We start from the raw sequence: 124,437 nt of genomic DNA, 5'->3' as shown, positions 1-124,437 counted from the left end.
CCTTAAACTCTAAAATGTAGACACAGAGCTGCCATTCCTCTGCATTAAGGAATCTTAGTCTTTGAGACTCCTCTTCCTCAAGCTCTGTGCTGCCATCAGGTGCACCCAGTTGCTGCACCTCATCCTAGCCTCGCTACAGAACCGGCTTCTTTATTCCCATTTTGCAACTCTGGAAATGGAGGCTGTCTCCCTGCCTTTTCTCTCTCTAGAGTCCCACCATAGTATCCTAATAGGTTACCCACTCTAGCATCCCTTTAAACCATTCTGTTTTAAACAAGTCAGTGATTTATAGAGTTGTGCAACCATCACTACAATCCAGTTACAGAACATTTCCATCAACTTAAAAAAGTCCCACCCGTGTCTTTGCAGTCACTCCAGCTCCCAGCTCCAGCCCTAAGCAACCACTGATCTGCTCTCTGTCTATAAATTTGCCTTTGCTGGATATTTCGCATATATGGAATGATATATGATGTGGTCTTTTGCTTCTGGCTCCTTTCACTCCGTTTAAAGTTTTTGAGATTCATCCTTGCTGTCGCGTGTACCAGTAGTTTGTTCCTTTTTGTTGTTGAGAAATATCCCATTGTATGGATGCATTGTTTTGCTTATCTATTCAATACTAGTTGATGAACATTTGAGTTTCTCATTTGGGGCTTTTTAAATAATGCTGCTATGAATGTTCATGTAAGTGTCTTTGTATGTACGTGTGTTTTCATTTCTCTTGGATAGATTCCTACGAGTGGCATTGCTAGGTCGTATGGTAAGTTTACGCTTAACTTTTTGAGAAACTGCCAAAGTGTTTTTCAAAGTGACTGTACCATTTTGCACTCCTACCAACAATACATGATGGTTTGTTTCCCCATTTCCTTGTCAAAACCTGCTATGTGTCTTTTTCATTATAACCACCCTGATGGGTGTGAGGTGGTATATAATTGTGGCTTTAATTTGCATTTCTCTAACGACTAATGATGTTGAACACCTTTTCATGTGCTTATGAGCCATTCATATATCTTATTTGGAAAAACATCTATTCAAATCTTTTGCTCATTTTTAATTGGATTATTTGTCTCTTCAGTATTGATTTGTAAGAGTTCTTTATATACAGTTGGCCCTTAAACAACACAGGTTTGAACTCCACAGGTCCACTTACATGTGAATTTTTAAAAATAAATATATAATACAGTACTACATGATCCAAGGTTGGTTGAATCTGACGACGTGAAACCATGGATATAGGGGGGAGGGGCTGAATGTAAAGTTATACTGGGGGTTTTCAACCACTTGGGGGTTGGCACCCCTAACTCCTGCATTGTCAAGGGTCAATTGTGTTCTGGATACAAATTCCCTAATTAGATATATATTTGCAAATATTTTCCTCCAGTCTTTCACAAGTTTGTTTTGTTTTGAGTGGGGGTGGGGTAGGTAATTAGGTTTATTTATTTATTTATACTTTTTACTTGATTATTATGATTATTTTTAACGGAGGTACTGGGGATTGAGCCCAGGACCTTGTGCATGCTAAGTATGCATTCTACCGCTGAGCTACACCCTTCCCCCAAAAAGTTTTTTTTTTTTTTAATTTTCTTAATGATGTCATCTGAAGCACAAAATTTTTTAATTTTGGTGAAGTATAATTCACCAGTTTTTTCTTTTGTCATTTGTGCTTTTGTTGTTATATCTGAAATCTCTGCCTAACCCAAGGTTATGAAAGATTTTCTCCCGAAGTTTCTTCCAGAAGTTTTATAGTTTTAGCTCTTACATTTAGGTCTCTGATCTATTTTGAGTTAATTGTACATTGTGGGAGGTAAGGATCTAAATTCATCTTTTGGCATGTGGATATTAAGTTGTCCCAGAACCATTTATCAAAAAGACTGTCATTTCCCCTGTTGAATTGTGTTGGCACCCATGTCAAAAATCAATTGACCAGAAATGTAAGGGTTTATACTTGGATTCTTAATTCTGTTCCACTGATCTATAAATCTATTCATTTTTTTATTTGAAAAAATTTTAGGGTCTTTTTCATGTCTCCATTTTCAAATTTAATCATTTCTTTATTTTAGATAAGACTTCTTTCATCACAATCGCTGACACCCTTTACTGTTGGTTGAGGCTAACGTGTTCTCCATGAGTTCCAAGCTTGAGTATTTTTTTTTTTCTTAAAAAATTTTTTTTTCACTTTTCTCTAGAGGATTTTATTTTTTTCCGTATGAGGTTTTTATTCTTTTTTGTTGTTGTTGTTGTTGTTTCTTTTTTAAGAAACTCAGATACAATTTATACACAGTAATACACATTCTCTTGAGTGTATCTTTTACAATTTTTTTCTTTATATTTTCTGGGTGACTTTTTTTTTTAAGTTTTTTTTTTGGAGGGTGGGGAATTAGGTTTATCTATCTACCTACCTATTTATTTATTTATTGGAGGCAGTACTGGGGATTGAACCCAGGTCCTTGTGCTTGCTAAGCATGCGCTGTACCACTTAAGCTATACCCTTCCCCGAGTATATCTTTCTGTGAGTCCTGACACACACCGTTGTACAGACACCACCATGACCAGGATACACAACAACTTCATTGCCTCCTCACAAGCTCCTCTGCTGTCAGCCTCTCTCCCACCTCTCCAACCCCAGATCTGCTTTCTGTCCTTATAATTCTGCCCCCTCCAGAAAGTCATATAAATGGAATCCTATAGCCCTCAGCCCTCTGGCTTCCCTCTCCAACCTATCCTTCAACATCCAGAGTGATCTTTCCAAAATATAAATCTGTCTGCTCCTCTGTGCCTTTACTTAAGCCTAGATGGACCCCGCAGGGTCTGGCCTCTGCCCCTAGTTTCTGCTGGTCTGGACAGACAGGATGGATGGCTTTTAAACCCGGTTTACAGAAAACCACCTGAGGGCTTGTCAATACCACACATTCCTGGGTCTTGGCCCCAGAGACCAAGATTCAGTACTTGAAGGGCCCAGGGATCTGTTTTTCAGACAAGCCTGGGGAAATCTGGAGGCCTGCTCATAAGCCACACTTTTAGAAACGCAACTGGCAACTGAGTACAAAGCCTTTCCCCACACCTTCCACACCTGCTCAGCGGCACCTGTGTGGCCTCCTTTCCTTCCTTCTCCACCCCAACTCTGCCTCTGCATGCTCTGTCCCCTTTTGCCAAGGGCTTTGGCCCTTGTTCCATCGTCATGAAATGTGTCCCCTCCCATTCCCACCCACCAATCCCAATCTCTTCCCTTCCACAGACAATGTCCCCTCTGCTCAATTGTCATTTCCATGGAGAAGTCTCCCCTAACTCCCTGGGTAAGTCATTCTCCCAGCATAGTTGTTACCTGTCATTTCTCATTATTTGTGTGATTCTTTGATTAACATCAGCCTTCCTGATTGGGCAGCATGAAGATAAGGGTGGAGTCTGTTTTGTGGGTCCCTGTATCCCCAATGTCAAGCATGGGGTTGGGATATAGTAGGTACTTAACAAACATTAGTTGAGTGAATGAAGGAATGATTGAGTGAATTGTCGACCATGTTTTGTACAAGCTGTTCTGTGGCCCAGGTGACCTTGCCCCCTCTCCCACTTCTCTGCTTAGTCCACTCATACTGGTTTTTCCAAGGAAAACCCAGTTTGGAGAAAGTTGATCCTGAAGCCACTCCTCCATGGTCCCCCAGGGCAGACCTCTTATCACCCCTATGAATTGTTTGTTTACTCAACTGTCACCCACTTGGACTGGGAGGTGGCTGCTGCCTTTGATCTCAGCCTTCCAGGCCCTCTCTCCACTCTTGTGTTTGCCTAGTGCTGAAGGAGAGTGCTAAGGGGAGTCCCCTGGCACCTGGCCAGAGCTTTCCCCAAATCTCTTCTCGCACCATGAGACCTTGCCTAACCCCTTCTATTTCAGAAGGAGAAGCTGAGACCCTGGACTTTGCTTAGAAGGGAGGATATATGCTGGTATCCTCTGGGGGGCCAGGGTGCATCCTGGGTGGCCAACCCATGGCTGGAGGTCACGGGGCAGGCCATGTTGCTGGCCACCCCTCTGGCTGGCTTCCCTCTTTCGAAGAGTGTCCTTTGCCCCGGTTGGTAGGACCCAGAGCCGCAGACAGGCCCCCTAAATTGGCCAATGAACAGACCAGGTTTAGGGAGGGCAATGGGGAAGAGTGGACGGGGCTGTTTCCAGGCCCAGGCCCCTGACCTTCCAGTCCCCAGCACCTCCCTCCCAGGTTGTGAGGACTCTAGATCTTTGCTCTTGAGGTTGTTCAGTTCGACTGTCTTTCCCCTGGCACCTACTGCCAGGCTAAGAAGGACAAAAACAATCCTAGGCAGCGCAGTGTCAGGGAGTCCCCGCCCCTCCTCCTGTGCTTCCTCCTCCCAGGCCCCTCCCCCAGGCCCCGCCCCCACCTGCCCAAGATAATTTGTTTCCTTGGGCCAGGAACCTGGACAACAGGGCTCAGCCTCCCCCTACTTCTACGACCAAAGTCGGGAGACCCTCCCACCTGTAGAGAAGAGGGAGAGGATTTGAAGTCAAGTCCACGAATCTGAGGTCCCTAGACAGAACCAGACTTTGGACCCTGTGTCCTACTACTTCTGCTGGGGCTCCTCCAGGTAAGGGGACTGAGATCGGTCCCAGGCGACAACCTGCTCCCACCCCCAGCCGCACCAGGGCCCCAGGCTGCGCCCGTCTCAGGGCCAGGAGCTGGCTGGCTGGCTGCCCAGGTAGGCGGACGGGCAGCTGCCTGGCTCCCCCTCCCCTTCCCCCTTCAGTGATGTCAGGCCAAGGGCGGGGACAGAAGGGGGACAGGTAGTTAAGGGCTTGGCGTCTTCCTCCCTAAACCGGTGGCCCCAGCCAGGTGTACCAACGCCTAGGGTCCAGGTAAGGACCAAAGCAGGCACTTTATCTTGGGGGTGGGTACCGGCAGATCTGTCAATATGGAATGATTCGGCCTCACTTTTTCTTCTCCTCCAGTCTCCCATCCCATCCCTTCTTCACCATCTGCCCTCAGTCTCCCTAATTCTCATTTCCTGTCCTCACAATTCCTTCTGTCCCTCTCTGCACCCACCCCAGCCCCCACCCTGCCCCAACACACACAGACACACACACACACACACAAACACACCAGCCCAAGCAAGATCTCAGATTCTCTTCTGGAGACGCAGCTTTCCCGCTGAAACTAGCCCCTCCCCACATTCCCAGAAAGAGAGCTGGGAGGGGAGTCCTAACATCGAGGGGGCTGCCCCAAGTCTCTTCCTTGCTCAGTCTGACTGGACCCCAGCATGAGTTTCCCGAAGTCTCTTAAAGACAGACGGCTCCGCGAGGGCAGTGAGGTACCCCCAAATTTGGAGGGCAGTAGGAGAGGGATTCTCGAGATTGCTAGAGCTCCGTCTCCTACTCAGGAATCCAGGGTCCTGCCCTCGGATGGGAAGGTGGGGATGAGGCAGGCCCCGGGGTCCCTCCTGGCTTCAGAAAGAAGTGGTCTTGGTAGGTTGGAGGGCTTGACGGTGAAGGGTCTGCAGCGCAGTGGGGCCTGGGGAGTGTGTGTGCTGGAGGGCAGAGTGCTTTGTCTGTCTGAATAGGCAGGGGAAAGACCAGGTCTGGGTCTCCTTGGCACGTTGAGGATGGAGAATGCACCTGCCCGCCATTGTCAGGCCTTCCTACCCCACTGCCCCTCAGTGCCCCGCCTTGGTCTGCCGATCATGGACTCTGCTCTCCCCTCTTCCCCCAATATCCTGCTGGGGGGGGGGGGGGCCTGTGAAGGCAAGCAGCCTGTAATAATTAACTCCACAGACACTCTAGCATTCTTCCGAAATTAAACTTTAAAAGAGCTGCCCCCCTTACTCCCATTGGGCGTTTTTACCCTAGTGAGGGTGTGGGCGGGGCCTCAGGGTCCTGGGCCCTCCCCCCAACTCAGGGTCACCTAGGGGTTTCCCGCCTCCTCACCTGGGCCCTCACCCCAAGAGCTCCCCCCAGGTAAAGCCTTCCCCACTACAGTCAATCCCGATGGGGGCGGGGCGTGGGATCCTGGGCCAGGCGGGGGCCTTCCCGCCACCTCCAGGCCTCTGCTCTTCCAGCCCCTCCCCCGCCCCTGGGAGGCACCGAAGGTGGCCTTGTTTTCTACGCTGGGCCCTGCCTCCCGCCCAGGCTGGCCAGGTGGGGCCCGATTCAGGAAGTAAACAAGGAGGCAGGAGGCCGGGAGGGCGGGAAGGAGGGGTGGGGCAGGAGCCGCCCGGGCCGGAGAGGCTACTGGGGAAGACGCAGCTAGGAGTCAGACTGATTTGAGGGGTCGCTTTCTTCAATATAACCTTCCCAGGGCCCCAGTTTGAAAGATTCAGGTCTCCTGGGGTGGAAGTGGGGGAGCTGCCCAGGCCCTACAGCTAGGACCGAGTAGGACCCTCATTTCTTTTGTCCTGACTGCCCCACTCCTGGCTTGCCCTTAGAAGGGTCTGGAGAACCAAGTGAAGGGATGTGAAGTCTAAACCTCTCTTGAGTCAGCCCTCCCACCCACAGAGGCCAGACTCCAATCCGATTTAAATCTCCCCTTCCTCTTCCAAACCTCTGATTCCTCCTCTCTCTGGGATGGGGGAGGACCCAGACCACCCCACTATTGGCTTCCAGATTCCTGGAGGGGGTAGCCCCTGCAACCCCTCCCCTAATTCTCCCTGGAATGAAGTCACGGGGCGGTTTGCCAGGGGTTAGACAGCGGCTGGGAGTGGGGCCTTGTGTTTGGGTGTTGATGCGCTGGTGACTGACTATTGATGTTCGATGGTAGGTGTGTCTTCCCCTTCCTGGCGGGACCCTGAGCCCCCTCCCTGGTTCTGCCACCTGGCCTTTCTCTGTCTGATCTATGTCTTGACTTTCCACTCCTGCTCCTGAGTACACCTCTGGCCAGGACACCCAGGAGGGTGACTTAGGAGGACCGTCATCCCCCCGGGGTGATGTGGATGAATCCCTTGGACCAGCTGAGCCCTGGGTGTTAAGGCTGGAAGGAAAGTCTAGAGGGCCCCAGACAGGAGAGGGAACACTGCATGTTTCTTGGGTTATTTTGCATGAGCAAGTGAGGGGCATCCCTGAAAGGTCAGCTCCACTCCAGATGGGCTTCTGAATCCAGGCCGGGCCTTTCTTCTCTCCTTCCTGGGTGAGGGGCCTCCTGGGCTGGGTGGTGACTACCAGACTGGGCCCCATTGCAGGTCCCACCTGGACTGCTGGAGTGGGAGGTAGGCCAAGGGGGCGGGGAGGAGGAGATGATGTCAGAGGAGCCTCCAGCCCACATCCTCCTCGCCCATCCTGGTCCCAGCCCTCCCCTATTCCTCCCAGGCCTAGGTTGGGGGCAGGAGTAGAGGTGGGGTGGGTAGAAGCAGGGTTGTTTGTGTTTCTCCTAAGCCAGGAAGTTGTGCTGATGAGTCAAGGTTGAATGGAGAGCCCCAGGCAGTGCTGTCCCGCCCCACCCTGACTCACCTGTCCCCCAAATCTCCTAAAGCCCTCACTTAAGGGTCGGGGACCTGCCTCATCCTGGGGTGAGGGGGTCAATCCCAGGTGCCTGAGGCAACTGAACTGCACTGGCCCAGTGTCTGGAGAGCCAGCAGGAGGCTGAACAGAGTTCTCCTAGGGCCTCCCAGATTTCAGCTCAGCAAAAAGGGTCTTGGTTTCTGTGGAGGAGGGGTACGCAGGGCCTCTGTCTTTGCCCCATCTCTTTTATCCTTACTCGTCCTGGATGCCTGTGTACCACCTATGTGTGATAAGACATGGGCCAGCCCTGGCCTTGCCTGGGATGTCCGCGTGTCTTCAGACCAGTGGGTGGATAAGACAGGTGCACAGTCATTGGCACAGGGGCCCCAGCCCAGTGCCGAGAGGGAGCCCTTCAGACTGACTGTGGAAAATCCAGGAAGGCTTCTTAGAGGAAGTAGCTCTGGCATGGAGGCCTCAAGAAAGCTGGGCGGATGAAGGGCCTGGGGGAGGCACACAAGTTTTAGGGGCTGCCAGGGAAAAGGCCCCCAGGCTAGCCCTCTCCCTCCCACCGCAGCTGAGCCTGCCTCCTGCCCTCCTGTTTCCTGTCCTTCCCCACCTCCTTCTCCCCTTCTGGGCGTCACTCAGCACTTGGGCAGGCGTTGCCACAACAGGCGCTGGCAACCAGGTCTGGCAATGAAACGCTGGAAAAACCCGGGGCAGAGCCCAGGAGTGAGTCCCCCAAGCTCGGAAATGGAGGGGTGACACTAAGTCCCAAGCCCCAGACCTGCTGGGGGTTGTGGAGTCTGTTGCTGCTGCCTGGCTTGGGACCCTCATAGCCCTTCTCCTCGGCAACTTGAGGCTCAGGAAGAGGCTAAGGCTAAGATTGGATCTGGAGTCCACACACCGGGTCCCACTCCCTGGCTCACCTCTGATGGGATGAGAATGCTTCTTTCTCAGGGGCTCAGGGCCCCCTTTTGTAAAAAGCGCTCATGCTACCCTTCCCCAGAGGCCCCAGGGAACTCCAGGTAGAGGGGGAGCAATGAGGTGCTGTGTAAACTCTGAGGGGCATCTTGATAGCAAGATGAAGTCAGGAGGTCCTGGTCTTCTTGGCCCCTCTCCCCAGGACAAGGGCACAGGAGCAGCTGTGTGCCCCACCGTCTTCTCCCTCAGATGTCATGGAGCTGGGTCTGTCTCCACCTCATCTCAGCAGCTCCCCGGAAGACCTGTACCTGGCCCCTGGGACCCCTCCTGGGACTCCCCCGCCTCCCGATGTCCCCCTGTCTGGGGAGGTGAAAAGGTCCCAGCCTCTGCCCATTCCGACCGGCAGGTAAAATGGGGTGATGGCTGAGGAAGGCTGCGGGGATCTGTCAGCACTGGGTGACACACAGAGTCTTTTAGTCAACTCCTCCCCTCTCCCCTTCACCCCCAGGAAACTTCTTCGTGAGGAGGAGCTGCGGTCAACCTCCCTACCCTCCATCCCCAACCCCTTTCCTGAGCTCTGCAGTCCTCCTTCACAGACCCCCATTCTTGGGGGGCCCTCCTGTGCAAGGGGGCTGCTCCCTAGAGACACCAGCTGTCCTCACGTGAGTTGTCCTGGGAAAGGGAAGGCAGGGAGCATGAGGTGCTATGGGATGGGGTGGACACTGTGCCACTTTGGAGGAGGTGGGGGGTTTGGACCTCAGGGGTCCCTGAGGGTAGAGCACGTGGGGAAGGGGAAAGAACCACCCTTTGCCCTTCCTCGAGTCATCTGCCGCTCCTGGGGTGCAGGTCATAAAGGTGTACAGCGAAGATGGGGCATGCCGGTCAGTGGAGGTGGCGGCGGGAGCCACAGCTCGCTACGTGTGTGACATGCTGGTGCAGCGATCTCACTCCCTGAGTGATGAGAACTGGGGGCTGGTGGAGTGCCACCCCCATCTAGCACTGGGTGAGCTGGGGTGCAGGGGCGCTGCCTGGACCAGGAGGCAATGCTTCACACCTTGGGCTAGGCAGGTGGCTCATCCCGGAGGCCTGGCTGGTCTCCATTGACCCCTGTTTCTTGCCCTTGATCCCAGAGCGGGGCTTGGAGGACCATGAGTCGGTGGTGGAGGTGCAGGCTGCCTGGCCCATTGGAGGAGACAGCCGCTTCGTCTTCCGGAAAAACTTCGCCAAGTACGAGCTATTCAAGAGCACCCCGGTGAGTATGTGCTATTGGGGGGAGCTGGGCGCTGGGACACCTGATCCCCTTCCTGGATCCTCAGCCCCTGACTCCTGACTCCTTTTCCCTTCAGCACTCCCTGTTCCCAGAAAAGATGGTCTCCAGCTGTCTGGATACACACACGGGCATATCCCACGAGGACCTCATCCAGGTGAGGGGACATCCCATTTCATGGTATATCAGTGGTTCCCCAGGATTGCTCATTGCTTCTTGGCCCTTAAGCCTGTGCCTTTCATCTGTGGGCTGGAACACCCAGCACAGCTCTAAGTGACTATGGACAAGTCACTTTTCCTGCCTGAGCATCAGTTTCTTCGTCTGTTAAATGGAGACAATAAATGCATGTGGAGCCCCTCCTGCCGTAAAGGCAGGCCCTGGGAAGGCCTGTGTGTGTGTGTGTGTGTGTGTGTGTGTGTCTGTGTGTCTGTGTGTCTGTGTATTTCAGGGGCACCTGCAGGCCTCTCACCCTGTTCCCCTCTGGCCTCAGAACTTCCTGAATGCAGGCAGCTTCCCAGAGATCCAGGGCTTCCTGCAGCTGCGGGGATCAGGACGCAAGCTTTGGAAACGTTTCTTCTGCTTCCTCCGCCGATCTGGCCTGTATTACTCCACAAAGGGCACCTCCAAGGTGAGGTCTTGAGGGTGACGGCCCCAGCCCCTCAGATACCCCACCCCTGGTCCTTCTAGGAGCTGCCCCTTCCCTGTTACAACTCTTGGTCCTTTCACGCCCTAGGCCCTGAGCCCCTCAGCTGCTCCTCTTTCCCTCCCAACTTACCAGCCCCCAGAGGTAGCAGTGGGAGAGGCAGGTGAACTGAGTTCAAGTCCTGGCTCTACTTGTATTTGCTATGTGACCTGGGGTACTTCTCTGCCCTCTCTGGGACTGAACTCTCCTCAGCTGGCTTAGTGGGGTGGTCATAAGGGGGCAGGGTCTGTCTGTACTAAGTCCTGCTCACTCATGCTGTGCAGGACCCGCGGCACCTGCAGTATGTAGCAGATGTGAACGAATCCAACGTGTATGTGGTGACTCAGGGCCGCAAGCTCTATGGGATGCCCACGGACTTCGGCTTCTGCATCAAGGTGAAGACCCTGGCCTGGCCTGGCCTGGCCTGGGAGAGAGCGGGAGCCACTCAGTCCCCAGGATCCTTCCTGGGGCTTCTGAGCTCCCTCTGGGACCCCCAGACTCCTCTTCCTGCACCCTGCCCAGCCCCACGGAGGCGGGAGATGGGAGACAATATCTGGTCTTAAGGCAGATATGGGACCAGCCAGTTTCCTCTCCTCACAGCCAAATAAGCTTCGAAATGGCCACAAGGGGCTTCGCGTCTTCTGCAGTGAGGATGAGCAGAGCCGCACCTGCTGGTTGGCTGCCTTCCGCCTCTTCAAGGTGAGGTCCTGGCACTGACATGGGAGAGCGGGCCGCGCCCTTGGGATGCCTGGCATGAGGGAGGAGTTGTAGCTCTGCCCTCAGGAAGTCTCCAGAATGAGGGGGCATCACAGCCTTGCTCTCTCGGAATCCTGGGTCCAAGGCTGGAGTCACAGCTTTGGCTTCAGGAAGTCCCTTATCTAGGGGCAGAGATGTAGCCTTGCTCTTGGGGTGTTCTGGTCGGGAATGGGGGTGGGGGTGTCACAGCCCAGCCCCCAGTACCTGTTTGACCTCCAGCTCTCTTTCTCTCAGTACGGGGTGCAGCTGTATAAGAATTATCAGCAGGCACAGTGCCGCCACCTGCGCCCACCCTGCGTGGGCTCCCCGCCCTTGGTGAGTGTGCACAGGGGTGTTAGCTGGGGGCAGGCACCCAGGCCCCGAGCCAGGGATACTTGGGTCCTGTTCTGACCCCTCCCCTCCCCATCCTATCCCGCCTGCAGAGGAGCGTCTCAGACAACACCCTGGTGGCCATGGACTTCTCTGGCCATGCCGGGCGTGTCATCGAGAACCCCCGGGAGGCTCTGAGCGCAGCCCTGGAGGAGGCCCAGGCCTGGAGGGTGAGGGGTCTGCGTTCATCTGCATGTTTGTCCTGTGGGGTTTCCATGGCATGGGAAGAAGAAAGACAGGGGTGAGGGGAGTCCCCTGGCTGCAGAAAGAGGGTCAGTATTCTTGAGGGACTGGTATTACCCCAGCCACGCCCTGACCTCTCGTGTCCCCCACTGCTCTGCAGAAGAAGACGAACCACCGTCTCAGCCTGCCCACCCCAAGCTCAGGCACGAGCCTCAGTGCAGGTGGGTGAGAGTCCTGCACTGGGTCCCCAGGGGTGGGGGCTGCCGTGGCTTCCCTGAGCACTCCTGGCAGGGGTGGTTAGTATGAGGGTCGCCAGCCCCGTGTGACCGCCCATCTGCCTCCCCTCACCCCAGCCATCCACCGCACCCAACCCTGGTTTCATGGACGCATTTCCCGAGAGGAGAGCCAGCGGCTCATCAGGCAGCAGGGCCTGGTAGACGGGTAAGGGGCAGGGCTGGGCAGGGCAACAGAGCCAGGGATAAGAGAGACCTGGGTCAAGGTGGCAGCTGTGTGTCCTTAAGTGATGTGGCCCTGTCTCCTGGCAGCCTCTTCCTGGTCCGAGAGAGTCAGCGGAACCCACAAGGCTTTGTCCTCTCTTTGTGCCACATGCAGAAAGTCAAACATTACCTCATCCTGCCGGTGAGTAGTCCCAGGTTCCTGCCATGGAGACCCAGGGCTCCCAGCAACCCATCCTCATGAGGCCCCCTCAAGAAGCATCCCCTCGCCCCTGGCCCCTGGTGTGTCTGGGGTCTCCCGCTCTTTCCTTTCTCCCGCACAAGCAATGGGGACCTCAGCCCTGGCCCTGGAAGGAGCCCCTCGCGCCTCGTGCCCCTCCCTGACCTTCCACCCGCTATGGCCACATCCCAGAGCGAGGAGGAGGGTCGCCTTTACTTCAGCATGGACGAGGGCCAGACCCGCTTCACCGACCTGCTGCAGCTCGTGGAGTTCCACCAGCTGAACCGCGGCATCCTGCCGTGCCTGCTGCGCCACTGCTGCACCCGCGTGGCCCTCTGACCAGCACACAGCGGCCCGCGCCTCAGCCCCCTCCAGGCGGCCCGCCGCCCCCTCGGCTCGCAGTCTGGACTCCGACGGCGCTGAAGGTGGGGACACGATCATCGTGAAGGACCGGGGGCTCCCCCACTCCGGTTTTCTCCCCTGCTCCTTTGCCTGCCTCAGGCAGAAAGTGCTCCCCGCCCAGGCCACCCTTAACTTCTGAAGGGAAGGCCCTTGGGTGGCCCCCTCCCCTTCACGGAGCTCCTGGGCACTGCTCTGGGGCGGGGCATTATGGGAGAAATGGGGGCAGCCCAGGTGGTCTTTACGCCCCACACTTCGTACAGACTGCAAGGCCAGTTGACCTTCTCTGTTTTATACTAGTGACAATAAAGATTATTTTTTGGTACACTTGTGAGTTCTGTCTGGCAAGACCTGGCTGGCTGGGGTAGAAACGGGGAGGCCTCAAGAATGTGTCAGAGTGATTGAGGGTACACACCAGTCAGCCTGGATGTTTCTTGAGGTGCCGTAGGTCATCTGAGAGTCTCCAGTGCCCAGCATGGAACTGGGTGTCCAAGAATTGCTTGTTGAATGAGTGAATGGACAAGGGATTGTCATCCAGGTGAGATTTTCTGTCAGGACTTCAAGTTATGGGGATCCCTCTAACAGGGCCTGGGAGTTGGAGATGGGTCAGACAGCATCCGTAGCCTCAGCAAGTCCTGGGCTGCCTGGTGGGATAATGAGACAAACACAGTTATGTGTCCTCCAGCACCAGCAAGTCACACAATGGCTTTGTTACCTTACCTCCCGCAGGTCCCTGTGCAGCACCCCTGCCTCAACCCCTCTCCCTCCTCCCCAACCCCAGATCTGCCTTCTGTCCTTACCGTTATTTCTACCCCCTCCAGAAAGCCATTGTGGAATCCCACAGCATTCAGCCCTCTGAGCCTGGCTTTTCTTCCCAGTCTGGCCTTCAACATCCAGAGGGATCTTTCCAAAATATCAATCTGCCTGCTCTCCCAGGCCTTCACTTAAGTGCAGATAGACCCTGCTGGTTCTGGCCTCTGCCCACCGCCCATACCAGTCTGTTTTTATCTAGGAGTTTTATGGTTTTAGCTCTTAGATGATGGGGGAGCTTTATAAGAAAGGTATTGGATTAGCAACTCCTGAACCTGCTGCTCAGCCTTCAAATCACAAAGAGATAGGCTCTCCCTCCAGACACATGAATCCCACGAGGCATTGTTTTTGTCATGAATTGAAACCCCCTGGACTCAAGTATTTGTTTGTTGGAAATATCAGGAACAGAGGAACATGGGATACAATACACATGGGGATACAATTACCAAAATCCAGAGTGGGAAACTATAGAACAGATAACCCAGTTTCTTCAACAACAACAAAAATTCCAAGAAAAAAGAGGGCGATTCTCTCGATTTCAAGACATTTAGACATGTATCAGCCAGATATAACACGTTGACCTATTTGATTTAAATCCAAACTAATGAACTATAAAAAAAATTCATGAGTTAGGCATAGAACACAAACTTGTGGTTGCCAGGGGGAGAGGGGGATGGGAAGGGACAAACTGGGAGTTCAAAATTGGTAGATTCTGACAGATATATATAGAATAGATAAACAAGATTATATTGTATAGCACAGAGAAATATATACAAGATCTTGTGGTAGCTCACGGTGAAAAAGAATGTGACAATGAATATATGTATGTTCATGTACAACTGAAAAATTGTGCTCTACGCTGGAAATTGACATGACATTGTAAACTGACTATAACTCAATAAAATAGAATTTAAAAAAAATTCATGAGCAATGAGGGAAATCTGAACTCTGATGAGATATTCAATAATATGACGGAATTAAGGTCAATTTAAATTTTAAGGGGTGATAGTAGTGTGGTTATGGCTTTTTAAAAAAGTCTTTACTTTTTAGGGGAGGCTATAGTTCAGTGGTAGAGTGTGTGTGTAGCATGCACAAGGTCCTGGGTTCAATCCTCAGGACCTTTGTTAATAAATTAAAAAAAAAAAAAAAACCTTAACCTAATTAACTCCCCCTCATAAAAAGTTTAAAAAATTAAATAAAAATTTAAAAAATTATCTCCCCTCCCCCCAAACCCCCCCCAAACAAATTTAAAAAGTCTTTACTTTTAAGAGATTCATTCTGAAGTATTTATGGGTAAAATGATGTCTCAGCTTTGCTTTTAAAATAACCCCCCCCCAAAAAAATAAAATAAAATAACCCAGAGGTGAGGGGGAGTGTGAGTATAGTCATGGGTTGACCGTGACTTGATGTTTGAAGCTGGGTAATGGGTTCATGAGGATTGATTACATTACTCTCCAATTTTGTATAAGCTTGAAAATTCTATAATAAAAATTTAAAAAATGTAATGGAGACTGTCTCCCCAAATCTTTGAGATTGGTTGGACATGAGGTGGTGGGATCTGGTTTTGTGGGCAAGGAAATGGGTGAGTCAGTGGGGAGACTGGCCCCAATCAGTGGGAGAGCCAGGATTTCAACCCAGGTCTGTGCTGTTTGGCGACCCCTGCCTGGCTGACTTCCAGGCAGAATTCCTAAGTGGCCTGTAGGGGGTCGTCCCCTGGAGAGCCCACCCCTTCTCTGCAGCCCTGGTCTCTGGCTGGGGGTAAAGTGGGGAGGTAGTGGCCCTGAGGTGACCTTGAGAAGGACCAGCCACCATAGCCAGCCCTTGGGCCAGGTTTGGTAGCCCTGGCAGCCACTCGGGTCCGAGGCACCCCCAGCCTTGGCTAATCCCAGGCTGGAGAGCCAGGTCTGTCAGACAGAGGTGGGCAGAAAGGCCTCCTCCATCCTCAGCCTGAAACTTACTGGGAATTTTCCCTGAAGGATTTACTGCAGCCCAGGCGTGAGAGAGGTGCAGATTTTGTTTCTTTTTAGCAGGACCTGGGGAGGCAGGGACAGGGTAGCCGGCTGCCTGCTACCTGCCACCACCTGCCACAGTTCTCAGAACCATCCCATCAATGGCTGTTCCTTGGGCCCAAGCTGGCTGGTGCTGGCTGTGTGGCTGGCCACGGATGCCCAGGGCCACTTCCGAAGCATGGATCCTGGGGGTCCAGGCTGGGTTGAGAGTACAGGGGTCAGAATGAGTCACCTCTTAAGCATATCCAGGGATTTAGGCTGCCCAAACACACACCCACACACCCACACACCCACACACACTCAAACCCAGGATACAGTGTCCCCTCACTGCCTGAGGTACCGGGCAGGGGACCAAGCTTTTCTGTCAGTTAGCTAACTGGAGTATGTGAGACAGATACCATTCCCATTTTATAAGTGGCAAATTGAGGTTCAAAGAGTTCCCCACTGAGGTCTGACATGGAGTTAGGAACACAGGTCAGACTCAGCCCATCTTCCAGGTGGTGAAAACAGCCCTTTCCCGCTCTGTCCTGTCCTTTGTTCTCTGTCCTCACCCTTCTCAGTGCTGGACACTATGAGGGACCTGGGGGCCTTTAGAGGTAGCAGCTGGCTCAGCCCTGAGCAGAGTAGCAGAGTACTGGAAATCGGCAGCTAGACTTCCTCAGCTTTGAGGATGCAACGTGACCCACAGAGGCCAGACAGCAGAAGGGACTGCCAAGGATAGCTACTGCTGGCTAGTGGGGGCTTGTGGTTATGAGGAAATCTGGACTGGTGGGAGGGAGGCAGGGGCATTGTGGAGGAGGTAGAGGCTGGTGTCTCAGATAATGTCTTTTCAATATTAAGTTCTTGGGTTTGATTACAAAAAAATAATGTGCATATTAAAGAACATTTCAGAAATCAGAAAAAGAAAGACTTTGGGGGAAAAAAGGGAAATTCCTCATAATCTCCCCTTGCTGAGGAGAACCCAGGCATCAAGAGAGGATGATACAGGGCCCACATGCAGGGGCCAGGCCCTCAGTGGCCTGCAGCACACCAGGGACACCAGTTCCTGGGGCTAGGGTGGCCCTGTGAGTCTGGTGCTGGGGTACAGAGCTGTTCTTGGCAGCACCATGGGCCTGTATGAGGGTATGGCCACAGGGTTGGCCTCCCTGCCTGCTCAGGTATGGAGGGCAGGGAGGGCTGGTGCCAACTTTCTGGACTCTGGGAACGGGTGGGTATGATTCTAGGGGAGCCCACCTCTCCTAGGATGCCCTGGGAGGGGCATCAAGACAGAAAAAGCTCTGGCCAGTTCATGCTCTCGCTGCTCCCTAGACATCCTGGTCAATGAAATCTATGCAGCCTCCAAGTTCACTGGTGGAAGGCTTCCTGGTGCAGGCCTGAGGTTTCAACATCGGGTCAGTGACCCTGCCTGGCTCCTTCCTCTTGCTCCCGTTCCAGGCAAACGGAGGAGGGAGGGAGGGAAGGAGAGAGGCTGGGGAGCACAAGGGCACTCAGAAGGGTTCTTTCTTCTGAACTGTCTACATGAGCAGTTTTCTAATGGTTTCCTGGAGTCCAAGGGTTCCAGCAGGGGTTGGGTGACAGGTTGAGGGTGGGGGTTGGGGAGAACTACTACCTTCATATCTGAGAGTTCAGTTTCATGGTATATTTGGAAAAAAGGCTTCTACTACTGAACCACTGATTTAGTCCAGCAGGCAGAAAAGGGGGCCCGGAGATGTCAGGGGATGGTCCACCTTGCACAGTGGCAGGGTCTGTGGCAGGGTCTGTGGCAGAGTCTGTTTTCCTGTCCTGTTGGTTCCTGGGGGCTGAGGCTGGTCCCCAGGCTCCCCTCCCCCATGATCTCCATACCGGAAGGGGTGTTGGGAAGTTGGGGTACCATTTGGGCTGAGAAGGGTTGTGCTGTACCAGGCTAGGGAAGCCTGAAATTCAATTCCACATGGTTAAGCTATGATGGCCTCTAGCGTCCTGTTGCAGGGCTGCAGCTGCCCCCAGGAAGGGGCAGATTTTTCTTTGCTTTGCTGGAGGATTGTTTAGCCAGACCTCACGGTACCTGTTTTCATGGTAAGCAGTTTGTTTTTACTTGGATTGGGTTTCTCTTGTGGTAGTTTTGGGGAGACTGAGGGAGAGTGTTAGGCCAATGCCACACTCTTTTAGGGTCACCACATGGATCCCTCTAGGGTCTCTGTAATGGAGCTGGGCCCTGTGACCTTGGAGTTAGAGGGGAAGCTGTACATAGGGACAGAATGGGCCTCGTGCACCCCAAAGACCCACAGCCAATGGACACGTTCCTCTGCATCTACCTGCCCCACCTTCATCCCGAGTTAGATCCACTACAAGGTAGAAGGTGGTATTACTAGCAGGCACTACCCCCAATTTTCCGAAACATTCCAGGGTTATCTCCTTTCTTCCAGCCTTGGCCTACCCACAGCCCTCTTACACCCATCAATCTGATACAGGTTCCCACATTTTGGACTCCTTCCCCCAAACTGAGTGTGTGTGTATGTGTATGAGAATAGCCACCTCCGTCTCTGTGGCGGAAAGGCCCACCCGCTTCGCCAGGGGGCGCGCTTGCGGGGCTTGACTTTCTCCGCATCCGGCGCCGCCGAGGATGCGCTGCGATCCCCAGCCCGCGGGAGAAGGCTCGCAGGGCCCCACAGCAGTGAGCCCATCCGTCGTGGGGCAAAGGGGTTTGCTCCCCATTGCGAGTCGGTGGGCTGGGTGGAGGCCTGTAGAGAACAGGCAGGTGTAAGGAGGTCTGAACGCCGCATCCAGGCACCTCAGGGGATCCAAGGGCGAAGGCCAGGCAGGGCCTCGTGGGCGCGGTGGGCTCGGGTCTTCCCGCCCCCTGGAACTCGCGCGCCCGTCTCCCATGGCCGGGGCCCGCTCAGCCGCGCGGCTGCAGTGACACCCAGTGGCCGTGGCGTGAAGTGCGGGTGCCTCTCTGCTCCCGTTGTTAAGGTCTGCGCCTCTCGAGGTTCCCACTCGTGGTTACGAGCGGGCACCCCCAGGAGAGAAGGCCCCGCTTTGCAGACTGCCCCGCAGGGCACTTCCCCTTCCCCTCCTCCAGTTTCCTCCCCTGCAGTCGCCCGAGAGCTGGGAGATCCTGCAAGGCTGCAGTGCCCGGAAGGGCGGGGCGGGGCGCAGCGGCGGCGCTGGGCTGTGACCCTGAGCAGTTTCACTTCTGGATCCTGCTCAGGGTGTGATGGGAGTGTACCTGGGCTGGGGGAGGAGGGGGGACACACGGGAGTGCCAAGGTCCAGCGCTCGGGACCCCAGTGAGGGATGGGTTTTCACTCCTAGGGTGTCACGCGACCCACGCCTTCCTCCATTTTCCACCCCTTCCTCCCCGCCCCAAGGGTTCCACTCCGCTGTCCCCCGAGCTGTCGCTCCTCCCCAGCAGCCGCCGCCTCCGCGGGGGCTGTCGACCCCCGGAGAGGCCCCGAGCGGCGTGGGCGGCAGGAGGAGCGAGCTGTGAAGCCGCAGGCAGGGGGTTAGGCTGCGGGCTGCTCAGACGCCGAGCTGTTTCTCAGAAGTGCAGCTGCCCCTCCCCTCACACCCCCCTCAACTCCCACCTCGCACCGCACCGCACCCCTTCCCCCCTCCGCCTGGCCTTCGCTTTCCTCTCCCAGGCGCCCCAACCTGGGAATCTGGTCACTGGGTCCACCAAGAGTTAAGAGGAAGTCCTGAGAGCCGACAGGGGCCCGGGGTTCAGACTCAACCTCACTGCCCATATTCAGAGTTTCCCACTATTCCACTGTCACCTCCCTGTCCCCACCCCCACCTTGTGGGTCAGGATGGGAATTTCATAGAACAGCTTTCTATGACCACTTGGGAAAATCATAGGCCGCCATCACCATGGCTCCAGCGCCTCTCCTTCCTCCCAGTGCCCGAGTTTGATGGGGAAAGAAGGAAGGGGGAATAGGACCTTCTTCCTCTCCTGTTCTTGTCTCGGGATTATGGGAAGAGCCTGGCTGGAGCCAGGCTGAGTCTCTGTTGGAAAGTACTTCAGAGATCCCTGACTCCAGGGGTAAATCAAGGCCCAGCGAGGGAAAGCAAAGTACCCAGGGTCACCAGCAGGGCTAGGATAGGAACCCAGGAGTCCAAATGCTCAGTTGGAGCCTGCATTAGGCCGTCATTTGCTTTACTGAGACTTCGAGCTCTGCTGGATCCACTGACTCTGCCTGCTTTCCCCCAACACACATACACACACACACCCCTAGGAATCTAGGGGAGGGCAGTGAGGGTTTGTGAATGAGAGGGAGGTGGAGGTGCTGAGACTGTGATTCCGGCGGGGGGGCATAGCATGGGAATTGAGGCAATGGAAGGACCAGCCTGGGGGTGAGGTGGCTTCTGCCCCCCTAGTTCCCATCCACCAGCCGCCCCAGGGCTGTGGTTTATTTGACTAGGCAGCTCTTCTGGGCCAGGGGGCCTGGAGGTGGGGTTGAGGGGGGAGGCGAGGTGATGGGAAAAGACTGCTCTGGGGCTTCCTGCCCCCTCAGTCCTGGGGAAGGGGGGCAATTTACATCACCCGCAGGCCCTCTAACCTCCATTCTTTCCACTGCAGGCTCTTTCCTTGGTTCTGTTCATGTTATTCTGGGGGAAGTTCTGTTATTTGGGGGGAAGGGAGGCAGCTGCCTACTTCACAGGTCAAGACAGAGTTAAAAACAAAACCGCAGCAAATTCAACACCCCGTGTCCTTCAGGGACTTTCCATGACACCTTCCTTCCCCCCTCTCCCCTGAGCCAGGGAGTACCTCCCCAGAGGGCCTCCCCACCCCAGGTGCAGTGGCTTTTGGCTTTTATGCAAACAACTGTCTGACCGGGAATGCTCTGCAGCTTGACCTGGTGTCAGGTCTTGACTGCAAGAGCTCCTCCACCATCACTCAGTTCCTGGCCTTCCCAGAATTCTCACCTCCACTCTTCCCAGACTCTGGATCCTAGGGAGTGGGAGGGAGGGAAGGGAGCTAGGTCCTTGTCCCCCTGTCTGCCCTCGGGTGGCAGTTGCCTGCAGGTGGGTGAATGGTCTGGTTGTGTTGAGTGATGGGGGAGGGGGAGGGTGCAGGTGTGGGGTGGTCCCCCCTCCACCTGCCAGGCCCACCACCTTCTAAAGCATCAACTTAGTTCCCAAGAATTAGTAAAGGATCCTCAGGCTGGAAGGAGGTCCATTTAGCCCCGGCCCCTGTGCCAGCGCCAGCCAGCTGTAGAGCATCCTCCTGGACAAAGGGGGAGTCTCCTTGCCTCTCTCTTTTCTCCCTGAGCTGTTTCTGCTTTAGGAAGGAAGTGAGGATGGGGAAGGCCACATACCATCCTCTCCAAGGCTGAAAATCAGCCACCGAGGGGCCGTTTTTGGAATGTATTTCATGTTCCAATACAAAGGCAGGCTGCAATGACATTCCTCTCCCCCTACCCTTAGTGTTGAGACTGGAAAGCCGGCTGGAGAGCCTCAGGACAGTCTGGTGGTGCTGAAGCGAGGGAGATGGTGCTGAACACAGAGCCTGCGAAAGCCGCCACCAGCCTGGCCCAGGTCAGCCAATCCTAAAACTTCAGAAATGGCTTCCTCTTGCCTGTACCCCGGAGGAGGGGAAGGTGTTCTGGGTGAGGCTGAGGGGAGGCTCTCAGAAGCTTTTCTGACCTTTTCTGAGAGAGAACAGAGGATATCTAGCCAGGAAGAGAGCCGCATTATCCCTGGGCCATCCTCCTAGGACTCTCTCCAGTCCTAGACCTTAGAGTTGGGCCTCCGAGTACCTGCAGACTATGTTTCAGTGTGGCTGAGTTCAACTGCAAGTTGAGTTTCCCAGGGGAGATGTTTCTGAGACCCCAGAGATGGAAAAATCAGGACTTGCCTATCTTTTAGGAAGAATCCTTGCTGGGAGGGCAGGTGGGGTGGTATTTGGGGAGGCACCGTATCCCCAGGACCCCTTGGGTCCCATTAGTGAACTAATCAGTGCACCTGGGACCCCACCATGGGGACAGGGGGGCCAGCAGCAGGATGCCAGTAGCGGGCTCAGCCAGGCATCAGGTTTTATTTTTGATGTTTTATTTTGATGATAATTCCATTTAGCTGGGCATTGGAACTTTACAAAATAGAGGGGCTGAATTAAGAAAAATGTTCCTGGGGGCAGAACTAAACCCTTCCATTTTCTGACAGCGGTAACAACAAAATGAGAGGCAGGCACAATGACTAATTTTAAACACACCAGTACTTTTTTTTTTTATTTTTCAGGATAAAAATCAAACATTGATAGAAAACTTGAAAACTATCAGCAGGGTGGTCTTTGACGCAGGGATGTACTCGTTAGGGTTCTGGCAAGGTTAGCATTGCTACGTTTCAGAAGCTGATTCTTTACATAGTCTTTACAGAGGAGGAGGGCACCTTACAGGGTTCCAAGCGGCTAGACTCCAGGTAAAACGTGAGAGGAGTCAAGAGGGAAGGTCATTGCTGAGCAGAGAGGGCATTTCTGAGAAACCCAGATGAGAGTGCTGTGGGCACAGCCTGTGTCAAAACCACTCAGCAAGGTCTCCCTCCCTCACTCCTGGTGGGAAGGCTGCCCTGAGCCCCAAACCACCGTCCCTTCCCCACCCCTCCCCCGCCTCATCATTCTGCAGACAAGGGTCATCCACAGACCACACGTGTGGTGGCTTTGGCAAGCAGAAATTAAAAATAAGCTATGGTTTTTCCAGTAGCCAAAATGATCCCTCACCAAAGCTCACAGACTGAGAACTTGAGCATGCAAAACCACAGTCTGGGTGAAGGGATGTCTGCTTTTCAAATGACCTGCTAATTCTTTGCAACCCACAGTCATTTGGTTTCTGTGAACCCACAGGAGCAGGCCCACCGAAAAGGGCCTTGTCTGCTAACGTGGAGAAGTCCTTGAATAAATGAGTCATTGGCAATGGGATCAGTCACTTTCAAGGCTGCCCCATTTTCCTGACATGTTAAAATGTTTGTTCTCAGTCTTTAGGAGAGGAAGAAGCAAAGCTGAACCTACGTTCACACTATGAAGGAGGCCCCGCAGATGGGTGGTGTGAACTTGGGAGAAGGTGGGTGGCATCGTGGGACTGCTCCCCGGGCTTTCTAGACTGAGGTGGATGGAGAGATGGACAGCGAGGGCAGTTTGAAGAAACTCTAAGTTGCTTGGAGAATTAATAGTCGAGGACTCCTAAGATGCTGAGGGAGGAAAGCTAATCTACTTCCCTGGCTGCAAAGCCATGAAGTATCTGTAGCATGTGGGTAACACATACATTGGTTCTAAGGTTCAGCACAGTCTTTACTCTTAGGCATTAAAACAACATGAAGGAAACTGTGTGTTAGAGGTCAGTTGCCTCCACTGGCAAGGGAATTACTATTATGGTCCTAGTCTGGTCTTTGAATATTTTCCATGTCTTTAAATCCAGATACAGGACATATAGTGAAAATTTTGCAACCATCCAACATAATCCGCCCCACCCTACCCCACACAAACAAAGTAACATTACCCACTAGACAAAATTACATAAAACCTCACAACATCCTTGAGAGGTAGATATTGTTATGTCCTTACATTTTTTTTAATCAAAATATTAACATTCCAGTTTCAAATAACTACTCAATATCAGTGGATAAGATAGTCCACTATTGTAATATTCAGAGGAAACTTGCATCCAGCTTCTTCAAAGTGCAACGACCTGTTTCTCATGCTGATGACACAGTGTGGCACAGGCTGTACACAGCTTGGGGAAACAGACGTACAGTCTTGTGCTGTGAGCTCACACAAGATGAAAGCATACATCTCTCTTCTAGGCTCTTCCAAGTCCACAGTCTCCAACCCTGAGTTCACTGATCATTCTCAAAATTGTTCAGTCTGTTAGGTTTAGAGAACAGAGTCCTCTCCCAGGGATGGCCAAGTGTAGCATGTGGTTTCAGGTCAAAATTGTCCTCTTTACAGGCACTGAAACCCCAAATCATTCTGCTTTTCTGACCTCTGCCTATAGAGATTCTCTGAACTATACTTTCTGTCTGAGAACAAAAATAGCTCCTCATTCTTTAAAAGATAAGAGAGATCACTGTTATCTCTTATCTTCTTCTGCACAGTCTGATTCTATTTTCTAGGACAAAATTTTCATCACTCCACTTTCTTTTCTCTTCTTGAGTTCCCAACTCCTAATTCTGAGTCTTTTTTGGAAGAGCTTGGACTCATGACGACTGAAAACTTGAGTATCCCGGAGTTTCCAGATCTCCACTAGAGACCAACATTCCTGGTCTCAGGAGGGTACATTTTAAAGTTAGGACTTTACACATTAAACATTCAGCATTTCCATTACAGTCTTACTGTGTGGCCTGGGATATATATCAGAAGTACTGCTTTTGTTCTCTGAAAACATTCTAAACCTCACATTTAGCAGGGGGTAAAAAGAAAAAACAAAACAAACCAAACAAACAAACAAACAAACAAAACAGGGGAGGAGAATAAGAATGGTGATACAGAGGCTACCTGGAAAAAGCTACATGGATGTGAGATTTGTTAATAACATAATGTTTCGACTGAGCATGACTTTGTGTTTTTAAACCTTTCTCTTTGCAAAAGAAATCAGGGGTCATGTTACACCTAGGCCTGGCAAAATGTTAAGCCCTGCATTTAAAAGGTGAGACATTTTGTCACTGACAAAATCAGAAGCTGGGTCAGGAACAGCCCAGAATGGGTAACGGGGCATGAGATTAGCTAGCTTATCTGTATCCAGGCTAATATCTTTTTGGGAGAATGACTTAAAGGATCTGTAGACTGGTGGACTTATTAATATCTTTTTTCCCCCTGGTGGTGGTGGTAGAGGGTAATGGGGAGACACTTCTATTTAGTTCTCTGCCAGGAGGAAACATCTAGGCGACACCTCGGAGAGCGATAAGGAACATCAGGGGAGCCAGGTCTCATCCTTTTCCACCCTCACCCCGAGTCTGCCATCCTGGATGTAAGGAAACTTTTAATGGGTTTGATCGTTCCTCAGATTTCAGCCTCTTGGGTGTGTGGTGGGAGGCCTGGCAAGTAAGAGGGTTGGTGGGAAATGGAGAGAGAAGACCTACCAGGCTTATGCTCCTCAGGACTCTGGTGAAGAAAGGAGATGTGCTATCTGAAGCTGCCCCAGGACCTCGCCGTCCAGCAGGGTCAGATGTGACTCTTACCCCACCCTTCTCTCTGGGCCTCTTGCTAAGATTCTCCTTCACCTTCTTTCCCACCCTCAGCAAAGGAAAGGCATTAAGTAGGATCAGGAGTGCCTGCAGGAGTATGTGTTTACCTGTATGGTGGTAACCACGACAAACCAGCTGGTTCAATTTTAAGACTTAAGAATGTCGAGTTTCCAGAAACAGGTTTTCTCTGGACTTGGTGTGTCCCAGTCTAGGCTCAGAACGCTACAAGGAAAGTGCAGCCTGTGTGAATGGTCGACCCCACTCAGAAAACTGACCTCAAGAATGGAAATCATTCGGAAAATCCATGAGTCACAGGGAAGATGAAGGTCATGTCTACACAGAGTCCCCAGGTTCGTGGGATAGGCCTCAGTTTCGCTATCTTAAGGTGCAGAAGTTGGTCTCTTCATTAAAGACTTTCCCACTAATCCGGTGGAAGTGCTCGCTTCCCCTAGCTTTCTCTCCTACTAATCCTTGCTTCCAAATTCTCTTTTGTCCCCTGAAGAGTCAACAGGATGTGTGCTATTTCAAGAATATAATGAGCAGCTCCTCTTTCACAATGGGTATAAGCAACCTGGTGTAGCCGTAGTCCAGGATTACGGAAATACAGTGATGTACTGGAGACTACACACCGAAATACGTCTAGTCTTTTCGCTGAAATCTCAAACATGTTGGGACCGTTGCCATGGAATTTCACAAAGTCTTTTTTTCCTGAGACAGACGCCACGCTACAAAGAAGGCTAAGCCATTTGTGCAGTCTGAGGTGGAACGTTTTAATTACTGGCAGCACATAAACAAGTTGAGTTCGAGCCTAATGCATAAGCCCTTTCGAAATATCAAGGCAGATACATGCAACGCTAATCTACCAGGAATTCGGAATTCTTGGCTCTGGTAGAAATGTGCACACAGCTGACTCTTCATTTGTAAATAGGTTCCATGAAGTTGTCCCTGGAAGCAGAATTTATTTTCCCTAACATGACTTCTTTAAAAGGAAAGAAGAAGAAGAAGAAGAAAGGGCTTTGGCAAGCAGCTGCAGGTGCCCGTTTGTGTGTACACTTTGGGGCAAGATCAAAATACCTTCCTGTTTTTTGTTCCTCCGCACCATCCTCCTCACACTCACAACTCAGTGGTTAAAGGAAAAACTTAACAATACTACCCTTTTCACACCAAAGCAATGCGAAACACATATTCATATACATCCTCTTCTGCTTAATATCCTTACATTAAGAGGTTTAAAAAAAAATAATTGTGGTTACTGCAGAATCATGTAAATTTAAAGCTGGAAAGGACCTTAGAGAACATCTCAATCCAAGTCTTAATTCTATGGTTGAGAAAACTTAATTTTAAGAGTTAAGTCATCTGCCCCAATTTATTTGGCTAATTAGTGGCAAATATGGAATTGGCGAACAGATTTCATGACTCCTATTCCAGTGCTAATTTTACAATTATCATAACCCTTTTCCTTGATAGCATGTCTCCCATAATTAATGATGAAGATGGCTGACGCATCTGCAGAACCAAGGTCAGACTTTCAGGAATCTTTATGGAACACAACAGCTCCACTCAAAATGGGGGGAGGGTGGGACCCCAATCTGCCTGACCAAGGAGAACCTGGCAGCAGGGGTGCTCCCCTCCTCACCCCATCCTGAGGCTCAGCTCTGATCATGGCATCTGTCCCTGATTCCTTTCCTGTGGGGAAGGGAAAATGAAGTCATACTTTTTGGATTCTTTGTTTTTTTGTTTTTTGGGGGGTTTTTTTGTCAAAAAAATTGTTGGCAAGTTTGCTTTGGGTTTGTGCAGCAATACTCCATGAAGGAGATGAAATGCTTTCAGGTGGTGGTTCCTGCCTCTCTTCCATCCTAGGTGCTGCTGCTAAATCTTCTCCCCCACCCCCACCCCCACCCCCCAGAACCACGCCTGCCAATCTTGATCATCAGAAATGGATGCCATCACCCCTAGTGGACAACCTCCTGGGGTTCCAGTGATGGTCTGTATGTAAACCATTGGTTCTTCTGATACGGAGTTTCTCCTCTCCATGAATGCTTTGACTCAGAGCAGGTTTTAATTGGAGATGAGAGGATAAAGAGTAGAAGTCTTATGTCAGATGATTTTTTTTTTTTTTTTTGCTTGTATGCTAAGTGGATCTGATGCTTGGAGACTGGGGGTTGGTTACTGGTAACCTATTTTATGGCTTTTCTTTTCCTTACTGTTAGACTGTCATTTGAGGTGGGGAAATTATATCCTAACCCTTCAGCCTTGTGAAGTGCAGAAGGGCAAGTCTTCCCAGCAAGGCCTGCTGGCCAGCTCTTCTCTGTGGACCACAGCATGTGACAAAAAGGCTTTTCCACATATGGCTGATGTAGCTCAGAAGAAATGTCTCATGCAGCACAACCAGGGGACTCTTCCAGTTGGCAGCAAACTCCAAAGGAGGCCTGTTCTATTGCTGCAAAAGATAATGACCAAATACTTCATTGGCTTTTAAACATCATAAAATTCCAGTGCCTGATGGGAGAACGAAGGTTTCACAAAAGTAGCAACGTGTTATATCTGCAAACAACTTCTGAATGGGGACAGCCGTTCTCTGTTGCCCCTGTGAATGAGACCCTTTGGATGCTAAAAAATGGTATGGAAAGGGGTTTGGAACTGAGTTTGTTTTGAGAGTGATTTGTTAGGTTGGGGTATTATCAGTTTTTAAAAATGCTGTTGACTGCTCAGGCGTGCGTCACCTGTGGGCCTGGTGTTCACTTCAGCATGGCTCTGTGTTCTCCTCTGGCTATGTGGGACGAGAACTCATAGCGGTCGTGGCTTCGATATCCACACATGTTACACTCGAAAGGGTCACGAAAGCCGTGGCAACCCATGTGAATCGTGAACATCACGTAATCCAGGAAGAGGACTCGACAGTGGTCACACCGGTACACATCCATCACGTCCCCTTCTTTGTTGATCACTTTGATGGAGTCTCTTGGGCAGATGGGTGGGGGCTTGAGGAGTTCATAAGAGCGGGGGACCTCCTTCAGAAGTGGCATCCCATTGCGGACCCGGGGAGGGACCATGTGATTTTGCTGGTAGATGTGATTCTGGCGTTCCTCGTGGTTGCTGTCAGTGTCCGTGGAGTCATGGCCACTGTTGTTAGGGGAGAGGCCTCTTTCAGAAGGCAGGCTCTTCTCTGGCAGGTGGACGTTCTTCTTTTCCAGGTCCTGGGGGGCACCATTTGGCATCTCGGCTCGGGTAAGAGCTATGGGATACATGCTACTGATAACTGGGACCATCTCCGAGGTGGGAGCAGGCGGTGTCTGGACTAAGGGACGCAGGGCTTCGGCACCGAGATAGCTGATGGCGTTGTTGATGGCCTGGTCCATCATTCGGGTCTGCATCATCTCATTCTCTTTCTCGTACATATAGCTGGGGTTGTAGCTGACGTCAAAGCAGTGGCGCTTCTCACCTAGAACAAGGGAGACAAAGAGTGACGAAGGAACGGCACAAAGGCAGACAGTTTGTACGATTATTTTCCAGGGTCCATGAAAAGACAGGAAGGACAAGTGGCCTGCTAAGGAAGACCCAGCCCAGGCCGAACCCAGGTTCCGTTACGGTGCTAACGGCTCAGGGGGCAGTGCTTGACGGCACACGTCTGGATGGTCACAATAACTTAAGCCAGCAGACAAAAGGGAGAGTGAGAGATGTCATTAAAGTGAGGCTACCACAGGAGCTGTTCCCACTGCTCATGTCAGAAGGGAACTCTGGAGAGAAAGGAAACGAGAGGACACCAGGAGGGGGCTTGGAGCAGGCAGGGGAGCTACCAGCGTGCAGGAGCATGGGGACCTCCGCACCTCTGCTGTTCTGAACTCTTAAGACAATCATTTCCCAAACTCTTAGCCTGCTGGTTACTTTCTGCTTGTAATACTAGGGAGCCGGGGGCCAGAAGTGCTGCAAAACCTGGGGATGCTCAGCCACTGGCCTCGGCAGCTTTTCAAATAGCTGCAGAGGCAGAAAAAATAGGGGACTCCAACTTACCACTCCAACTTACCACTCCCCCCAAACACATCAGTCACCATCCTGACTGAAATTTAAATAAAAGGGTTTCACGTGTAGAGGGTTTTTAGAAAGGCTTTCTCGATGAAAGAGCACGATGATCTTTGTCCTCTTCACAAAGGGTGTTATTCTTCTTTTGCTTGAAAAGATGTATCATTGATGCATAGGTGATCATTAGGGCTTATCTCACATTTAACTGAAAAATTTATTTGTGGTCACCCTCTCCTAGTTCTCATGTCAAACTGCTGAGAAATTTTGAAAACAGAGTTTAGCCACCTTCAGGGCGTGTGGGTGTTGTGTGTTAGAAAACAGAGGCTCTCTGGCCACAGGGCAGGCAGGAGCGGGGTCTGCAGCGAGGGCAGGTGTGCGCAATGGGGAGTGGCTGGAAGGGGCAAGAGAAAGCGGGGAAGACGTGGCAGGGGGTGGAAGTGAGGCTACGGTTACTCCTGATGCTTTTCCACTCCGTAGATGCTGAATTCTGAGAGATCTGCTGAACCAAATCCTCTCCTCTCTAACATTTCCTAGGCATGTTGTGATTCCCAGACTTGTCACTGCCATACAGTAAAGAGTCCAGGGATGAAAAAACACAAGAAAACAGGAAGGACTGGAAGAGCCAAGTTTCTGTTCTTGAGGCCTCTCCAATCCAAAGGGGAGAGAAATAAGACCTGGATACATGGAATTGGAGAAAAGTAAATGTTAAAAGTTGTGAAAGGGCTGTCTTGCTCTATGGAAGCTTTTGATTTTATTCTGAATGCCATGTTTGAGGTATTTAAGCTGGTGGGTAACATGTCTTCTGTAAAAGAATTATAAGGCAAGGACAGGGCGGTTTGGTACCAAATGTATAGTTAAATGTTAAGTGAATGCAAAAAAAAAAAAAAAAATTCAGGAGTACTTGGGGAAGGGCAAGCGTTCGTGGAAAATGAGAAGAGTCTTGATGAGCTGGTAGGGTGTAGATTTTCAGAGAGGCAGGAGAGACACCCTAATTGAGGGATGAGCGTGAATGAAGCCCGGAGAGCGGGACAAGCCAGGACGAGAGCAGGGAGGAGTAGGCGAGTCTGGCTCCAGCTGTATCAGGACGTGTGGGATAAAGCAGTTCTCAAACTTCACTTACCCTTCACGTTCTGCAGTACTCACACCCCACGGTGATGTGGTAGCCGAGAGCGTGAGCTCTAGAGTCAGACGGTGTGGATTTCACGCTGTCTCATTACTAGTTGTGTGACCCTGGGCAACTTACTTAGCCTGGCTCCGTGTGGTCATGTCAAATGGGGGTAATTATTGTATCTACGTCAACTGAGCGCTGAGAACAGTGCCCGGCACCTAGAAAGCACTTTGGTAAATGTTCGGGTTTTTTATTTTGTTTGAATCAGCTCGCATTTTCTTTTTTTCTTTCTTAATTTTTTTCTTTTATTACTTTTTGTTTGTGTGGTTTTTTTTTTTTTTTTTTTGAGTGGGCAGGAGATCATTAGGTTTATTTATTTAATGGAGGTAATGGGAGATTGAACCCAGGACCTCATGCATGCTGAGCACACTCTCTACTGCTGAGCTATACCCTACCCCCTCACATTTTCTTTCTTTTTTGCTAAAAGAAACTTGTTTTTTAAGGAAACTTTATATCACTAACATAAATGGAAAACCAGAATCACTTGCCACAAACAGAAGGTAACTATGAAAAAAAAAGACAACGAAACACGGCAATTTATTGCACTTTGATCACATACTGTTAAGTACCTGGAAACAAAGATCCCCTCTCTCTTTGCTAAAAACAGATTCCCAAGTGTGCGACTTATGTTGAAGACAATTATCATCTAATTAAGTCTAAATCTTTCTCCTTGGTATAATCAGGGAGATTGTAAGAGAACTAAAAAGAAAATAACTTTCTTGCCGTGTAGATCAGGGTTTTCAAATGCCCTGCGAACCTCCTGGCACTTGGCATCCAACATTTTGGGAGGTATTGAAGAAAGATAACACGTGGTAGGACCAAGGACGGGCCTTCTGAATGACCAACCGCAGGGTTTAGATTTGGACAAATGGCAAATCACGACAGGCCGTTGAGCAAGAGAGGCCGGTGGTCAAAATGTTATTTTCAGGATATTAATGTAACAGCAATGTATAAGATGGATCAGAACAGTGAGAAAGTGGAGCCAGAAAGACCAGCTAAAAGATCTAATCTAATCAGACGAAACTGTCTGCGTCCCCACTACCTTAAGGCCAAACTGATGGTTTCCAGACAGACACCTGGGAGAAAAAAATACCCAAAGAAAATCATTGTGCCTTGGCAACTCAGTAAAAATGGTTCTTCTTTTCAGCTTCCAGCTTGAGTAGATCTTGGATCAGAGCTCTTTGGAAGAATGAGACTGAGAACATGAAAGCCAGCTAAAGTCACAAATACTCAGCCCCCTGAAAGCAACACTGAAGTGATGAACTTTGGCTTCCTGGCCTTTTCAAGTTTACTGATGATCTTCCAGTGTGGCTAGCTCTACTGGGGTCCCCAGATACTGGGGGGCCCTGGGAATCTTTTTATCTTTTCACCTAACAGAGAGGCTCCAGAAAGTTTCCGGGGTGGGGCAGGCACATCACAAACCCTGCTTTTATCCTTTCTCCCAAGAGTGTGCTTTACTTAACTAGGCCTCCAATTTCATTGTCTGTACCACCTGCAGCACATGTCAGAAAACAGCTGAGTGCTGAAGTTGTAAGGGGCAAAACAGGGAGAGGAAAATAAACCCCTGGATGAGTGGAAATATGTGACTGAGTTCTGTGGTTAACGCAGACCATTGTTCATTGTTAGGAAGCTGGGAGAGCCTCAGATCTTCACGTGCGCACAAGTGCACTCATCAGATCCCCTCATCTCTGAGTTACGGTAACTTGAGTAGTGCAGATGATTATCAGTCACCTGTAGACACGATGACTCAATGTGTATGAAACTCAGGAGGGGTAAGCTACAGTAATTGAAAAGCCAACAGCTCACGTTTCTTTAGTAACACACTCATAAAAAAGGTTAGTCAAACCACAAGAGTGTAACTGCTCCCAAACCTGCACGGAGACTCTGGTCCAGTTTCGAGTCAAAATCGTACCACACCTTTGAATGATTAATGATCGCAGCTCCGGGCTGAATTAGAGGTTTTCTTCCAATGCAGATACACATGGCAACAGCAAGTCTTAAGTTTAGAAACCACGGCTGCCTGGTTGGGCTGTTCCCTACCTGGGATTCCTTTTAAAGGTGTCAATCCCTACTCTCTAGGCTTTGGTGACTCTAAACTGAGCAACTGCCTGCCCTGAATTGTTACAATGTGGGAAGGGCATACATGGTTGTTGGTTTCTAAGTGCCAACTTGAAAGCACAGAATCACAGCCTAGAGCTAAAACAGAATTTACCTGAGTGCGTGGATTCAGACCTCTGCCTTCAGGGTCGACGGACAAGATCCACCACCCTGATCTGTTTACTCCTGTACTTCACAGCACCCAGCACTGTGCCTTACACATAACACTAAGAAGAAGAGCCACTATATATTGAGTCCCTACTATATACCCAGTGCTGTCTTAGGTACATTGCGTATTGTCTCATTTTATCCGAGATGAATTCTCATCTCTTCGTCACATGAAGAACCTAAAGTACAAACGGGTTGATTCGCTTGCCAAGATTGCTCAGTTGGTCAACAGAGAACCAGGATGTGATCCAAGGGTCTACATACTCAGTATGTGTTTGAGCATTAACTGCTGCCTCCTGGCTGCTACCTTGCCCACAGCTGCACAATCCCACCGCCAGCTGTGACTTCAGATTCTCTGCCGGGATGGCTCCCATAAGCAATAGAAAAGCAACTATGCTTCGTTCCATATGGACCAGCACCATGCAGTCAAGAAATAGGATGCGCAGAGTTGTTGTGATGTCCATAAAGTGCTTAACAGAGTACCTGGCATGTGTAAGCACTCAGTAAGTGGGTGGTAGATCTATTATTATTATTTGCCTCACACCATGTTAGGTGCTTTGAAGAATACAAACATAACTGCAGTCCAATAGGAGATGCAGCATTTACAAAATTTCATTACAAATCAGTATCCTTAATACTACGTGGTGGAACAAAGTATAGAGTAGCCAAGGGAGTGGAGAGAGAAAAATACAGAGCACGTCTCAAATATGCCACGTAACATGGGACAAATATTAATCTATTGTTTCCTCTAAAGTCTCCTTGTGATCTAAGGCGGTGCAAGTGATGGTGGTGGACAGTTACATATCTATATCACAAAAAGCACACTGTTAAACTCGCCTTGAGTGCAGAGGGAGACCAGGGAAGAGAGAGAACTCGGGCGAGTTTGGGAATGCAGACCACGGGCAGGTTTAAGGGCAGATGGGAGGGAGGGCATTCCAGACAGTGAGCACGGAAAGAATCATTACATAGCAGTGGGAGTAGTTCATCGCCGCTGAATTAAAAGATTAGTTGGCTGAAATGATACATTTAAAAAAGATAACTTAGAGACAGATTGTGAAAGGCTCAGAACGCCTGGGAGGTTTGGGTTTTATTCCAATGAGGAGCCATTGAAAGGTTTTTTTGAAGATGGGGGGAAATGATTTGAACATTAGAAAAAGAACACAGTGCCGAAGTTATGGTCATCATGAGGGGGTAATGTGACTTATCTGGGTTTTATTTAAGTTTCTTCAGGTCACTTAAATGTGTCTGCGGCTACCTCCGTACAGTGTCCCATGTATACCATCGCTTACTCTTACTCCAAGCACATATATCTCCCCAACCCCTGCAAAAAAAAGGGGCAGGTAAGTAGGGCAAATGGAATATCTGATGATGACAATGGCTCTGATCTCAATCTAAATGAGACTAAAGTGGCTAACACCTCTTCCAGGAGGAGGAAAGAGGAGGGTAGGAAGCCACAGAACGAGAAGCAGAAAGGAGAGAATAGAGCTGTGGGGGTGGCGGTGAGGAAAACTGAGCTGGAGCCCACATTCTGTGGCTGCAGAAGCCTTTGTCCTCTGTGAGATACCATGAAGTGCTATTTGATAGTCAGCTGTCCTGATGTAGTCACCACAGTTCTTTTCTCAAGAAAACACACCCTGAAGAGAGAATGACTGCCCTCCTCAAGGATTTTTCTTCCACCAGCTTCCAATGACCAGCTCCTCCCTATCCAAAGTCTCCTGGGGAGCACACAGGACAAGCACTGCTCTGGGTGACCTCCTGGGGCAGGACAGCCTTGCACTGTAGCACTTTTGAGGACCCGGGTCTGGTCCTGCTGTCACTAGCTGCACCCCTCCGTCCTTCCCAGCCCCCTTAAAAGAACTTCACTGGGTGGTTCCTAATATCCCTTCAAGTTCTAAAATGCTATGACTTTGGATGCTTATAGGATTAGGGATTTGAGCCCTTTGGGAAGGGGTGGGAGAAGATACTTTTTGCTTTTAGAAATAGGTATTAAAACTGCTTCCTGTCGCTCTGTTAACCAAAGCAGACAATTTCTCATTAGTTAGTTCACAGGGAGAAACGACAGTGTTTGCTGAAGTGTCAAAACCTCACTAACGTGTTTACCCAGGGTGAGTGAGATCTTTTTTCATGTTCTTTGCAACATGAAAACTTCCTTTAATAAAGTAATACATGAAATAAAGTAATACATGAAATAAAAAAAAAATAGGGAGATGCTATGGTAACCACTTCGGTCTGAATAACACATCTGTTTCTGGAGAAAGAATGAAAATCAGAAGAAGAAATATGCAGAAATGTAGTCATTTTCCTCCTCCCTCCAGGAGAGAAATCTGGCCTCTATTTTGAGCCAAGTATTTGAAGATGGCCTAGTTAGAAGTACAGTCAAGCAACTGGCAACAGGAGAATAAGATTCAGAGAAAGGACAACTCCTAAAGGGGTTAGGTGCTAAAAGTAAGGTCTTCTTGTCCTTTGGAAAGAACAACTAAGAATTATTTTGATGATGTAAAGTTGCTGATTTCTAAAGGATATGTGTCAATTTATTTCCCATTTGACAGAAAGCAATACAAAATCTCTCGGGGAATAGGGAATTGGGATTTTTCTCCTACTTGGGCAGTTTAATTTTACTCTGACTATGTTTTTGTGTTTCTATGCATTCAGACTTAATCCAATCCCTCCCTCTTCCTCAGTTCATCTCTAATAGATGAAATACGCCGTCTACTGGGAATTTCCTCTACCCTGCTAGGAAAGTAGCAGGCTGACCTGACGGTATCATTTCCCCTTTCCCTTCACAGTTCAAGAGATCAGGGAAGCCAAGGTTGGTCTGAGTCCTGTGCAACTGTTAGTAAGGATTAAAGAGAGTGACTCAGTCTTCCTCCACACTTTACCCATTGCCATTTCCCTAGCAGCTGAATCTTTTCAGAAAATGGCACCTTGGAGAGGAAACAGAGGCAAGAGAAGAGACGGAGGGAAAACCTTAGCCCCATATGTTTGATATCACTTCATCTCACGTGTCATCTGCACACTGTCATAGTGTTCCTTTTCTCCCCATTGGTAGTATTATTTTCTATCAAAAAGGCTGATTCCATTAAATGATTCAAGAGGTTTCTTGTACTTTAAAAAAAAAAAAGGCTCAGGGTATAAGCTCATGCTAGGAGATTAGAACAGTGCTTAGGAACCAGAATATCACGTATATGGCAGGAGCTCCAGAACCATTTGCCTGATAAATACATGGATGAAGGAGCGAATGAATAAGTGGTAATGCCCCAAGTAAAATATATCAATGTTGAACTAATGCAGCTGTTTTATAGATTCTCAGATTTGATGACATATTCCTAAAAAAAAAAAAAACCCTAAAACATATGATATGGTTTATATTATAAAAATACCATATCTGTACAACCTTGAGAAAAAAGTTATCTGAAGTTATTCATATGGGCTTATACACCAAAAGTGATGCTCATAATTGCTGCTTGTCTAATTCCTCTCACAGACTTGTGGAATAATGGAGCTGGGAGGGACTTTCTCGATCACTTCATCACCTGTTTGGTCTCCTCATTTCACAGATGAGTAAACAGAGGCCCAGAAAGGTTATGTGATTTGCCTAAATACACACGGTTAAGAAATGACTGGAGTCAGAACCTGGGTCTTTTGGCCTCTAATCCAGTGCTCTTCCTACTGTACTTTACCACAATTAAAAAAAAAAAAAATATATATATATATATATTCCCCCAGCTTCAGGGTCCTGCAGTCCTGATGTTGCTGCCTCAGCTCAAATCAGTAACGAACTCTGCTGGGTTTCCTGATTCCATCACAGAGAGAACGTGACGGTTCAGAAGATGAGAGAAAGCAGCACCTACAAGCTCGGCATCTAGTCTAGAAATGGAGGCGTGAAAATCCTCTGGTCGCAATGGTAACAAACAAACGGAACGGATCCCTGATGCAATAAGCAAAATGGCATGGACTTGGACGTATGAGACTGTGTTTCTAAATCCATGAAAATACCAAAGCAACTTTTATTATATTAAGTAAGTCTTCAGCTCCATGACAGGTTTAGGGCAACTACGTGAACTAGGTATCTTCTCTCATATTTTAGTTTTCTTAGACCAACATGTGTTGACCGTAACTGGATTGAAATTAAGTCACCTTACTTTTTTTTTCTTGTCCATTTCTCCCCATGTTCCTCCCCACATCAGCTGCAGCTATTTCTAGAGTCAAAATGTCCCCCAAATTAAATTACATTCATGGTAGAGAATAGCAATCCAAGCTTCCTTTTGTACTCCAGCCAGAACCTCTTCATATAAGAAAAGCTCAAAAGATACATGAGCAATATTTTAAAACAATTTCTTGGAATCACAACTGGTCCACTGTGCCTAAACTCCAGATGGAAGTCACTACATACCCCCTGACATTTCTCACCAAGGAGAGGGAGGACCGTAAGGAGGAAGGGGGGTCTCTCTAAACTGAAATGCACCAACTTTAGTCTGACACAATTTATTCTTTTTTTTTAATTGAAGTATAGTCAGTTACAATGTGTCAATTTCTGGTGCACAGCACAATGTTCCAGTCTGACACAATTTATTTTTAAAGTGACTAAAAGGATACAAAAACTTCTCAGCGATTCAAAATAAAATAAGTAAGCATAAATACCAAGCTAGGTAGTTTTGAAATGCATGAGTTCTTTCAGTATATCTCTGTAACTCACATAAAATTAAAAAATTAACTAGACCAGAATTTTAAAATCACCTAGACCAGAAAAAAATTTAACCATATTTAAAAACCAGGCAGACACTTAATATCTGTAAAAGGACACAAAAGGACTGAAATAAGAAAACAACAGCAGCAGCAAGTAGCTTTGGAAAAACAGATTGACAGGTTTCTAAAATACTGGTGTTGAGGGAGGTCTATTTTCGTGTGATAACTATTTTTGTTCAATATCACCGACTTTCAGTTTATAGTAAAACCAATACGTTCAATTCAGCTGCCTACTTCACAAAATCAAATCTATTTTAAATATCATAGTCACATTTATGTAAACATCTGGCAGAGTTCAGCAAAATATTTCTGCCATTTGGCAGTCCGAACACTTTAATGGACATAATTATTTCTTAGCCATCTCTTTCTTGCTGTATTTTTTGACAATGTGAAAACCAATGGCATAAAAATTAACTCCAGTGAGACAAAAGATTAAATCAAACCTTGTTATTGAAATCTGTTTTCCTAACCAATTTCTTTTAAAACCAATTCTCAATCAAATTTAAGAAAATAGAGTAAAACGTTTTAGAGCATGAAAAAAGGTTGAGCATGATAAAGGAACCAACTTGTAAAATATAATTACAAAAGATTACAAAAATGCTATCTCGAACATCTTACTGGTGTAAATTGCATAAATTCTCTCACGCAACATATGTCATTCAGAATAAGAGGAAGGAACAGCATTTTTAACACCAACCCCATTTAGGAAATTGGATACCAAATACTTCCATCTGCAGTAGTTAAGATTCTTTAGTTAAAATACTTTATTCTATTTGCTCTAGTTATCAAAATGAATCCTGAAGAATAGAAGTGTACTGTGGAAAATCAATTACCTTTTTTTAAAACAGAGATTAAACTAGGAAGGGTCTGTGTAGTAAGCATCCTATGTTATCTCATTCAAACTATCTGCTAACAACAGCAGGAAAAAGGGTTGTATTCTTACCAATGAATTTCTGAGGCATCGAGCTTTTTCGTTTTGCCACATTGCTTGCTAATCTGTCCAGAACGAGAGCTCTTTCACTTCCCATCTCTGCTTTGATGTGTCTTGCCTCCGCACTTGCTGGTTTGGAAAAACAAAAAAAAAAAAAAAAAAAAAAAAGAAGAGGGAAAAGAACACGTTGGTAAATGGGGAGAAAAAGAAATAAACTGGAAGGAAACATATCAGAAGTCTGAGGCACATTCTGTTGTTACCTGTTATTACTGCTCAGAGCCTTGCCTGGGGTACCTGCTGTGGTCAGTGAAGCCAGCACCAGGGCACATTCAAATCTTGCAGCCTTATGCTGACATGGGAAAGCCCGACCCATCCCCAACCAGTACCTTCATTAGCAAGAGGAAGTATTAAATAAACAGCCTGGACGTGGTTGGTTGCAAAAAGATAGATAGATGGAGATCTTCTAACCCCCGATCAGCTTTCTTTCTGATTCTGAGTAACTGCGTGTGACACCTGCAGACTGATATAATTCTTCTTAACAACTTTGAAAAAAAAAAAAGTATGGTGCCCCAGATTTACTGCTCTGTTTATGTTAATAGCACTTTTGAAAATAGATACACTTACCCAGACAGCAAGAAATCTACTCAGTGATTTGTGTATTGAAATTCTGAGTGGTTTTTTTCTTTTTCTTTTTTTTTTTTTTCCAGCATGCTCCTTTCAGTTCCTATCTCTTCAGTTCTATTCCTCTGGGCTCTGCATTATCTGTTTCATATGCTCTTCACATTTCAAAACTGTCTCAGTTAAAATTTCCCTGAGCAACACTTCTGTCTTGAAATTAAAGAGCAATTTGTATCATGCATCTTTATTATATTTCTAATGAAAAATGTGAATAAAAACTGCCTAAGAATATGGTCTAATTGTCAGTCCACAAACAGACCTTTAAGTGGTGCAGGGCTGTGGTTCTCAGACCTGCCTGAACATTAGGAACCACCTGCAGAGCCTACAGCCACCTATGCCCAGGCCCCTCTTCAGATCAATTAAATCAGGATCTCTGGTGGAGGGGCCTGGGCAGTAGTATTTTTAAAGCTCTCCAGATGATTCTAAGATGCAGCCAGAATTGAGAACCACTAGAAGAATATACAAATAGTGCCAACATTGAATCAACTAAACAGTAAATTGGAATAAATACAGTACAATTTAGTACAGCAGGCAGTCCCCAATAATAATTTATGTCTGAAGTTCAAAGAGATACCAGCTTTTCTAAATACAAGGCTTTAAATTTTAACACGTGATACTAGCCCAAGCTAGGGATCAGTCAACTTTTTCCTATAAAGGGCCAAATAGTAAGTATTTTAAACCTTAGTAAGTATTTTGAACTTTGTGAGACACATGTAGTCTCTTTTCCATATTCTTTGGTTTTTCCCTTGACCCACTACCTTTAAAAATGTCAAACCCCCTGTGTACATAGAGGCCATGACAGCATTTGGCCTTAGGGTCCTAGTTTTGCTTACCCCTGCCCTAAGCAAACATGTTGTGATGCTACAAACATTTCCCTCTGTTTTATCATAAACATTTCAAGAGGTCCAGACTAAAATGTTGCATCTGTACATTCCTAATGTCTCTAAGGAAGAAGAAACTGAAATCAGTTTAAGGGACTAGAGTGAAAAAGTAAGTTGGTGATTGCAGAATGGAATTTTTTCCCCCCAAATATATACCCAGATTTAGGAATTGTCAGTGCTCATTCTGTAGTTGAAGAGTTTGCTGTGTGAAGAGATTCTAACATACAGAAATAATGTCACAAGTTCTATGGTCTCTCAGACATGCAGAACCACAAATGGACACGCCCAGAGAGAAGAAAACTGACCACCTCTGCAGTCAATGAAAGAGAGAGGAAGACCTCAAAGGCAAGACTGTCAAGTATGACCAGGGTGAGAGAACCAAAGTCAAATCAAGAAAAGAGAATTCAAAGTATTAAATATTTTTCAATTTATTATTGGCATGTTTTTGGTTCTGTTTTTTTTTTTTAACTCCTTGCCAGTCATTACACAATAAATTATAAAGCTCAGGGTTTTGAAAATTCAAGAATAAAATGAAATCCGGCTCCAAAAATAAGGAAGAGGATGGTGATAATGACCATATGACTGAGACCTTGTGAGTTTATCAAAAATAACTCTATGCTCTGAAGAAATAAATCTCAACCTCCAGTTTAAGCTATAACAATACTATGTGTGCAAATGAAGACAATAATGGTCTGAATAAGGGGCCCCGGGCAGCTTTTGGGCTGGTGATAAAGCGCTGGAACTTCAGCTGACTGAGCGTTGTAAGTAACAGGTACTTTAGTGACAGGACACTGCTATTGAGTGAAGTGGGTCAAATTCTGTCCAGCACAGGGATAGGTTTAAATGACCAAACAGGAAACTATTATACATATTATTTCCTTTCACACAAACCACCACCAGATGTGGCACTACCCAGAGCCCCAAGAGCAGAGAGATGAAAGACAAAGGCCTGGGATTTGAAATAAGTTCCTGAGGCTGTTATAAAGAGGCTTTTTCTTAGAAGCATCAGGGAGGTAGCTTAGTTTGTGCTTTGACTAGGAACATTCATTCTGCTTCCAGCAACTCTGAGAGGATTAAATCCAGATAAAGGTTCCCCCCCGCCCCCCACCCCACATCCACTATGTATTCATTATCAAAAAGATTTATAACGAAATAAGAATGAAAAACAGTCCTTTGGGAAGTTTTAACTCTATCCCCATCCACTTTACCACTACTCTTATTTAGTCTTTTCAGTCACCCCTCTAACGGCCCCATCATTACCCAGAGATCTGTCTGCCCTGCCAGTTTAGTTTTCCCGTTTGGCTCTCAGCAGCCACTGTCTACATTTAACCAAAGTCATTATCAGTTACCACAAGCATCTTTCTGAGGACACATACTCAGTGTACTCTATATCTGGGAGGATGCTAAAGCGGGGATACACTGACCTAAATAACGTAATTAGGGCATGCCGCTAAATGGCAACCTTCCGAGATAGTATCATCTTTTATCCCTGGTTAACTCACCAAGCTTGTCTTGACAGTCATTTCTAGGTAAATCTTACTCTGTAAACCAGTGACCAAATGACTGACATTTAAAAAGATAAAATTCTGGAGTGTCATGGATAGACAGATAATTTGAGGCATGGGTGGAGACTTTCCCATTTCCACAACTCTGGTTAGATTGAAGCGAATCCTCTGAAACCACCGATCTAGAGGGCTTCCAACACCCTCCCGCTGGGTCATTTGCACAAAATATCAACTCCAAGATTCCAGTCTTCATTGTATGTGCGAACACACTCCAGAGATTAAGTTAATCTCTACTAAATTAACCGTGTTTTCTAACTGGCAAGTTAGGCAAAGGCTAAAATTTCAGTTGGATATGGTGCACTCTCACTTTCTTCCCCGAACTGCCTTGCAGTTGTTGGACAGCTGCTGTACTAAAGGAGCGGCCTCTGAAACACAAAGAAATGCTCTGGAGTTAAGACAATCAATCTCTTTGGGATTACAAGGAGTTTAGGCAGTACACTGAAAAGGGAGGGGGAAAAAAAGGACTATTAGCTTCGGTCCTATGCTTCAACTTTAAGATCCAACTGTCTATTTATATAAACAGTCTAGACTTGTTATCTTGGCACATCACGTCTCAGAATGTTAGCGGAGGGAAACCAGTTTAGCAAGATAGTAAGGGAACAAGATAATGGGTTTAAATGACGAAATAGGAAATCCGTTCCTGGGTGGTGTTTGGCAGTTTAATGTTGTAAGGGGTGGGTGTGGGGATATGGAATAATGGCAAGAAACAATTTGCACACTTGGTTCATGAGTGAGCACAGGAGGAGTGGGACTATAATTCTAGATCAATTCCCCATCATGTCACTTGCTTACTGGAAAAAAAGCAGATATACCAATTTTCATTTTAAAAATGACTTTAAAGACATGTGGAAAAAATAAATAATAACATTCATAAGAAGTCATAATTACAGAATAGGTGACTGTCTCTAATCTCTGCACAAGTGTTAGTCGTTCCTCTGGTTTTCAGTTAACTGCACGATGCCATTTCTATCTGAAAATGACTGCAGATTTAATTATTAATTTGTTGTGCTTTTGTTTTTGCTCAGAATCCTTCATTAGATCTTGAAGTGTTAAATGGAGCTCAAATAAGAGGCATTGCTTCCTGTCTTCTGTGGTGTGGTCAGCCAGTAACTAATGGAGAGTGGAACAAAGTGTGTAGTAAGAATTGTCTAACAAGAGATTGCTATCAAAGAGTGAGGCAGGTTCTAACAAAAAAGTTACATAAAACTGTTGCCTTTTGAGCAAGTAAAATGAATACTATTTGTGAGTTAGTATTGTTTTGTTTTGTTTTTTAAGAATAATCTATTGGGAAAATAGATGCTTTAAACACTTTAAGCTTTTTCTTTGGACTGTTATTTGGTAAAAATATGTTTATCCTGAAATTCTCATGCTTATATTATCTCAACCGCAACAATGAGAATGAAGATTAAAGGTTTTGACTCCTAGATTCATAAATAAATTATTCAGTATTGGTATTTCTAGAACTCACTGTCATACCAAAATATGTCCCGTTCCAAGTATTCATAATTTGTGTGAAATGTGGCTAAGTGAATCTCTATACCAGCTGTTTGTCCTTTTCTGGAATAAGGATCAAGCTAATAAGAAAATGAAATCTGTGGTCTTCTTTTCATATTATATATGACATTAAGACAGCAGACTTGGAGTATCTTGATAATGTCTGGTGCAGAAACATGGACTGAAGGAACACAATCACATGTGTCTCTATGAGACCTTCGTATTATATTAACAGATCAAGTGCCCAGCCCCGTGCTGGGATGTGAGTCCTTCAAGGGTAGGGGCTTAACTGTCACTCATCTTTACCAACAGCTCTGACACAGAGCCTGGCACATGAGAATCCAGGAAATGCTCTTTGAACAAAAGAAAATGATTAGCAAGGCCAGAAGTCCTGTTGCCCAACACGGCATGCTTTTGCAGACTGGTCTCCAGTCTAAGGCCTTTTCATCTGTTCTGCTTCCTGATGAGGGGAGGTATGTCCCAAGGCTTGGCTCTCACATTAGGCTGCACTTCAGTTTACAAGAATCATTTGATGAAAAGCGCCATGTCCACAGTGGCACATCATCACTTTGAAAGCTAGGGATGAAGGGATGAGAGGGACCAGTGGTGACGCCAGACTGGTCAGGCTCAGAAGGGAGCACTCTGTCCAGGTTGGGACCCCCAATTTTAAGAACGAAACAGAAATTGAAACCATGTAGGGAGTGGTGGCAATTATTAAAGGACTGACTTGTGTAAAACATTCTTTATATTTTCGATTTCAGGAAAAATCATGACAACTATTTGAAATATAAAAGATAGATTAGTATGCTGACTGACTTGCAGTATTTATTATGTTTGACTAAGCTATGACTTTATACATTTTGTAACCTGAAACTACCATAACAACATATTTGCTTTTAAAAAAAAATCAAAACTTGCTGACTTAGTTAACCCATTATTTTTTTGCTGATACTTAAAGTGCATTGCATGCGTCCATCAAACCAACCCATGAAATGCAAATTGACTCAACCTCTGTATTTCAGTATTTCCTGAATCACCTTATACCACTGAAGACAGCAAAAACATTTCTTTTGATACTTTTCTAGTTTGGAATTCCTAAAAAAGGTTATGGAGATGAGAAGTAAGGTAATAATCTTACTTCAAAGTCAGTAATATTGAACTTACTGTTCATAGAGGATAGTTTATTGATTTTCCCCCAACTTCAAAGGACAATCAATCCTATTAGTACATGTGTTACTATATATTTCCTTTGCTAACTAGAAAATATATAACTTTTGAAAAAATACAGCTAATTGAGCCACATTTTCCAAAAGTGGAAAAAACCCAAATGTCCACTAACTGATGAATGGATAAATAAAATGCAGTAAATCCATATAATAGAATATTATTTGGCCATAAAAAGGAATGAAGTGCTGCCTCGTGGATGACCCCTGAAAACATTACGCCAAGTGAAAGAAGTCAGACATAAAAGGTTACACATTTTATGATTCTATTCCCATGAAACGTTCAGAATAGGCAAATCCCCAGAGAAAGAAAGCAGATTAATGGTTGCTGGAGGCTGGAGAGGGGAATGGGAGTGATTGCTAAGGGGTACAGGGCTTCTTTTGGGGTGACAAAAATGTTATGAAATTAGACAGTGGTGATGGTTGTATGATTTTGTGAATGTGTTAAAAACTACTGAATTGTACACTTTGAAAGGATAAATTTAATGGTATGTGAATGAGATCCCACTATGTCTTTTAAAATAAAAAATTCCTAATCATGAAAACAATGAAATTTCTAGTGATTTTTAAGTAAGTCATGGAGGAGTCTCACTATCCTCACTTCTAAGATGATGAGGTAGGATTAGATGCTCTTTTTAATCCTTCCAGCTTCAAATAATAATGATTCTATTTGGAATAGTACAGATTTTCATATTGTGGGGAATTTCTCACAGTAAGAGCTTCGTCTATTTTCTGAAATGTGGAACTGCATGTAAAGATGGCCAAGGACTGCCTGATCAACTTTAAGCATGTTGCTTAAGATGTCAAAACCCAAGTTTTTTATGTCTTTTTTTTTTTTTTTTTTTGGAAAGAAAGTAAACATTTCTCTTTAGAAATAAGGAGGAACTCCAACTCCTTGATAACACTAAAGATGCCATCAGGATAAAAAGCAGAAGCAGTGCAAACCAACGGAATTCAGTTGGCCAGCTCCTAACACCATAAAATAGGCTTTATCTAAAACAAAAGTTTCCTCTCACTCAACATGGGTACAGTTAAACTACTCACGATTTCCACTCCATTTTTCCTGAGTTTCACATTATTTCTGTCATATTATCATTATCTTTCTGTCTTAGAATGTTCCAACTGCAGCTACTGCTGTCAAACACCAAATCCCACGAGGACTTAACACCTACTCTAGATAAGCAACTGGTTCAAGTAACCAAATACAAATATCAGACAACCCAAGCTGCAGAACCAGGCTGACAAGCAACCATGCGGGTCAAAGGACAATTGCAGAGAGGTGGCACAAAAAAAGGTTTCAGTTTGTTTCAACTCAAGAATGAAAAGAAAGAAAACCACGATTGTATGGAAAGACATCCAGTGTTTCAGTTGCCATTAGGCATGCAATTCAAAGCACTGAATAAAATATGAAATTCCCAAAGCCAAATATAGGCGCCACAACGAATCATATAAGTAGACAAGTATATGATTTGCCATAGACATATATGAAACAAAGAAAATTCTTGTGGATTTTAATGGACTCTGCCCTAGCCACCCTTCTGGGTGCCTCTCCCCTCAATCTTTGCCATTTCAGTTAATGGCAATTGCAGTCTTCATCACATCCCATATCAATCTGTGAAGAAATCCTGTTGGTTCTATCTTTAAACTATATGATATAGAATTAGAAGGTTTTGCACTACCGCTACCACTACCAAGACACAATTTTCTCTTGCTTGAATTATGGCAACGGCCTCCTAACTGGACTCCCCAATTTCTGATCTTGTCCCAAATACAATCTATTCTCCATAGCAAGTAGAGGGACTTTTTTTTCTTTAAATGAGAAGTCCAATCATGTCACCTCTCTGTTCAAAGTCCTCTGAAGATTTTCAGTTTCACTCAGAGTAAAAGCCAACGTCTTTACAATGGTCTACAAGGCCTGATAAGATCTGGTTTCCTATTTCCTCTCTGGCCTGTGTCCCATTACTCACTCTGCTGCTCCAGCCACAAAGGACTATCTACACTTCTTCAAACTCAAGCCCCAGGGCCTTTGCACTTCCTATTTCCTAGTTATGGGCAGGGGCTCTCTCCTCATGCCTTTAAGTCTGTTAAAATCTCAGCTTGTTGACGTTTTCCCTAACTCACCTTCAGCCCCCAGTAACCTGCTTCATTTTTCTCAAGAGCAATCATTACCTTCTAATACACTGTATTAGTTACTAATTCACTTTGTTTCTAGTCTGTCTTTCCCTATTAAAATACAACTCCACAGGAGCAGGATATTTGCTTTTTATTTGCTACCTAGGACAGCAGATGCTTGCTAAATGTGTGCAGAACGGGTGTTGCGTGAACTCACCGGTCTCCCCCAGGTCAGTGCTCTGAAGAAATGTACGGCAGCGCTCCTTGTGCTCCTCAAGGGAACTTCTCTGCTTGTAACTCCTTCCGCAAAACTCACATTTATAGGGTTTCTCAACTATAAGGAGAGCACAAGGGGCACACAGTGACCCTCCGGGGTTATAGAACAAATGGTGTGTTGGGGCCCTGCGAACACTGTCCACTAGAGAGAAGCTGAGAGAAGCCCGAGGATTTGGATACCTGTGCATCTACATTACTTTTAAATTTAGTTAACTGAAATAAGGTACAGTCTACAATTATTTATATTAGAGGATTCTTTGAAAGGATAGGGTCCTTTCATAAATGAAAGGATTTGGATTTGATGACTATTATTGAGCACAATGTTTTGGCTCCAGATCCAATTTTGCTTCTTCAGGAAAAAAGTAAAAAGGGGACTTTTTTATTTTTCAAGGAGGTTACTGTGGTTTAAGAATGAAATAGGAAGAGATCCCTTCTGCTGTAAGTAAAGAATGCTACAGTTCATGGGAGTTAGCCATTCAGCCTATTTGTTAGTTTTTTTCTTTTTGGGGGGTGGGTAATTAGGTTTATTTATTTATGTTTAGAAGAGGTACTGGGGATTGAACCCAGGACCTCCTGCATGCTAAGCATGTGCTCTACCACTTGACCTATACCCTTCCCTCCTCAGCCTTCTTAGAGCATTGTCATATTTCGATTAATGTGGCTTGTCCTTGCCCACATTGGGCTATAGCAAATTCTGGGCTAAATCAATAACAACTGAGCTAACCAAGTGAGGATATTTTTGAATAACAGAAATAGAAGGAATTGCAAAAATGACTTCATCACAATTTCTAAGATAAAGCAAAGGCTTCCTCAAAAGTTCATCCATACAATTCAGGCCACCTTTATCCTCCTATCTCCTCCAAATGTGTCATTGTTTTTAAATGTGTGAGTAATAACTTCAACTCTGTGTATAGGGCTGGCCTTTCTGATCTGCTGATGAAATGTACCCTATGAATTTTTCAGAGTTTTAGGGACTGAGATTTTTTATTTTCTCATCCTCTTGCTCTGTTTAAACAGCGTCTTTGGGACTTAAAGCACTAAAAGGTCCTTATGGAATCCCAAATTAAAATAAATGCAGGTTTGCTAGGGCTAAAACTGTTAAGTTTCTGCATAAATTGGGGTCTTCTAGAATCCATCTTTAAAATGACTACTTTTTGTTGGATCTTAACTTGGAAAAAGCAGCTGAAGAGAACTATTTTAATTTTTTGGACTAAACTCAGTCTTAATTCACTACTCTTTGAACAATGAGCTGTAACAGAAACCCTTCTTTTGCCATTTAGGATTTCTCATGGTGGGTTTCGTGGGGGCTGACTTGTTTAACCCCTAGTCTCTAAATTGTGACCACCTGCAGATTTAGGGCTGGGTTTTAGTCAAAGCGGTATGTGGATCGACATAAAAACAACCTTTTTTTTTTCTTCATTTAAAATTCTGTCAGATAACATCAAGAACATGAGGTCCCAAATTTGAAAATAAACTCAGTTTTATTTTTCTAGGAGGGAAATTCTAAATGTTGAAAAAAAAATGATCTTCCGTGGTTAAAATAAGGAGTGAAAACATCAAGACAGAACACAGCTTTTTGTGAATTCTTACTGCTGCTCATCTTTTAGAGATTAAAAAGAAATAGGCTGATCAAACACAAACTTGGCTTTAAGAAATTTAGTTCAAATACACCTAAAATGAATACAATGTTATACTGTCAATTATATTTCAATTTAAAAAAAAGAAATTTAGCCCAGAATGGCCAAAACTAACCCCCAACAATAATTTATACCCAGTTTATGGTTTTACATAACTTACAAACTGTACATCCTCTGCTTTATCCAGACTTTTGATTGAAAAGTAGTGTGTGTATTTTTAGGAAAACAATCTTTTAATAAAGTTACCATAAAAAATACTGATGGCTCTCATTTTTTTGCAAAAATTAAAAAGGCGTTTTTATAGGGCAGGCTTTTCCTGTCTGACTGTGTTGTTCTCTAGGGGAGCCAAGATGTTAGGTTGATGATCATCCCCATTGAGCCAGACGGAGAGCAATTAATGCCTTAATGGAAGTGTAATTAGCCCTAGAGGTCTCTGCTGTTGTAACCCTTCAGAACAGGAATGACAGATTAAAACCTCCATACTTAACTCTTTCTAGTTTCCGCCATGGGCACTGAGGAACACACATTTACTAGATATGGAATGCTCATTGCTCTCACTTACCAGAATGTGTCCTAAGATGACCTGTGAGTGCATCTCTTCTCTGGCATGCGTAGTTGCAGAGGTGACACTTAAAAGGTTTTTCCCCTGTGTGCAGTTTAATGTGGCGGAGGAGGTTACCTTTCTGAGTAAAAGATGCCCCACACTGATTACACTGGAATGGGCGTTCACCTTTAAAAAGGACAAAAAGGAGATTTCTGATCACCCAGCTAGTGGCGAAGCATATGCACAGATTAGATGCCTATGGCAAAAGCTCATTTTTTCAGATAGTTTCTGTTCTTATTGGGATCAGATGGGAGCTGCATTTCAAGGCAAGCATAAGACTTACTTATGGAATCTTCCCTCTAGAAGGGAAAAAGCACTCACCTAGCAAGGCTACTTAAGGTATCACCTTGTCTTGGATCAAAGCAAAACAAACAAACAAACAAAAAAAAACCCCCAAAAACAAGAGTAGCTTTAGAAGAGCTTTCTAGATTTGTTTTTACATTACTTAGCATTCCTCTTGAATATAATCTCAATCTGTAAAAAGAGTCACAGACCCAAGTTCTCATAAGGTATAGAGGGCCAGAAATGCCTTTTAAAGTCTTTAGATCCGATGTTAGATGGAGTCTATTTGGCTCAGTGGGACTGTTGTGTTTGTATGCATTTCTGTAGACTGCTTTTTTGTTGTCCGAAAATAAATTTTTTGAACTGTCAATAAAAACTACATCCTTTCATCTGCCAAATTTGAACCCAAGACAATAAGGAGATCTGCTTTTTTAAAAGTTATGCAAAAATATATGGAAGATGCTTAAGAAGTGTATCACACAATTCAACTCCTACTTATTAACTGAAGAAAAATATTTGGCTGACCTAGAACACCGTGCTCTCTACAGTCTTCCTTTATTCACAGCATTTGCAATATGTTTGCCACATGCATGGTGAAGGAGGGCTACAAATCACTGGGTAATGGAAATGCAGAGAAGGAGAGATGCAACAGAATTAAAGCAAAAAGCAAGAATAATCAAAAGTAAGCCCTAAATTCCACCACTTCACTTCTCATGTGGCTGCATTAGGACAGTTTACGGAAGAATGGATAAAGGAGACTATTTACCAGTATGGCTCCGCTTATGAACCATTAAGACATTGAAGCTAATGCAGGACAATCCACACACATCGCAGTTCATCTTGCCACTGGTTGGCCTGCTACTATCATATGAGACAACATGTCTCTCCAACTTAATGTTTTCATATTCATCATATTCTCTTGAATAGCTGTAAGGAATTTCAGGCTCTTCTGCATTTCCCATGGGCTCTGGCTTTAAAACATTCTCCTCCCTTTCACTGTATTCATCTTTCACTTTCATTGAATCATCTGCAGGGAGGAAAATGCAAGAAATGAACAATGATTGTATTTGGAGCTATCAAAGCAGCTCAGAGAGCAGAGACCCACAGCTGATAATTAAATACCAAGTGAAGCTAACATAATATTGTACATCTACCAGGCAAGAAAACACCATTAGGAAGATCACTCATTATCTGAATTCAGAGCCACAGTCTGGGGAGAACACACACACACACACACACACACACACAGATGACAGCATTTTAGTCCATCCAGAAAATTCGAGATAACAGATTTTAGCTATGACTGCTCAAAGCAACTATGAAAAACACATTTTGAGCAATTCTTCTCCAGTGCTGGGGGAGAAGAAAGGTTCTCAGATCTACTACCTTTCTCGGTGGCTGCAGTTAAAAGGCAAGCTGATGTGATCTTTGGTTTCAAGAAGATAATACTGTTTTAATCCTTCAAATGCATCCAACTGAAGCCACTAAGATTGAGAGTTGAATAGTTAATATGTTTTTTTTTCCTTCTGATTTTTAGCCTTGCATTGCCTCTCCCCTCTTCCATGTATATGAACTGCTAAAATGAGTTTTATCTCTCTATCTCTCTTGGAACTGATAAAGAGACAACACTGAACATAGAGGAAGCCGGCAGTGCTAGTGAAATACTGTTGAGAAAGATAAAAGGAGAAGTCATCCTCTAACATAACCTTCTCAGGAGTCCCTTTCATTGACACAGGTAAATGGACCACCTACAGCCCAGTTAGGGAGGGCTAGAGTTGTAGGACCGGATAGGAGAGGAGGGGCTGGCCCAAGTGTGTTGGCTGATCAGGCACTGTCTTAAAAAGAGTTGCAACACTCTTTGAAGCCGAAGAACGTAAGAAATAAAGAAGGAAAATTTATGTACTGACACTAAGACAACCCAAATATTTGCCTGACGTAATAATAATAAACATTTAAAAGAGATTTTTCATATACAAAACATGCTGCATAAATGTTTACAACTTGAAAAATTCATTCTTAGAAACTGGAAACTGTAATGCTCCGTGAGGAACCACAAATCAATTTCAAGGCTGGAAGGGAATTTAGAGATCATCTAATCCAACCTTCTTGTTTTTCAGATAAGGAAACCCGGGAATGGAGATGTTTTCGGTGAGTTGTCCAAGGGTTACACAGTCAGTTAATAGCAAATATGTGATTAGAACACTGAACTTGGATTTGCCCTCACCTTTGGACATGCAAAGCCTACATGGCTCCTTACTGACATATTCCACACTCCTTCATCAGTGGTGTAGACGTTAAAAACCAAAACACGCTGAAGCAAAGATATTTTAAAAAAACGACATCCCTTCCAAACAACACCAGTAAATGCAGCTCCTGTTGCCACATAGGAGGAAGTACGACTGCAGCTGTGCCTGGCTTGCTACCTTCAACTCAAGTTTCAATTTTCACTTCTATCAGGGTTACCTTTCATCTATATTAACTGTGTTTGCTTAATAGAGCAAGACAGGGTCTAACCACCAACAGAGGAGCCACTGCTGCAACGCTGTTCCAGTGCTTCTTACCACGGTTCATGGTTCACAACCTTTCACTCTTTGATTAGAAGAGACGCAGGGCTGTAGGAGATATCCAGCATGTGTCAAATTTGCCCATCCTATGCGTCTAGGTTCTATATGAATTGATAGCCATTTCCTACATGGAAAGAGTTGCATTCCCTTCTTTCTCTGGACACATTTTGCCTGCTGTCAGATGGAATTTGCTTAAGCGGTTTTTTTTTTTTTTTAATTTTTTTTTAAAGAGAAGGATGCACCTGAGGCTGGTACCCTCCTCCCTTCCTTCATCACTCCAGCTGTGGGTGATATCCCACCAAAGCTTGAGTGCTCTTCAGTTTGCATGTAGGCGTTTAAAAGAACCTCAACGGAAAACTTCAGCTACTGAAAACCAAAAACAGCACATAGAAAGGGCCAGCAGAAAAGGATCCTTTTCATTTTGGCTATAAAATGTTAATATGAACAGACTCAGGCCATTCTGCGGTCAGTGACAAATGAAAACTAGTAAGATCAATATTTCAAGTCTTCCTGAAAATGCAAGACGTAAGAGGGTTGCTCCTTCCCTCAGGATTTTGGCTTCATGGGCTTGATCTAGAACTCAATATGACACTGACCTGGCTCAAAAGAAATTCTTGGCTTTTTCCCTTTAGGACTTAGCTGTAGAATAAGGAAGACATCGAGACCCAGGGCCCTAAGGGAACACGTAAGAGTCACATGGACAGGGCATCAAGGAAGTCCCTTGGACTTTGGACCAAAAGAGCTCCGGCTATAGTTATTGTTTTGCCCTTGGAGTCTCACTAGTTTTAGATAAAAGACCCGGATGGCATCTCTGCATGGTTACTGGGGACCAGCAATTTCTTAATGGTTTACCATGTGAAGCTAAACAGAGTTGAATGTTAGAATAGATTCGTATCTAAGATATGAAAGGGATTCCTGAGAGATTATTGGGCTTAGCACCCAGCCTCCAAATATAGTCCACCAAAACTACCAGGAGAGACACTAGTCTGTCCAACGAAGAGATTCATTCCATCCCTTGGGAGGAAGATTTCCTGGAGCAGAGGAAAGGGGCGGGGCATTCTACTTAGTATCCTTGAAAATAATAATAAACATGTCTAAAGTCAAACTTGTCATCTTTGAACCCAAACTTGCTTCTAATGTATTACTTCTTTCTAGTTACATATGACATCTTCCTTCTTCCAGCCTCCAAGTCTTGAAACTGGAATCCTTTTCTTCCAATCTCTACATCACATCAGTCTCCAAGACCAATAGAGTCTATGTCTGCAGGCTCTCCAATGACAACTCCTCTTTTCTATTCCCTTTGCAATTTCCTTTAGCCTCTCAGCCCCTCATAACTAAACTCATCCTCTCTCAACATTTCTTTCTGATAGATATAATACAAAAGTAATCTATGCTTACTGTCTCTACGGTCTCAAAACTGATGTCAAATTCCCTGTGATCTGGCTTCTGCCTCCAATTCTAATGCTGATTCACTGCTCCTCTGAAGATCATCGATAATCTCCTGATTCCTAAATCCAGCGGCCTTTTGTGTTCATTCTCCCCAACTTCTCTGTAGCCCTCAACACTGCTGACCACCGCTTGTTGTTCCACTATATTCCTACTTCTTCGGTGAAACTGTGCCTTGTTTCCTCACCCTTCTAATTGCTTCTTTTTCTAGCTCCTTTTCCTCCCTCTGCCTCCTAAATACTGTCCTCAACCCTCTTTTTTCTTCCCTCTGCACCACCTCCCCTATGGCAATTTCATCCTCTCTTAAGGCTTCAGCTAGCAATTTATATGATTAATCCCCAGATACAGATCTCCAGGTATAATCTTCCCCTTTTCTTCAGTTCTCTGATCCCAAAGGCCTCCTAGGTATCATCACAGTTATGCAGGCTAGAATCTTGAGCATCATCTTTCCTTCCTCTTGCTTGTGCCCCACATTTAATCACCCATTGTACCATCTCTCCAATCTTCTTCTCCTCCCCACTGTTTTGCACGCCCATCACCCTAAATCTCAGACCCTGATTGCCCTCCTCACTCCTGCAGTAGCCTCCAGATTGCTCTCCCAGCCCCCTCTGCCTCTCCTTTCCAGTTCATTCTATACGCTTCCACCAGATGGTTCTTCCTAAACTAGAGCCCTGGTCATTTCGTGACTCTGTCCAAATTCGTCAATTCTATCTGCTGCCAACAAAATAAAGCCCAAACTCAGAAAGAAAGAGTTTTAAAGGCCTTTCAATATCTGACTCCCAACCTATCTTTGTAATGCTGATGCTGAATACTCAGATGTCTCTAACCTAACTAAGCAACTTCTAAGTATCACCTTCCTTTTATTATTTCCACTGCTTAAAAAGTCTTTCCCCAACATTGCTACAGATCAAAATCCTACACATCTTTTAAGGCCAAACTAATACGCCATTTTCCCCTACTATGCCCTCCCTGATCTCTGTAGCTATAAAATAATTCGTTCCTTCCTTTTCTGAGTTATTTGTAAACTTACCTCATCTCCCATATGGACATGTAAGCTGAGATCAGAAGCTACACAGGTCTGGTTTTTTGTTTTTGTTTTTATAGACTCAGTAATCCCTATGACATTGCTTGACCTGTATCTGTAAGACCATAGGTTGTGGGGGTTTTAAATAGAAAATTTTGGGGTCCCATCATAGGTCTACTAATCTGGGTGTGGCGACTGGAAACATGCATTAAAAAACACACTCTCTAGGTAAATCTTATGCACGGTGGAGTTTGAGAACCACTATTTGAGAGTCTGACACAGTGCTCTGCATAATGTACATATACAGTAAACAGTTGATACATGAATATACCCCTCCGTTAGCCTCCTAACTGGTCCATGGTGTAAGCAGCCTCTATTTTAGATTATATCTTATTGCCAGATTAATCATCTGGTAGCACTAAAACCTTTGTTCAGAAACTTACAATGATTTCATTTTGTTTACAGAGTGAAGTTCAAATTTGTTAGTGAGACATTCAAGGGCCTGTCCAGAACCTGCCCCAAGCTGATCTAATCATCTCATTTATCACTAGTCTCCTTGAATCATCCTTCTCCCTAGACTAGAACCTTGCTACTCAAAGTGAGGTCCTTGGATCTGCAGTTCCAGCATCCCCAGAGAGCTTGTTAGGAATACAGACTCCCAGGTCTCACCCCAGACCTACTGGATCAGGTTTTCCATTTTAACACATCCTCAAGGATTCTTACACACATTAACGTTTGAGAAACACAGCAGCAATCTTACCAGCTGCGGTTTTCCAAGCCTCTTCTCTAACCTTCCCTTTACCTAAAATGCTCTTCCCTACGTCAACATCCTATTCAAACTTCCAGATGCTGTTTAAATGCCATTTCTTCCATGAAGTCTTTCTTGATAAAAAAAAAAAAATTCTCCTGCTTCTGTGTTTGTAAAACACTACAGGTAAAACCAATAATATTGTTCCACAGATTTACACTACACATTCAGAGATGTTTCTCGTCATTTTCCACTGATTTGCAGTTGTCAGTGGCTGGCAACACCCGAACAGTTAACAAAGGCAGAAAATTTAAAGACTGGCAAGAAATATTTGAATATACTTAAGGAGTGGCCCCACAGTATCCTGAAGTGTTTTGTAAAGTGAGCAGACCTTTTGTAATGTGAACAACCTCCCGTTTTATTTAGTTTTGTAAATTCCAGCCTCTTATTATATGTATCAAGTTTCTTAGACACGTGACTTAAATTGCCACTTAAAAGACTGTCAGGAATCTTCCCAGGCACTAGCAATATTTTATTTCTCAAGCCAGGTGGTGGGTCCATGGATGCTTGTTTTGTTTTTATGCTTTAAACTATGCATGTAATTATATTTGCCTCTTTGTATGTATGATATATTTTATAATCAAAAAATGTTAAAGGCTTCCTGAGTAAATTTTTTTATAATTGAGCTTGTGGAAAAAAGAACATACCAAACCACAAACTGCTGATAAAGGTAATTGCTAAACATTCCCAGAGGGGGGAAAAGATGTCTAAATTGAATCTAACCCATAGAAAATTAGATTAAGCTGAACTTCTTTCTAAAGGAGCTACTCTGGGGTACAATTGCTCCATCTTTGTCTATGTTCTGGAGGCCTCTTAGGAAGATGACACACACACACACACACACCCCAGAGAGAATTTTGTAGGCTGAAGAGAACAAAGGCTTGGCTCACTGGGGCTGATGCACATGGTTTCATTTCCTGGGGTGATGGTTATCACATGAAAGGCTTGCACTCCAGAGTAGACATTTTTGGTTTCACCTGAGACACTGCAAAAACAATGGGTCTTGGAAAGGATCCAACATCTAAATCCTTCAGGGGCAATAGCAGTCTCAGCCAACTGTGCCTCAGTTTGTTTTTACAGGCACATAAAATGCTCAGTTGGGGAGAAGAACCTATCAAAGATGGGAAACAGAGCAGGCAACTTGGGTGTCTTCGATGGCATGTTGTTAGTATGAGTTTTCCAGTGTAAAAAAACAGGTTCTGAATTTCCACTCTGAACTATGAGATCTCAGGATCCAACTCAAAGAAGGACAAAGTTTGGAGTAATAGCCTCAAGTTTGCCAGAGATATTGTGAGAAGGGACAAAACGAGATAGGGGCTGTTAGACAGGGAAGTACACAAAAGGGTGATGTTGTTTAAGTGTTTTACAAGGATTGGGGGTCATAACCATGAAATCCTCAGCACATGCAAAAGTCAACTGGATAACAAAGAAGCTTAATCATCTTAATGTGGCATTTTAATGATGCCACTGATTTGCTATGCCAATTCAGAGATAATGAGGCCCTAATGCTACAGATGTTCAGCCAGGCTAAAAGAAAGGGAGAGTGGGCTTTTCTAGCGTGCCATTTTCTAACTATCCAATTAAACAAATTGTGAAAGCATCTAAATAGTTTACCAGGTTTTGACAGCTGTTAATAGGATTTAGAAGCTTGAAGCACTAAAGAGCAAAATGGGAGATATATGGATTGTAGGTATTTAGCCTACAGAGTTTGCTGTTATCACTCAGTATAGTACAAACAGATTAACTAGAACAGTTCTCCTTATAAAATTAATGTCTCCACTCCTTTCCCACAATGGCTTCTTTGTATTATGAACAAGAACACTGAAATTACGGGTCATTTTCATTTCCTAATTTACATTTTTATGTATAAAATGAGGAGGAGAAGAACTAATGTTATTTTGAAAACTAAAGGATAAGAAGTTTTTGTTTTTGCTAACCAGTAAAATCATAAAGCATCAATGAAAATAAAACTTTTGGTCATTGATTTATAGTGTCCATTATGTTTTCATTTTTCTCTTCTTTTAGATTCTAAAGTGACAGACATCTAGCAATGTTTAAAACACCTATTTTAAAATTAGGAAAAAACTGAAAAAGGTGAATCAGACTAATAAGAGATAAAACATCATTATCTCAATAGCAACAAAAAAAGAGGTAGCAGTTTGGATAATAAAATAAAACACATTCTTATCAGACTTTTAAATTGTCCTTAAAGAAGCTAAACTGGTAATTAGTAAATCATGTCACTTCAAATTCAAGAGCATTAGTGTGAAAACAGGAAGAAAGTCTCAGTTGCAAAGGAACCATCCTCAGTTTTACTAATGACATTAATCTTTGCCTTATTATCTGACTATCAAATAGCTCGTTCATTGCCATAATAGTAAAAATAATTTTGCTTAATAATTTCAGTGCTATTATTTGCTTCCCTTTTAGAATGAGAGAAGACTTATTACTTTTAACAACAGGAGTATACTGCACATCAGCAGTGGGTAAGGGTCCAGCTGCTCAGTTGGGCCAAGCTCTTCAGCTATCGTGAGGCCAGGTGAAGTCTTTTATCTTGAGTTGTTGTGAGGATTGAAAAACATGATGCACAGAAGTGCCTTCTTAACTATAAAAAAGTACACAATTGTATTTTTTCATTTCTATCCCTGATAACTACGCACTTTTTCTATTGATTATTTAGCCTATGTACTATTTTATATTTATATTTCTGAGAAGTAACTGCTATCCATTGAAAAATTATGACTGAAAATACATTTTAAAAAGTTAAGGTTGGATGGATCTAGAGATTATTATACGAAGTGAAATGAATCAGACAGAGAAAGACAAATATCACATGATATCACTTACATGTGGAATCTAAAAAGATGATACAAATGAACTTATTCACAAAACAGAAACAGGCTCACAGACATAAAAACAAACTTAAGGTTACCAAAGGGGAAGTGGTAGGAGAGGGATAAATGAGGAGTTTGGGATTAATAGACACACACTATTATATATAAAATAGATAAACAACAAGGTCCTACAATATAGCACAGGGAACTATATTCAATATCTTGTAATAACCTATAGTGGAAAGGAATCTGAAAAAGAATATATATACATACACACACACATACACACACATATATAACTGAATCACCTTGTTGCAAACCTGAAACACAATATTGTAAATCAACTATACTTCAATTTAAAAAAAAGAGGCTAAGGTTTTAGATGTTGCCTAATCACACTAGAGGTAGACTAAAGTATGTACCTGGTAGACATTTCATTTATAAATCCAGAAGAAAAAACTTCCTTTTCATTAATAGTTCCCTTTCTTTTCATTCATAATTTCAAATTGGATAGATTATTCACTCTATCTTTCTTTTGACAGAACTCAATTAAAAAATTTAAAGCATATTAAAATATAATTCTTAAAAAAATTTATTGTTACCCAAATACAGTTAAATTAGTTAAAAACATTCTGACTGTCACAACAGGATCATGGGTAAGGGAAGGACTGAAAATGTCTTCTATATCCAGAGCATAAGTAGTTCTTGGTATACATAGCATGTGTTGTGTTACATGACAATTAACACGTTTATTTCCCATCTAGACTAGAAGTATCTTCAAGGCAGAGGCCAAGTTTTCAAAATATTTGTGTCCATAGTACCTCTCAGAGGGCTCACTTACCACAGGTATCGAATGAATAAATGATGAATGAATGAACTCCTTAGGCAGCCTGAACCAATTCAATGATGGTAAGAAGGCCCGCCAAAGACTAAACGAGTCAGCGTGCTGGAGCACTCCCTAACTCGTTTGCAACAGACTGAAGCTGAGCTGCCACATGCAGAGTTTCTCCTCACGGTGCTTCAGCACAAGCCCCAGGGGCCACAGTGGTCACCAGTTCTCCAGGTGACTTCTTTGCCTGGTGTGGTCTGGCTTCTGCCCCTCCTACTCTGTTACTTTGGAACAAAATGCTACCGACAAGTCTTTCTTTCATTCAGAATTCCCTTGTATACAATTAATCACTCTCTCTCTGAACAGAATTCAATTAAAAAATGTAAAACATATTAAAACATAATTCTTAGAAACATTCAAAAAATTGTTTCTGCTTCTGGAGCCTCTTCCCTGAACTCTATTCACTCCTGGTTCTATTCCTACCTCATTTATTTTCCATGTTTACTCCTCTTTCTCTGCCTCCTAGGTGTGAATAGTCTCAAGGGGCTTGTTTCTTGAACTTTTTGTTTTTTTCACTTTACTTACTCTCCTGACACAACTTTTTGTTGCTGATGACCCCCAAATCTGCATTTCCAGCCAACTTCTCCCTGCTGAGCCCAACAGATACTTCCAGTCACCTCAGGGTTCTTATGCTTGTCTGACATTCAACAAGTTGCAACCTAGCTGGTTGTTTCTCTCTTCTAGACTGCCTTTCCAAAGCTGCTCCTCCTACCGTAGTCCCAGTTTCCCCTTCTGCATAGTGGCTCCTTGAGTCAATGTCTGTATATTATCCCGCTAGCATCCTTAACATTTAGCATGCTGTTTGGTACACAGTTCAGTGAATGCTTACCAAATGAATAGGAGGAAGGAGAGAAAGAAGACAAGAAGCAAGGAAAGAGTAACCAACTATTTGTTCTTTGCTTCTAGTACAAAATTAAGGTTAAAGATGTTTCCCCCCAAATCGTGCAGATTGTAATCTTGCCTAAAAGTAGCCTTATTAGGCCATAGCCGAGGAAAACAATAAAATGTATTTTTAACTTAAGACACACCAACCAGACCCAAAGGGTATAAAGGATTCTTGAAAGAGAAAGAAATAAGCATAAGGATTAAGAATTAGAAGATTCTTGCTCTTTTTAAGCATTAAATTAATAAAAACAAAATATATACAAAATAATATAAAATTTACCATCTGCTACATGTTATGTGGACTTTTCTTCCTCCATTTCCCTCTGGAATTAGAGCACTAAGAAACAATAGAAGGAACTCAGCGCCGACTTATCCTAGGTGAACGTACAACATTAAAAGCACATGAGAGAATAAGCTATCTTGTCGCCGGAACATGCTCATCCCTGGGGGTAAAGAATAACTGCTTAACAGCTGCCCAGTGACATACTTCCAAGCTGCAAGCAAAGATGCATCCTCGCTCCACCAGAAGCTGCAGAGGGAATACTGCCTGGCAGAATACAACTAGGATGGAATCCAGCCAACAAACTGGAGTGCATGCCCTTTTCTAGTTCCAAAGGCAACTCCTAATGATCACAAATAGAGGTTTCTAGTCACAGTATTAAAACAGCACCAGAATGGGTACTGAGAATTATAAGGAAGGGACAATATCGTATTTCACTCTTATTTTGCCCACTGAAGATAGACCTGAATGTCTTTTAAAAAAAAAAGTTCTTATGAAAGAGCATGAACTTTGGAGTAAGACAGAATCTAGGTTCACGCTGTACTAACTAGCTGGGTGTTCTAAGCAAGTCACTTGACTTCTGTGAATTTTCTTATTTGTATAATGATGATAATATCTACACCTAATAGGGTTGTTACCATAATTAAATTAGACAAAATAATGTATATAAAGGCCTAGCATAGCAGCTGACACATAATATCTTCACGATCTTGGAATCAATTTCTTAGATTTGATACCAAAACATGATTCGTAAGTGAAAATATCTTGCAATTCAGTAGTAAGACAAGTAACCCAATTACAAAATGTGAAAAAGATTTGAATTGACATTTCAAAGAAATCATACGAATGAACAATGAGCAAATGAAAAGATGCTAACGTCATTAGTTATTAGACAGGTGTAAATTAAAACCACGATGAGATATGTCTTCACACCCACCAGAATGGCTATCATCAGACAGACAGAGAATACAAGCTTTGGTGAGTGTGTGGAGAAAACAGAGCCCTAACACATTGCTGGTGGGAATGAAAAGTGGTGCAGCCATTTGGAAAAAATCTGGCAGAATCGTAGGCAGCTCTCTGAAATGGTTCCCAATAATCCCTGACTCCTAGTTTTCAGATCCTTGTGTAATCTCCCTTTGCATGTGGGTTGGGACTAGGTGATTTGCTTCCAATTAACAGAACATGGCAAAAGTGATGGGAAATCACATCTGTCATTATATTATAAAAAACTGTGACTTCCATTTTGTTCTCATTCTCTCTCTCTCCCTCTCTCTCTGGTACTTCTCAGCTGCTTCTCTGATAAAGTAGGCTAGACAGCCCACATGGCAAGGAACTGAAGGCAGTTTCTAGCCAACCTGTAGTGAGGAAATGAGGCCCTCAGTCCAAAAAACCTTCAAGGAACTAAATCCTGGCAAGCAAATGAGTGAATTGGGAAGCTGACCCTTCCCTACACGAGCCTTCAGGTGACATTGCAATCTGGTGACCTTGATTATAGCCTATGAGAGATTCTGAAGCAGAGGACCCAGATAAGTTGTGCCTGTATTCCTGAGATAATAAATCTGTATTGTTTTAAGTTGCTAAGGGTTGGGATAATTTGTTATACTGTAATCAATAATTAATATAGACTGTTTCTTATAAAATTAAACATACATTTATCATACAACCCAGCAATTTCAGTCTTAGGTAACTATCCCAAAGGAATGAAAGCATACTTCTACACAAAGACTTACACACAAATGCTCATAGCAGGATTATTCATAAAAGCCAAAAGATTGAGACAATCAGAATGTCCATCAATTGGTGAATGGATAAACAAAATGTACTTTATCAATATAATAGAATACTATTCAGAAATAAAGAGAAACAAAGTACTGATACATTCAACAACATAGATAAACTTAAAAAAAAACATTATGCTAAGTGAAAGAAGCCGGAAGCAAAAGACCACATAGTGTATTATTCCTTTTATATGAGATGTGTAGAAATGGTAAGTCTATAGAGACAAAAATCAAATTAGTGGTTGCCTGGGGCTGGGAGTAAGAATGGGGATTGACTACAAACAGGTACTAGGAATTTTCTTAGGGTGATAGAAACGTTCTAAAACATAGTGTCAGGTGCTCAACCCTGTAAATTTACTAAATATCATTGAAATGGACACTTAATGGTATGTAAATTATAACCACACTGAAACTCCTTTTTAAAAAAAGAACAGTATAAGGATTTAAAAAAAAAAAACCAACAACAACTGATAGCCAGCTACAATGATACTGACTCTGTCTCAAGAGGGGAGAGTTTAGCTAATCATTCACCAACTATGACAAAAAGCATCATAGCAAGTGTAGCTTTTGAGCTATGGTTAACCTCATATGACAAATCCTCATATGTATCTTTAACTCCTTTTGCTCCTATGCAATTCATTTCATGCCAACTCATTTTCAAAGAAATTAATAAATGTTGTGTTAAAAAAAACCACAAGTTGTATCTGCTACTTAGCAGTAGGAAAGAGGCTAAAACAACAGTTGGCCTCATAGGACATCTCCTATAATAGGGACTTAATTATTTTATTACCCACTTCAGGAAATACCTAAGTAACTACTGGTTTGCGCTCTCTTTCTGAATTGTACTAAAATCCATACAGATCCAGATTTTTTAACTGTAGTAGTTCTTTGCCACATTTTGTATTTTTCTACCTTTTTATGTCTCACTTGCTATTCTATTAATCATCTAGTGTGCTTTACTAGCCTATGGCTACTAATTAACTAGTGAGCGCTGCCCCTGATCTGCAAGTTAGTGGTGGTGCGAAGCACTTGGGGAAGCTCTCTGAGGGTTCACTCAGGAAATGTGAGAGTTTAGTTCTCCCACAAGAGAAGAAGAAAATAAAGAATCATCTTTTTATATAGTCTAAAACAGAGAACTGGTGCAACTTGAAGGCCAAGAACTGGAAAATCAAGTTGATGGTGAGTAAGAAACAGTTCATATAAAAATGCCAGAAGTAGTCCTGGGTTCCAAGCAATGAAGAGAGGTAATAAAGGTATATTAAGTTGTGTCCAAGTTCTGGTGGTTGACAAGCATGGCCAGAAGCCTAGACTGACTTAAGAGAGGCTGAAAAAGAGCCTTGCCTATCTTCTCTAAGGCTGCTCTGAACTTCCTTGAGGAGTAACAAAGGGTAACAAAGGCATGGCTGGGACTTCTTCTTCTGCAGACGCAGGTGCAGAAAACGCTGGTTCTAACAAATCTCGTCAACGTTTTTAATGCCACCAGACTGACTAATATAGTGAAATATCTACCGCGATCCCATTTTTACTTATTCAGTTGACATAACCAACAAATCTATTAAGGGTAAGGTCACAAATTATTTTTAATTATTAAACTATGGATTTCCATATGTTACTGTTTAGACAGCATCACTCATGCAGAATATGCTTCTCAAGACTGTCATTTCTGCAACCTCAAATCTTGATCCAACAGCAGTCAGTTAAAAAGCAGATTTCAACCAGGCAGCTGAACGAGAGAACATCTGGACCTACCAGTCAGAATGAAAAAGGTCACATGTTAAATCCAGATAATCTTGTTTATTGGTGTTTGAAGGTTATACACCAAGGGCTGGATTACCAGGGTCCTCCTTTAGGCCTGGCTCTGACAGCTTCATTCACCTGCTCCGTGTGTGACACTTTAAAATCTAAAGCTTTAAAACTATGGCATTGTCAGTCACTTCCAAATGTAATTTTCCTAATTTTAAGTCTGAATACTACATCAGCCTATTACAAGACTGCTGAGTATTAAATGCTGGAAGAAACCACGTAACAGAATTGTCAGGGGCAGATGATGTCTATTCTTTTAAAAGTAGTTTTCCAAATTGCTGTCCAGCATTTTTCTATGGATGAAGCATTTCCAACATTCTCTATCAAAATTAAGAAAAAGGAAAGGCCTTTGAACCAGCAAGGAATAAAATTAAAAGGTTGCCCCAGGATAGGTTTCAGGTCGATGATGAAGAAAGGGGGATTGTGCCTATCTCGTGATTTTTCATAATTAGTATATATTATTTTATATACCACAGAACGGAACCAAAAGTGTCTGTGTTGGAAGCATACGACCATAACATATGAAACTGTTACAAAAAAGCAAACTCAAGAAGCCCTAAGACCTGATACATTTTGATTAGGGCTTTTGCATCTTTTCTGGGTTGTGGACCTACCTCTCTGAGAACTTTACTCTGTGCCTAGAAAAATGTACTCGTACCGATAAACACAAAATTTCACATAGTTTTGAGAGGTTTCCCAAACCTTGAGGTATCAACTTGAGAATCTTTGTATTAGGCCTTTAAATAGGCTCAGGCTCCTTTATGATACACTTTATATACTTTACATACAGTGGTTGGCTTTCAAATTTCTTGCTCAAGTACTCTCAAAAGAATTTTGAAAAATTATGTTTCACCCTTTTGAATGGGTACAAATGGAATTCAAATATTAGTGATTTGATTTCCTCCCTCATAAATTTAAAAATACATGAATAAGCTCTGAAAAAAATCAGAAACTTTCTCCTTGAACTTCTCTCCATTTCCCTTTTCCCATAGATTTTTTTTTTTTTTTTTTTTTGGTAGGGGGAGGAAATTAGGTTTGTTTATTCATTTATTTAATGGCGGTACTGGGGACTGAACCCAGGGCCTGTTGCATGCTAGGCATGTGCTCTACCACTGAGCTATGCCCTCCCCCTTCCCTTTCCCTGTAGAATTTTATCCTTACATACTATTCTTCTATGCTTGAGTCTTCTGTTGTTCATTGTATCATACGTCTCAACAACAATAACTATGTATAAATAAATATATTTTGATTACCATGAAGTACTATGTGTTAAAAAAATTCTTCAGGATTGAGTTATCATTATAATTATTAGCATACGACTGATGAAAACAATGTAGGTATGTTATAGATCTTGATCAATAATTATTAAATATAAAAAGTAAAATTTGGTCAGAATGCGTCTCTAAATGAGATGGATGGAGAGGGCAGGCATTTATGAAAAGCTTGATTAGAGAAATGATCTAAGTGACTCTTTGTTTGGCATCCTGGAAATATTTACCCTTTAATGCAAAGAAGTAAGATTTGGGATGCATGAGAGATGTGCAGAAAAGTCTCAATGACAGCGGCTTTCGAGGGGAGATCAGTTTTAGAAAAGAGGACATGCTGAAGGTAAAGATCTGGCGACTGATTCTCTTAAAATTACCCACTTCTGTGTAATCCTTGGAAAGTCTCCCCATATCCCAGTTTGAAGAACACCGCTAAAAAAAGGCTCCAATGCCCAAAGGTGCCCACATGCTCTTCTTCACTTTATTTAATCAACAACAGTTATTCAGTGTGCACTGGGAGCACTGCAGGGGATGAATGGATGAATGGATGGTCAGATGGAAAGGCAGAAAGAAAAACAGAAAAATCCTGAGCATTTACAATAGACGCCAAATTTTGGCACAGAAGAAGAATAAGACTAAATAAGACTGTCCTTAAAAAAAAAAAAAAGATTGTCCTTGCCATATCATCCACTCTCTGGGAGACAGTGAAGTCCGGTAAGGCCCTGCCACCATGTAAGATGCATCAATTTGATTATAAGAGGATGTGTGAATTGCCTCCAGCTGTCGGTTCTTCTGCCCTTCTCTGACCAGAGCAAGCTAAAACTCACATGTTATGGGATTAGGTAGGAAGTAACTGCCTTACGATTATGCGAGACTTAAAGTTTCATGTAAGGTCAGTTGTGTCTAGTCTAAACCTCACTGTTGTTGCTTTGTGCTTTTTGTAACAGTATCTACCAAGAAATTCCTATATTTCATCAACTTTGTCATAATGTGACCCCCATACTTTAAAGATAAAATTTCTGGATCCTGCCCAGTATGCTGTGGCGACATCTCACAGACTCTTCTCATCTCTAACACTATTCTCCTCTGTGCAAAAAAAAAAAAGCCCCTCTGACGAATTATGAAAAACGATGACCTAGTGAGCCAGAACAGGATTTCATTCGGTCCTCAGTCCAATGCTGTGCTGGGAAATGCGTAAGAACCCACTCACAGCGGTGGGGGGAGGGCTTATTCATAGCATTTGCTGATGTCAGTGGTATAAATACCATGGCCCACGGCCCGCTTCAAACTATCAACGAAAAGTCAGCCAGCTCACTGAAAATTGAATAAGCCATTCTGAGCTGACTCTGGCACACCGCTGGGACGCCTCCCTTACCCCTCAGCAGGATGCATTCATGTGGTTACCAAACTGTACCAGGGTACACAATGGCCCGGGTCACCATGCCTGGAGCCAAACTTAGTCTGAGCAGCTGAACTCACTTGGCAAGAGCAGGTGCAGTGAGAGTCGGCAGGCACAAACAGGCGTTTCACACGTACTGCTGACCAACTGGACTGGAATCCACATTTTATTCCACACTCATCCTGGTTCCACTCCAAGGAGGCTCTAGTACTACTGCTCTGCAGTTAAGGAAAAGCCAAAGGACGGGGAGAGAGTCTCGGCGGACCCAGGAAGGGCAGTGGGCAGACCTACTTTTCTGTCATCTGTTACAACTGTCCGTTCCTTTTCTGCAGATGCCAAATATCTTCCTAGTTCAATCTGCTACACAGCTTGGTTAAAAGAAAAAAAAAAAAAAAAGAGCGAATCTAGGGGTATTTTTTGTCAAAAAGAGTTAAGGAGAGGTGTCTGGGTTTTATCACCAGCAGAACTTATCCGTTTCACACAGTATGAGCCGTGAAGCCTCTCTGCCCATTGTGAGCACTTACAGAAATCCCCTGTGAGTGAGCTTCTGCAGCAAAGCACTGCTGATTTTGTAAGATAACCCCTGCATCCCATGAGCGACAGGTCTTGATCTGGGCTTGAGAGATGTAATATTTTGATAAAAAACGGCACTTCCTTTTGAAACACGTACTTGCGTGTGCTGAGCAGTACCGCTGGAACCTCAGTGAGCGCCTAGGCGAGGCTGACTCGGTCTCTCCCAGCTCCCTCCAGCCATAGACCCCTCCTTCACACATCTAAATGTAGCAGTAATTAGCATCCATAAACCACAAGTGTGGCTTGGTTTTTTTTTCTCCCCCTTTCAGAAGCATCAGAATAGTTTGTATTTCTCATGAGTGCAAAAAAAAAAAGCTGTACACCTCAAAAGATATTGAGACCCTGACATGGAAAACTACTGAGGATAGGAGCTCTATCTCCTAAGGGAGGAAGAATTATTTTTTCAGCAAACTTTCTAATTAAAGTTCTTTGGCCTAAGCATCACACAAGGTATCACAACAGAGAAAATTGAAGGCCTTTCAAAAAATTATCAAATCCAACTTTCCTCATGGAATCAAGCACGATCCTAACTCTTACACAAAGGAATAAATTAAATAAATGCACTGATTGATCACCTCTGCACAACTAATTAAAAAGAAATCCATCTCACAATGAGTACCAGGTATATCTGATATTTGGTTGCAAAGATTTTAGAGATGAAGGGTGGAGTGCACTGAGTGTATCCCCTAAGTTCATGTCTGTCAGGAACGTCAGAAGGTGGCTTTACTTGGAAACCAGGTCTTTGTAGATGTAATTAGTTAAGAGGAGGTCACACTTGATGAAGGTGGGCTTTTAACCCAATTACTAGTGTCCTTATAAGTGGAGAAGACATACAGAGACACACAGAGGGAGGAAGGCCATGTGATGATGGAGGCAGAGATTAGAGTTATGCTGAGGAACAAGCCAAGGAATACCCAGGATCGCTGGGAGCCACCAGAACCTAGAAAGAGACAAGGAAGGATTCTTTTCTAGAGCCTTTCAGAGGGAGCATGGTGGTGCTTGATTTGGGATTTCCAGCCTCCAAAGCTGTGAGAGAATTAATTTCTGTTGCTTAAAGCACCCAGTTTGTGGTAATCTGTTATAGAAGCCCTAAAAAACTAATGCAAAGGGCAAACGTGCAACTTAAGCAGGATAAATGGCTCATGTTGTTGGATGCTGAGCTATACTGTGCACTTTTAGCCCAGTAGCAGCTCCAGAACAAACCGCCAGTGTAAGTAGAAAGAGATGGTGGTTATTAGGAGAATGCTGAAAAACAGAGGCCAGTAGCATGTTAAATGAGGGAGCTGGCAGCCAAAAAAAAATTTTTTTCTTTTTATATTTTTCTTTTGGAGAGGGGTGGAAGTAATTTGGTTTATTTATTTATTTATTTTTAATGGAAGTACTGGGGATTGAGCCCAAGGACCTCATGCATGCTAAGCATGCGCTCTACCACATGAGCTATATCCTCCCCCACTGATAGCCAAATTTATATTCCCTAATTATTCAAAGAGGAAAAGTAATGCCATCAACATATGTGTGGAGAATCACAACCTCAAAACATACATACGAATGACAGAAACTTTCCTTCCCTCTTCTAAGTGGGAAATGGCCGAGATGGGGATCCAATTTTAGAAGAAGAAGGACTGAAACAAACAGCTGTGAGGTTCCACCTCAGTCACTCTGCCTTGAGCTGCATTTCTTTTTCACAGGGCCCTGCTGAGATGACATTCCACCACTGCGTATATCATCACTACCTAGTTATATTCCTGGGCACACTGCCATTAAGACACATCTTACCTCTAGCCCTGATGTCCAGAGGCTTTATGTTTTAGTGGTTGGTGTGAACACAGGCCAGATACAAGCAATCGGGATGTTCTCTCTCATGATATGTTATGAATCTCGCTTTAACTTCTGCTTTTAACATTATAGTATCTCAATGACATTTTAGATCCACAAGGAAAGTCCCAAGATCCTTTGTGTTCAGTGAAGTGCTTATGATACTCCCAGCACTCATTCAATGCTAAACAAAACTAAAGACCCGGGGAACCCTGGGTTATTTCCTACTGCTCAAGATCAGTCTGACAACAGTTGGAGGTGGTCGCTACTAAGAAGAGAAATAATAACTGTTGACAGGAATCAGTGACCAAGAAGAACTCCCAACCTCTTCAAAAATCCCGGTGGATTATATCACTTCCTAAGTAGGTATTTTTAGAAAGATGTAAATGTGGGCTATCAGGGTTCTTTGTTTCAAAAAGTTTATAATGTAATGGGGTAAAAGTTTGTCATGTACCAACAATTCCAGATAGAGTATATTTAGGCTTAAATAAGTACTAATTAAACACATTCCAAAATCTCAGTTCTAAGACCACATTTGGGGGAGCTGGGACCGTGCAAAAAGGCCTCACAAAGGAAATAAACCAGTGGGTGTAAATATCTCCAGTGCATTAGTCTATCAGATTTAAATTTTCAGGAAGAAAGGAGGAACCAAGTAAGTGGTAACACAACAGTGAACCCACATATGGTTTTATCTGTAACAAATTAACTTACATAAATTGTAGTACAGAGCTATACCCACTCTATATCTGTATGATAAACAGAGCTGTTAGTGATGTACATTTTTCCAATTTTAAAAATAATAGTGTCAGTCTCCCCATTGATGTCCTTTTGATATGTTTACATGAACCTTATTCTTTTCAAGGACCAAAAGCTTTCTTAAGTCATCACATAAATAAATACACTAGGCCAGGAGTCAGCAAACTATGGCTTGCAGGCCACATCTGACCCACTGCCTGTTTTTATCAATAAAGTTACTGAATGCCATGCACATTCATTTCTGTATCTGCTACAGCTGATTTACACCACAACAGCAGAGTTGAGAATCTGCAACAAGGATGGTATTGCCCACAAAGCTTAAGATATTTACTACCTGGCCCTTTCCAGAAAAAAACTGCCAGCTCCTGCACTAGGTTTCTAGAATATACATTTTTTAAAAAATCAAATATCTACGGTAAGGGAATCAAGTAGATTTAAGTTAAACCTTTACACTTTTTAAAAGTTTTTTTTCCAAATATTTTGTTTCTCAAACAACAATTCTAGTTGGGTAAAGACTTTCCCCTCTACAAATTTAGTCTGTCTTTCCACAAGAGAAAAATAAAATGAGTGTTTCTAATTTTTCTATAACATTTCTAAGAGTTGGAAAATTAGAAAGATGCACATGACATTTTAAAATAAGCATGATTATTTTATATTCAGAATTTAAAACATTCCAAGTCTGGTCTTAGTTTCTAAAACTTTTTAGAGGACAATTGAAAGATGCTTCCACTAAACTTAAATAGACTAGGATCCTCTAAAGCAGGCTTTAAAGTTATTTATAATAATTATTACATTATAGCTAAATTTCCCTAATTTCCTTTAAAAGTATAATCCTAACTCTAGTCTTAATGCTTCTCTATGCTGAATATGGCAGAGGTGCCTTAATATATATTAAGATACATTATTAGATATCTTTTACCAGGCAACGCTACTTTCCAATTCTATTATTTTATAATTTAGCATAAATTTGTATATAATGATCATAAAATAATTTGTATATAATGATCATATTATATCTTTTTAAAAAGCAGGGGCCAAACCTTTCCAAAGGTATATGACCCAGATTAGATGCCAGCTTTACATTACACTGCAGTATAGTAATCAGTTTGGTGCTTAATCATGAAATGATGGATTAATCTTTCAATGCTAAAGTTAGCCTATTCATTTCTAAGTCAGGCTTAGTGGAAAGAACTGTTTCTTGTCTTTCCCAAATTATTTAGAATGATTGGCTATATCTCCTAGTCTCTACCACGAACTCCATGACACTCCCAGACCCCTAACAACTAAGGAAGCCCACAGATACACCATTAATCTATGGACAGGGAGTTGGAGGTAAGGTGATAGAAACGGCATAGATGTCATAGCAGCTGAAGGTGACCCTTGGAAGCACTTCTGAAGCAGGGTCCAAACACAGAGGCCAGGAACCTATTGTGTGGGTTCCTAGGGATGTGCTGCACCACATGGCTTTTTACAACATTTGTTTTCAATTCTTATTGTTGAATGGAACTATTTGGTTTCTTGTCTCTATTTGAGTATTTAATCTGTTTTTCCCCCCGACTACCCAAAAACATAAAACTCTTAGGCTACTTCGGAACCCAGAGCAAATTCTAACATAAATTATAAATTCCCAGACCAAAAGTTGTAAAGGGATCATTATTTTAAACCTAAACTTCATGGTGTTACCTACCAGAATGTAGAAACCTAACTCAGAAATGTGCAAGCCAAAGGCACAGTTATCATCTGCCTCATTCTGAGTGTGTCTCCAGGGATGTCACCTTCAAAAAGTTGCATGAAGCTGGTAGAACACCATATGCCTTTCCTCAGCACAAATGACCACATCCTGTGCCAGGCAGCATTTTTCAGTCTCTGTGGTTAAGAACTGGTACAAAGTAATGTATAGCTAGGCAGAGCTGGAATGTTAGTTGAAGCTGTGATTTGAATCTCAGAAGTTTTAGACATAGAACTCCATTTCTTGGTCCCTTAAGAATCTAAGACAAAAGGAGAAGATCCTGGGAAATGATTTTTGTCTTTTTCTTTTCTTCCTTTAAGGAAAAAATGTTGGGGGGTATGTGAAATTTTTTTTAACTTAACAAATATTTATTGCACATCTACTATGGGCCAAGTACTATTCTAGGTCAGCAAATACCTAGAGTGAAAAAGAAAGCTCAAGATTCTGGGTCATGAAGGGTGGAGTGAGAGACACAATAAGCAAATAAACAAAACTCTAAAATTATCCGTTGCAAGTGGCAGGCAGAGAATCAAAATAGGCTACTGTGTCAAAATAGAGACTGGGTTGTCAAGGAAAATCTCTCAGAAGAAATGACAGTAAGATGAGAGCTGAGTGATATTCAGAAAGCAATAGTGATAAGATTTGTCAATATAAATATTGGCATAAATTTCTGTAATGTTAATATAAATATAGTGCTTGAAATTCACCAAAAAATAAAAAAATAAAAAAGCCTGGAAGTATGCCGTAGTGCTATACAGACTACATTTGGGTGGTAGGACCGAAGTGGGCTTTTCTTTTTTCTTTCTACTTCTATGAACTTTCCAAACTGTGGTAAAATACAAAAATATATTTAGTCTTTGTCCCCAATTCCTTACACAGTTCCTAAAACCCTTGAAATTTCCTGAGTGGCAGGTGTGTCTTTTGCTAATCAAAACAAGCCCTTTTCTATCACACCTGAGTTTATGCTACTGAGGTGACTTAGTGTGAGGCCCCTACACGGCCTCAGGTCACCAGAAAGACCAAGTGATTAGAGGGTTGGAACTTTCAGCCCCACCCACCAACCCACCAACAGGAAGGGGAAGAAGGACTGGATACTAAGCTCTATAAAAACTCTTGAACCGTTAAGATTCAGAGAGCTTCTGGTGAGGACATCAAGGTGCTAGGAGGGTGGTGCCCCCACAGAGGGCATGGAAACTCCACACCCTCCCAGCTCATACCTTGCCCTACACACCTCTTCCCTTTGGCTTTTCCTCAGTTGAATCCTTTACAATAAACCAGTAACAGTAAGTAATGTGCTTTCTTAAGTTCTGTGTCATTCTAGCAAATTATCTAACCTGAGGGGTGGTTGTGGGAAATCTTGAATTTGTAGTCAAGTTGGACAAAAGTGCAGGTAATCTGGGGACCTGGTACTTCCAACTGGTGTTTGAAGTGAGGGCTGTCTTGTGGGACTGAGCCCTTAACCTGTGGGTTGGTTCTGCACTAACTCTAGAAGTTAGTATCAGAGTTGTATTGATGGTGAATTGGTGTCTGGAGAATCAGTTGTTGGTGTTGGAAATCAAAGAATAGGTGTCAGGAGTGGGATTTGCTAGAACAGTCCTGGCTCATGGAAACATGTCATTTGGAAGAAAAAACAGAGAATGAAGAATTTCTGATCCTTGTCCACATGGTCACCTATGTTATGGAGCAGCAGTTGCACTGTGATCAGTTACTAAAGTTAAAATTACCAAGGGTATTCAGAGATGGATCCAACTCTTGGGAAGTTGACTTACTGGATATGTAAGGAAATGCAAACTAATAAGAAAAAAGTGAAATGTACAATTCTTTGGTTGCTGTTATCTGCAATAGCTAAAATGAAATGAAAAGAGAGTTCTGGGTCAGGCCTTAACGATGGACTAAGCTCAGATTTCAGTTGCTCTGTGCTTCAGACACCAGGCTCAGAGCTTCCCAAAGGGAAAAATTACGTGGGAACAGCAGAGTACCTCTAAGACTTCTGGTCATCAAGAAGGTAGTTCATGCAGGGGGAGGGCAAGACCAAGAAACTACCGAAGCCAGGGGGATGGTGTGAAGGAGTTGTCTCATTTGGTAACTCAGTATCGTCAGCTTCCTGAAGAACCTTCACTAAAATGGATAGTGAGAGTGATGAATTTAGGGGCATGGTCTTTAGTTTTGAATGCTACAGAGTGGAAGGGCATGATTGGGTTGATACAGGACCCACAGCTCACTAGGAAATGATCGCAGCTGGTTATACATGATACAGACATACAGCAGGTTTTTCCTGAGGGAATAGCCAGCCTGATGGTCTGGATAAAAACCACCGTAAGTCTGTCTACGCTGAGAAGGAGGACTGTCCAACTCCCTCTATAAATGCCAAGCAGAACAACCCAGATGAAGCAGCTGACATGTTTCATATATAAGCCATATGGGATTGGCTTTATGAAAACCAAGATATTCACTCACTGAATAGGTCTATTACCCAGGTCATGGTAAATGCTGCGGATTAAGGGGATGTTCTAAGCATGTACATGTTGGAGAGTATGGTAAAGTTGGTGTAGCCACAGGAGGAGTTGAGAACAAGGCATGGAAGGAAGAGTTTATTACACCCACAGAGCCCACAGAGGGGGTCACCACATACCACTCAGGGTCACAGGGGGAAGCACCAGTGTCAGTCAGGATGCAGAAAAGAAGAAGGGAAATCCCAGGCTAGAGTCTTTAGTGGAATTTCTGAGAAAAGGCAAAGTAGGCAGGATAAATAGTTTAGCATTGGAGGGTCTGAATAACTTCAGCAGGCTTCAGGACACAGGAGTGGTCTCTAGTTGTCTGGTACTTGCCCTGGGTTGTTTTCCAGCAGGGGAAATATTAGCTAGTGCATGAGATTTAGATAGGGAGATGGTTGGGGGGCAGGGGGTACAAACTCTAAATTGATTGGTTTCTATATGAAAAACGTGTTCCTGGCCATGCCCTTTGCTATCCCTAAGAACTGGCCATCCCTGGGAAGGGTGTCTTTCTTTGAGTCTGTAAGACTCCCAAACATCAAAGTACCAAAAATACAGAAAATAAGAAAATACAGTTAATATAATTGGCCCTGTGAAGAATAGAAGCCAAAGAGACAGAGAGAAGCTAAGAAAACACAAAACAGCAGAACTTTTTTGCGTGGGGATCCCAGTCAACATCACTGCTGCAAAATCAAGCAACAGTCAGAGAAGCCTTATTGAATCTTCTATCTCAGCTTCCCTTCTTGGGTCTTTTAGATGCTAATAAAAACATTAGGTTAATTAACAAGAAAATGAGGAGAGGGAGAAGGGAGAGTCAAGGGAACCATTTCAGCAAGGTGGAAAATTGTAAATGGTTACTAAGAAATAAGATGAATAAAGGAAACATTGATAGGATCAAAATAAAGAAGAAAAACAAAGGGGAGAGTCAAAGGACTCACCTCAGCAGGGTGAAAATATTTAGATAGTTATTAAATGGAATAAATAAAATGGACATTGATGGAGTTGAAACAAAGGTATTAGTAATACAGCACTATGGAAGGTTGGGTGGACCAAAGGGACCCACTGTTTGTTCCCTTACATTAAAAGGCCCCAAATAAGTCCACTCTATTCACTCCAGTGTAGAGGAAAATAAAAATCCAGAGGGCAAAGACTGCAATGAGAAATCTGACCAGAAACTGTCCAGGGCAGTAGTCAGACAGATTAATCTTTGTCATGACAAAAGAACCAGGGTCCCTTGACTCAACCTCTCACTAAAGTCCCAAAGCCCTTTGTACATGAAAGGGTAAAATGGTCAGGGAGTGGAGGAGAAAAGTTTCTGGAACTCCCTGACATGGGTGCCTCATGCCCTGTGGTACCCAAACTTGTTAGTGAAGCCCTAAAAGGGGCTTCAATTAGATTGACAGAATATCGAAATGCAAGGTTGATAGGATTAAGGTGGAGGTTTGGATGAAAATTGGGATGTTTTAAACAGGCTATATAAAGAAGTTGTGTCTCCTTTACCAGAATGTTCTATGAGAATGGACAGTATGTCTGACTAGGGAACATCTCTCTTACCTAATATTGTAAAACCAAAACCTGTTGATGATGTCCTAATGCAGGTTACAGTCAGGAATACAAAGGCTGATGGATTAAGGTGAAAGTCTGGAGGAAAACTGGCATGGCTGAAGTGGACTTATCTCCTTTACCTGAATGTGTCATGGGGATGGACGTTTTATCTGACTAGGGAACTGGTTCTGTAAAACAAGAGGCATGTAAATCTATCCTTCTAGCAATATTAATTGGACATGCTATAAGGGAATGGCTAAGATTGCCCAAGTCCACACAGCAGAGAAGAGAAGCTGGAGTGCTGGTGCGGACAAATTCCGTGTGATAGCTCTACATGGAGCATAGATTGGGGCTCATGGCAAAAGCCTGCAAGCGCTTCCCAAGGACAATTATTGGGATGATGGAATAGAGAATTTCTATTTGAGAGGCAATTAGCAGGCTAACATCAGACATTAACTGAAACTGCCCTTATGATTGCAGGACAAAAAATAACCTTAATATCTGAAATATCCATGATGTCTTAGGTGATGTCATAAAAATGCTCTAATGGGGAGACCAGTGCCCAGACGAGTTCCATAATCAAATAGAAATGGTTTATACAAGATTATGCTACACAGGGAATGCAAAAAGGAGATGCTCACAAGTAAAGAGCCCCCTTTTTCCCAGTACTGACTTTGGAACTGTGCGAGGAGCTGCTGGATTCTATCATTACTTGGACAGTGCCCTATAAACAGCTCTCGACTGACCAACAAAGAGCTGCTTGGTTCATGGATGGCAGTTCCATGGCGAATGGCCAATATCTGGTTTGGAAGACTACCACTCCAATTGAAGAAGTAAAAACAAATGGTTTGGTGGGATGAATTACAAGCTGTTTTCCCAGCAGTGATGGAAGAATTGGACAATAATAAAAGCCTCTATGTTTTGGTTTTTATCTGACTCATGAGTGATGGCAAATAGCCTGCCAATATTGACAGGCAGAGGGCAATGGAAATCTGATCTATTAAAGGGATGCCCATATGGGGCAGAGTCCTATAGAAATCACTATGGGAATTTGAGGAGTACATTAAAGTAGGACAGGTTGATGCCCATCAGAAGAACCCCCTTCCAGGTTTGCACAGTGACCAATAACAAGTGCATATTACAGTGTATTAACTTGAAGAGGGCACCTGGGTCCATGAAACAGATAGACATTTGGGGACCAAAGCAGCACAGAGGGCTGAATCTGGACATATGGCTTTTGCACCTTCTGTGGCTCAAAATGCCAACAAGAACTGTTCTAGAAGAAATAGAGGCTGTAGATGGCAATGGGGGAGATTCCTCAGGGGAAGACCTCACACATAGCTGGCAAGTGGATTACCCTGAACGAATGCCAGTAGCCTAGTGGGGCTACACATGGCTTTGCACAGAATAGACACTGACTCTGGACTGGGCTTTGCTTACCTGGTGGTAGATGCAAATGACCAGTGTGCTATAAAAGAACTGAAACAGAAGATATTGCACCAGTCTGGATCACCAAATCACATTTTTTCAGACCAAGGGACATACTTTACAACTCATGATGTCAAACAATGAGTGAGCAGAGAGAGATTCTCCTGAGAATAACAGTTTCACAGAGAACTGGACTAGGCAGTGGAAACATGGGTTGTTTAGAACAGGGGGAGATGTAGACAGGAAGGGCTGGTTTACATGTCTTCATGAGTGTGTGTTCACACTCAACATAAGAGGGGCTATGGCAGTGCTGTCCTCACTAGACAGATCCCTCTGTCCCTCTGGTGGATCTGGGGAAGAGGGGGTGGGGACAGGCTGCTAGTATGACTGTGCAATTTTCCCATGGGAGGAAGATAATGACATGGTTCTTCCCAAGGGGAGAAAAGACTAGTATGATAACTGTACTTTTTTTTCCTTCCCCACATATCTCAACTTTCTCTTTCCTATCTGATGCCCTGTGGTCACAGGACTGGGGCATAACTACAAGAGCCATAAATAGAGATGATTCCTAAGCAAGAAACTGTAACTATAGATTTAAACCCTTATGTCAGAATTCCTAAAGGCCTGAAAGGGTGGGCTGTGCCTTCACTCCATTTGGCAAAACCGAGGTTAACACTGAATGCAGCTATTGCTTGGCGGTAAAAATAGCCCACTCGTTCTGTACCTAAGTAACTCTATGTATCGGAATAGAAGTGAACTGAAGGGGAAGTAATTACTAGACTAGTATTATTGCCTGAAATCTAGACCAGCACAGTGGCTGAATCTAAAGCTCCTCTCAGAGGTGGAAAAATTTAGGTATAAATAAATGGAGAGAAGGAGGAATAGTAGTTAAGGGTAAAGGAATGAATCAATGGGTTATGTAATAGAGGAAATCCAATTTATATTACAATCTCAAGAGGGGCTCAGAGAAAGGGAATAAGGGATGCTAGAGAAGTTGAAACCATGTATTGCTTAGACCACGGCTTTCTCTGGAAGCTGACAAGATCAAATGGAAGCCTGCAAATCTGACTGGTCTCACCCTGGGAGACATTTTCATGTGTCTGATGATATGAAGTGATGATAGACTGGACTAATTATTACAGACTGAATGTGACTCTAGTAATGTGCCAGTATCTTTTGACTTTTATGATCCTTTTGCTGTAAGAGATTCATGGTCAAAGACAAAATATATATTTGGTCTTTGTCTCAGGTTCCTGGCACAGAGTTCCTAAAACCCTTGGAATTTCCTGAGTGGTAAGAGTGTCTTTTGCTCTTCATAACATGCCCCTTTCAATCACACCTGAGTTTATGCTACTGAGGTGACTTAGTGTGGAACCCCTAGACAGCCTCAGGAAGGGCTGGTCACCAGAAAGACCAAGTGATTAGAGGGCTGGAACTTTCAGCCTCATCCACCAACCTCCAGGAAGGGGAGGGAGGACTGGATATTAAACTCTATTAAAGCTCTTGAACTGTAAGATTCAGAGAGCTTCTGCGAGGACATCAAGGTGCTGGGAGGGTGGTGCCCCCACAGAGGGCATGGAAACTCCACACCCTCCCAGCCCATACCTTGCTCCACACATCTCTTCCATTTGGCTTTTCCTGAGTTGTGTCATTTACAACAAGCCAGTAATAGTAAGTAACGTACTTTCTTAAGTTCTGTGAGTCATTCTAGCAAATTATCTAACCTGAGGGGTGGTTGTGGGCAATCCTGAATTTGTAGTCAAGTTAAACAGAAGTGCAGGTAATCTGGGGACCTGGTACTTCCAACTGTTGTCTGAAGGGAGGGCAGTCTTGTGAGACTGAACCCTTAACCTGTGGGTTCTGCACCAATTCTAGAAGCTAGCGTAAGAATTGAATTGAATTGTTGGATGCCCAGTTGGTGTCTGGAGAATTGGAGAACTGGTGGAAAACATCCCAGACAAACCTTTCCTAACGAACAAGAATTTTCATGATGGAAAAGAGTAAAATAAACACATTATTGAAATATGAAGTTAGTATAACTTGCACACTGAATAGGCACCTTAAATTCTCAAAATTTGCTATTATCCTGTAGCAAATGATTAAATGCAAATATCTGTTAAGTGAACAATACTGAATTTCTCCCAACTCAACCCACAAATGCAAGTTTCCTTGCATATTTCCTGATTTCTTCTCCAAATTGAGCCTCAACCGTATCTCTAGTTTCTGGTTTGTACACTATGGCTCACCTCCTATGTCTTCATCTTCATTGGCTGGGCCTTCTGCACCATCCACATTTTCTGTTTCATGAGGTTTGGTTAAATCGTAGTCATTCAAAAGCACTGAACCTTCTAGGAGATAAAAAGAATTTTAATGATACAGTCAATTTTAAAGGATTTTTATAAACATGTATTAAGACTCCCATTTCAGCTTCACCCAATCCCTTAGTGATGGATGATATCCCTTTTACATACCCCAAGTAGGCTCTATGTGAAACCTCTTGAGGTTTAGAAATATGCCCAGGGTTCATGTGCTTTTCCATTAGACATAATTTTCTTGAATATTTCTTTCGCCTGAGTTAAAATGCACTTAAGTTTCTTCTGCATAGAAATTCTCTCTCCTTCGGTATACCTCACAATATTCAGTAGGATGCCATTGCTAGTTATAAGCAAGAAATATTAATATAATATATAATTATACCTATTAATATAATTATAATATACAGCATAATTAATATAAATATTATTAATATTAATGTATAGTGATAACAAATAAAGTCTGAAACAAAGTTTCAAATAAAGTCTGAAAATACTGGCATAATTCAATTTGGGAAAGATGCTTTCCTGAGAGAAAGCCTGTAAGCTTCTGTATACCAAACTCTATTTTCCCTTTCTGTTCACATTATGAATGTAATTCTGTGGAAAACATATTGGCCCCTAAGTTCCTTTACTTCTTCAAACATTTACTAAATGTTGACAGGGCTACAGATAGGAATGTCATAATTCCATAAGTCTTCAAAGAGCTTATACTTCGCAGATGTCAATAAGACAAGCCCACAACTATAATGTGAGACTTAGACAAGAGGTAATACAAGTCTGTAATGTAGACTTGGACAAGAGATTAAGGGAAATACAAAGCATATGCAAGTAAAAGGCAGTAGACATAACAAAAGCATGGTTAAGTAAAACAGCAAACTTATTAAAAATGGAGTTTAGCAAAAATATAATTTTTATAATAAATATTGATAATATTAGAAGGAAGGAAGAAGGAACAATGTAGCTGGAATTATTTCATATCTAAACATGAGAGCTTAACAAAAAGATGATAACAAAAGAAATGAACAGAAAAGATACCCACTTCCTACCAAACTCCTCTCCAACATTCAATAAAATATTTACTGAGAACCTATTATATGCAACAAATAGTCAAAGACACGGAATCCTGTGGCACTAAGGAGGGGCTGAAGTAGGAGAGGTGACTAGAAACTCTAGTGGATCCTTTTAGCTGCAGGCAGGACTGAACACACGAAGCAGGACTTTTACTGGAATGTAGGAGTGAAATGGAAATAGATCTCATAAAATCCATGATTAAGAGGTCCTGAAAATGTGGTCATCATGGACTCAGGTTTTGATTTTTCGGTAAAGTTTCTAATTTCTGCATATTATAACATGTACTCTAAGACACAAGGACTCTAAAATACTGCTCTAAATAATAGTTTACTTTTCTCAGGCCTGAAATGATGGGCATACAGTGCGCACCTGAACAACCAGTATGAGGTACAGTTTCAACTAAAACATAGGGTTACAGTAACACAACAAGGCATTTAAGTGGTAAATTAGCTTTGATTCAAATGAGTTAATCAATGGAGAAAACACAGAAGTTATTCTTAGGAAATAGATTATTTTAAATGTTTATAGTTTATTCTGGAGCAGGGGGTCAGCAAACGGTGACCCGAGGCCCAAATGCAGACATGGCTGGTTTTCGTATGGTCCCAGGTTTTTACATTTTTAAAGGGTTGTAAAAAATAGACAGAGAAATATGTAACAGAGACCATATACAGCCTGCAAAGCCTAAAATATTTACTATCTGGCCCTTTACCAAAAAAAGCTTGCTGACCACCATTCTTGAGTGAAAAGCACAGGTTGTTCAAATATAAGTTACTGTATTGTTCAACAAAAACTGTTTATTGAAACCAATCAGTTGAAAAAATTTTAGAAGAGAAAGAAAACAGCGATTAACATTAGGTGGTATGATTTGGCTCCGTGATGCTAAGGAACTCATGTGATCTAAATAGATGGGTTATCTTTGTATCAAGAAGAGACAATCACATTTGTTTTCCCCAACACATTTCCCAACACATTTTTACTGCAATCACAATATTCCTCCTTCTTCGGTCTATTCACTAAAGGTGTATTTTTAGAGAGGAAAGACCTGACATTACCTGTGGGCACAGACTGCTCCTGAGTGCTTTTCAGTTCCACATTTGGTTTTATATCTGAAAAGAAAAGGATTATAAATATTAGCTACTTAGAGTAAATTTTTTTCAGATTTGAGCATTCTCAATTAAATAAAGACATCGTTTTGGAAGACTTAGCAACTGATTTCCTCTTCGGAGCTGGACTATTTTTTTCCCTATATCCTCCCTAAAAGGTGCCTCAAGGAGAATAAAAGGAATCATCTAGACAGCAATTATATTTTAAAGTGATTAAGATGAAAAAATTAGTACTTTATATTTACCCACATACGTAAACTTTCTGGTACTTTTTATTTTTTCATGAAGATCTGAATTCCTACCTGGTGTTGTCTTTGTTTAGTAAAGAGCTTTCTTTAGTATTTCTAGTTGGGCAACTGTGTAAGTGACAACTTTGCTTAGTTTTCATTTTTCTGGAAATATCTTTATTTTTGCCATCAATTTTGAAGGATATTTTTACTTGACATAGAATGATGGGTTGACAGTTTTCTTCCAGCCCTTTAAAGACAGCATTCCACTATCTTCCAGCTTCTATTGTTTCTGATGAGAACATTTGTACTGATGTTTTCCCATATGTATTTTTTTTTCTCTAAATGCTGTCAAGATTTTCTCTCTACCTTTGGTTTTCAGCAGTTTGACTATGATATGCCTAGGTGTGATTTTATCTGAATTTATCTCACTTGGGTCTACAGAACTTATCTATAAAATTATGTTTTTCATCAAACCTGAGAAATTTTCAGCCACTGTTTTTTGGAATACTTTTTCTCTTCCATTTTCTTGCTCCTTTTTCTTCTAGGTCTTCAACTACGTGTATGTTAGACTTTTTCGTATTTTCTCACAGTTTCCTGAGGCTCTCTCTGTTCTTTTTCCTTCCAATGTTTTCTTCTGGTGTTCAGATTGAATACTTTCATTGATAAATCCTCAAGTTCACTTACTCTTTCTTCTGTCATCTTAATTTATTGTCAAGCCTGTCCAATGAGTTTTTATTTCAGATAATGTAATTTTTAGTTCTAGAATTTTCATTTTGTTTTTTTATAGTTTCTTTGTTGAAATTTCCTATTTGTTAATTATTATAAGCATATTTTCCTTTGCATCTTTGAGTATAATCATTATACCTATTTAAGATTCTTGTCTTCCAATTCCAAAATCTATGTCAACTTGGGATCAGCACCTTTGATTTCCTTTTCTCTTGGGTATGAGTCACATTTTCTTGCTTCTTCATATGACCAAATAATTTTGGGTTGTACCCTGGACATTACAAAAATATGTTACAGAATTTCTGGAGCTGTTATGTTCCTTTCAAGAGTATAGAAGTTTTTCTTTGTTTATTTTGCTTTTTAAAGTGTATAGTTAACATAAATTCTGTGTCACTTGTGGTGGGTAGCAGCTAGGGTAACCAAATGCCCCACTATATCTGGGATTGAGGGTTTCCCCAGACTACAGTTTCCCCAGACTACAGAACTTTTACAGTCTCAGGGAAACTGGGACAAGTTGGTTGTTCTTGCAGAAGTGTAAATCTCTGCTCAGTCACTTTAGCCTCAGATGGATTGCTCAGGATGTGACCCATATATGTGTAGTTCAAGGATTAGCTAAAGATTTAGTCCAGCCAGAGAATTTACACACATTCTAGGATTTCTCCCTTTACTTCCCAGTACTATGATTGCCATGATTTTTTAAACCAGTAAAACTGTGTTTTGGTCACCCTGAGGCTAAAACTGAGGCCTTCCCTTGGGCAAAAAAACCATAAAAAAGGTTGGCTTTTGTTTGTTTTCCAATCCGTGCAAGTAACAGCCTTTCTATATTTTGTCCAGAATCTGTATTTTGTTATCTGTTGGAAGTTTGGTTCAATAGGACATGTTCCTCCATTACTCGAAATTGAAACTCTCCTTTGTTCTTTACTAGTGATTATATACCCAAAACTGTTCAGGATAGAACTACTTTCAAATATTCTATACTACACTTCAGTCATATTCCAATTTTTGTTTTGAAAAATACAGTCACTATATGTACAGTCTATACTAATTTAAAAATTTAACATGTCACCCAATAGATGTTAGCAGCAAAGCATAAAGGCAGAGAAAATACACATATTTCTTAAGTAAGCAAAGGGGTAGCCTGGTACGTGGTGTCAAAACCCAAGATGGGGGAAAGGAACGTCCATGCCAGGAATGGGAACAGGCCGGGGCAGGCTGCTGGAGACCAACCAGCATGAAGAGTGTGCCTGCGTGGGGTGGGCATTCTGAATGAGATCAGGAGGGATTCTACATGAAGGTAGCCAATATGGGAAGTCAGAACCTGAGCAGGATAAGAAGGGCACCCATGCAGGAGAATTACATGACTTGGAGCATTAGCGTCTGAGAGGGATGAAGAGGGTATCCAAGTAAGGGATGAGGAGTCAGAGCCTGAGCACAGTGAAGGGGACATCTATGCCTGGGGGTGGTCTGGTGTGCGGTTTCAGAGACTAAACAGGGTGAGCAAGGCACCCACACAGAGACAGTGGGGGCTGGCACCATGGAGCCCAAATGGAATGAGGAGAACCTCTGTGAATGGGAGCGCAAAGTGCCAGAATTCGAGTGGGGTGGAGGGCATCTACATATTAGGGGCATCCTTGCACTGAGATGTCAGACCCCAACAGCTGAAAAGAGTGTCCACACTGATCAGTGGCTGTGGTACAGGGTATCAGAACCCAAGTGAGGCAAGGAGAGCAACTTCTCTGAAGAGAGGATGGCAGTGGCAATGGATGATTGGTTATATAAAGGAGGACTGATCAAATACGAAAACTGTAATAAGGATAATGAGACCCAGGTTTTTCTCTGTCAGAGAAGCGAGTTAAAAATATAGAAACCTGTGGTACCATATTGGAAACAGAAGTATTGGCAGGAACACATAGCTTCTACCATATATAGATACAAAATATAGGCATAAACATGTGTGTATATATAAGGTATACACACATATACTCTCTAGCCCTGTCCACTGAGAGCGCCTAGGAGGAGGGACACCACCCCAGCTTCTAGCATACACAGATAATCTTCCAAATTTCATTCTCAACTTAAATGACCTAGACTCCTTGGGGAAATGGCTGACTCCAGGGCTGGGGCAGGGAAAGTGCAGGTGAGTCTGGAACATTTTGTTGTTCCAGAAAGCAAGGAAGTGCTCGCAGAACTAAGAGAATATAGAAATCATTTTGAAGGGGTTTGCACTGGCCAAATCTGAGACAAAAGAGCATCAAAATCATAACGATAGTATTGAAAAAGAATAGAAATTCATGAGTCCATATTGACATTAATAAGTAAGTGAATAAATTGAAAGTGTAGTAGCAAATGGAGTATTTATAGAGTTTCAAAGTGCTTCTCCTCAAAATAACTTCTTATTTCAAGGATGAAAAGAGAAACTATATAGTGGAGAGCCTGGTAGACACTACTAAAACTGAGCAAAGTGATCATCGTCAGTAACAGGACAAATGAAAAGTATGTGCTCCCGATTATGAAAAGAACACAGTATCACTTCTGTGATATTCTTGTCAAGTAAGCAAAACATGAGGAAATAAACTCTGAGGGATAATTTATAAAATAACTGGCTTATCCTCAAGCATCAAGGTCATGACAGACTGAGGAACTATTTAAGACTGAAGGAGATTGAAGAGGTGTGACAGCTAAATGCAGTGTGTGATTCTGAGCTGAATCTTCCTGAAGTCAAGGACATTATAGAAACAACTGGAGAAATCTGAATGGGGCCTGAAGATTAAATGGTAGTAATGGACCAGTGTTAATTTCCTGATTTGGATGGTTGTTTTGTGGTTATGTAGGAGAACGTAGAACATACACACTAAAGTATTCAAGGGTGAGAGGATTTCACGTCAGCAACTTACTCTCAAAATTTCCGGAAAAAAAACAGGTTTTTTGTACTGTATTGCAACTTTTCTGTAAGTTTGATAGTTTTTTTCTTTTCTTTCTTTCTTTCTTTTCTTTTTTTTTTTTTTTTTTAGTTTAAAAAAGCTAACTGTGAAACTTTTAACTGCACACTAAAGGGATTCTTAACAGGAAAAAAAGAAAGAAAACGATCTCAAAAGTTTCACATGAGCAATCTTCATGTGAAAACATCTTTTAGTTACTACACAGTAAGATGGCTTTTGATTTGGTGACCTAAAGGAAAAAGGTCCTGATCCCCTGAACCTTTTAAACCTCTGACAATGACATTTAAATAGCTCTCAGTATTTTTTTCAAGCAGCCTTTGTGTGCTGTGAATAACACCAGAAGTAACTGAGTACAGTTTCCAAGAGAAAAAGGAGATTCTGACTACATGAGTATTTAGAACTTAAAGGAGACATTAACACCATCTGTAATCAGGCTACATGGATGTTTCTTCTTAGGTACTAAAAAATACTTAAAACACAAGGACAAAATAAACTGGAATGCATTTTTTCCCCTAAACTCAAGGGTCTTTATAAAAACATGAAGTCCAGGAGTAGATAGATGGTAAAGGAATTCCCATCTAAAGACCAGAAACCTGTTAAATATTTCTAAGTGCAGCAAAAACTTTTCAGTTTTTAATGGACCGTTTTGTAATTCCTTCATACTTTAGTCCAAAAAAGCTTTGAAAAAGTTTCCATTTGATGGTGTCTACTGGGGTCTTTTTAACCAGTTGGCAGCTATTGTCCAAAAAGAATGCTCCAGAAAGTTAAGAAGGAAGGGTCCTTATATTGCTTTTGATAGAAATATGCTTGTTTTTAAATATTTGATGCCAACGAAGGAAGAATTCCAAAGTGGGTTTTTTTGTTGTTGAAATACAAATCTCATCAATTTTCTACAACTCTCCTGTTGTTTGAGTAGGAGAAGTACGCTTCTGCCCCAGGGTCTTTGCTTTTGCCCTTCCTTCTGACTGGAATCCTCTTCCTCTAAATAGTCACCTGACCCACTTACTTTCTTCATTCAGGTGTGTGCTCAAAAGTCACCTTATCAAACAAGCTCTACTTGACTACTCTAATGTGAAATGTCATCCTCCATTGTCACTTCCTTTTCTCTTACTTTGCTTTACTTTTCTTCCTAAGATTTCTTCATTGTCACCACTTGACATATATTTGTTCATTTTTTAGATATGTCTCCTGCACCGGAATGTAAACTCCATGAGTAAAAGGATGTTGAATGTTATTTTTTATTACTACTTTGCTATATCTTCAGCTTCCAAATTAGTGTCCACTTGTGATGATCACTCAATAAATGAACACGTGGACTTTTACATCTCTATCTTTGATACTTATGGACATTCTAGATCAAGGTTCTGCAAACTACAGCTTATCACCTGTTTTTGTACAGCCTGTGACCTAAGAGGGATTTTTACACTTTTAAATGGTTGAAAAAAATCAGAATAATACTGTTTCATGCAACTTGAAAATTACAAGGATTCGAACTGCAGCATTCATAAATAAAGTTTTATTGGAACACAGCCAAACTCATTCATTTATGCGTTGTCTCTGGATGCTTTTGTCCTACAACAGCAGAGTTGAGAACCGTCAAAAAAACCCACAGAGACTGTACGACTTGCAAAGCCTAAAATATTCACTATCTGGTCCTTTACAGAAAAAGTTTGTCAAGATCTGCTCTAAATCTATTCTTAATACTATCTCTAATACTGTACTGTACAGTAGCCACTAGCCACATATGCCAAGTTAAGTTTAAATTTAAGTTAATTAAAATTTAAAAATTTAGTTTCTCAGTCACCCAACCACATTTCAAGTACTCAATAGAACATGTGGCTAGTAGCTTTTATATTGGACAGCACAGATAAAGAACATTTCCAGCACAGAAAATTCTACTGAATAAGTCTGCTCTAGATTTCAGAATATCTTGCTGCTGCCTTGGATACCACTCACTGCAAAGCTATTTCTTTGAAAACAAACATTCAAACTCTGAATCAGGAAAAAAGAAGTAAATCAAACCATTTTATGGTTTGATAAATTAATATGATTTTAATGAATCAATACTTAATTCATAAAAATTAAATTTCAACCAAAATTCTAAAGATATTATACTAGGAAACATCTTAACAATTACAATCTTCTATCAACATTTCTAAAACTTTTGCAATTGGAATTTCAAGGAAAAGTTGCAATTTCCATTAATGCAGTAATCAAAGAGATAAAAGATTTAGACAGTACCTTTCATACAAAGCATTTTACAAATTTAACCGATTAAAAAATTAATGTGACTTTTCAGAGGGTTAAAAAAAAAAAACACATGATGCCAAACATTCAGATGTAACATTTTAGAAGGTACCTATACATATGCATACAAATACATACCTAGCATATACATTAGGATTTTTTTATATCATTAGATAAACCCATTTTTCTTTCTCATCTAAAAGTCAAAATTATAATTTAGAAGAAAACTCTGATCAACACTTTCATATCATTTGCCCTCCTGCTCTTCCCACAACTAACCAATTTCCTGATATGTTTTAGGCTTAAATGAATCGTTAAGTGTTTTCCATTGACATCTTTTCTCTTAAATAACACATCTTGTAAAAGCATAACTATTCTGTTACTGATATAGCACACATATATACTGGACTGTAAAAGTTAAAGGTTATTTCTTTTGTAGCCTTCCAAGCACTCTGTAAATTCAAAGCTTTACTGGCAATCTCAAATAGTTTTCTACCAGTATTGAAAACAAGCCTCATCACATTGCTTACTGAGACATGACAATTTCAAATTTGTTTTTATTGCTTCAGATTCTCTTTTCTTTGACAAAGATGCTGTTTAAAATTTTTTCACTAGTTAGAATTTTTGTTAAAGGGTTTTTTTTCCCTCAGAGAGTCTAGCATTTTATGTGGTGCAAAATGAAAAGGGGTAGATTACAAATAAAATATAAACTTGGAAATGGCAGGAGTCTGGTTAATTGAAATTTTATCAAAATTCACATGTGAATAATAGGTTATCTATGAACAAAATCAAATATTTACATTAGTAACAATATCTGCAATCATATTTTTAACTCGAATGGCTATAAACTTGCCTTTATTTTGATACTATTAAGTAATTATCATTCAATTAAGAATACCAGCTAGTAAAGTTCTACTCTTAGTTTTGAGATCAGATTCCAACTTGCTGGTCTGTTTTTCCAGTAGGAGATAAAGAAGTTAAAGGAGAGCAAAATGTCAATCTCAGAAAGAATCCTGCCCCGAGTCTGCCAGCTGCCAGAAAGCTGTCTCTGAATGTCAACGTTCCTCTTTATCTTTATAACAGTAAACTGATTCCTCTATCCCCTTACCTTTTTTTTTAAATCTAAAAAGTCCACTTTTACTTTTTAACTAAAAACTATGGAAATGGAGTCACTGACTACAAAGATGTATTCATAATTGTAACATTAACACTCAGGACCATAAATGTGGCACAGAAGTGTTAGCTACTCTTTCTGAAAGGTCCTTCATGAGTTCTCTTTATTGCTCCCACATACAATCATTCCTGGAATCTTACCATCACAAGAACAGTTCTGGGTACAAAAAATGATCCCTGTAACCGATGAAATTAGAATATTAGAATGGGAGAGGATATCTTAACTATCTTATCTCTGCTTTCTCTGCTATCTGATACTTGAATTTCCTTCAGTATCTCCCTATTTGGGTTGTAAGCCTCTGCTTAGACACTTCCAAGAATCAGAAGTTATGTCTTTCCATTTCAGAAAAACTGTAATGCTTTAAAAGTTCCTCCTTAAATGTAGTGGAACTCAAATTTCCTAAACTGTCCGTTTCAGGTCCTAGTTCAGCTTTCTGGGAACATCCAGAATAAGTTATTATACAAATGCTACCAGTCAGTTCCCTAACCGTAGTGAGAGCTTTCTTTTGGACCTGGTTTTGTTTGTCTGTGGTCCTCCAAAAATGTGGCATCAAGCACTTAGCTCAGGAGGTTAAATGAGATTTCATATTATCTCATAGCATTTCGGGAAGATAAACAGGTGCAATGGCATTTATTATTCTCCCCATTTTACAGACAAAATTTAAGACACAAAGAATGACAAAAAAATATAAAGTCATATAATTGTCTAAAGGTACAATGTCAGTGACACCTTATGAAGAGAAGCAGGATTCGTTTCTTGAGATTCACCTTTGTTTCAAAGAATTGAAATAATGTTTTAAAATGCTTTCTTGTATAGATTATAGATCTTAGAAGAAGGTCAGAACTAGAAGAAATTTTAAACTCAATTAATTTCAAACACCTCAAGTGACTATGATTGAGAGAAAAGGAAGATATTAAAAAGGGAGCATGACTTAAAAATCAGAGCAATCTCTCCAACCATGAAATATCTCCTTCCCTTCTTTCCTGGATTAATGTAAAGGTAAGAAATATCGAGGTTAATTGTCTGAGAACATCAGATCAAATACAGCCCACACTACCATTTTAATACCTCTTACCTTACCCTTTTTTACAAAATATTCCATTTTTTCTCTAGATTAAATGTCTAGTGAAGAAATTATAGATTATAGGGCACAGGTCTAAAACAACAAATTCAATATCTAGTGTTATTTTCCTTGAAAGATCAGTTACTCTAAAGTTGTAGAAAAATAAATATATTTGTATTTTACCATGGATATCACATGCCAGCAAACGAACATGCAGAGAGAAAAGGAAGAATGGGTATTTCATGTCAATTGATACTTTTAAAAACTGTGCTAATGTGATTGAATCCAACATATTGCAAGTAAGATTTTGATTCTGTAACTGTAAAATGGCTAGTTTCTATTATAAAATAGGTGGAATCAAAAACAGAATAATTAATCTGGAGTAGGTAATAGATCTAAATGTGAAAGTTAAAACAATCAAATTTCTAGAGGAAAACAAAAGAGAATATTTTCATGGCCTTGGATAGGCAAAGATTTTTTAAGCAGGACATAACGTGCACTTAATCCCAAAAGAAAAAAAGTGATAAATTAGTCTTTGATAAAATTAAGAATTCTATTTATCAAATAGATTAAGAAAATAAATAAGCATGTTACAGACTTGGAGAAAATATTTGCAATACACATTTGACAAAGTACATGTTTCCAAAACTTTAAGTGCCTACGAAATCAATAAGAAAAGTGCAAACAACACAACTTAAAAAAAATGTACAGAAGACTTACAGCACTTCAGGAAAGAGGATATCTAAACAGCCAATGAACATACGAAAATGTACTCAACATCATTACTCATCAGGAAAATGCAAATTAAAACCACAATGAAAGGCCACTACACCCCCACCAGAATGGCTAAAATTAAAAAGACTGACAATAGCAAGTGTTGACAAAATGTGGAACAACTGGAGCTCTCAGACACTATGGAAGGGTAAACTGGTCCAACCATTTTGGAAACTGTTTGGCAGTATGTATCGAAGCTAAATATACACCCACCCTATGACCCAGAAATGCTAGTCCTAGGTATATATCCAAGAAATGAATGTATTTGTTCACCAAAAGACATGTATAAGAATGTTCATCATATAAGGGGGAGGGTATAGCTCAATTGGTAGAGTGCATGCTTAGCATGCACGTGGTCCTGGGTTCAATCCCCAGTACCTCTATTGAGTAAGTAAATAAATAAATAAACCTAATTACCTTTTCCCTCAAAAAAAAAAAAAGAAAGAAAGAAAAAAAGAATGTTCAACATATAGATAAATACTGGAAACAATCAAATGTTCATCAACAGTACAAATGTGGTATGCTCATACTGCTCAACAATAAAAGAGAATGAACTACTAATAAATGGAACAATATGGATGGATCTCAAAAGTATATTAAGCAAAAGAAGCCAGACACCATAAAGTACATACAGTATGATTTATATGGAATTCAAGAAGAGGAAAACTGATCTATGATGGCAGAAGTCTGAATAGCATTTTACTTGGGGTGAAGGGAGGTATTATAAATGGGCACAAGGGAATCTTCTGGTGGAATACAAATATTTCATATCTTAACCTGGAAGGTGTGTATATAGGTAAAAATCAACCAACCTATATACATGAGAAATATATACTTCATTATATAAGTTATTCCTTAAGTTTAAAAAAATCTATTGAACACAAACATTTTCAAATATCTAAAATGCCAAACCTGGGGGAGGTAGGTATAGTGCAGGGATAGAGTGCATACTTAGCATGCACTAGGTCCTGGGTTCTAACCCCAGTACCTCCGTTAAAAAATAATAAAATAAAATGCCAAACCTTAGAAATGGAATTTTAGAAGGATCTTCCCACTTTTGAAAAAAGTTTGAATTTCAAGGGTTACTCAGGATTCTTCTATAGAGTCTTTATGGATTACATCTATACCAACCATCCATTGAATGGGCACCATATAAAAATTCTCATGGCGAGGAAATTTATTTACATGTTATGTGCCAACTAAATATGAATATATTTTTGGTGATATCTTAAAATAAAAATTAAAAAGTAACTTCTGAGTAACAAAAATAGCTGATCAAATTTTCCTGAGAATTGAGATTTCAAGATCTGTTTCTATTTTGATCTTTGATTTTTTTTTCCCCAATAAATTTAGGCTACAGATAGTTTGTGTCATTCATCTTTGGAAAACAAAAACAAACAAACAAACAAAATCTTTTGATCCACATTTCTCTCCAGCACTTATTTCTCCCTTTCACCTCCTAGCTAAACTTCTAGGGAAAATGGTCTGTATAAATGTTTTGACTTCCTCTATTCCTGTTTCTGCTTTAACCATTTCAATTTGGTTTCCATCCCCACCACTGCACAAAAACCACTTTTGTTAAGGTCACTGGCAAGTTTTATGTTGCCAAAAATCAACCCACACTTTTTGTCCTCACCTTACTTGACTTTCCAGCAACATTCAACATAGCTGACCACCCACTCCTTCATAAAACATTCTCCTCTCTTGAATTCTGTTACACCACACTCTGTTGGTTTTTCTCCAGTCTTGCCACAGCTGCTTCTCTTTTGCTGGCTCCTCCTCCTCTACCTGACCACTTAAATGAGATGCTTCTCAAGGCTCAATCCTGAGCTCCCTTCTCACAATACATTGTCTCTTTAGGTGACCCCAGTCATTCCCATGGTGCTAAGTATCATCTATGTACTGAGGACCACCAAACTTGCCAGACCTTTTATTTAGAGGAGAGATTCACCAACCCTGTCCCCAACCATTATTCTCCATTTTAGCACATTTTATTTCCTTCATAACACTTAGCATAATTTTAATTTTTTTAAAGAATATTTATTTGTTTGGGAACATACCTTCCTCATCTGACTGTAAATTCCGTGAGGGCAAAAGCACTGTTGTCTTGTTCACCATCTTATTGCCAATATTTTGCATACATGGGACAGAACAGACATTCAATATTTTTTTAATGAAGAATGAATGAATATTTCTGACTTTTGAATTATACTGTGTTATAAATGTTGTTACAAAGTAAGTCAAAATTAAATGTTGTAAAACTTTCACTGCTCAGCTATGTTTTAAAACCAGCATTTAAGCAATAAAAAATATATTTTAAATACATATATAAAGATAATCCACCACTAATCCAACATGTGTTATGAGAGTGATAATGAATTTTACCAATACTTCTAAAACTGTAGGCAATGTTTATCAGAATTTAGTACACACAAGAATTCCCTAGGAACCTTGTTAAAATGCAGATTCTGATTCAGCAAGTCTGGCCTGAAAGTTTGCATTTATAACACATCCCGGATGTTGCCAATACTGCTGGTCCATAGACCATACTTAGCAAAGGTCTAAAGGATCCTTGTAAATGATTTATGAACTAAACCGAACATCTGCTGGGCCCTAACTTTGTGTCTAGCAGGATGCTAGGTGATTTTCGTACACCTTATCTTATTCAGACTACAGCTGGTCTCTTGTAGTTCAGTAAACTTAGAGTGGTTCTCAACCTTACCAAGACCAAATGCCCCTCCTTTTAGAAAAAACACTTTATAATAAATACTTCTTTTACCATCATAAATTAAGTATAACCTATCCACACATATAAGCTTTTTAAAAAATAAAGCCCTAACTGTAACATAAAGGTGAAATAAATTGATAATAAAATGATTAGTATTTCAATATGTAAATGTACAGGATCACTCACAAAGAGTCAAAGTAGCAATTATTCTAGAAGATATAATAAAAAGATAGATGTGTTTGTAGAATCACCACGAAAGCAAGAGATAAAAAATGCAGGATATACGCTGCATCAATAATGGTAAAAGTATCTCGGCTCTGAACTAAACAAAGAATCATCTCCTAATTTATGTAGCAGTTGCTTTCTTAGATAATTTAGATTGTATTAAAACAATGCAAAAAATACTTCATGTTTATACATAAAATGGAGTTAGGTTCTATAAATCATTAGATAGACATAAAATGTTATCAAGTTTCAGAAAAGGGAATGATTCCAACCTAGGACGAGGGACAGCTTCCTCAAAGACATGGCATTTGGGATGGACAATAATGGCACAACTGTGGTGATATTAATAGTGTTGAGAAGTTGGTTTGGGTTGGAGAGACAATGAGTTCACTCTTGGACCTGAGTTTGAAGAGAATTAGAAACATGAGAGTTAAGGAAAAGCAATGTATGCTCAAGGAACACTAAGCAGTGTGAAATAACCACATTAGAAGACATGATACCACTGGCAAGGTATAGTGAAGCCACATTGTGGATTATTTTAAATGCCCAACTAAGAAATACTTAAAATGGTTTTTGAGTAGGGGGATAACTTGATACTTTCAGAAGAACACTCTGGCAGCAATCCTCAAAATGGATTCAAAGAGGAAAGTCTAGATACAGGGTTACCAGTAGAAAAAACATGGAACGGTCTGAATCAGTAGTTTTCAAAATGTGTCCTGTGGCACTCCAGAGTTCCGAAAGGCTGCCACAGGGGCTGATCTGTGGCAGAGGAAGGAAAGGGTCAACAGCTAGGCAGGCCTAGGCAGTGGTCTCTTGCCCTCTCCCCTCTCCCGCCTGGAACATCTGTCCTACATAAGATTTTGGTACAAAAGGGTATTCTGATGATTACAAAAAAACAATTTTGTCTTGTTTTTATGTCTCATCCCAATTCTTGCTCAACTGTGAGGCTGACTAGAACACTTCTAGGGGCCATCATACAATTATCAAGTATCACTGTATAGAAATAGCAGCTATAAGATATATAAGCACTATATTAATTCTTAACATCAGATTGTTTAATCATTACTTGTGCTATTATATATGTACCTCCATCCCCAAATTTGACTACCTATAATCAGGTCTGGGGTAAATAGGACCACTTTAGGTCATTGATGTTTGCAACAAATAACTATGGAGTCCTTTGAGAATTTCCAAATTTCTCTTACTAAGATGTGCATGGATGCTGTTGGCTTGGTTAACTTCAAAGCTATATACTTGTTTGTGTATTCTGGTCTCCCAGTCCTACTGATTCAAATCTGAGCTAGGACTTTTATATACATTATCCTATCTAAAACGTTACAAAAGCTGTAACATTTACAAATTACTGTGCATTATTGTATTCCTTCAGGATCACTCACAAAGAGTCAAACTAGCAAGTTACATTCATCAATGCCAAGGATCCATTTTATACTAAATTATTGTTTATCAAAGAAGTTCACAGTTTTATTTTCAGAATGCATGAAAAATGTTACAATGGTGTCTCATCCTAATTTTTGCATCTACTCACAAAAATATTCCTATTAACTCTGGAGAATTTAGTTTTCATGATGGCAAGCAGAAGTGTGTTGGTTAGGATGGACCATAAACTCTTTTGTCCTGCTGAAATGATTCGCAAACCAAGAGAGTTCGAGAACTCCTGGTTTATGCCAGTTCTGAGTAAGTTCTCTCCCCTGACTCCCTTGAATCCACTGGCATACGACTGCTTTAGACAAACATTTCCTGTAAGCCAATGGGCTGTCTATGTCTCAGAGTCTGAATGGTAGAGCAAAATATCCAGAGTAGCAAAATGAAGTTAGGAAGCTCTGTCCTACAAAGGAAGTTGTATAACCAAAGGGACCAGGGGTTTAATTTCTGACAGTCATAGTTTCCTTAGAACTTGCTGAATCTTAAGCAATACTGGCATCCAAAGACTACTTAGTAGGAAAGCATCTGTTTCTATACCAGTAGCTTTTAAACTTTTTCTTAAAGAAGCACTTAATTTTTTTCAAATGAAATCTTACACTGATTACCATACAAAAAAAGATAAAGTGATATCTTCGTAATATACAATTATAATAAGTTCAAATAGATACTAACTACTAAAAAAAACCCAAACAATGATAATAATAAGGTTGTTTTAATAAACAAAAACTAAAAATCTAGTTACGGATGAAAGTTGCAACTTTATGTCAGCTTCAACTTGTAAATTATTCCATATATTTTGTCTTATTTGCCAATATGAAAACCAATGAAGATGCACACATATAAAAACTATTACCACTTCCAAGGGTTTTGCCTTATTATTTTAGAATAGTTTTTAGTTAAACTGTTCCCTGAAACTTGAAAGAGCGTGTTAAATAATCTTTGTTTTAAAATATCTAATAGTTGCCCATATTCTTTAATTCTGAACATAAAATCAGGCAAGAGATACTCCAGCCTTGCACTCAGTATTCTTTAAATGTATAATATATAATATATTATATATAATCATGATGTACCACACGACATGTTCTTGTCATTAAGGAGCTGATTACTACACAGTGACAAAAGCATGTCTCAAGCACCTTAGCCTAAGCCTTTATAGGCACTTAATTAAATACAGGGAATAGGAGAGTTAGTGGTATTCTCATTTAAATAATTTTACATAAGCAAATATGCACAAGAAAAAAATATCAGTGCAGAACCACAACTTTACTCATTTCACATTTATAAATTTTTGATATTTTCAAAGAGTTGGTTAAGAAGTTTTATTTTGAGGTCAGAAAATAAATTTATGTATGGACAATCCTCAATGCACTAAAATTTGGTAAATAATATGCATAAAAGTCAAATGAAATTTAAATCAAGACTCTGACATACATTTGTGGTACTGTCTATATGGTACACAAGCATAGAATCAGTATTATTAATTAATGAGTATTAGCAAGTGATTATTTAACTGCAGAGATAAAGGCAGATGATAGCAAAATTGATTAGTTGTTAAATATAACAAAAATTAGTTTTTCAGACTGGAGCTATTATATTTTACATCAGCTCTGATGTAACTCCACATCTATAAAAATATTTATAGGTTAGTGAGCATGATCTTGTTTTCATATCCAAAGAGCCTACATGACTACTATTATAGGAAATTGTTCTGATGTGCCAAATATTGTGATATCTTTAAAGTCTCTCAAATAGATGACAATTTGCAAATAAACTGATCATGCTGTGATAGAGAACTCTAAGTAAAATATTTTATTCTCAACTTTAAGAATCAAAACATTTGTTGTGAAGAAATAGTTTATTGTGGGAACTGTAGTGCTTCACCGAAACAAAGAAGGTAGCAAAAAATTTAAATTCAAAAGTCAGATTTCACTATATTATTTTGTCCAGAGTAGAGCCAATATTGGATTAGAAAAAGGTAACAGTATTCATCCTATTGGATTTAACCAACATTCCAAAGTCTTCTACCAAACCTTAACAGCACCTCTGACAAACCAACCAGCAAAATTAACTAGTTTCCATGACACTGTTTTCCTTACTCTCTTAACCATAAAAGCTGAGCACATAAATAGTCAAATGACCAAACATACAGGCAACTCATTCATTAATTTATTCAATAAATATGACTGCAGTCCTATTATGTGATAGAGACCAGGCTGGGTACTAGTTATCATTGGTGATAAAAAGATCACAATACTTTGGAACCTGACAGTCTAGATGGGGCTACAGGTGTATTAATGATCAAAATAAGCAAGAAACCTAGTTAAATAATATTTAGATAATTAAGAGTTAAAACTAAAAATAATAACTAGAAATTGACATAACATTGTAAACTGACTATACCTCAATTAAAAAAATTTTTTAATAAAAAATACAGTTTTGCATTGTTTCATCAGTGATGCTATTGAAATGTTTTCCATTTCTCTAATTTTAAAAAAGTTCCATTTATAAACCCACAAATAACTTGATGTGCTAAAAATTTTATCTCTAAGAACACTCATTAATAAATAAAATTTGTGATGCATTGCCAATTCCATTGATATAAAAAGTCAGGAGGTAAGGTGATTTTGAATTTTTGACATTGAGTAAAAAAGTACTGTTTCATAAAAGCATTTTATTCTGTTTCCTATCCATTATTAAACATCTAGTTTTTCATCTCTCCTAGATGGGACACATATCCAATATAATATGGTAACATCCAAATTATTTTGATTTACTCTATACCGCTTTGGACTCTAAGAACTTTAATTATGGATGCAGAAAGCAGATTTCAATTAAGGCTGAAAAGTTATCTCACTGAGAATCACTGGGGATTAAAGTATTCTGATAGATTATATAGTAATGATAATTAATAGAGTTATATATAGATCACTTTCCAAATAATCTACATATAATAGAAATATAATTACAGTTTCATTATTTCATCTTTTGGAAAAAGTGATTCAAAAAGCCTCAGGGTCATTCTTACGACTTCTAATTATTATGAATGTACTAGTTAATGGGAGAATTGTATTTTTAGAAGAGTTGATAGTAGAGTGTACTCTCTGTCCTTGTGATGTTTAGAGTCTCTTTTCACAATAATTAATGACTCTTTAGCACACACAAAAAAGTATTTATTGAGCACTTACTACAGGCAGGTTTCTGTGTTACTCACTCAGTTCTTCTCACACATGGTCTAGAACTACAGCTTGAGTTAGGAGCCAATTAATATTGGGTGTCTGATAAAAGATCTACCAATAATCTTTTAGTCCCAAGTAAGTGTAAATATATGCATTTATACATTAATGACAAGTTTATAACAATGTATTTAAAAAGTATCACTGGAAAATGTATGCTAATTTTATGACACCATCTATAGTTCTTACTGATTGAGAAAGCAAATTTTTGCTCATATTCAATTCGTATTTTGTGATCCTGAAATCTGGTGATATAAAGTTAAATGATATGATTTGACATTAAGTGATATTCGAGCCAAAAAACCAACAACATTTTTGTTTTCTTTTTCTGTTATACCTTGTAAGTACTTTAAAATTTTTCTGAGTTCTAATGAAAAATTGCTAGCACCAATCCCTTACTCACACAAAATTAATTAAATAAAAGGCATCATAATAAAGATAATGAGTATTACCTTTCAGCACCATTTTAAAAATTGAATGCAGCAAACTCTGAGGGTCTTTTATGAACTAGGCACTGTTTTTAGCACTGAGCATGCAAAAATAAGACATGGAGTCTGTCGTCAGAAGCTTAAAGGCCGTGAGGGAATAAACACTTATATCAATAAATAATTTGAATACAGTTGGCAGAAGTATGAACAGTAAGGAAAGACACTTAGCCTAGCTGGAGGCAGGCAAGGGACTGGGTAGGAGGACCACCGGAAGGCACCAGGGAAAGTCATGAGAAAGAGGTCCTTTGTCATAGTGCCTGAGAAGAGTCTTGAAAGATGATTAGGCATAACTAGGTAAAAATGGGGTGAAAATTTTTAGCGGAGACACGGAAGTATGAAATACCATATTAGATTATAGGACGCACAAACAGGAATTTTCTGAAATAATATTCTACCAAGACCCCATGGCCTTTCTGTGGCTTTTGTTCCTTTGAATTTTACCATTTCAACCTTAACATGTTCATAATGGAGGGCTAGTAAACTCCACCACCTGGAGGCTATGTCTCTATTAATCTCAACCATCCAGCACATAGAAACGGATGTAGAAATGAGAAACGGCTACCACAAAAGCATGCGGTGAGAAGCAGAAACTGACATCAAGAAGGAGACAAAAATTACACAATAACCTGGGAATATTTTGTGTAGGGACGTTCAGCTCTGCACAGTTCAAAACCCCTATGAGAATATACTATAGGACAACACATTACCTGATGGTCAGAATAGTCACCTGGGTCACCGAGATAAAGTTATCTCTTGTGTACCTTGTTTATAAAGCAGGGGCTACGTGATAATTACACTCAGAAAGATCTATATCTGTTATTGTTTATATTAAAAGTTTTATATTGAGAAATACACCAATACCTGTGAAATTCATATTTGTGAACCACTTCATTCCTGAACCATACCAGGCAGAAGGGGTGTTATTACAGCACAAATAACAAAATTTAGTAATAAAAGGATCTCTGGATAGAAAATATTTAGGATCACAAATTGTGAGAAATTTTTAAAATAATAGCTTTGATTTATCCTATGATTCATTTTTATATAACAAACTTTCTGTTTCAATATTTTATTTCATCTGACACTTTTACACATAGAAACTCTCAAAAAATGGTAATGAGTGAAAAAAATGAATGAATTTTTTAAAGACAATTTTATATGTTAAAGAAATGACTGACTACTGTAGCATATTAATTTGATCTTCCAATTAGGCATAAAATACTCCTTGAAGTACTCTACTTTCTTATATTGCCAAGAAATGAAAGATATACACTATAGGTCAAATTCTAGATTGAGACCAAAATATCAAGTAATATAAAAGTACTTTGTTTTAAATATCAAACATATGAGCCAGATTAGTCAATCTCGGGTGGCTACAATGAACCAGATCTTTTACTACATCAAACACTCTGGCCTTCAAGGACCTGACGTTAGAATGGCTGAATCCACATCATTAACATTTTTGTTAATTTTATTTTTTGATATAAGTTTTGAAGTTTTTGCATTAAGCATACCATATAACATCTATCTCTATGGATCTATGACTATAATCTACTCATCTAAACTCACAACTTATCATTGATCCATATTCTATATTCTCTTTCTATTTATAGTCTATACATTCCAAATCAAATTCTACATAAGTTTTCACTCCTTTTTTATTCAGACATATCTAAAAGTCTTTGTTAGGGTTTTAATAGCCTAAATTATGCTATTCAGTTAATAATTGAATTCAGAAGTATTAACATTTACAGAGAAATATTCCAATCTCCACTGTCTTATACTATTCTATATGTTATTCTTGAGAAGTGAAACAGTTAAGACTAGGAAAAATAGCATGGGGGTACTGATTAACAAAAACAAATTCAGCAATTCATCTCAGCAATTATTACACTCATTATGTAACATCAAAGAATTAGAGTTTTTAAAATTATTTTTTTCATACTGTACAGCAACCTAATTTTTTCCCCTGTTTTTGGCCAATGAAACCATCACTTGTTAAAAATTACACATTATAAACTACTTTTCAAATACTCAAAGTGCAAATTTTTTAGAGTTATTTTTAAACCCTGACAATTTTTTCTAATTGAAAGCCTAAAGAGTTTTTCATAAAAGAAAATACTTGAAGCATTATTCAATAATGGTCATTTTAAATTTTCTACATCCATACTAACTACATACTGTTCATTGACTTATCATCACTTGGCATTTTACTTAGAGAAAAAAATGTTTATGAGGGCCAAATCAATTTTAAAAATTGTAAATACACCCAAGTACAAAGTAAGGACTTAGGACCACAGTCCTGCACTCAACTATGTTATGAAATAAAATTTATCTTGTGTCCCAAAGTATTCAATCAAATTTAGTAACTTCATATACTCTAGACCTAAAGCCGCCAAAAGTCAAGGTTCATTGGCAATAAGAGAGCCTTCTAGTATGATGAAGAAAATATCCAGTATATTCATAATATTTATCAAGGTAACATTTTAATTAGGTGTCAGGATTTCATTTATTAATAGAATGAATACATTTCTCACAAATTCTGATTTTCTGTCACCACCTCCCCCAACCTGAGATGCATCTGCCATTTTCAAGGTTTTAGAAACACTTGTTGAAAAGACTATAGAAAAGTTTACAATAGTAGTATGAAATTTTAGTTATCCCAAGAAAGTACACACTGAAAACTTTTTGAAAAGCGAGGATAGTTTTACGACTTTCAAAATTAATTTAAATGAAATTCAGCGTGAGCCTGATTTTTGCTTTGAGTAAATAAGTTATCATTAGAAGATCGCGTCCCAAGGGAACCACAAGTGCCAACGCCTTACAATTTAGCTTCCCATATAACAGCATTTACCCTTAGAAGAAAAAAACAGTCACCTTTCATTCTAAACAAATCACTCAAACTAGCCTAATTCCAAGGGACACCGAGGCCGCGGACGAAAAAAACCATCCAAAAGGATTACTTATTCCAACTCAGATTTGCTGCCATTTCAGGGACACCCCATAAGTACTCTTCCTCTGCAGACTTAGACTTGACCCTTGACAACCCCTAAGAAATAAAACTGAGGAGAAGTTATCACTTTCCAAAGTTGGGTGGGGGGTGGGGAGCAAATGAGAGATGTACAAGAACCGACACACTTTGCCCTCTGAAATGCCTCATATTTACTTTTGACAAAAGAAATAAATAGAAGTAAAACCGAGATTCAGAAGGAACTCTCTCTGTTGCGTGCACCGGATGAACATTTCAAAGACCCCTTAGAAAAGAAGCGGGCTGGAGGCTCACCTTCCATCTCGCCGCCGGGCTGGGCTGGGCTAGGCTGGGCTGGAGCTGCCGCTCTGACTACCCAGCCGCTCCACGTGCTCCTGCCGTCGCCGGGACGCAGCGCGCAGCTGGCGGGAGATTCCCAGCGCGGGGAGTCCCCGGGATCCGGCCGCGCGTCGGCGCAGATTGAAAGGGGCAGGAGCCGGCGACCGGCGAGTGCGCGGGGTTACAGCGGCGCTGGCTGGCGGCGGCTTTAAAGGACGCTCGCTGCCGAGCGCCCGAGGTACCGCACTTCCAGCCCCCGTTTGAATGTCAAAGCCGAAAACCTCGATAGGATGGAAACGGCGCGACAGTAAACTGTCTAAAAATGTTTTTCTTTAAAGGATAATGGATGGGGTAGTGATATCACATGCCGGGAGGTGGGATCTGGATTGCTTTCTTGCAAGTTTAAGTTCAAAGATGTTTGCCTTAAATTGAACAAAATCTGGAATTTGGGGTCTAAATTTGGGGATGACAGCCATGAATACAATCACTGAGAACGCACTTCAGTCGCTGTATTATGTTTTTCTTCCTCAGTTTTTCATTTCACATAATAAAAGTTCTTGGTCCAAGTTTTCAGAATGTTCTGATGGTTCAAAAGCATTTTGGCACTTTTATCGGCTCAACTTTTTCATTTTTGGAAGCAGTCCTCTCACTTTTGTTTTCCCTTCTGGGAACTGCTTGGTTCATTTGCCACCACTCACAAAACGCTACACACTGTTATTTATGCGTGTTTATTTTCTACTATCCTGCCTTCTTCCAAATAGGATCTGAGATAGCTTACAAAAATACACGTATAATGTTACACATGTGCTAAAGCAAAGGGGGACACAATAAGATAGTAAAATTAACCCAAAGATGTTTGTGCACAAAGACGTACTAGTTAACATCTTGTCCCAACATCCTTCCCAATTTATAGAGGTCAAGCACACATTTGACTATAGAGAGAGGAAAGGGGACATGACCACATAATGTTTCAAAAGCAGAACTTTTCTTCACACTAAGGGACATTGTTCAGGTGAGTCCTTATAAGTTACCCAGCGTGCTGAATTGGATAAATGTGAATGATTTGCAAAGAGACCACTTTCACCCTTGTAAGAAACTTACATTGTTAGTATACACAAATATATTTGAGACTTAAGGTAGGTTTATACATCAGTAGACTATATCAGTATAAACCCACACTTACCAGTTAAAGTATGACTGTTGTAATTTTATGAATTTTAGTTTATTTTAAACATTCAGTCTATTTTATGCCTTGGCATAGGGGATTTTATATACACACACACACACACACACACACACATACATACATATATATACACAAACACAGTTTTTTAATGAGTTAATAACTTGTATTAGCTTTGTTTTGAGATCATGGCACAGTGATAGCAACTCTGTAGCTTGTATGGGTTGGAGTCCTACAGGATAATATCAATTTCAGAGAAATACTCTAAACACTAGGTTTAATTTTAGTATTGAAAGGGGAAATTTGTTGTTTGTTAGTTTCTAAAGGCAAAAATAGCACATCAAAAGTAGCAGAAGAGGAACTGTAAAATTTCACAGGGATGGTATAAGGATGAATAGTTACTTGGTTACTGAAGAGTTGTAGAAATGTTTGTCTTCCATTACAACATTCTTTATACTTGACAGTGGAATGTGTTACTACTCTGTAAATAATTAGCTCAGAATTGAGTATTTCAGACTCAAGAGAGTTATACTTAAGGGGATAGATTACAAAATAAATAGGTAAAATAATTTATGCAGCTACTCCACCCTCAAGGAGGTGGAGCATAAATCCCCATTCTGTAAGTGTGGGGTTCACATAGTGACTTCCTTCCAAAGAGTACAGTATGAAAAAGGGGGTGGCAAGAGTAACTTTATATCAGAGAAACCAGACAAACACTACCTGAGCCAGGTGATCAAGGTAACATCAACAGTGATATAAGGCATGTTGAAAGTATGTACCTTTGATATGATGTGGTTAGAATGGCACTTTACTTCTGTAGTCTTCTCCCACAAACCCATAACCCCAGTCTAACAATGAAAAAAATGAAGAGAAATTCCAATAGAGAGGCATTTTGCATAGTATCTGACCCGTTAAGGTCAGGTCAGTGTCATCAAAACCAAGAAATATCTGAGAAACTGTCACAACCAAAAGGAGACATGATGACTAAATGTAATGGGGGATCCTGACTGGGATCTTGGAGCAGAAAAAGCACATTAGGTAAAAACTAAGGAAATCTGAATAAAGCATGGACTTTATTTAGTAGTAAGGTATCAACATTTGTTCATTAATTGTAAGAAATGTACCATAACTTAATGTTAAGATGTTAGTATTTTGAAAGAGTGGATGGATACTTTGAACAAACTACTACTACTCACTTGGTAAAGTTTCTTCTCAAAGGATTCAAAGTTGATCACACAGGATTTACAAGGATCAATGACTTATAACTGGGAAGCTAATAAGACACTTCTAAAAAATGTTTTACTTATTTATTATTGTATTATTTATTTTATTTGGGGGGGGTGACTAAGTTTATTTATTTTTAGAGGAGGTACTGAGGATTGAATCCAGGACCTCATGCATGCTAAGCATGCACTCTACAACTTGAGCTATACCTTCCCTAATAAGATACTTTTAAAATAATGTACTTTGACTAAAGTTGGAATGATAAATTCCCAGGGATTCAAAGATAATGCCTAAATTTGTCTCCATTATTCTCACTTTAAGAAGGAGACAGTTAAGACTAAATCATGAATCTAGACACGGTAACTGACATGGGTGGATCTGACTCAAAGAATCACATTTCATGGCTTATGCTAGGTAGGTAAAATTAACAGTGACTAAAAACGAAATCACTGACAAAGGTTGCTCCCGGACTATCTGAAATAGTCCAAGTACTGACTCGGCTCAAAGGAAAGAAAACTGAAAACTCTTGATCTCACCCCCAAATAATCATTCTGCACCCTGTCTGAACCTTGGGCTCTTTACCCACCAGCCTACTCAAAACCACCACTGAGGGTGTCCCGCTGCTAAGAAACAGACAACACACAGGGCTTTCCAGGCCACTAAACTAGTAGCCAAGAAGGAACCATGAAAGACACTGGCATGGTCTCTTTGGGAGCTCACTGATCCTGACTTACCATCCCACCCACCGGAAAAGCAGATTTGGGGATCTTGCCATTCAATAGGGTCCGTTTCTTAAAAACAGGTTTACTTCACATCCCTAGATAAATTTGCATGTGGGGTCTCTCAACGTCGTCTGATAACTGAAGTTGAAAATGAAGATGAAATGTTCCTCTAGAGTGGGAAGGCCTGGAGACGCCTTGTTGGCACCCTAGTGGTTCTTCGGGCTCTTTGCTTTGTGGGTAGAAGAATACAGATCGGTAAAAACTGGGTGTAAGGATTTGAAAAAGATTGTGCACAGTTTCAGAGTTCATGAGAAGAAAGGCATAGGAAATTCCCACCAGGGGCTCTCTGTTTCCGGTGAAGTGGAAATTCTCACAAGCTTCTCCCTCCTGAGGTCCTAATGGAATTGCATCCCCTACCTGCCCTATCCTATTGGGAGGACGGTATTCCTCTCGCCGATCTCTTCAGCCCCTAGACTAAGAAAGTGAGCGAGACGCGAAGCCTTGGGTTCTTTTACTCCTTTCTTCTCTCACAGAACTCTCAGAAAACTAAACCGAAGAGCGCGCGGGGAAATGGCCACAGACGGGAGACACGAAGCACCAGCACGACGGCAGCCGCGTGCGAGCGAGGGGGCGGGGCGCTCGCCTCCCGCGCACCAGCCCAGGGCCCGGCCCTCTGGCCTCGCCCCGCCCCGGCCCTGCCCACGCGCCCTGCGCCCGGCTCAGGCGCGCGAGGCCCCCGAGCACGCACGCGATCTCTTGCGCGTCGGCTCTCGCGGTAGCGAAGGACGGATAACGGGGCTGACCACTGGCGGTTTGCTCCGCTGTGTGGAGGAGAGATGGGGAGGCGTCGTGCCGGGGCTGAGGTAGAAAGGAGCCCGCCCCATCGACGCCTCCTGCGACACTAACCCCTGAACCGTGATGCGAGCGTGGGTCCTTCTCTCCGCGGTGCTCTGGTACCTCGCAGGAGGTGGGGCTCCTCCCGCCCTGCCCCCAGGCCTCTCCCCTCGTCCCCATCCTGCCTCCTCTGCTTCGCCCCGCCCTGCCCGACTCTGAGCCCTGGCTCCTCTTCTACGTAAAAAGTCAGTGGTTTCTTTCCTCCGCAGTTGGATGGCAGCGTTCTTCCATAATCACTAAGGAAGGCTTCGTTTATGGCAAAGTGGGACGCCCAGGTAATAAGGACCTCTTCACTCGCAGAGTGTATCCGAAGAGCCGGGGGTGCCGTGGTTCTGCTAACGTTCTTCCCGCGGAGGGAGATGGAGCGAACGTTTATTGAACGTCTGCCGTGTGCTCGGCACTTCCCGATGGTTACATCGTTTCATCTTTAGAGCGACGCTGCTGCACCTCAGTTGTATCTCCTTGCCTAAAGCCGCACAGCTTGTAAGGAGCTAGGATTGAATCCACACCTCTTTCTCTGACACCACCTTACTTCCAGGTGTCCCTGTTGCTTAGCAAAGTGCGAGGCCCACTCAGAGGAGTGCTTTCCGGGGCTGGAAGTCCCTCTGTTTGGAATGCCCTTAGCCCTTCCCTTACTAACCAGAAATCCTACACATCCTTTATGGCTCAGCTCAAATGTGAGTTGTCATTGTGATGAAACTTTCTCACACTCCCCAAGGAAAATTGGTTACTAAGGCTAACTTTAGGTAACTTTAGGCCAGTTCATAGCATTTGTCAGGTTTGGAATCTCTCCGTGTTTGGAAGGAGACCCTCCCCTTCCCTGCCACCACCAAATTGTAGGATGGTGTCTTCATTATGTTCAGAGCCTGGCGTTCAGTAGGCTTTAAAACTAGTATCTTGTGGGCCTGTGTTGTTTCCAAACACATTATTTCTGCTTCCATCAAATCCGAAGCAGAATAAGTTACTGCCGAAAATCTTCCTTGTATGCCCCACATCGGCTTAATTATTGTTCCTAACAGAGAACATTTATAGTTAAATATCAAGTTTGCCTAGGGGATGACAATGATCATCTTTAAAATAGTTTCGCAACCAAAAAGATCCTTTTCTGATCTTTGAAATGATTCCACTAACCTCAAAAGTTTTTGTTTCTGAAGGTTCTGAATCTGTGCGTTAAAACCAACTTGTAAATGTGTTATGTACTTTTTCATAAATAACACAATAATATCACAGAAAGAAGAAAAAAATTGACTCCCTAGCAGTCTAGAGTTTTAAAAATCTACTATGAGAAGCAAAAAGGACTTCAGCATTCTAAGTGTTATAATTATATGCTGATTTTTAAAATAGTGAACTCCAAAAAGAACTAATCAAAGCAACTTTGGGACAAAATGGTAGGAAGTGTATTTCTTAATTTAATTTCGCTATATAATGTAGTTATATATTGTTGTATTTTGTCACAGTGAAATTATATGTAGAATTACATCACAATAGCCCAGTCCTTCTCTGTACTGATTTTAAACGTGCTCAAAAGGAAACGGTGGACCCCACCTATTTATGGATTGGGCCTAATGAAAAACCATTAACAGGTAAATCATTTGATTTTAATATCTCCTTTTTTAAATGATTTAAACACTTTTTAAAGAAATGCACTGTCACTTACTGGAATAAACAAATTGAAATTTAATTTTAACTGCAGTTTCACTTACTCCATAGTTAAATCATATTTATATTATGGTCTTACTTTCTCCTTATGCAAAAACTAAAGCAGTACTTTTTGTACGTTAGTCCCCAGAGCTGTATTAGTTCAGAAGTTTTTATAAAACCTAAAATTTATCCTTGTGATAAATGTGATAAAAGCACCTGTGGTAGGAGAGGTGGTAATTAATATATAATTTGTCATGGTTAGAAGGGTTTCTTGGAATATAAGCATTATTACTTCCTGTCTTATGTGAAAAAATTGCATAGTGTCACAAAGCAGTGTAATCTCCCTTACTGAATTACTGGCATAAATCCATCAAAATTAGATGCCAAGAAATACATTAAAGAAAACCAAAATATATTTCAAAAGTGTACTTATATCCTGTAGTTTTCCATTGAGCAATACCACAGAATTAAGATTTAGTTGAAATCATGAAGTTAAAATAGCCCATTAATTTTTAATTTTTTGTATTTATTTGTAACCTCAAGTTTACGAAATAATGTGTGAATTGTTACATGTTAAATAACCAAGTAATTTACTACTTCTGTTTAGGAACTAGTAGGATAAATATAACTAAAACAGGAAAGCTGCTGGTAAAAGACTTTCTGGAGCCTTTGTCCGGACTTTACACATGCACTCTTTCTTATAAGACTGTCAAAGCAGAAACCCAAGAAGAAAAGACAGTAAAGCAGAGATATGACTTTATGCTTTTTGGTAAGAATACAGGCACAGTTTAACTTATACATTTAGTTTGGGTCAGAATTAAGTATATGGTTTCTTCATTTAGTGAAAATGAGTCTGTTATATATAATCATTATGACTTACAGAGTATTTGGGGAGTATTTGACTAGGAGAACTCTAAAATTGACATCAAAATAGTGTGTCCTAAATAATCCTCTTTCTGCGTCCCACTTCCCACTGTCTGCGTATGCAGGCACAATCTACTTTATCACAATATCGCCAGCTAATTTAAAAATTGATGCTCAAATCTATAAAAGCAAATTAATGATTCTTTTCACTGGACTGTGCTGATAGCAGTGACACTTCTATAAATTAAGACCCTCCCTGACAAAATCTTATTTTTTTCTTGACACTTGTAACATATATATAGCCAGCCCACAGAAGCCATATCTTCACTTGTATGAAGTAGATAATATATTAGATGAAAATAACCTTTTTTCATTAAAGTTATTAGTTTTTTATCTTTTTGTGAGGGCAAACTGTTAAAATATTTTATTAGATAAAGTAAGTTTCTGTGCTGGTTTGCAAGATTGTGGGATTTAATATTACCTGTTATTTGAAAAGTAATGCTAGGCATGATTGTTTTTTATTCTTATCTTTTTTTAAAGCCTATCGGGAACCTGATTATGCATATCAGATAGCTGTACGTTTTACCACAAAATCTTGTGTAGGAAAATATAATGATCTGCTTTTTAAAGTGCTGAAGAAAATCTTGAATAATTTAATTTCTGATTTGTCATGCCATATCATAGAACCATCATATAAATGCCATTTTGTTAAAATTCCAAAACATGGCCTCACTCATGAGCTGTTTATAGCCTTTCAAGGTAAAATTTTTTTAATGTTTCTTTAATTTTATGAGTTTAAATCTTGATTACAAAATTAATTACCATATTAATATAAGATAGCTTACAAATAGTAGGCCTTAAATGTTTGTTAAGAACTAAAGTGTACGGTTGGTCTTAGCCTGGTTGTGATTTTAAAAATTAACACATTAATTATTTACCTTCATATTTACCTATGATATTTGTTGCTTTTTAGAAGTCAATTTCATTTTATAAATATGGCCTTTAAGCAGCTAATATTTAACTTATAACTTCTTATAGAATTTTAAATTGTATTTTTGAGAACTTAGCAAAAGGGAGAAACCAAACTAAATTTATTTCTATTTATTTAATTTATTTTTTTCATGAATTATAGTCAATTTACAATGTGTTGATTTCTGGTATACAGCATAGTGATTCATTTATATATATATATATATATATATAAAGATGTTTTGTTTTGGAATAGGATATCTGCAATATTATATAGCTCCCCAGGTTAATATTATATATATATATATATATATATATATATATATATATATATATATATATATATACACACACACACGTACACACACATACACTTTTCATATTCTTGTTCATTATGGGCCATTACAAGGCACTGAATATAGTTCCCTGTGCTATATACAGTAGGACCTTACATCTATTCACTCTAAAGCCTTGTAGTTACCTCCAATAGCCCCCAGATGGAGTGAAATCATAATGTATAAATTATTCAAATTGTGAACCTTTCCTTTATTACTAGAATGACACAGATTAAACACATGCACACATGCATACTGAATTCAGCATTTGGAGCTTTACTGGAATGTTTGTAAGTTCTTAGAATCCTTTTGTGAAGATGTCGTTTTTCCCCCTCCAGTTAATCCTTTTGCACCGAGGTGGAAAGGTACATGCAATGAGTCTGTTGACTGTGAAGATACCACTAATCATAATATCCTCCAGGTAAGAATTTCAGTGTAAGGGGAAAGTATTTGAATAGTCAGTAAAGCTATTTAAAAACTTAAAATATGAAGTCTTACTGATTTTTGGCTTCATTTCAGTTTTATAAACAGATTCTGAGCATCTTGGCTGTTTTAAAGATGTTTTGTTTTGGAATAGGTTATCTGCAATATTGTATAGCTCCCCAGGTTAATATGATGTATTTTCCCTATGACAGAAGGATGGTTCACTGGTCTTTGTTCTCCAAATGATAACTAAGCAGCAGCTTGAAGAACAACCTTACAATCATGTCATCCCAGGTTAAGCCAGTAGTTCTTCCAGAATTGTATCGTACTGATGATAATACCTGCTCTCTCCTTTTTTACCTCCTCAGAGGCTAAGGACATAGTCTAAAAATTTCCTTCACTTTCCTAGTCTAGTCCCTGAGCCTACACCCGTAATATTATGCATGGTTTATGGGAATCATTTAGTTATTACTAGTTAATTATTTAAACTTTATGCTCAGAAGATAAAATTTGCATCATTCGTCTGTAATGCTGATTAGAGAAAAGTTTTGGTTTCCTTGGCTCTTTGGAATTAGAAGTAAGGAACTCCCAGTTATCTACATATGGAATAGACATGCTGCAAATATTTCAAAACAAGTGTTTTTAACCTCAATTTAATTTTTATTAACCTTTGTACATATAAATTGACAATAATTGATAAAGTCTAGGCTAGACTAATTTTTAATATTAACACACATCATTTCAGGAATTCTTCTGCTGTGTAAAGCACAGCATGCTTATACTGCATTTCATTGCCTCTGATACAAGAGGAGAAATTTGGTTCACAGTTTAGTAATTGTACTTCTCTCTGGTATTTTTCAATCTTAGGCAAGAGATCGAATAGAAGAATTTTTCCGGCGCCAAGCATATATTTTCAAGCATGACTTTAAGAAAACTCTACCAGCTATGCATTTTGTGGACCACAGTTTTCATATAATGCGTATGGATAGCTGTCGTCCAGGCTTTGGGAAAAACGAAGGTCTGCACAGCAATTGCGCTAGTTGTTGCGGTAATTATAAAGTATAAATATCTAAATATTTAGGTTTTATAGTCAGAATTCACTTGGCATAACTGATTTGAATCTTTATAGTGATTCTCTTCCCAAAAAACATACTTAGTTAAAGGGAAGTAAAAATTCAAAGTCCAGATTTCTAAATATAATCATCTTCATGTATATTAATTCTGCCTAATGTAGTCTTTTGTATTACAAAACATTTCTGTGGTATTCTGGCTTAAGCTACTATACTGTGAAAGACAGCAAAATGTTCCTACCTAGAAACTGGAAATAGGAACTAGAAAATGAGAAATAGGAGCTCATAAATGGAGCACTGCAGAAGATACTGTAAAATGCTGATACTAAAGGAAAAAATAGCTAAGATTCTAACTTCCTCCTACCTTTAAGATCATCAGATAACAATGTTTAAAACTCATGAATAATCTTCCATATGTTAATTGGCTGAACATTACTCAGTGTAACATAGGTATAGGGATGGTGTGACATTGACGGCAGTTGGTATTCTTGGTATAAAATACCTCTAAGTGAAATAATAATCTATTCCATTGTGTTTTCCTCTGCAGTGGTTTGTAGTCCTGGGACGTTTAGTCCTGATGTCGATGTTACATGTCAGACTTGTGTTTCCACGCGTATCTACGGAGCTAAAACTTGCCCATAAACTTCAAAAATCGCAATGTGAAGACTAAAGGTGAAAGCACTGTTCTTGCTTGTGGAGGTGGGAGACATAAGATGACTTGCTCACATCCCAGAGAGTCACAGATAGTTCCATTAAGTAAGATCAGTAAGATGATAACATTGGAAAACATACATTTTAGAAATCTTAAAAAGATAGTCGACATGGCATTTCTAAGAAGGCATTTAATCTAATATCACCAGCATGCAAAGGAAAGTGTAAGTATCAGTGGATGATTTTTAATGAAATATGTTTTGTTGTTTACAAACAAACAGTCTGTACCTAAGACTATATTAAGGTCAAGAGTAGCAAAATATAATGTAATAAAAACTTTATACTTCCCACATGTTATTTTGTTTGATATCACTCTTGTATGATATAAAAGCATATATATTACTCTTATAATTAGAACCAAAAAGTTATTTATTTTGGTCTCTTTGCTTTTAGATTGTTTTTAGAAAAATAGACTTTATTTTTTAGTATAGTTTTAGGTTTACAGAATAATCTAGCAGATATTACACGGAGTTCCATATACCCACTCCAGCCCATGCCCTCACCCCTTCCCAGTTTCCTCTATTATTAAAGTCTTACATTAGTGTGATACATTTGTTACAATTAATGAACCAACGTTGATACATTATCAGCTATAGCTCATAGTTTATATTAAGGTTCATTATTTGTATGGTATAGTTCTGTGAGTTTTGACAGATGCATAATGACCTGTGTCCATCCTTATGGTTTCATACAGAACAGTTTCACCACCGTTATTTTAAGCCCTGTGCTTCACCTGTTCATCTCTCTCACTCACCCCAGAGCCCTTGACAACCACTAATTTTTTACTGTCTCTGTAGCTTTGCCTTTTCCAAAATGTCATATACTTGGAATTGTACAGTATATAGACTTTCCAGACTGGCTTCTTTCACTTAGCAATATATGTTTAAGGTTCCTCCTTATCTCTTTGTGACTTGATAGATCTTTTTTAATTACTGGATAATATTCCATCATATGGGTATATAAAGGATATCTTGATTGCTTACAGTTTTTGGTGATTATGAATAAAGCTGATATAAATATTTGTGTGCAGGTTTTTGTACGGACGTAAGTTTTCAGATCAATTGCATAAATACCTAGGAGCATGATTGCTAGATGTATGGTAAGATTATGTTTAGTTTTGTAAGAAACTGCCAAACTGTTCCTACCTTTTTGCACTCCCACCAGCAGTGGGTATGTTTCTTGTTGCTCCTCATCCGCACCAAGTTTTGGTATTTACAGTTTGTTGGATTTTGGCCATTCTAATAGGTATATAGTGATATTTCATTGTTGTTTTAATTTGAAATTCCTCAGTGACATCTGATTCTGAACATCTTTTCACGTGTTTATTTGTCATCTGTATATCTTCTCTGGTGAGATGTCTGTTCAGATCTTTCTCCATTTTTTAAGTGAATTGTTTATTCTTACTGTTGAGTTCTAAGAGTTCTTTGTATATTTTAGATATAAGTTCTGTATCAGATATGTGTTTTGCAAATATTTTCTCCCATTTTGTCCCTTGTCTCTTCATTCTTCTAACAATGTCTTTCACTGAGGAGAAGTTTTTAATTTTAGTAAAATCCGATTTATCAATTTTTACTTTCATGAATCATGCTTTTGGTGTCATGCCTAAAAACTCATCACCAAACCCAAAGTCATCTAGATTTGCTCCTGTTATATTCTAGCAGTTAATACAGTTTCATGTTTTACTTTTAATCTAAGATGGATTCGTTTTTGTGAAAAGTGTAAGTTTTATGTCCAGATTCTTTGTTTTGCTTTTTGCATATGGATGTCCAGTTCCAGCACCGTCTGCTCAAAAGACTGTCCTTCCTCCATTGAATTGCCTTTGCTCCTTTGTCAAAGATCAGTTGACTACATTTGTGTGGGACTACGTCTGGGTTCTCTATTCTGCTCCATTTATTAATTCATCTATTCTTTCATCAATACCACGCTGTCTTGATTACTGTGTAGTAAGTCTTAAATTTGGTTAGTGTCAGTCCCCTGTTTGTCTTCAGTATTGTATTAATTATCCTGGATCTTTTGCCTTTTCATATAAATTTTAGAGTTAAGTTTGTTGATAACCACAAAATAACTTGCTGGAAGTTTGGTTGGAATTGCATTGAATCTATAGGTCAAGCTGAGGAAAATTGACATCTTAACAATTTTGAGTTTTCCTGTCCAGGAACATGGAATATCTCTCTGTTTATTTAGGTTTTCTTTGTTTTATTTTATCAGAGTTTTTTCATTTTCCTCATATAGATCCTGTACATATTTTCTTAGATTTATACCTAAATACTTAATTTTTTGGTGCCAATGTAAATGGTCTTATATTTTTAATTTCAAATTCCAAAGTATTTATTGCTGGTGTTTAAGAAGGCAGTTAACTTTTGTATATTATTAGCCCTGTAGCCTGTGATCTCACTATAATCACTTATTAATTCCAGAAAGTTTTTTGTCAATACTTTGGGATTTTCTACTTGACAGTCATGTTATCTCCAAACGAAACAGTTTTATTTCTTCCTTCCCAATCTTTTTATCTTTTATTTCCTTATCTCTTTTATTGCGTTAGCTAGAACTTCCAGTATGATGTTGAATGGGAATGGTGAGAGAGCACACATCCTTGTCTTGTTCCTGATCTTAGACAGAAAGCATTCAGATTTTTACTATTGCATGTGATGTTAGCTATAGTTGTCTTTTTTTTTTTTTAATAGATATTCTTTGTTAAGTCAAGGAAGTTCTCCTCTATTCCTACTTTGCTGAGAGTTTTTATCATGAATCAGGTATTGGATTTTGCCAAATGCTTTTCCTGCATTTATTAATGTGATCATATGATTTTTTTCATCTTTAGTCTGTTGATGTGATGGATTACATTAATTGATTTTCCAATGTTGAACCATCCTTATGTATTCAGAATAAATCCTTTTAGTTGTAGTGTATAGTTATTTTTACACATTGTTGGATTTGATTTGCTAAAATTCTGTTGAGGATTTTTGCATTTATTTTATGAGACATGTTAATCTATAGTTTTCCTTTCTTATGATATCATTATCTGCTTTTAGTATTAGGGTTATTTAGTGTTAGTATTAACATTGTAGGTATGTGTGTTAGTCAGAGTCCAATCAGGAGACAAAAAATAAAGTAATTTGTACAGGGAAGGTTTAATATAAAGAATTATTAACCAAAAGAGGGGATTAGAATAACAAGGAATTGGATAATAAGATATAAAGAGAACCCTAAAGAATATAGGAATAACAGATATAAAGAGCCTTCCTACCACTAGGACTGAGACAGAGAGTCAAAGAAAGAGCCACCATCTCCTAGGGCTGAGATCTAGACCCTTATTGAAGAGGGCACAACCGTGGGTCACTGGATGACGTCACTGCTGCTGGAAATTCACTCGCTGGAACTTTCCTGAGATCTACCCTCTGCGGTGCAAAGGAAAGCTCTTCATGGGGAGATTTCTCACTCTGCTGCAAAACCACACTCAAGCACGGAGGAGTGGTTGTTGGCGAAGCTGCTGGCCACCATGCACTGCAGGATATGGACGCTGGGGACACTGCACGTGCTGCAGGAGCCTGCCAAGGGAACAACCCAGAATGAAAAGGAAAATTCCTTTCCTTCTGTAATGTCTCTCCAGCATCTTCTGACAAAGTTTGACATTTGGCCAGCTGGTAAAGGAAAATATTTACAAGGCCCAGATCCATCTTCACAAAGCAGGCAAAAAGGATGATGTGTTGTTGAGAAGCAATAAATTGATAACTGGTGTAGTCCAACCCTTTGGCTGCTCAGCTTTCACATGCACCTTTCTACACACGTGTGAATTCTCATACATTGACAAGGCAAATTTATGTTTCTACCTAAGAAGATACAGCCATCCATCTCACAAGTACCTACAAGACATATAGTCCCAACAGTCATTGTTTCTGTTGCTAACTATATTAATTATTCCTCAAGTTCAGTCACAGTCTCATTCTGTTACCTAAGGACTAAATTGCAAAACTTAACTTCCAACAACTTGTCTGTAAAACAAAAAAGGAGAGGAAAGATGAAGATGGGTAGTGTATTAAAATAGACGTATGAATGTAACAAGCAAAAAGAAAATATGCAAAGTTACTTTGTTTCTGTAGTTGGTCACGAGGTTGTAATTGATACCTGTGGCTTCCTTCGTCAAATACTTATTTCATAGTTTTCTTGCCCTCAGCCAGTTGCTCTGGGTTCTTTATCTGATGGAATACCCAAAGGGTTTGAATCCTCATTGTTCTGCCCTTTTTTTTATTGTTGCCATGTAGTTTTCCTTTAACCTTTAGTACTAGGCATTGAAGAACTAAGAGGCACTCCAGAGAATCTCCTGGGTTCCAGACATAGTCCTCCTTGCTGCTGTTGCATAGCAACCCCGTTTCCCTTGGTTATCAGGATCAATCACCCCATCTGGGAGATGGACACCTTACCTTTTTTGCCTGTTGATTTAGTGGCATATGGAACCCAAAATATTCAAGTGGCAGTCCGTTTTCCATTTCAGGGAAGAACCAAGCAGCTCCCATTTGGGGACAAAGATTTCCAGCCAACAGGGTTCAAGGTTGCCAGGATAGGAAGCAAAACTTCTGCAAGTGGGTTATTAGGTGTAATAGTGAGAAGGTCCACTCGCACTTCCACATTTGATTCCTGGACTATTCTGGCCATGACGGAGTCAGCACTATGTATTGGTCTTTGATTCAAAGCATATACTGCATCCTGTAAAACAAAATCCTTTGATTTCAGGGTATTGTCTCCCAACTGACACTGTAACTGGGATTTTAGCAAGCCATTTCACCTCTCAGTTATGCCAGTTGCTTCTGAGTGATGGGGTTTGTAGTAAGATCATTTAATTCCATGGTTATGAGCCCCCTGCTTTGCTTCTTTTGCTCTGAAGTGAGTTTCTTGATGCACAGTGCTGTACAGAATGCCAGGATGGTAGATAAGGCATTCTGTGAGTCCGCTGGTGGCGGTGCTGGCAGAAGCATTGTAAACATGGAAGGGATATGCATATCCAGAATACATGTCTATTCCAATAAGGATAAATCTCTGTCTGTTGTTTGAACAGTTTTATTCTGTTAGCATTAAAAAATTAGGCACACAGGTTAATGAACGTAAAGATATCCTGAGACAAACATGTATTTTTTTTTTAAATTTACAATAGCATCTCATTTTGAAACAGCAAAATTTTATAAAAAGTTAAGGAACAGAATATGAACATTTTAATGATAGAATTCTAAGGGGAAAATTTGGCCCCTTTAAGAATTAAATGTTGAAGGGGGAAAGCTGCATGTGCTCCAGAATAGTAGCCAACACACATATACCACCAGGTGCCAGGCACTGTTCCAGACATTTCTGATGCATTCATTCAGTAGCCCTCCTTTTCATCATAGTAAGTAGATACTCTGTTCATATTGTGTAGAGTGCAAATGGAGGCACATAATTGTTAAGCAGTTTGCTCAAAGTCACACAGCTAGTCAGTGGTAGAGTTGGCGTTGAAAGTCTCCAGAATCTAGGCTCTTAATTACTAATTCTGTCACAGTAAGTTTTACCTTAACAGTAATACTTTATATAAGCTCTTCAAACAAAGCGGTTTTAATGGAAAAGTGCCTCGTAGGCAAATAAGATATAACAAAATACAAACTTTAAGCAACCCCAGTGATGGAAAGCTTAACAGTGCAGGTGAAAGGGTGAACTAGTGATGGAACTGAGTACCATGAGATTGCCACCTGCTGCTTTTCGATGTTGTCAGCTCTGGTTTGACTTTTTTCTCCCCTCTCCTTAGAAAATCCCACAGAATGTAGGCACTGCTCTTCTGGTTTTTTTAGTTTCTTTTTTTCCTAAGCCAGGAAGCTATCTTCTCCTTTTGTATTTTGTTTTTCATCCTCCAAAAAAAAAAAAAAAAATGCCCTTTTACTCTTTAGGTTGCTGCCATTATTTGCATCTTAACTGTGTTCACCCTTAGCAAGTTTTCCTTACCCCACAGCTCATGCATCTGATAAATGTTTCTCAGGCCCTTCTTGGCTTCCTCCTTCAGTTCCGTAAGCTTCTTCAGTCCCTTAGAAGGAAGAATGTAGATAAGCTGACAGATTAGTATGATTACCTTTAGCTCTACGAGTGGAAATAGTTTTATAGTCAAAACCAAAACCTGATCTCAAGAAAAAAAACATTTTTGAAGTCATAATAATGGGGGAAAAACATTTGTATCACTGCCAGTTTTGTGCAGGTGTTAGTGGCCTAGAATGGAAATTATTTTCTCATCATAGCAGACTTAATATTTCACCAATAACTTATTCTTTGGAATTGAAAATTAAGTAGCCAAAGAAAGAACTTTGGTATTTCTCACTGAGCCAGAGATTATAACTGTCAAGAAGGAATATAACTTCAGCAGCTTTGCCACAATAATGACTTATGTAGGTCTGAAGGATACTAAGGTTGCAGAAACATGATTGGTGCCAAAGCATAGTAGGTGCCAAAGTATAGTTCCAGAGTGGCAGCGTTTATTATGAAGACTGCTAGATATGTGAGTTGAAGTTGGGATAAATAGATACTGTGCTATTGTTGCAGCAAAGTGTGTTACAGCTCAGTGTTATAGCTCAGTTGTGACAGCAACCTGGGTCTGCGGAGAGACCAAGCAGCACTCGGAGGGTTAGAGAACTCAGGTTTATTACGCCAACGGGCCCAGTGGAGTTAACACTCTAAGCTCTGGACCCTGTCTGTAGGTTTACACAGGCTTTTATAGGCTACCAGTCTAGATTTTGCAACATTTTGCAACATCATATGGAAATAAGATATAACAAATGGACCAATCAGGAGTGATAGAAATGGACCAATCAGGAGTGATCTTATGGAACCAACAGAATCTTAGGGGTAAGTTCCGCTTTCCTAGAAGTAAGCCGTTTCAGAGTTAAAAATTGAGATAATGCTCCTGGGCCAGAGAACCGAATGGTGCTGGCAGGAGGGTAGTGGCCCTGCTTGGGGGTCTTGCCATCTTTTTCATGGGGCTTCCCACCTCACTGTCACTTTGGATCATCCCAGGGTAACACATTGATAATCTGGTATCAGAATCTGGAAACAAATAGAGAGCAATGAAGGTGTCTAGAAACAGGAAGCAAAGAAAAAAGAAAGTGGTTTTAATGACCAACCATTGAGTAGATAAGGTTGCATACAACTCAGAGGGTAGAGGAAGCACCTGAGTCCCAATGAACTTGAAGTCCTTTTCTTGCAGATATAGGTCACATAGTTTTGACTGAAGAGCTCTAAGTTAGACTCCTGCGCTCCTCCTACCTCATTTCTGTGGAAGTTTTCTGGAATCTGGCTCACACAGAAGGAAGTCAACCAAATTTTTTAATGCAGCAGAAAGACTAAACTGAGGGTGGAGATATGTGTGTGTGCCTCCGTCTTCTTTCTTATGGCTGAGCAGTTTGAGTCTAATATCCAGTGGTTTTCAAAGCATCTTGCAAGATATGTCTACCCTGAATGACAGAAAGCAAGTGAGGAAGACATCTGCAGTCTACACTGCAAAGGCCCTGGCTTTCAAATTCTAGTGCTGACTCTGTCATCTTCTATCTTTGGCAGAGACCATGTTCTCATTCCTGCTATGGGAAAACTAATACCAGGTTCAACTTCTCTTCTAAAGTAACTTTACGTAATCATGTAATTTGTGTGAAAGAACTATGTAAACCATAAAACACCAACAATTTGAAGGCTCGGTATTAGCTTGTGGGGCTTATGGTAGATAAAGTGATGCTACACAGCCGGGAATCCATAGCTTTCACCAGAACTTGCATACATTCAGTCAACAAACTTTTACTGACTATAGTTACTGTGCTCAGTAGTCTCGGCCTCTGTCACCAGGGAGGGCACAGACTAGCGTCTGAGACAAAGTACTCCAACTAAGTGCCATTGTAATCTAGACAGCAGTTTAGGAACCTCTAGCCCTTGGCTATTTTTAGGTGGTAGATTTGAGGGAAGATTTCAGAAGGCAGAGGAAGGGTTTATACTTCCTCAACACATGGAAAAGCTTAAAATGGAACAGTAAACATCATCATTCTCTTTTTTTCCCACCACTTTTATTGTGAAATACAACATGCATACAGAAAAGTGCATTAAACCCAAACCTAAAAGCTTAAAAATAATTATCAAATAAACATCTAAGCTACACACCATTCCAGGTGAAGAAATAAAATATTTCTAGCACCCTAGACACCCACTCCTTTCCCATGTGCCTGTCCCTGGCATACCATCCCTCCTCCAAAGAGAATGAATCATAATAATAATTTCCTTCCTTTCCTTGGAGTTTTACCACCAAAGTGTGGATCCCTAAGCCATATAGTTTCTCTGTTTTTGAACATTATGGAGAGAATCATAATGAATATATTCTTTCATGCCTTGATTCTTTCTAAAGATTAATCTCAAAAAAATAAATAAATAAAATAAAGATTAATCTCATGTAGAGTTAGTTCATTTACACCCATTACTGTATAGTGTTCCATTATATGAACATACCACAGTTTGTTTATCCATTCTGTTGTTGGGGAACGTTCAAGTTGTTTCCAGGTTTTGACTGTTACAACATCCGACTAAGTAAAATTCTTTAAAGTATATCCCCTGTGATGCCCATGTGTGTTAAGTTTGTCTAGAGTTTATAACTAGCAGTCAAATTTCTGGGTCCTATGGTAGGTTAATCTTCCATTTATAATGCTAAGCTGTTATCCAAAGTGATTGTAGTAATTTGTCTCACCAACAGTAGTGTATCCAACTTACTGTTTCAGATACTTACCAACATTTGATATTGTCAGATGTTTAAATTTTGCCAGACTGGTGAGTGAGTAATGGTATCTCACGGAGGTTTTAATTTGTTATTTCCCAGATTACTGATCAGGTTAATCATCATTTCATATGTTTGTTAGACATAGGGTTCTCTTTTTCCAAAAGTCCTGTAGAAGACTTTCGTCCATTTTTCTATTGAGTCATCCTTTTTTATTGATGTGTACAAGCTCCCTCTACTAGACAGTACTGCTTTGTAAGTTACATACGTTTTAAATATCTTGTCCCACGCTGTGGTTTGCCCTTTCATCTCTTTATGATGTCTTTCGATGAACCAAAGTTTTTAATGTTATTATGGCTATAGACTTGCCTTTCTCATTTAGATCTAAATTCTAACTGGAATTCATTTCATATATGCTGTGTGCTAGGTATCAAATATCATTTTTCATCCATTTGATTACTCAGTTGTCCTGGCACCATTTACTGAAAAGTCTAGCCTTTCCCCAGTGATCTGCAGTGAGACCTCTCTCACATAGCAAGTGTCCGTTTATGCATGAGAGTCGACGCCTGAGCTGCCTCTTCTATTTTTCTGTTTGCCTATCCCTGCTCTCACACTGCACTAAAATGTTACAGCTTTAATAATCTGTCTTAATACCTTGTAGAGCAAGTTTTTCCACCTCGTTCTTCAAGAGTATCAGGGCTATTTTTGCCTCTTTGCTCTTCCATATACATCTTAGAATCGCTTACTAAGTTATATACACACAGAAATGTTGAGATTTTGTTGAGATTATGTTGAACCCAGAGATTAATTTGGGGGAATTTCACATTTTTACAATATTGTGTCTTCTACTCCTTCAACATAGTATTCCTTCTTTTGTTTAAGTCTTCTCAAGTCTCTCAATGGGAGTTTATAATTTAATGTGTTAGAGTTTCTTTCAGACCTTTTGTTAGATACATTTCTAGGTATTTTACATTTTTGGTGCTATTACAGTTGGTGTTTTTAAATTTCAGTTTTTGTTTGTTGCTGATGTGTGTAAGAATACAGTTGGTTTGTGCATATTGATTTTAGCAAATTGCTAAAATAACATTCATTTTAATAATTTATCTGTAGATTCTTTTGGACTTTCTATATACAAATTAGGTCACCTGTAATGCAATTTTCTTTTTTAAGAAATATCCATACATGTTTTGTTTCTCTTTTGGCTTACTATGCTTGCTAGACCTTCCATATAATGTCAAATAGAGTGGGCATCTTTGTCTTGTTTCTGATTCAGAGAGAAAGTTTATAGAATTTTACCATTAAACAGATGTTTACAGTAGATATTTTATAATATGTATATCAGATTAAAGACATTCTATTTCTGGTTTTCTAGGAATTTTTTAATGCACTTTTTTTCTTCAAAAGAAATAATATTTTTTTAAGTATAGTTGATTTACAATGTGGTATTAGTTTCACATGTACAGCAAAGTGATTCACTTATACATAGGTATTCTTTTTTATAATCTTTTCTACTATAGGTTATTACAAGATATTGAATATAGTTCCCTGTGCTGTACAGTAGGTCCTTGTTGCTTATCTATTTTATATAGAGTATGTGTATCTGTTAATTCCAAACTCCTAATTTATCCCTCCCTCACCCCTTTGGTAACCATAAGTTTGTTTTCTGTCTGTGAGCCTATTTCTGTTTTGCAAATGAGTTCATTTGTATCACTTTTTTAGATTCCACATATAACTGATATCATATGACTTTTATCTTTCTCTGTCTTACTTCACTTCATATGATAATCTCTAGGTCCATTCTAGGAATTTTTATCATGAATGGAAATTGAATTTTATATCAAGTGCATTTTCTGTGTCTATTGAGATGATCTTGTCATCTTTTTTTATTTTTATTTTTTTATTTTTAATTTAGTTTTTTTTTTTTTTGAGGGGGTAGGTAATTAGGTTTATTTATTTATTTGTTTTTTAGAGGAGGTACTGGGGATTGAACCCAGGACCTCGTGCATGCTAAACATGTGCTCTACCACTTGAACTATACCCTCCCCCCTCATCTTTCTTCTTAATGTTAATGTGGTAAATTACATAAATTGATTTTTCACTGTTAAAGCAACCTTAAAATCCTAGCTAAATCTAACTTAGTCTTAATGTATTATTCTTTTTTATTGCTTGATTTGATTTTATATTTATTTTCTATTTTTGCATCTAAGTTCATGGGTGAGACTGGCCTGCATTTTTCTTTCTCTTGTTCTTGTTAGGTTTTGCTAGCATTAGAAATGATTTGAAAGGTGTTCGCTCTTTTTCTATTCTCTGGAAGAGTTTGTTAAGTTTGGAATTATGTATTCTTGAATGCTTAATTGAATTTACTGGAGAAACCATCTGGGCTTGGAATTTTCTTTGTGGGAAGATTTTTACTGTTGATATAATATCCTTTCTGGTTATAGGATTTTTCACATTTTTCAGCAAGTTATACTTTTCTAGGAGAGTTCTCATTTCATCTAAAATCTTAAATTTATTGGCATAATGTTGTTCTAATATCCTTTTATTCTTTTAATGCCTACAGCATCTATAGTACTGTCCCCTGTTCATTTTTGAAATTGATTATATGTGCTTCTTCTCCCTTTCTTTTTCTCCTTATTATTCTTCTCAGATCCAATGTCTGTCTTTATTGAACTTCTTTATTATTTGTTTCCTATTTTATTTACTGTGCTCCTTTTTAATTTTCTTTCCTTCCATCTATTTGGATTTATTTTGCTAACATTTTTTCTAGCTTCTTGACATAGATATTTAAACAATTAAGGTGATACATATTTTTCCTCTAAAAAATGGCTTTAGGTTAATCTCACAAGTTTGACATGTATATTTTTATTGCTAAAATTTTTTCTAATTTCCATGAATATTTCTTCCTTGACCCTTAAGTTATTTAAAAATGTGTGCCTTACTTTCCTAACATTGTGATATCTAATAATGTTTTTGTTATTGATTTCTAGCTTAATTTGACTGTGGTCAGAGAAGATGCTATATATGATTTCAATCCTTTAAACATGCTGAAACTTCTTTTATGCCTCAACACATGGACAATGTTTATAAATGTTCCAGGTGTATATTCTGCAGTTACAGTTCAGTATAACTTTCTAAAAATGTCCATCAGTTCAAGTTTGTTAATCATGTTGTTCAAATCATCTATATTACTGACATTCTTAGCTATTTATTCTATAAATTACTAAGAGAAGTTTGGTAAAATCTTCACTATGGTTGTGTACTTGACTATATTGTCTTCTGATCTGTCAATGTTTGCTTTCTATATTTTGAGATTATGTTCTTATGTGCACAACAGTTTAAAGTTGTTGTATCTTCCTGGTAAATTGAAACTTTTATCATTGTGAAGTGACCTTCTTTGTCACTAATAATGTTTTATGCCTCAAGTTTATTTTGCCTAATATTAATACATCTACACCAGTTTCCTTTTGGTTACTATTTACATATCAAATATTTTTCCATTGCTTTATTTTCAATATTTTATATCCTTATGCTATTCAGATATGTCTCATAAACAGCAAATAGATAAATTTACCCATTCTGGCAGTATTTTATTTTTGCTGGTTCATTTAGCCCTGTACATGTAATGTAGTTTCTAAAACATTCAGATTTCATTCCACTGTTTTCTTTTGCACTTTTTATTTGTCTCACCTGTTCTAGGTTTCTCTTTCTCTTGTTTCTTGTAGACTTTTTGTTGATAACCTTTTTATCATTCCATTTTTTCCCTCCCCTAGTTTGTTTCTATTCTTTTGATGGTTACCTTAAAATTATAGCATACATACTAAATTATCAATCTAAAATTAAAGTCTAAAATTAAGCAATATCTTTTATCTTTTCCCAGACAAAATATAACCCTTTAGAACACTTTAAATTTATTATATTATTACCATGTATTTAACCCCACAAGATACTAATACTATTTTACTATATTTATATGCAATTCCTGTTCATTTAGATGTAACCATATATTTACCAGGGATAATAAATAACCTAGCTTGCGATTACCAGAAACAAGATTGACATCACCATTCTTGAATGTTCTTCACCTGTCCCGTATCTGGAAGTCTTTACTACCTCACCTTGTCTCAGCCTCTCCATCTTGCTTGTGCTTCTCTCCTCCTCCATTCTCTCTTTTCAGTGTCCCTCTCTTCCATCTTAGGAGCAAAATCAATAAAGTCCTCAATTTGTTACCTGAAAAGTAGTTTTCTCTCTTCAAGACCTGTTGGCATCCAACTGTGTAGGATGTTATCGATCCCAAGGTGGCTAAACTAGCATTTCTTCAAAATGGTTTCCTTCCTAACTCAGACTAGAGACATGCAGAAGCTATCAGAAGGGGGTTTTGCTTGAGCTAAGAGGTCTGAAGAATGAGTAAGAGTTAGTGGACTCTCCCAAATCCTTTCAAGCTCAGATAATGAATATCCCAACTGTCTCCATTTCAAAGCCATCTCTATCACCAGTTTCAGCTTCTGGAGCAGGAAATTCCTTACAGACTTATGTAATTAATGCATTGAACTTCACTCTGAAATCAGAAATGTGGAATGAAAAGAGAGGGAAATCAGCAGATCAAATAAGATCCTCAGGTTTCTGGGTTAGTTTAATCCCCCCTAGACAAGTAGTTCCTTGCTGGCACTCTAAGAGGACAGGGGAAAAAAAAGAAAAATCATATGACAACTGGTTGAGTCAGCCTCATGGAATTCCAGATG

At 40.9% G+C, this 124,437-nt stretch overlaps 3 protein-coding genes across 11 annotated transcripts; 2 read left to right on the top strand and 1 right to left on the bottom strand.

Annotated features, from left to right (window-relative positions):
• Window positions 1-4,389: 4,389 nt before the first annotated feature.
• On the top strand, window positions 4,390-12,999 carry GRB7 (growth factor receptor bound protein 7). 4 transcript variants are annotated; one of them, XM_074342904.1, is made up of 15 exons: window positions 4,390-4,692; window positions 8,544-8,747; window positions 8,850-9,003; window positions 9,188-9,344; window positions 9,472-9,593; window positions 9,688-9,765; window positions 10,099-10,236; window positions 10,575-10,685; window positions 10,891-10,989; window positions 11,281-11,361; window positions 11,469-11,585; window positions 11,759-11,819; window positions 11,952-12,039; window positions 12,120-12,237; window positions 12,466-12,999. In XM_074342904.1, exons 2-15 carry the CDS (start codon window positions 8,596-8,598, stop codon window positions 12,610-12,612), a joined length of 1,623 nt encoding a protein of 540 aa, XP_074199005.1. In that variant the 5' UTR covers window positions 4,390-4,692; window positions 8,544-8,595; the 3' UTR covers window positions 12,613-12,999. The 4 variants fall into 4 exon arrangements, with proteins under 4 accessions (XP_074199005.1, XP_074199004.1, XP_074199006.1 ...); XM_074342903.1 differs by having other exon boundaries at window positions 4,391-4,581; XM_074342905.1 differs by lacking the exon at window positions 4,390-4,692 and adding an exon at window positions 4,731-4,849 and having other exon boundaries at window positions 12,144-12,237.
• Window positions 13,000-21,665: 8,666 nt separating this feature from the next.
• Window positions 21,666-101,109, bottom strand: IKZF3 (IKAROS family zinc finger 3). Of its 4 annotated transcripts, XM_010960466.3 has the most exons (8): window positions 100,884-101,109; window positions 80,277-80,330; window positions 78,085-78,186; window positions 49,292-49,552; window positions 48,202-48,369; window positions 45,944-46,060; window positions 37,786-37,902; window positions 21,666-28,085 (listed from the first exon to the last, which is right to left on the bottom strand). In XM_010960466.3, the coding sequence occupies exons 1-8, from the start codon at window positions 100,888-100,890 to the stop codon at window positions 27,382-27,384; spliced, it is 1,530 nt and encodes a 509-aa protein (XP_010958768.1). In that variant the 5' UTR covers window positions 100,891-101,109; the 3' UTR covers window positions 21,666-27,381. The 4 variants fall into 4 exon arrangements, with proteins under 4 accessions (XP_010958768.1, XP_074199000.1, XP_074199001.1 ...); XM_074342899.1 differs by lacking the exons at window positions 45,944-46,060; window positions 48,202-48,369; window positions 49,292-49,552 and having other exon boundaries at window positions 100,884-101,102; XM_074342900.1 differs by lacking the exons at window positions 45,944-46,060; window positions 48,202-48,369; window positions 49,292-49,552; ... (1 more) ...; window positions 80,277-80,330; window positions 100,884-101,109 and adding an exon at window positions 38,160-39,237.
• Window positions 101,110-104,745: 3,636 nt separating this feature from the next.
• On the top strand, window positions 104,746-111,962 carry ZPBP2 (zona pellucida binding protein 2). Of its 3 annotated transcripts, none has more exons than XM_074342895.1 (8): window positions 104,746-105,003; window positions 105,140-105,205; window positions 106,388-106,513; window positions 107,179-107,340; window positions 107,976-108,194; window positions 109,078-109,160; window positions 110,030-110,180; window positions 110,780-111,962. In XM_074342895.1, exons 1-8 carry the CDS (start codon window positions 104,955-104,957, stop codon window positions 110,872-110,874), a joined length of 951 nt encoding a protein of 316 aa, XP_074198996.1. In that variant the 5' UTR covers window positions 104,746-104,954; the 3' UTR covers window positions 110,875-111,962. The 3 variants fall into 3 exon arrangements, with proteins under 3 accessions (XP_074198996.1, XP_010958764.1, XP_010958766.1); XM_010960462.3 differs by having other exon boundaries at window positions 110,030-110,210; XM_010960464.3 differs by lacking the exon at window positions 107,976-108,194 and having other exon boundaries at window positions 110,030-110,210.
• The last annotated feature ends 12,475 nt before the right edge of the window (window positions 111,963-124,437 follow it).

Source organism: Camelus bactrianus, chromosome 16 (genome assembly GCF_048773025.1).
Source record: "Camelus bactrianus isolate YW-2024 breed Bactrian camel chromosome 16, ASM4877302v1, whole genome shotgun sequence".
Taxonomy (NCBI): domain Eukaryota; kingdom Metazoa; phylum Chordata; class Mammalia; order Artiodactyla; family Camelidae; genus Camelus; species Camelus bactrianus.
The sequence above is the reverse complement of the archived record's forward strand: the minus strand, read 5'-3'. Positions and strand labels throughout refer to the sequence as shown.

Bases quoted from the DNA above. Each gene is read 5' to 3' on its own strand.
- GRB7 (XM_074342904.1), top strand. From the start codon at position 8,596: ATGGAGCTGGGTCTGTCTCCACCTCATCTCAGCAGCTCCCCGGAAGAC. The intron at 8,748-8,849 runs GTAAAATGGGGT...CTTCACCCCCAG, and splicing joins CTGCCCATTCCGACCGGCAG to GAAACTTCTTCGTGAGGAGG. The intron at 10,686-10,890 runs GTGAAGACCCTG...CTCTCCTCACAG, and splicing joins ACTTCGGCTTCTGCATCAAG to CCAAATAAGCTTCGAAATGG.
- ZPBP2 (XM_010960462.3), top strand. From the start codon at position 104,955: ATGCGAGCGTGGGTCCTTCTCTCCGCGGTGCTCTGGTACCTCGCAGGA. The intron at 105,206-106,387 runs GTAATAAGGACC...ATTTTGTCACAG, and splicing joins TGGCAAAGTGGGACGCCCAG to TGAAATTATATGTAGAATTA. The intron at 109,161-110,029 runs GTAAGAATTTCA...TTTCAATCTTAG, and splicing joins CTAATCATAATATCCTCCAG to GCAAGAGATCGAATAGAAGA.
- IKZF3 (XM_010960466.3), bottom strand. The intron at 48,370-49,291 runs GTAAATAGTCTC...TCCTTTTTAAAG, and splicing joins TCATAAGCGGAGCCATACTG to GTGAACGCCCATTCCAGTGT. The intron at 46,061-48,201 runs GTAAGTGAGAGC...CTCTCCTTATAG, and splicing joins TCATCTTAGGACACATTCTG to TTGAGAAACCCTATAAATGT.